At 28.6% G+C, this 121,896-nt stretch overlaps 1 protein-coding gene and 1 non-coding gene across 2 annotated transcripts; one reads left to right on the forward strand and one right to left on the reverse strand.

Moving 5' to 3' along the window:
- Positions 1 to 22,524: 22,524 nt before the first annotated feature.
- On the forward strand, positions 22,525 to 121,423 carry LOC129966616 (paired mesoderm homeobox protein 2B-like). Its single transcript, XM_056081115.1, has 4 exons — positions 22,525 to 22,555; positions 40,663 to 40,859; positions 111,510 to 111,762; positions 120,091 to 121,423. Exons 1-4 carry the CDS (start codon positions 22,543 to 22,545, stop codon positions 120,279 to 120,281), a joined length of 654 nt encoding a protein of 217 aa, XP_055937090.1. The 5' UTR covers positions 22,525 to 22,542; the 3' UTR covers positions 120,282 to 121,423.
- Positions 45,858 to 45,929, reverse strand: Trnag-ucc (transfer RNA glycine (anticodon UCC)). The gene has a single exon. It is a non-coding gene; the product is annotated as a tRNA-Gly (tRNA).
- Positions 121,424 to 121,896: the final 473 nt, after the last annotated feature.

Below are 121,896 nucleotides of genomic sequence, written 5' to 3' on the forward strand. Positions count from 1 at the left end.
CCAAACTCTGATCTACATCCAGTTTTGGGCGAAACTCGTCAATAGTATGTTTTCCTTTAATTTCCACCCATGTTAATATGGTAATTCAAACAATGGAAGTGGTCTCCTTGAAACTTTCTCGTATATTCTAATTATTCCAGAGAACGCCTTGCATGGTATTAGCGTACAGTAGTTACGAAATATTAACCTTTGGCTTGAATATAGCACTTTGAATGGATCTATCATGTGATCCACGGCGAGTTATTTGACGATTAAATCCTGTCATTCAGTTCAGAGTACTTGAAAATTGAATTTGTGTTTTAGACGCATATTTCCCAACCGAATAAATAAAAATTTGACACAAAACTAAACTTATAGTGACAAAATTACATACCAAATTTGATATATTTAAGTGATTACATTTTTGTGTTATCTCGTTCACATATTTCTGAAAGTACAAACCGACAGACGGTCAATACCTTGTTGTACTTGGTTCAAAATTTGAAAGGTGTCTAAACTATAAATGTTAATTTCGTGAGTTGTATTTTATCTATCACCTCTCTTCGTTTTGTAGTTATCGTGTTAAATTATATTCGAACAGCCGGACAGATGGACTTCCCTGAACAGGTTTTACTCAAAATTTAGTAGAAATCCACAAATTTGGTATAAAGACAGTATACCAAATTTCACCCGTCTAGATCAAAGCGTTTTTGAGTTATCTTTGTCGCACACAGACGGACAGACATTTCCCAAAAATGTATTTTTCGAACTCATGGAGTTTTCTCTCAAAATCTTAAATATTACCATACTTCCTCTGTACTACGTATATCAGAATGTAAAAACAATAAACTAGGTGGATTTAATTTTATGTATAGATTTTATCGCCGAAATTATAGGTGTAACTCTAATTTTGGATCAATTTTGCCAAAATATTGAATTGTTCTATTTATTAGGATTTTAGACTTCTCTACATCCACTTTTGTACCCAATATTATTGAAAGAGAGGAACAATGTTTATAAATATTCTTGTAATTGAGCATAATGAAATATATAGGAACCTGACCAATTCTAATCATTAATGATTTCCATTTTTTTCACTCACTAAATTCAAAAATTTTCGACGATTTCCATATACAACTTTATACATATTTCAAGAAAGTTAAAAAAAAATGATACGCCCATGATGTTTCAATCAGTTCCAAAAAAAATTTCACGACTTCCCTCATTCACAACAGAAATGCAAGCGGATTTCATTTGGAATGCTCTCAAGAAAATTCCCTCCCCTTTGATTAGCAGCAACATCGCACTTTAAATAGAAACCTTTTTTGCAACTAATAACGATTTCATCTTTCTTAAATCTCTCCAAACAAATAAGGCAAATAAGAAATCTCTACTAGTATACAAAAAAATATTTTTAAATTTAAAAAAAAAAGTTATAAACTCTTTAAAATTCAAAGAATTTTTGTCGTAAAATAGAAATATTATTGCTCATATGATAATGTTCGATGAAAAGTTAAGGAATTTTGGATTAATAAATAATTCTAATAGAAATAATTAATCTAATTGGAATAATTAAAAAATTCTAAGAGAATTATGTCGCTTTTTTTTAATAAGATTTATAGTTGAGGCAATGATGAAATCAATGATGCATTTAAATAGCATGAGTAAGGGAAAAGGTACCCAATTTAGCAGCGTTTCCAATTAAAAATAATTTTATAAAAAATATATTTTAAAATAATTATAGCACAATTCCAATTCAAAGACAAACTTATTAAGAATTTGTAATAACATTTCACAGACAATATCAGACAAATGCTATTTGCAAAACCTCATTTTTGAAATAAACGTATTACATTTGCTTGGAAAACAAAAAGTTCCATAATATGAAACTATGGTAATCTACTTCATTTAGCAGAGAAAAAAAGATAATTATCAACTCTTCGTATAAAAGGACATGTCTGACTCATGAATCGAATTATAGAATTACCGATATTTAAATTTGTATTATTAAATCTCTCAAAGTCATTAATTTTTTTTAAAAAAGTCATTTGAAGAAACAAAAAAATCTCAAACATACTCTTTTATATTGAACTAAATAATAAATATCGGAAAGAGAATCCTTCGGCTTATTAGAAGATTAAATAAATTCACATATCAAAGGGTTTCTGTTTGATTTTTTTAATCATTTGTTTTTCAAATAAATATATTACATTTTTCTTTTTGAACTTATATATAATATATATATATAAACACAAGATTTGTAAAATGATTAAAATTATGTCAGGAAAATTGTTATAATTATAAAATTATTACTTTGATTCAGAATCTCATTTTTACTTACATGAAAAAAAGCAATTTATTTCTCTGCCTCAAAAAAAAAAAAAAAAAAGATATAATTAGGCATGGTGCAGGTAAAAGTGACCAGATTTATCCAGAAAATTTACATATGATTAGTTGGTTTAGAGAGCCAACTTGTGCCTTATCAAAACGTTGCCACTTCTAAATAATTCACGATCGTAAAACTCGCAGTTAAAATGTTGATGTTGGATCTAAAGAGATAAAGAAGCAGACGATTCAGATCATATACTACACTATCTATATAACAAAAAAATTTCGTGTCATTAAATCCAATGGCGGAAATTTATCGATGTTCTGCCAAAATATTATCCAAAATAAACGATACATAATATAAAAACTCAAGAGTTTGAAGCTTCTATAAGAAAGAAGACATGATATATCGATGACAAAGATTTAATGTAAATGCCTTCATTACCCTCTAGCCATTATGGACTCTTGCAGTATACTTTGTATATTAATCTCCCTTTTCTTATTTAATTTTTACACATATATCTGTTTGCATAGGATGCAAATCCGTTGGGGCCAAACTTCCTTTTGCTGGTGTTGTGAATAAATTTGGAAAGGGGGGGGGTCCAGCTCAGGTGTGGTCCGCATCATCTGATAGCGGTTCAAAATTACGAGGTCCACCCCAAAAATAGTTCTAGAATTGCTTTAAAACGGGACGTTAATATAATTATACTAAACTAAACTTTACGCCCAGAAGGAGTTGTTTGATTATAAGCATTTTCAAGTCTGTCTCTTCTAGGTAATTTAATAATAATAATTTGATTTCTAAAGTCAGTGGGCTTGTCTATGACAAGTACCATTATAAACAACAACAACATAATAATAATAATAATTAAAATAGTATCATCAGAATTCTATGCCTATTTTTCCTATATTAACTAAAGAAGATAATTGGTGATAGTGAATATAAAAATAATCCTTAAGGCTCAAATAATATAAAATCTTATTTCTTTAACAAAGCTATTGTTATCATGAAAAGATTCTCTAAGTAAGCATTTTTATCCGTACATAACTACAACAACAACGACACCGGAGGATTAATTAAATTTCATTCCGCACCTTCACGGGTAACTAAACGCGGATCCTTCCAAGTTATTCAAATAGAGCAAGAGACAATAATCCTACTTCCAAGCTCCATTTCTCGAAGCCATTTCACCTCTGGAGTGCAGAGAATCTATGTTCCCAGTCGCAGAAACTATGAGTTATTTGTCGGGAAGAAAGCATTAAACGCCTTCTCGAACCCATCGGGGCTCCAATTAAGGTGCGAAAAATCGGTCCATAGGTGAAACATAAATGGTGTTTATAGGAGAATTGAATTAAGCGACGATGACGCCGGTGGGCCATTACAGCGTTTTAATGAATATAAATAGCTAATTGGATAGCGTTCGCATGGGCGGATGAAAGTGATTCCGTCCCTCGGTTATTGGCTCTCGTTTCGGGTCTTGCGTCCCAGGAAAGACCGTAGAACACGATTCATTATTTTTTTTCCCCATCGTTTCGAATCTTGTGTCCTATAAAAGAGTGTAGAACTCGGTGCGAACTTTGCAGAGCAGTAGATGCTCTGTGAGTGGAGTTTCTATAAGATGCGCATGGAAGATGTCGATTTTCATTTATGGGTGTGTGGTTAGGTGATAAAATGTTTATTAGGGCTATTATTTGCTTTCGTTTCGAGTCTTGCTTCTCTAAAATTATACAACAATATTTTTGTTTCTTTTATTGTTTTATATCATATGTCGTAGAAAATGTTTGAAAATATAACGTAAGCGTTTCTATAAAGTAAAGCTTTTTGAAATTCTTGTTATAGATTTCAAGAATTGTCCTAAAAATGGTTGTTAAGGAAAAGTGTCAAACAGAAGACTTTGGAAGAAATTCCATTTCTAAGAGCGAAGCATAGTCAATGTTTTTGCCAATTTTTATTAAATTAATTGATTATTGATTAAATAGTTCAAATAGTCAAAATAATATCTAGTTTTAATAATATTGAAAAAACATATTGGGATTTACCTTATAATTTTGAACTTGATTAAATCACAAGGGTGATATATGAGACAGAAACTCCTTTTGACCCTTTATCTACAGCTTTATTTGAAACGACTTTTGCATTTGAAGCGCATTTAATTTCTTGAACATATGAAGGCAGTAGCTTTTACGTAAGAATTCCTTTATTTCTTATTATTCAGAATATATACTGCTGCATGATATTGAGATAACTTAAGCTAATTAGAATTACAAAAAAAAAAATGAAACATAAATTTAAATATACAGAACGCTCTGATACGTCAAATGTACCCAAAGGGTTAAAACTTCCACAACATACCATTGGAAGGATGTGATTGTTACACTGTTAATGTTCAACAGAATACCATACAGGTATTTATTCGAATTGGACCCCAAACTTATAACTATGTGGTTACGCAACTTTCACCTGGTCACCACGGTCTTGATTTAAATGTTTTTGGTTACTAAAAGTTCAATTGATATTACATATTGAAATTAAAAAGCGTTATTCCATTTTAGCAAATGCTGTGTTGAATAGAATAACCAGATACATATTGGCAAGTACTGACAGTAAAAAGCTGACATTTAAAGAAAAACTTGCGTTGAATGGTTTTTTAATGTAGAAATTATCAATAAAATACGATGTACAGATTTTATCAAATGATAAAATGATAAAGAAACATAGGATGAGCTTTAAAATAGCAATATAATAGTATTTACGGCCATTTTCTATAGTAACTTTCTTAATCTAATTTAACACAGCATTTAAAGTATGTATATTTGACGAATATTTGGCGAATCAAAGTCAGTGCATGCAATACAGTAGCTCATTATTGCTCATGAAATCATTTTCGAGGAAATTTGTTACTCTTCGAAGCTAAAAATAACGTTTAAGAAATCTATAGGCCGGGATCTGGTTGGTAGAGCGTCGGATCCGCGTCCCTAGTTGCGAGTTCGAACCCCGCCAGCCGAAGATTCCCCGCGTGCTTGGTGGCTGACGTGCGTATAAATCTGTCGTGTTATACCACTGGGGGTACTGGATCAGGGGTGATCGTTCTCTGATTCAGGTCTAAATTACGATCTGTGGATGAGTGAAGGAAGTCCGTCCCGTAAAAGGATTGTGACGTGTGTGTAGCTAAGTCGTTCTCTTGGCCCTAGATGGCGCTACTATAGAAACCAGAGGCACTCCCTCTCAGGCTTAAAATCGGCTGTCTTCGAACAGCGGGCTTGTCCATGGCAAGTGTCATAAGAAACAACAACAAGAAATCTATTGCAGCGGGAAAAAAGCATTTTCTTTTCATGGTGGAAGGCTTAGTAAAACATTTACGGATTATAATATTTTGCCTCTTAGAAAAAAAAAAAAACTATAACTAACTTAAGTCACGAACAGTATCATGAATAAGAGACTTCCACGCTTTAAAAAAACGGATTTTGTTGCCATTTGCTGAATAGGAATCATTAAAGTGTATCTCATTCATTTCACCCACTGCTGAAGAAATGCAACCAATCCTCAGAGAAACTAAGAAATTTCTTCATTCTTATATTACACTACTTACAACTCGAACATATCATTAAATAATTAATTTTTTATCTTCATATTCGAAGTAGCCTTTAGTTGAGGTAGCCTTGTAGATTTCGAGCAATATAATGAATGCAGCCAATAACCATATAGAAAAGAGAACGCACAGTACATGACCAGATTTAAATTAATCATTGTTTCGTAAAAAAAAAAAAAAAGAAAAAAAAAAGAAATGATATTGAAAATAAATGACTGTTGCTCCAAAATTCCTCATAAAAATAAAAGGTTGAATTTACTTATCGACCTTTCCATTATTTTCGAAAAATGCAAACAAGCCATGCGTAGCTGACAATTTAAATTATCGATTTCTGATTATTAAGCCTTCCTATTATCTTGCCAAATTAAAAAGTATTTCTAGGTAAACAAATATGGAATAATCTCCTTTCCAATTTTTAAGTGTTGAACCATTTCCAAAGTCAAAAACTGATAATTCAGATTCTTTCATCTCAAGTTTACTTTTTCCCATTTATCAATAAATTCATATAATTTTTAAAAGAATCGTATTTGCGTTAATATTACGTTTATATAAATGAAACATTATCGTTAATATTTTGTTACATTTTAATAATTTGTAAAGTTATTTAAGTCATATTGTACTTGTTCATGGTTCTATGTTTGCTGCAATTTTATAAAGCTTACCTTAAAATGTTGGAAATATTATTATTCTTGGACTTCCTTTTTTTTTTTTTTCTATAATAAGGTTTTTAAATGTTGAATACAATAATTTAGTGTATACTAAGCATTATAAAATTCTAGTCTATTCTAAAAGATCTGGGGAAAAAAGAAAAGGAGCGGGTTTTAGAATAAAAGGTTTTTATTTTATTTATTTATTTATTTTTGTAATGATATATCTATGATAGAAGGTGAACATTTACAAAATAATGATCCACTCGACTTATTTGTTATCCGGCCTGCCTTTCCATTAAATTAGTCACATTAGGTCGGACAGACAGGAGTCAACCATATTTGAATAAAAGTTTATCAATTATTTTCCCCGGCATTTTGTATAACGTAATCATAATGCTGCTCATTTTCACGATGATACATTTTATTATTCTGTTGTTATTTTTAAATCTTTTACCTTTTCTTTGTCTGGAAAACTAATACACTGGTTATATTTTTAAGATTTATTTTATAAATAGTAAATAATATTATAATAGAAAGTTTCATACCATTATAAAAAGCTGATAAAGTTAAACCAAAAAAAAAGTTTAAATGGTCGTTTTATAGAATTATAAAATACGAAGATGCGCATTCTGAGGTATTGTTTTGTAAAACATTACAATAAAAATTCAAATATTGCAAAAATTAATAACTAGTCTGCTGTGCAACGGATTAGAACTGATTCAATTTTGTATATAGATAACACACACCTCGGAATAGTTTAAAGTATGCACGGGAAATTCATTAAATAGTTATTGGTTCCCAAAAGTGTTATTTCTTCCAAATGCGTTTCATATCACGACTTTGTTTCCTTTCATAATTCTTTCCTTCTTCCTCTTCTTTTTAGCTTTTCTTATTCTTTCTCTTGCAGGATATAAAAATGCTATATTTTCTATCATTTAATTTTCCTTAGAGAAAAATGTTTTGTTCGGGATTTTATCTTCGAAGAAACTTGTGACATATCTTTGAAGCATAAACAAATAAAAATTTCAGATAAAAACCAACAATGAATTTTGTGATTGCAACCGCCCCCCCCCAATATATTTTTTTAATTTTTAATTTATTTATTTTTACAAATTACACACAGCAGACATTTAAAAAAATTATGCCGTGCCAGACGGTAATATGCAAATTAGTGGAAGTCCTGTCATAATGCCATTACACTTGTGACCGAAAACAGACTACAAAAGACCTGCAGTTTCAATAAGTAAGAACTGCTTATTATAATTTTGAACAAGCCATTTCTTCGATATGAGTACTTGACATTATTTATAGGAAGAACTACAATGACATGTCATTAGATTAAAGGCAGGAGGTCTATAGTCAATTCTACGATACCAGATGATTATGTGTGCGTGCGTGTATGTGTGTGTACGTACTTGTGTTGTACGTGAGTGTACATATTTGTGCATGCATGTTTATGTGTGTGTATGTGTTGCTACAAGTGCCGCTGAATGGCTAGTATCCAGATTCAACTACACTGAGAAGGCTATATGAAGAAGGGGTATGTACAAGACATTCAGCAATGTATACTGTTCTTAAATCACGCCTCCGAAATGTATGGTTAAATTGGGCGTATATACATTCCATTGTAATGAAAGTTAATAATGGTTTGCACTTAATAAATCCAGTTTTTTTTTTTTTTTTTTTTACAAAGGGATTGGAAGAAGACTGTTGTTTGGGCCGAAAATTCTATAAAAAGAAGATAGATTTATTGAATCCCATCGAGTGTGTGGACAAGTATACTTTTGTACAAATCCCTGCATTAAACTAAATATTACGTGCTTTATTTTAAACATCAGTTTTTGGGCACTAGAGTATTGTTGATGGCGAGATTAAAATTGGTAATTTAACGACATTAGCTTGAGATAAATTGATGTGTTTAAACATTAAAAAAAATCATTTATTTATATAATTAGGCCTTTATAATATGGGATATTTAGAATGTGGTTACACGGCTATTTAAAATAGGAATTTCTAATGAAAGAATAGAAAAAGATCCCAGGATATCAAATCCTAAAGATAAAATCTCTGGTTATGTCTGTGAAGTTGCTATTCTCATTTTCTTTCAATACAATCAATTTACAAATCAAAATTTTGGTGACGAAATAAGGCAGAGAAATGAAGTAATAAATAAAATCATAGAACTCTTAGAGGAAGTTTGTTAGTTAGGGGCATTAAAATCGAATCCATCTAAAGTTACAGTAGTTTTAACCCAGAGATACACAAAAGAAAAGGAAAGAAAAAATTGCCATCAATGTTCAAAGTTCATGCAAGCTAATCTATTCGCTCTCTTGTTAACTATTGTAAGCCACTCTAGCAGGTGTTTTATATCCCATAATATACGCTAATGTAAATTATAGCCTCTAGTCGTACATCTCATAATCAAGTATTAATAATATGAATCATCAAATGCTGCTTAAACAACAACAAATCAGTTTTTTTTATGTCCGTGTGATATCATATAAAGTATAAATTCAAAAATATTTTGAAAAATAAATTAAATTTTTCAATAAAATTTTTATTTTTAGTCCTTTTATTTACTTATTATTCAATAATTGAGGGGCATTTGATTAAACATATTTCCCTCATTGTTCATTAACATCAAAGCAATTTCATATTTGTGCATGATGACATAAATTTCGTGTGATTAAAGACTGTAATTAAATGTGCCTTTCGACCTTGGAGTTTCATTAGTATTTCAAGGCTAAAATAATAACAGATTGGATAAGGTCTTGATCAAACAAATTTTGCAAAAGCGGAAAAGATTCTTGCACTTTTAGGATAAAAAAGCCAAAATATCTCTGCTTAACATAAAAATCATTAATTCATAAAAGCAAAAATGAGTATAAAAAAACAGAGATAAACAAAAAGTCGGAACATTAACTCTAATCTCGCCGTGATTTCCATCCTGATTTAAGTCTTAGAGACAAACGCCTTTTTTCTTTTCCTGCTTTTCCTTTTCCGGGAAAAGGACAACGCCGGAGCGTTTCTCCATGAAAATACGCATGGAAAGTAATAAATATTTCACTCCGTTGTGCTTCTAAACGACCAGCGGATATAAAAGGAGCAAAAAGAGAGTAGCATCCCCGTTGCCGGGGCAACGGAGGCGGGGCTTGAAATGCGCCTTTCCATCAAACGCCGGGGGCCAATTCATTGGGCGACACGGAAACATACGTGACGCCATTTGACGCTGATTGGCCGTTGCGCTTCTGGAAACGGTTCTGGTTTCCTTGGCGACAAATGGACCGGTTGAATTGGAGAGGACCTGAGGGAAAAGTAGCTTGACACTGGCGCGTTTTTCTGGGCCCGCTTTTTATTTTTATACGCAGTCGGAGAGTAAAATCACTTGGATGTTCAATTTCCACTGGAGATATATCTATATATGTGCGGAATATATACACATTTCAACCTTTCTTAGAAAGGATAACTCTTTTGGAGCATTTTTTTCTTTCTTTCTTTTCGTTTCTTTCAATGATGATAACGCCTGTTGCAGCTTTCTTGCTTATCATTTTCAGATTTTAAAAAGGAAAGTTTTGGGAGGAAATAAATAATTTAATTGCGATTGTTGCGCGTCTTGGTTTTTCTAGGGTATGACACCATCGTTACGAGAATGGCTAATAGGTGTTGTATGAATGTAATGTTTACAAACACGATTGCTGTAAATAGAAGAAAATACTACTAAACTCCTTTCTGTAGATGATTATATTCATTCATTGCAGCAATTTAGGCTAGTTGTTTGAAATTGGAATTTAATTTTAATATTACAATTCCCTCCCCCCCCCTTCTATTGGCTCTTTTTACATCGATTTGCAATTATGTGAACTAAGCCTTTGGCCAGAAATCAGAATGTAAACTAAAAGCCATGATACTGGTTAGTTTGTACCTCTGTCTAATATAAACTCTTTGAAATATATTAATGAATCGTAACTTCTATAAAGATATTTAATTCAATCAAGAGAAAAGAAAAATAAAATAAGAGACAGGAAGTTTTTAATATGATAAAATTTTAAAGTTGGCCTACTACCGGTAATTATATAAAATATATGTACTCATCATGTGACATGCATGACGGGAAAAAAAAATAATTCAAAACAGGATTGGTCGTTGGACCTAGAATTACCAAATTTTGCCTATAATTAATTTCTTAGCTAATAGGTGTTCAATAAAAAAGGATTTTCCAAAATTTTAATTAGATTTTTAACTAAAAATTAATCAAAATTTTAATAATTTTCTAAATTACTCCTATAATATTAAGGTATTGCTCAAAAAGCATTTATGTACACTGTAAAATTCAAAACTTTAATTTCTTAGTGACACCAAATATGTGTCTGTATAATTTTTTCTCTGATTTCATTTTACAACTAGAAATTTTTTAAAGTGTATTTTAGAGAATTACTTTGAATTGCTGTAATTGCTAGTTTTTTTAACCTCGCACATTGTGGCAATATTAAATATTTTTTGAGTGCATCGTTGATATCTGATTAAAAATGAGTTTGAAAAGTAAACTACAAATTGACTGATTAAACTTAAAATATTTCCATTCTTCGGACTAAAGGTTCAATATTTTTGATATTGTGGGCGTTTTCAAAGAAAATATCTAGATTATTAAAAAAAAAGCAAGAAAGAAACCTAACTATTCAAACATTAGCCTTATTTAAAATTTCTTCTCTTATTTAAAGTTTCTTAACTCTTGAAATTAAGTTTCTAAAATGCATAAAAATTAAATTAACAATTTTTAAAAAAGGATTTAAATTTTAACTATTTTTTAAGACTTAAGCTATTAGAATTTCCTCTCAAATTCAATAACACAAATGAATTTAACTCCCTCAAAGCGTCCATATATATATGTGTGTGTGTGTGTGTGTGTGTGTGTGTGTGTGTGTGTGTGTGTGTGTGTGTGTGTGTGTGTGTGTGTGTGTGTGTGTGTGTGTCTTGATTGTTATTATTTAAAAAATAAATAAAACAAAAAAAATGTTTACATTATTACATAAATAAAAATAAAATAAATATTATTATTAATTTCTGATGTACTTTATTGTAAGAGATAACATCACAATCAGTCTCACTGCGTGCCTCCCCTTACAAGTTAGCAAACAAAAATATGGTTAAAGAGACATTTTACCAACTGGCGAAATAATACCAGTCTGAGTAAAAGCATCATTTTTATCTACTTCTGATAACTCTTTTAAGATTTCGTTAATATTATTTTGTGTTTTCTTCCTATAAGTCAGCCTACCACAGAGCAATATATATTTTTTACTTCTCATCACACATTAAAGGACTGTTAAATAATACTTACATGTGTTGAATCGTATCGCATGATCGAATTTTTTATAAAGAGGAAGGCAATAAGCTATTTCCTCATGGTTAGGAAACAAGAGCAAGTTAAGAGTGTGAAAATGTTGGTTTTTTAGAGTCCTGGCATTCGTGTTCGAACTTTTCTACGCCAATCAAAAATGTTTCTCTTATTATGTGCAAAAGCAGGGCAGTTTTTTTTCTCGAGGGGGGGAGGGAGGATGATCGGCGACGTTTTACAACCAGCTATGCATTCTAAATTTGTTAAATTCCTCATCAGTGTCATTTCCGTTGGCAGGGCACAGAATGCCGTCATAAACTATTGAGAATACTCTCCCCTCAACTTTCTCGGGTCCGTTCTGAATATTTCTCGTCAAAGACCTCAATTAATTATTGGATAGAATGAAGTAACAGGTAGAACAAGGAAGACGCGGAGCACATTTAGAAATAATGTTAAATAGCCGTGCTGGCTTCCAATAAACTTGCACTGCATCCTAATTCTGTCTGTCTATGAAAATAACTCCAAAATGGTAAATGGTTTGAACTAGACGAATGAAAATTGCAGATTTCTATGAAATTTATAATAAAATCAATTCAGAGGAAGTCTGTCTGGCTGGCTGCTCGAGTACAAGTGAATTAGTTTTATCTATCTAGTTCTCTAATTTGGTACACACTTTTAGCATCTAAAAATATAGATAGTTATCAAATGTTATTCCGAATCTTCCAAAGGATTTACAGTTCTGTACTTTAGTATACTTGTAAATGCAATGGCTTAAGATCAAAGAGATTCGGTATGTGTTCGTCTAACTGCAACTGTAATTCAGTGTCAAATTTTGGTTTCAGTCGGTAGTAAGAAATGCGTCCAAAATACGTATTCGCTCGATACATTAAATAAAAATGCTTGATTCATGCTGAAGATCTATATTTCCTAAGAACTGTTTGTCAATGCCATGCATAACGATTGCTGCAATGATCTACAATTTTTTGCTCAAAGAAGGAGATTAAACAGGGAGGAGAGTATACAAGAAAGTTTCGGTGAGGCTAATCCCACTAGTTAACGATTAATATTTGTAAAAAAGAAAAGAAAAGATATATCAAACTTCCCACTCTTTCTCTCACATATATTTACAACGTTAAGATCATTTTAATTTGTCTATAAACTGTCTAAATTTACTGTATAACAGTTTTCTTTTTAATATGCATAGTTGTTATTTATTTTTATATTGATTAGCTTTTGTGTTCGACAGTGGAGGAAATGCATGTATCCTTAAGGAATTGAACAATTTATGTACATTTGCTTTTACTATTTCGAAGATTTTTGAAGATCTAGTTGAATTCAGCAGAAAAAAATAAATTTAAGTTAATTTAAATTATATTAAATTTTGGCCTATTAATAGTATGACTTACATTCGTTGTAATCTTTCCAACTTGGAGGGGGAAAGTAAGAATTTTATTTTATTTAGAATTGGTTTAGTTTAATATTTTTTTTTACCCAAATATGAAGCTGTAATTTAAATTTAAGACTTCTCAAACTTAATTAAGTTACTTCGTTTGTGTTTCTATACAGTCGTGTTTTGTATTAATTTAATATTTTATCATAAATTGAAAAAATAAAACACGGAATGTTCTATATTTCATGGACATCCTTTAAACAAAAGTGTTAATTCATATTTAGATTTACTTTTTGCTCCATAACACCTTAATATAAGGAAATAAAAAAATATCTTGAAGATGCTTTGTTTTTACCGAAACAAATATTATCGCCAAGACTAATTTTCGCTCAATGTTTGGAGATTAAAAAATGTTTCACAATAGAAAAGTGGCAAAAAAATCTATGCTTTGGACCAGGAATATCGAAATTAGGCTACTAAGATCAAACGCAATGTGCTGAGCTAATACAATCACGGCGTGAACACTAAATACAAAAGTCATCGAATAGAATAGGTCGTCATCCGTCCCCTATGTGACTCCTCTTTTTATGAAATTCAGGGAGGAGCAGACAAGCATGATGAAATCTTTCTTTATCGTTTCGCTTCCCCCTTCAGGCTTTTTATTTAATCAGATAATTTTAAAGTAAAAGAAAGAAAAAAAGATTGTGCGTATATCTAATTATATATAATCAGAAATCATTATCTTTACATAGATTATATCTTCTTTTTATCGCATTTTATAGTCATGTCTTCTTGAATAAGGTTTTGGAATCATTTATGAAAAACTGAATCGCATTTGAGAAATAACATTGATAAGCAGTGTATATTTTATAAAAGACTTACTATGTAGTTTTTGAAAAGTGGACGCTCGAAGGAAAATAAACACTGGCATTTATTGCTAACAGATTTAAACAGACATTTTGCTTCACATTAATATTAAAATAAAATTTAAGTTAAAACTTTTTACTATTTTCTTTTAAAATGAAGAGACAATAAAAGATTCTTTTTAATAATGGTTTAATATCATCAATAGAAATGTAATTTGCGTATAGGCAGTGGATATACAATAAGGTGATGAAATTGCAACAGATCACGGGTACTCGATCATTATGATCCCGCTCCGAGGCGTGATACCTGCATATGCTCTTAGACACTACCATTTCGTGTTTAATTTCTAAGGATTTCACTTTAAATATCTGTCAAGGTGCAGTATTATTTAGTTATACCACAACAGCTGAAGAATTATCATGCATGAGGCGATTTCACAATAAGGTGCGTTTTTCAAATTTTGCGATGAATGCACACAATCTGGTAAACGATTACATCATTCGAATAAACATTCAGAAACGCTTATCTTGAAATGCATAAAAATAGTTTAAAAATTGCTCTAACTGATTTACGTTCATACACATATCTATATCAATTTTCGTCGTTTATTTATCCTTTAAAATTATTTTTTGATTATATTGGTATTGTTATTATTATTATTTGCTTAAATATAGAATATTATAAACTTTTTAATTATCTAAATGTAATAACCATTAAATTAAAAAATATTAGAAGTGAGATATTAGTCAAATATTAGTAAAAAAATATTAGTCAAAGCGCGAATAAAAAGTACCATTTTTCTTTTACAATTATTACTAAAAATTAAGATTTTTTTTATTTGAAAAGGCTGAAGGTCTTATAAAGTTAGAAGGTATTTTTTTAAAATAATATTAACTAAGATGATGTTTGAACAATTAAAATGTTTTTATTGTCGTTATTAATCCGCCCGGAAAGAACGAATTAAAGCGTATTTGGTGAAAATGTTCTTGCCGATGAATGCGCTTCCGTATATTTTAGATAACAAAAGATATTTTATATTCAAAAGAAAACGAGTTCTTTTAAAATTACTTTTCAAAGTAATTTTATGATTATGAAATGTATGGAAGGCTTCTTGTACATATAAATATATAAAAGAGGCAAAACTTCTATATCAATTTTGTCCCTAATTTTAATAATTTTTCAAAGTATTTTAAGCATATTTCACTGCATTTTTCATTGCTTTAGTAACTCATTTATACATAAATGCTTTTAATTCAAATATCTTTTAATTTTTATCCATATCTATCAAATATCTTTTATTTATTTATTTTTATTATTTTTTTTTTTGTCAAGAAAATTAAGGTTTCTGCAAAGCATCTCTAAAATACATTACATTAAACAATGCCGGATTTCCAATTTCCAGTAAGACAACTGCCTTCCACAGGCCTAACTATTTAGCCTAACTGCTAAATATCTTTTTAAAATATTCAAATTTTATTAATTGTAAAATATTAGTAGAAAAAATCTAAATAAATATAAAGTATAATTGTTTAGATTCTTACCTGTTTCATTACATTCATTTAGTTATTATTATATTCATAAGTACCAAACGTCTATTTAAATATAATAATTGCTAATGAACGTCTACATCATAACTTATTAAAACATATATATTTCCCCAGGTAAATAAAATAAAATAATCAGCATCCTGACTAAGTAAGAAATGAGTTGAAATGTGAAAGTAAATCGATCAGTTTATTTAAAGAGGAGCCTCTTAATATGCACTACAAAAGGCCCTCAAAAGCCTTTATCTGCAATTTATTTTAGTTATAAACAGGATGAGAAAATTTATTCTTCTTGTATTTTTAAATATTCCATTGATAGCTGCATGAATTATTTGTTTTTTACAAGGGATAAAGAAATTTTGTTTACTAATCCATTTGCCTTTGTGGCTGAATTCGTGGCATTAATTTTACTACATATGCCAAAAAAAATTAATTATTTGTTTTAGATAATTATAAAATTGCAAAAATTAGAAAATTTATACTGTAATTGCTGGAACGTAATTTCTATTAAGCTTTATTAAATGATGAATCATCTTTGGAAAATCATAGTGCGGTTGAAATGAATACCTTTTTCTTTGGAGAAACCTGAAAGAATTAAACAATGTTTCTGGAAAGAGGAGATTTCTTGACGAAATCTTTACATCATGAAAGAATTATATAGGCAAACATTTTCACGATTTTTAAGGCATGACAAGAAATTACGAACTTTTAGAAATTTCATAATTGTTTAAGATACTGAGCCAAATTTTGAACGCATTCTTTTTGTTCATCCTATTATTACATTTTCTGCTTTTTGGAGAATTCCTCATTAAGCCTCATTAAATGAACATAAATATAAGACTAAGGTAGATGTGAGAATTCATTAAAAAAGAATTTAATTTTAAAATTCGAAATTGGTACATCGGCAGTCCATATAATGAAATTAAACAGTATGAATCAAAGTTAATTATTTGATTTCGAAGTATAATTTGACAATACGTGTGATTACTTAATTTATTTCGTGTATTTCAAAAGATAATATACTTACATTTTGAATGCATTTATGACAGACGTTAGGAATTTGTTCTTTTTTTTTAAAAACACAATATATACCAAATCAGCAAAGTAATTCATTTGAAACTTTCTCTAGCCTGTGTACTATGGATGAGGGCATTTGTGTCGCAAGTTTTCAAATACTGATGATTGTAGAACATGGATATTCTCCATCAATAGATCGAGTCGCCAATATACAGATGCATAAAATTAACCTGGCCATCATCGATAATTCAATGACACATATGCATTTTAATATGATAATTTTTGACATACTTTCAATAAATTGAGTGATTCATAGAGTTCAAAATGCGCTATTTAATAGATTATTGCTATACAGAACCAAATAATACTAATTAGATTTATAATTAATTAAAAACAAATCAATATTTTAATATTCGTCTTCGATGATTTTGGAACATAGTAAGGCAAAAAAATAAATTAAACGCCATTTAAAAATTTTAAAAATAGCTCTTTAGTGATATTAATTTTATTTTTATTCCATTTTTCCTTTAAATTAAATGAAGTTTTCGAGTTTTATAAAAGGTTAATGCAACATATTTCTACAGTTCATTCGCTATTAAAATTCTTAATGATCTGTTTGATTGAGGGATCGCCTTTCACAACGTAACCTTAAATTCAAAATAAGAGGCAGTGGTCTCCCAAACTTTCTCATATACTCTCCAATAAATCTATCTCACATGAAATCGTGGTTCTTAGGCAAGTTTGTCAATAGCTTGCTTAGTATTGGCGAACTATAATTATAAAATGTTGATCTTTGACGTGAATTTAGTATTTTTACTAAATCTATCGAGTGATCTTGGCAATATTTTTTGGTGCCCTAGCATTTAGCAATAGATATTCAGAAACCAAATTTGTGCTTTAGACATATTGTTACCAACAGATTGAACCCAAACTTTGGCATGGAACAAAATGAAATCACAAAATCACATACTGAATTTCATATCTTTAAGTCATTAGGTTTTTGAGTTATTGCATTTATAAGCTTGTGGAAATAGAGAAAACAAAAAGTCAGTCCCTTGACGGATTTTGTTCCAAATTTGATAGTTATCTACACTTTAGATGATGAATCTGTGTGCCAAATTTTATCCAGCCTAGCTCTCTTTGTTTTATAATTCTAACAGCTTGACAAATTTTCACTGAATGGATTTTGCTCAAAATTTGATAGAGATCTATAAATTTGGTGCAAAGACCGTACACCAAATTTCATCACTAAACATTTTATCTTTAGTTATCTTTGTCACAGACAAGCATGATGCCAAAATGTGTTTTTCGAACTCGGGAAGATCTAAAACGTGGAGATTCGTCAAAATATCGATTTTCAATTTTTTTTTTTTAATGATTATAACTCTTTTTCTGTACTTTGTATACAACAAAAAAAAAGCAAAAATCTGTTCAAGTATTTCAAAAATATTTAATTGTATGGAATTCAATACCTTTTCTTGGAATAGAAATATGCTGCATTTTGTATTATTTGATGTAATTCTCCGAATTTATTAATTTGATTTAGCAAAGATCTAAATGATATGATATAAACCCAAGAGATAGAGGGGAATAAATAAAATGTTAACACTACCGTGCTACGAAGTTTCGATGCTCGAATTTCCTTTGTTTTGTTTGTTTTTAATTAAATATTGAACATCTTGAATTAGCGATAATAACAAGTTATTTGAGGACAATACGGACACAATGCTGCTAATAAAGAGACTTGGCTCTTTCAACATTAATTAAAAGATTTGACATATATATGAGTATTTTAATATAATTGAAAACGAAGAGGATAATTTAGCAGCGCACTAAGTTGGATAAGTTCATATAATTTCCTGTAAAAGATATTATTTGTTCTCCAAGATTTGCATTAGTTAATGAATTAGGGAAATGTAATACATTCCTGCATCTGGTAGGACTTTTGATGATTATCCTTATAGGATGAATTTTTGAAATGTTTTATGATTTGTGCATGTATCACGAGAAATTTCACAAATCCAGCAATTGGGAAATACAAGTATACTGTAATTCTTTTAAAATTCAAGAACTTTCCATTTTTAATATTTATTCTGCTTTTTTCCATTATGTATCTTTATGTTCAAGGACAAATTAATAAAGAAAACAGAAAACATAATGGGCATAGGAGGACATAAACTTCGAACTACAATTAGAAAAACTGAGCTTCACTGCTTCGTCAAAAACCAGCATTCCAAAACGTATGTAACTCTACGTTAAACGTAGTTAACTATGTGCGTTATAGGCGTAACTTAATGCATTTTAAACATAAATATCTGAATTGATTGAAAGAATTTTTTGACTTATTGACATCAAATATCCTATGTCATCAAGTATAATCCAGGTAAGCATTTTCAGATAAGATAAGGAATTCAAAAATTTCTTCGCCAATAATGCTTGTTGAAAATATTGATTGATAGGGTTCTTGGATCAACATTCGGAAGCAGAGAGAAAGAAAAGCCAAAGGATGATTCCTGGACAAGCAGTGAAGCTAAATAAAGTTATTATGAGCTATTATTTTACAAAACTGAAAGAAATATTTTTTACTGGAAAACCAGAATGTGACGAAAAAATAGTAGTACCATAGCTAGTACTGTTTGGTTTTGTGAAAAATGGAAAATGCTTAGGATAAGCGCATATATTCGTTTTCTGGGCTAAATATCGATTCATCGTATAGGTCTTATGAAATAACACAAAACATTTTTATATGTTCAATTTCAACCTTTAAACAGTCAGGAGACTTTTATGAAAATTTGTTGGGAATTCAAAGGGTTAGTTTTAAATTTTTTGACAATTTGAATTTTTGTCAATATTTTAGCATAGGTTTTAAATTTTGAAGTTCCTTTTATTTAAATTTGTACAATTTGAAACAAAAAAAAAAATTGCTGGTAAAAATAATTAAGTTGTATCTTTTATCATTGACTTTTTTTTATTTAGGAGAAATAAAAAATAAAAATGAATTTTTTTTAAAAATAATAAAATCGTCGAATTATTTTCATTGGCCCTTTTACGTTTAAAAAAGTTTGTTTTACAATGTTTTGCATTTGGAAATGAAAATCGGAAATGAAAACAAAACTTCTTTTTAAAAACTTGGGGCTGCTAACACCAATAACAACTTTTTTTTTTCTACTTTACCACAATCATCATGATATCAGTTTGAAATAAAAGTGGCTGTATTAACCTCAGGTTTTTAAATTTAGAGAACAAAAATTATTTTTCTGTGATAAAACTAAGATTTCTCAGCAGAATAACTGGAAAAGGAATTTTCATCTGTTGATATTAAACATTGTTATAAAGTTGGTCATAATGATCACGACTGTAGTGGCCTAATTTTGTTTAGTTCGCAAATTTTAGCCTTTGCTTCCTTCTTTTTATCTATCAATTGAATATTGAAATGCCTTTTACCTGTTACAAATGCGACACAAACACAATAAATCTCCGTATATTATCAGTACAAAAAACAATAACTATAAAAAATGTTCATATCTAATGATAATAATAATAATAAAATAAAACTTATACCACACATCATTTGAAATAACCAATGTATCTCCTAGTCTTTACGATTTTATTTCTCCATTTACTGTTGAGAATTTTAATATTTAAATTTCATCATTTACTATCAGACTAACTTTTATGGTTTCGAAATATTATTTTTATCTGAAATATTTCGTTCTACAAGTTCTTTTAAACGATTTTTACTACTATTTTATGTGTTAAATTAATTTATTTTGTATAAAAAGATTTAAGCATAATTCAAATATATGATGATATCCTACTTGAGACTGAAAGCATTAATTTGTTTTATGACATATTTTTACTAATATTTTATTTAAATACCACTTAATTTAGTAGATAAATACTTTCATTGAAACGTAAATCATTCTCAAACAAATTTTTATAGGTTAAAATTTTGAATTTTTAAAAATATTGATTTTTTTAAGTTGATCAAATGAAATTTTTAAAGTTGATTGATTATGTTCCAATTTATATTAAATTAATTGAATATATAACCTCGTTAAAGCCATTCCATCGCAAATATATATAAAAAAAAATTATGAAGGACCGATAGTAAGTGAACAAAACACACCCCTATATCAATTATTTTGAAGAAAAAGTTTCATCAACCCATTTGCCCTAATTAAGTTGGAACTATGAAAAATTCACAGAAAATAATTTTAACAAGATTTTTTCTGTTGATATAATGTACAGGTTGTTTTACAAAACTAAAACAAATTTTAATTTAAACCATGTTGATTTAATTCATTAAATCGAAAAGGTAGTATCGAAGGAAAGATATTAAATTTTCGAAGGAATTTAAAATATCCTAATTGTAAAAATTAACGATATGCTTATTTCATGTTTCAATTATTAAATATCAGCTAATAGCATTGGTGATTTTTAAGCATATATAACTACGCTTCATATGATTATCTAAACATCGGTTTCTTCATTTTTAAACCTATTCTTGAAATGTAAATATATTCTACCTAACTGTTGAATAACTACAACTCCTAAGCATGTACAAAAGTAGCATTCTTTGTAAACCAATCTACACAATTGCATGAAATTAATTACTGACGTCTGAGAACTCGTCACATTTTTCACACCCTTGTTAATTTCATTAAGTGCCAAGCCTTTTTCCATACAGCTAATAATCAAAATGTAACAAAGTCATTTATTTACCCAAATGCGTTACAACAAACTTTTCCATGATTAATCAGGGCCTACCCTTGAAAAGTGCAGGTGTGCAGCACCCCTAAAGCAATATTATTTATCCAACTCTCTCCTAGCTCCATTCACGCTCAAGTGGGTCCAGTGTCACCGAGCTGACCTAATGACCCCTGTTTCGTCATGCTCCATTAGGAGATGGGAAGAGAGGGTGGACAGGAGGGGGTCTGCCTGTCGTCCTCCCCTCTCCCTTCGAAGACGTAGCTCGGGGAGAAAGCGAATTGTTTTCTCTGCGAAGCACAACGCCGGTGACGGTAAATTTTAATTCGATTAACAGTCGCGAGAGCTATTGGCGGGCGATCACGTGAGGCGGGGCATTCCCCTCCCCCCACGACGCGGGGGAGGGAGTAGGGGGAAAAGGGATGAAGAGGATCGGAGCACGAGGAGGCGAGCATCCACTCTTCTCTTCTCCTCAACCCCGCGTTCTCTGGCGGTTACGATTCGCCGCTGCTGCACACCAGAGAAGAGTAGGGAGCAAATCGTCATTTAGTTAAAAGCAGCCTTTGCAGGTTTGAGGGGGTACTTCGCAGGATTGCCCGTCCACCATCAGAATTACCACAGTGTGGTCTTTGGCTGTTAACGAATAAAAAATTATTTTTAAGATAAAAGTGGGACACCATCACCATCATGACTATCTAGTTAGAAGCGAACCTAAAACAAAGTTTCTCCCTTTAAAAAAAATCAGTGGCTATAAAATTTTAACTTTCTGAAGCCAGATCCTTCTAACTGGATCTTGAGACTCTCTTTAACTGAATTTGACTATCAGCTGGTCACCATTTCGTTACTTCATTCTTCTCCTCTGGCCATCAGTATGGACTACCCGTACCTGAACCAGCCAACTTTTGACCCCAGCTGTTCTTTGGGCACTATGGAGCTGCCCAGCTGTCAGTTACCTTGCTCCTATGCCGACTTAGGTTCTTGCAGTCAGATGACCTCAGCCTATAGGTACAGCACGGCAGCAGTTCCCAGATCTTTCGGAGGACCCACGGCCGTAGGTCCCCCACCCTGTGGTATGGTAGCAGCAAGACCAAGACATGACCAGGGTCCAGCCTCTGTTTTCAGTTCAGCCGGCATGGCGCTGCAGAGTAAGTATAATCTTTTTTTTACTTTTAAAACTATTTCCCAATGTCTTCAAAGTTATTGCCAAAGCTATCCTTAAAGTTCTGATCTTCTTTAACGCCAAATTTTAAAATTCATCAAGTTTTTTGTCCACAGAAGATGGCATTCCTCCGCCGTGGTCCAAACCTCCTGGAGCAAGTGCTGCTCCGGTTGCAGCAATCGGAGGAATGGAACCTTTTGCCTTTAAACGCCGGGGCTTCGGTAACTCGGTTACCGCGGAGCGGGGGCTGCGCGCGGGTGGGGCGGAGAGAGTGCTGAGGAGGAAAGGAAAAGGCCGCCCGGAAATTAAATAATTTGATAGCGCCAGGTCGATGTTGAATAATCCAGAGGATGACTATTTAGATCCCTGGCAGCTAACCTGATTTTCCTCGAGCCCGGATTCATATTTCTTCAGCCGGCCCTATATACGTCATTTTTCTTGCTTAGACTCAATTTGGGCGCAGCTTTAACCCGGTTAGTAGAAGAAAGGCCAGACCGCCCAAATTTGATCATAGGCCATTGCCACACATAAATCTTCGCAAGAAAAACCCTCCCTTTTTCTTACCTTTTGGTCAGAAGGTACAACGGAGCATTTCGGAACTAGTCTTCGTGTGATTCGGTCCTGCTCTCACTTGGATATCGCTCCTAATCTGGTCTTTGGAATATTTCGAAAACGATTTGGATAACTTTGAATACCTTAGCATCAAATTTACCGTTATTAATTTCAACCTTATTTCAATGTGTAAAGTATGATGCACGTTATCGGAGTACTAGACAGAATACTTTAAATTTGGATAACTAAAAATGAATACAACTTTTTTGGTAAGATAAATATTTTAATTTCTTAATTAATAAGCATTTCTGATAGTATTCATGAAATCATATTTATCTCTTCTTGTAAGCAAACAAAGCTTCTCCTTTTTTTGGTAATTTGATATATCTCACTTTTAAAACATTAAGATTCAACTTAAAAGTAACTATAGCCTTCTTACATGCTCTATATTCAATATTATGTATTATGCCTAGTTAATTTACTTTTTACTTAAATTTATATAGTTTTTATTATGTTTTCATTTTTTATCATTTCGCATGTAATATAGCATATATTAAAATATGTATTTATCTTATTTGAAAGTTAATCTATTTTTTAATGAAAAATGCAATAAGTGAAAAATGTAATGCCGTTAATTTTTTTAAATCGAAATTCATATCATTAAAGAAAATGATTTGATTTCTACAAATCAATTCAATTTTTTCCATCTCTCTTTATAAGTAAAGAAAATGTATTAAATCAATTGTAATAAGAAAATATTTAACTAAAGCTTTTATTAATTAAGTCTTTATATACAAAAACTAATTATTGCATATAAGTAATTTATGTGATAACATTAACTATGTATCAACTATTACATGATTGTTTCTCATATAAAAATTCTTTAAAATCAAAATTTGAAAACTCATATAATTCTTAAAGTAAAAATTACATTCTAATAGTATAATTGTTACAAAAAAATTAAAATAACTTCACAAGCAGAGCGATTAATTTCAAGAACTTATTTAAAATCTCAGTAATGCTAATATATAAAAATGTTATAACATGTTTTCAATTTGAAGAAATTAAGGAAGAGAAACAAAACAAATGTAATCAAAAGACACAATTCTATTTTACAGCTTAATTTCAATATAAAAATGGGGGTTCAGCAAAAATTCCTATTATATTTAATTTTAAATTAATTTGATTAATTTGTTCAAATCTAAATGCTTTAAGAAACTAGACTATTGATTGCCATACAGATAAATTTTGCTATTATAAACAATCCTGTTAAAATATAATAATTACTCAAGAAAATATGAATAAAGAAAAATAAACTAAAGTTTATGTTTTATAATGATTAAGAATATTAATTCTTCTTTAAATATTCTTTAAATTCATAAATTTCTGCAACAAAATGTTAAAAACATTCATAAATTGAAAAAAGAGGAATTTCATCTAATTTTAAAATTAATTAACCGGAAATTAAATTTGTATAAGGGATAAAAATAAACATGAACACGCATCAAGTTTATGGCAACTGAAAATTAATAGCGAGTTTATTTGAACAACGCAAAGTATTAAAAAGCAGCACGTATTTATTTTTGAAAATCTTCTGACTGTGTCTGCTAATCAATTGAATATATTAAAAGCCATTTCATTATCAGTCAATTCGGCAGTTTGAATCTCTGTTATATCCCAAAGAATTGAACAATACGTTCCGATTATTTTTAAATAGTATTTCATAAATAGTTATCATTTATTAGCTAAAATAACAATTTAGAAAATGCAATTCTCTTGAAAAATTATTTTACTTTATAAAAGCACGATTTATGATTTTAAAAAAAATGTATGTTTGTGTTTTATTTTGCTTTTGGTTGATTTCAGAGATAGGAAAAAGAATCCACGATTATTTTTAATATCCTATCTAAATACATTTTTCTAGTTTATCTAAATATAATAAAGAAAATATAGAATTATTATAATTATTATTTAAGAAATGTGTTAACAATTTAGAAAGTGATGCATGCAGATTGTAAGCTTTTTGTTTTGTATTCAATTTAAAAATATAAGCTTGGTTAAAAACTGAATATGAGAATGCATAATTTCACGGATTTAAACAGAATTGCCATTTAGATTAGAAATTTCGAAATTTCTATTAATATTCCTATAAACAACTAATTAGCATTCGGATATATTTTTTATACAATCTGTTTTAATATTAAGTAAGAAACAAATATTATTCAATTTTTAAAAAGATATTTTCCAAGTTTCACTTTTGCATCTTTTTAAATTGAGTTATATTTTTAAAATAAAGGGCAATGAATATGTTTTGATTATAATTTGTTTAGGATTTAAAACCTTCAGAAAGTTAATGATTTTCCTCTCTATTTTAGGCATCTAATTTTAAATGCTTCAAATTTTGCTTTGTTGTGAAAACACATTTTTCGAAATGTTGCGATAAATTTCTTCAAACTATAATAAAAATTGTTTTAAATGAAAACAATAAAGTAAAAGTTTTAATGAATTAACTTATCCAATACAATATGAATTAACTTCAAAATCGATTTTAATTTTTCCTTCACCACTAAATAAAATGCATGGTTTTTATTTATACCAATAAGTCTAGAAACGTCTAAATCATTTTTTAAGAATTTAATTCAATTTTAAATGATTTAGCTATAACAGCACATTATAGTATAAACCGGAAATATTTAAATTTCATTAGTAGTTTTATGTCCCTTTTCTATTTCTTATTTGTTTTCTAATAAAAAAAATTGATATCATCGAAAGAAAATTAAATTCATCTAAAATATTAGAAATAATTCAATGTGTGTTAATCTCAATCGTAATTTTTCTCCAATTGGAATAATATAAATACGATAAGATATCTCATATTTTGGTTAAATTAAAAAAAATAGAAAAACATCTTTATTTTAAAAGCAAAGAATGAGATAATTTTCTACCGCGTAGGAATTTTACACAGGTATCAATAATTCTATAATCAAAAATATTTACCTATTAAGTATCTCACATTTTTTCAGTGATACATCATGATTTCTAAAAAATAATTTCTTCTGCTTTTACATATTCATTTTAGTATATCGACTCAATTTTGAAATTATTTGTCTTAATTTTTATGTATAATTTATAATCATGACTTAATGTACTTTGTTTTAAACTATTACTTCTATTTTATATTTAAAATAATTATTGTTTCATTCTTAAATATGTACTAAGAATGAATCTTTCAAAATTGTTGTTTTGGATCAGCAAATAAATAATAAAAAAAGCATTTATTATCAACACTGTAGACAAATTTCTTGAAAGGCATTGAAATATTTAGACGTATTTCTTTGTGTCACATTGCTATCGTGTATTTTAGAAGGCTTTTTGATAGTTTGATTTTTTCATTATTATTTCTTAAAATAATGATAAATGAATAAAAGTTTATAAAAATATTTATAAATTGTTGTATTACTATATAGATATCGAGCTAGAAATCTGAAATGAAAGCTTTTATTATAGAAAAACAATGGCTATTGTTTAGCTACCAATATAAGAGAGATGTACTTTGTGATCCTTCGTAACAAATTAATTTTTATATTGAAGCATGCAACGATTTAGTATTATAATCAATCATATCATTTTTTCATGTAATTCACACAACGGAGAATCAAAATAAAATAAAATTTGAAAATTCATCGCATTTTCGACAAGCTAAATTTTGCATACGTTTTAAATTTTTTGAAAAAGCATGCCACAGATTAAAATTAATCAATAATCTGTTTGATTTGGGAAGTTGATACCTTTTGAATTAGTATTTATTATTCTTAATTATGAAATCACATTTGTACTTGTAATAAACTATTTCACGAAAGAAATTCTATAATTCTGCTGAATAGCATAAAATACTTCTATACTGAACAAGCTAGATTATTGAACTAGCTTTTTATGTGTCTAGTATAAAGACGAAAGAGCTACAAAAGGCATAATTTCTTAAAAACCTAAGAGAAACATAAACGATTTGTAATGTCAAAATACATAATCTTTAAAAAAATGAAGAAACGAAACTTTGCGAGTTTTTTTAAACATGTATAGATATCTGCATTCAAATAATGTTGTTTTTGATACCAAATAGGAGTAAAAATATAGAACAGGCAGAATGGAAAATAAAACATGTTCTTTTTCTATAAATATTTTAACCATAAATTCACCATAAGAATATGACATCGAACATATTTAACTTTTTTTTAACGACAACCTCATGATAATTTTTGTTTTTAAAAATAGAAATATACTAATTAACTCTAACAAAGATTTCATTTCTATGGAGATATTTGAATATTTTAGAGAAAAATAACTTTACATAGACCTCATTTAGTTATTCTCTATGTACAAATTCATTCGTTGTAGACCAAAAAAATTATGTCTGATTTTATTTAATTTTTGCTATTCTTTCGTTATTTAATACTATTTAATTATCGTCTGCTTTGAAAAAATGTGTTACTATTCGTTTTTAAATAATAATAATTATGCAGATAAAATTATAAATTAATTTAGTGTCTTGAAATAAAAAAAAAACATTATTTCTTCAATAAAAGATTTTTTCAACAAATGAAATCACAATTATTGCATTTGATCTAGTTCATCACATATTTTCTTTATAAAACAATATAAAATTAAAGTCGATAAACTTTTGATGCACTTACTAAATTATTTAAATAAGCCAAAATTTATTTATTTTTTTTAAAAATTATTCATAACTACAATCAGTTAAATTTGCAAAAATTACATTCTGAATGCACCAGTAATGAAATATTTGAAAGCAATTTTCTTAAGAATTAATTGAAATTCAATTAATAACTGAGCATAATCAGACCTTGTAATTTAAACTCGCTGAATAAAAGAATATAATAGATTTCTCCATCTACAAACACAAAAATTTAAATCTTCTTTAAACTTTAAAAATAAAAAAAAACAGCATAATGGGAATTTCAAATTTCATTCATTTATTAACAATTTTTGAATATAAAGAAAAAAAATCCGAACATTCTTTTTATATTTCATCCCGAATTTCAAGATATTGTAAAAACTGTTTACACAATAAAGACAGCTTGTGTATACCTTGTATTATTAGCAGAACACATTAGAATTTACAAATAATATTTGCCAACATCCATGCATTTTAGAATTTTGAAAACAATCGGTAAATGAAAACAGTAAAATAGATTATGTGATATTTTATTTGCAATCCAGTGTTTTCACGATTAGAACATTGACTTTAAAATAAAAGTTAATGTTTTTAAGGAATAGTGAAAATATTTATTTAAATGATATATAATATATAAAATAGAAACTAAAAACATTATTATACACTATTTTTCTCTAACATTTAGTTTTAAAATCAAGCAAATTTTAAACTAAGTTTACATATGTTTGTCAATACTTTCGAGTATGAAAAAATGGTAACTTGATTAAAATGCAACTCAATTTATATATTCTAGAGATTTTGAAATAAAAATACTGAATTCGAAATATTTATAATACATTCAATAAATAATAATAGATTTCTGAAATTAGAAATAAATTTCCAAATAAAATGTAAATACAACATTTACTAGCTATATGCAATCTTTGATATAGCTTGGCAAAGTTAATAATTCAAAATATTTCCTTTTCATAAAATAGAATACTTACAATTCAAAAATAAAAGCATTTTCACTTAACTCTTTCAGCAAATAAATCTAAACAAAAAGTTTAAAAAATCGTTTGCCGTAGAATTTTATCATTAATTGATTTATGGTGTCATTGGTATAAGTTTAAATTAACAAATAAACGAGATTATTCCTGCAGATAAAAATAAGACTTATCGAACTTTATTTATGAGATTTCAAGTTCAGAAATATTTTTTTTTCTCTTTGATCCTAATTAAAAGTATTTTGCAAATACTTTTAATTAGGATCAAAGGATACTTTTAATTAGGATACTTTTTGAGAATAAAATAATTTTCAAAATCCTTTTCAGATTTCAAACCACAAGTTTTAAATCTATTTTTCTATTTCCCATGCAGTAAACGAAAATTTTCTCATATATATTAATAAAAAAAAAAAAAAAGAAGAAAGAATCGCAACATAATTGCAAGTTATGTTGCGGTTAATTAAGTGAATTTTCTTATAACATTTAGTGATTGGCTTTGCTTAATTTGGCAGTATTTTATATTTCAGTTTTAGAAAATGATTTCTTTTTTCTGTTTTTGTGATTGTTGAAAATATAGAATGGAATATTTAAAACTAGTGCGAATAATGTAAAATTTTTTATTTAAAGTAAAGATATTTAATCGTCATTAAATTCGAGACCTTCATCAAAAGTGAATGTGATTCTGCTTTAATGCGTACTTTAAAATTTGCCAGCTTATAAATCGGATAAAAAATTATATGTTTTTACTATTTTATGTTTTAAAAAATTAAGTATGAAGTAAAGCTTAAATTTATTTTTTTCAGTGATTTATTTCCCTGATAATATTGTTTGATTTTCGTTCTATAAATATTGTTTCAGCGTATTTTGAAATATATTTTTTTACATAGCGCTTTTATCTTTGTCTTTACTTATAATATGGATGAATGTATCTGTGCATGTGTGTGGATATTGGCCTTCTACAGACTATAAACAAAGGTGTTAGTTTTTTTGAAATTTTAATTAAAAATTAGGCGAAATTTTGGGTTTTTTCGCGATAACTTCCAAAATGATAACAGTACAAAAAGAATTTTTACATCTACTTAAAATTCAAAAAATTATCTTTTCAATGATGTTAATTTTTTTGTTGTATAATTTTTTTATATTTAATCAATTAAAAAAATTAACTGTATTTTACCACAATATTAAAGAAGTGCGTAAAATTTCTGAGCAAATATTAAACATAGCACGAACAATAATGTAAAAAGAAGGATTCTTAAATAACACCGGAATAACTGATAAAAATCACTATTAAAATTGCAGATTTTTTTTGTTTGTTTCACTGTCCGAATTACTATCAATATTAATACAAAAAAGTAATGAAATGTACAAAATAAGGAAATTAAACTTCTGTTCTTAATACAGATCATTATTGACAAAGCAGGTTTAAAGAAAGCAAGCGATGTATTAAAATAATTCCAAAAAGGATCGGTGAAAGATTTAATTTGCATTTAAAATAGAATAAATGTGATGAAAAGTGCCAAATTATATATATTTATAGACAAACAAATTATATATATTGTTTTTGGTTAAAAATTATGGTACATTGTTTAAAAACTAGAAATAGCAAAGAGTATCCATTTTTTACCAATTCAAAGGAAAAGAGAAAAAATAAAGAAAATGCATTCTAAAATCGACAATCTTTTAAAATAATACGAATGACGTAAGAATTGTAAAATAATATGAAATATATATCTATAAAAATTTAAAGTTTAAAAATATTTTTCTGAAGACGCTATTAAGACGAAATATGTTTAAATGAAAATTTTGACGATCATCAATTCCAGCAAACTAGGCGGCTAGAGTTAAACAAATTATTTTTATTCTCTTCCTTTACTTTTTGCATTTATTTTCAGTTTTTCTTCTGTTAAAGTCTATATGTAAAAAATAAGAGGTTTAGAATATCAATGAAATATATACCTTTATGGAATATATAACTTAAAAAAAACAAATTTGTAGATATCTTAGAAATAAGACGTCAACTTTTATTTTCGTTTATAGCCTTATACCAATCATTTAAAAAAAAAAAAAATGCTTTTATAAATCAAAATAAATTCAGAATAAATAATATCATAAAAATAAAACAATTAAAACAAACTTTTATGATTCGTTGCAGAAAGGGAATTATAAATGCGGAATAAGAATTAATTCGCTTTTCAAATTTGTAATTTATTTTATTTTTTATTTTAGTTCTCATTTTTATACATTGCTGTTTTATATGAATAAAGCAGTCAAATATATTGCATATGCTGAAAATTGTTTTGCTTTTGTTTTATATATTTGAATATAATGAGTCTAATCATAAATGCGCTTACGTGTTTTGTGACCAAATGTGTTATAGAACGAACTGATTATTTTCACTTGTTTCTCTGAAATGAAGTTACAGATAAACAATTATTGCCATGAATCTTTTTGATGATGTGGATAATCTCTTAAGAAAAAGAAAATTTAATGACGTTAAAAGGCTTTTTATGAATATTTCTAATGAAAGACACCTTAATCAGAATTATTCGCTTTGGCAAATATTGAATCAGAATGGTATCAGAACCATGCAGAATTAGCAAGAATGTGTTTCATTCTAAATCTCATGTATTAGTTTCTAAAATAGTACTAATAACAGAAAGAACTACGGAAGTAATAAAAATAAAATAAAGTATTATATATTGGAAATGGAAAAACTGATTATTAAATGTTTGAATCTTACATATTTGCTCCAATTGTGTTTCAGCGGTTATTTTAAATTCTAATACTTTTTTTAAGTAAGCATTATTTATTTTTTTCTGGAGCAGAACTAAACATACTTTGAATATTAACAATAATACAAAATATGCTATTTAAATGATGTGGAGATCATCTCATTTAATTTAAAATACTGTATCAAAAAATTCCTTTTATATTCTTATGATGGATATAATGGCATATTTCAAAATCGAACAAAGAAAAGAAAATAGTGGGAGAGTTTATTCCTTAATTATCTAGCATAATTATGCAATACAGAGAATTTTGTATGCTTTTTTTTTGTAATTTTTTTGTACACTACACATTTACTAAAAATAAATAAGAAGACACTTTTCCTTTAACAGAATTAAGTCTGTAGAAATTCCAGATTCTCAGTTGAATTCCAAATTTGGCTAAATCTACCATTTTTGTGTCAAGATCACGCATCAAATTCTCTTTATCCTGCTCCTTATATTTTTGAGTTATTGCGTTCACATAAACAGGTCGACAGACTATCAACCTTCGTACGGAATAGGTTGAGAATTAGATTATTATATTTACAATTACAGTAATAAAATTTGTTAGTGAGTTTTCTCTATCTAACTCATTGATGTTTTGAACTATCGTTATTACGTGCACACGAAAGAGCAGAATTGCCGAGGATAGATTTCAGCTAATATTTGATAGATATTTTTCTGTCTTGTTCTATTGTGGTGTAATTGTATTAAGAAATAAAGGATCAATGGCAGATACAATTTCAAAACTGGTTATTCAACTCAGGACTGAAAATGTGGGGTTTCGAAAAAATCTCGAAATTGAATTTTCTGACAATTACAATGCAGACTATACTGTATCTTTGTTGATTGTCATTAAATAGTAATAAGACATTTTATTTTATATCTGAGTATTTATTACATAATGATAAATTATATCATCATTCCTACGACGTTCAACAAATATGTAATCTTTTAAAACTGAATTTACTATTTTCTGTCGAAACATGATATTTTTTTTTAATCGAACGGATTGTAATAAAAAATACGCTTCAATAAATATTAACATCTGGTACTATCAAAATTTTCATTTCTTGAATTTTTCCCCAATATATCTTTAATTTGAATATTCCTTAAAATCGAATTGAAATATCTGCAATTAAGTAAAGATATTTTAAGCTTTTTTTTTGCTAAAATCTCAGCTTTTAAACTATAGTTTCATTTCAGAAAACAACGAAATATTTCAGAATACTGTACAGTAAAATTCGAAACTCTTTGCATGTAAAAGTGCACAGTGTTTTCTAAAAATCATTTTAAAACAAATCCTGGGCTTAAATACATTTTCTTACATCTTTTATTTATTAAATTCTTAAAAAATATAACTAAATTCATTAAAGTTTCGTTTTAAAATAATAAAAAAATGTCTAAAACAAATAAATTTTTATAAATAGTTTTAAAAACCACCTTGTTTTGTTTAAATTCAAATCATATTGTAACTAACAGATTAGAATTGTATATTCGCAATTAAATTTATAATTAATAAAGGTAGATAATAAAATATTCAGAACGAAGTAAGGTGATCTAAATATGAAACATTAACGTCAAGTTTTTATGCCAACAGACGAAACGATTTGTCCTAAGCTTTGAATTGATTTTCAAAGAATACTGTATATTCTGTTTAATCTTATCACCTTTTAAATAAATATATATAGGGACTCATCAAATCGTGCCCAAATAGCTAATTTTAAACTTATATAGATGGATAGATATATTCTTCCAACTGTAAAAACACTCTAAATGGGATAAAAAATTATATTTTATGAATAGTGAATCTAAAGCAGTAAAAATGGTGAATTTTAAATTTTTATATTGTATTCCCGTTCTATTGTTCACATACTGTTAAATAATTTTAACGTACTGACATTTTAATCAAAGAAAATCCCGTTTTTCTACAGCTAAAATAGACCGAATTATAATACTTTGGATATCACTATTTTAGACTGTTTCAGTGGCCGCTTCGAAGATCTGCCAATAAACTGGCTGTGCTTGCAGGAGGCGGATGTTGTTTGGCATAAAATTAATGAAATTCAAATGTTCGGACTCGATCAGTTTTAGTCGTTGAAAAAGAGAACCATTTTTTTTATTAAAATGATTGAGATAATGAATGTCAAGACTATTTTTTGAAATATGACTCATGAGACCAGAGAATTATATTTGTTGACTTAATTGTAAATTTGTAGACTTCAGCAATATAAAATTTAATTATTTATATCAGTAAGAGCATTTTCAAACTATAAGTGTATGCTTATCTTTATAGATATAGAAAATACTTCTAAACCACGTTTAAAGTAGAATTCATGCGACATAAACAATTTATGTTATATTACGAAATAAATAAAAATATGTATGTCTATTTTATTGTTTTTTTTTTTGACCAGACAAGGGTAATTTAATAAATATGTGATGCATAATACTTCTCCTTCAAATCGATTCTTTTACTTTCATTTCTTTCACTATTATGGCGAAAATTTCCTTCAAAGGCAAATGACAAAAAAAAATAATCAAAAGTCTTTTTCACGGATTCATTACAGATCCCATCATACTATATTCCAGCAAAGTAAAAATGACTTCCCTGTCACGTGAAAAAAACGCCAAATAAAAATCTGTCCATCCATCGACACAAATTCGAATTAACCTTTTCTTTTCGCTACAAAAGATAAACTTCCGCTCACACCCCGTCCCGGAAGAAAAAGCAAGGGGGTTTTCCGAAACCACCTGTTGGCCTTGAGTTTTTGCCACCACCGCACCAGCTATCAGGGCTAATTAAGTAACCGAGAATAATTAGCAAAAATCAGATTAGCACTAATTGCAATTCACTGCCATCCTTAAAGCGCATGCTAATTCGCCTCATTCTTCAACCCAGAGTAAAAGATCTTCCAAAAGCTCAGGTTGGCTGCTGCGGAGCTTTTTGTTCGCTGGCCCTGTGCGCGTTGATAAAAGATATTTTTATCTCTTCTTCTTCTTCTTCTTCGGAATGAAGGAATAATGGGATCTAATTGTTTGAGATGGGCCCTTTTTTTTCTCTCCACTTATTGTTTTGGAGGTAATTAATTCGTTAATACGCCGAATTAAGGGCAGTGATTCAAGAGCGTGAGTTTTAACGTCATTCGAGCGACTGCTATTTGAGTGTTGTTGACCAATCTACTCCACTCAACTGCTTTCTCTTCTTCAATTTAGAAACTGATGATCATAATTCAACATTATTTATAACCATAAAAAAATTCAGCGATTTAACTCTGTTTATTGTTAATTGTTGATGAAACTTCTTGATTCACATGCTTAAACGTGTAATTTTTCGTTTAAAGATATTTTAAATTATGATTCAATTTTTTTTAATTAATATCACAGCAAATTTACAAAATTAAATTACATTTGTTGCCAATTCCTGTTGATTAAACTTTATAATTCAATTGCTTCGGTACACCTTTTCGGCTTAAAGTATTTTAATTCATGATTCAATATTATTTATTACTTTAAAAAGCAATTAGTCGATTTAAAATTATTTTTTTTCTTGCAGTTATAATTTATAATTATTCATTTTTTTTTCAATTCTACTGTTTGTTTTTTTAATTCTCCGAAATATCCGTTTGCAATGTTCTCTCATATAGATACTATAGAAAACTGTAATAAAAATAATCGATAGCAAAATGTTCTTGATTTGTTAATGGGTTAATACTGCTAGTTTTAATAATACTGGGTTTTTTTTTCAGGTTTACTTTTATTTATTAACACTTTATATTTTGATTGAATTGTATTTTCTTTTTTCCAATTTTTAGTATCCAATCGGTGTCTGTTTTACCATCGAGATATGTACAGGTTATTAAATATAAATTAATCCAATAAAAAATTTTCAATTTTTTCTAATGATTTAAATTTATGTGCTAGTATTTTTGGTCTGCAAAAGCAATTATGAGCTGCACAATTAAGAAAGCCTATTTGTTTTAATAAAAACGATCATCAATCGACTGAATATTAGCAACACCAACACAAATAAATTGTTTCTTAAATAATATTTAATGTAAATTTTTTCTGTTTTGTTTTGTTATATTACTCTTTTTATACTTTTGAATTGTTACTAACGTGCGTATGAAATTATGACAATATAATTAATTTCATCATTTCAACTATTCATTATTTTACTGTGTTTCAAAGGGGACGGACGAATGCTTTAAAATTACAAAATATTTTTGTTTTCTTAATTACTTTGGATCTTAACTTCAAGAGTTCTTTGAACTTGTGTACTCGAATATTAAAACTAATTTAGCATCGCAATTTTTAAAATATAATACTTCTACAAGAGTATTGATAACTATAAAGATTCCTAAAACAATCTACAAAATTAAATTCGAATTATTTTACGAAATGTTTTATATTTTTAGCATTATTTATCACTTAAGACAGTATTATCACTTAATATTAAATCTATCAAGTAATCTAACATACGTATTTTCAGTTTTATTTCGCAATAATACATGAAATTCATTTATTACAAAATTGAAGATAATCTTCAGTCAACTATATTGCACATGATGTTAATAAAAATTCCATACGGTCTTTTATTTTCATAAGCTCAATATAAGGTTTTCAAATTCAAGGATTTTTGATAATTTGATTTTTTGAATTTGAATCTGAAGGATTCTGAAATAATATAAGCTACTTTTAGTTTAAAATTATTTTATAATTTTAATGGAACTGATGTTTTTATTCAGTATTTTATGCGACGGCTCATACATATGAATATCCCATAAATGTTATTTGAATTATCTTTCACGATCTTTCTTCTAAGCCATTGGAAAATAAGCCAAAATAACAAAGACGTAATGGAAACTCAATACCAAAAATTTTGTTTTTTAAGTATCCAAATTTTATCAATAATCTCATCGACACAGCTCTTTATTTAAACTTTTGTTTCTCATGCTTTATTATTAGCGAAAAATATTTACATTGAATAGAACAAGTTATTTCATAATTATAATAAATGATTTAGCAGAAATATACTTTTTTTCCATTTGCATGATTTTTTTATTTTCAAAATTAGATTAGAAAAATTACGAAAACAATTATATTAAATATATATAATAACTCTCATGTGCCTCCATATCAGTCAAATAATAAAAATATTATTTTAATAGCATGGAATTAAATATTGTATTAAAAATACAAATAATCCGTTCTCCATTAACTTAATTTGATCCTCAAGATCATGAAATTCGAAAGTAAAATCTCACCACATTTCAGAAAATCGAGAACGTAGCGAAAACATTTAGAATCGGTATTATAATTCAAATTTCAGGAAAATCTTTTTCAAAGAATGCGACATTTTCTCTTAACAGCATAATTTTTTTCTCATAAAATCTCATTGGGCGTATCCATGGAAATTTCAAACAGAATAGCCTTATAATACTTTTAGAATTCTTTTTAGTGATACATATATATACATCTGATAATCCTATTTATAATAAAATAGATGGTGCTGTAATGTTAAAACCATTTTCCAAGAGCCATAATTTAGATGATTATCTCACATAAACGGAAACATTTTTAATTCTATGGAAGATCTCCTTTGTAAATTCACTAAACTCTTTTAAATTTTCGAATATTAATTCAAGCATAAATCGCTCTTAAAGAAAGCAAAAAAAGTTTATTCGAATCCAATATTCCTGAAAGTATTCAACAATTCCCTCCCATGTTAATCCTGTGTGCCATAAGCTTAATGTCACAGCAACAAAGACGTAAGCAAACTCCACCACTACGTTAGAAATTTTTTAAAAAACTAAAATTTCAGACTTTGTTCATTAGAGAGTGGCAACACTTTATTAGAGCGAATGCAGTTCTCCGGAAATTGAAACCGGTCATACATTTTAATTATAATCTCCCTTCTCGAGTCGCGTCGACTTTTTAAAACATAATAAAAGTTTGTTTTGCAAGATTAGTTTTCCGGGAGGACTGATAGCTGCAAGGATGCGGGGCCTGAGTTTGCACTTTGATTAATTAGGCATTGTTTCCACATCTCTTACGTAGCCATTTTTTTCTTTTTTACACTCTCTCTTCCGCGATGCGCTTTTCAAATTAGGGCCTGCCAACTTTCCTAATCTTATCAAGACCTTTAGAACAACCTGGGAAAGTGATGAAATGGAGTTGGATTTTAATTTTCCTAGGTGCCAGCTTCGTAACCAATTTTTTAAAACTAGTTAACTTGGGGAAGGGACATTATTTACATTCCTAGTTTGAGTTCCTTTTTCTAAGTTTTTCTGTTCCTAACAAAACACATGCTTCTTGTAATTGATTGTTGTTTTTGTAGCTTATAAGTTTCGATTTTAATATTAGAATTAAAGAAATGATATAAGTTTTAATGATAAGACGAAGGTATCTGATTAATTCCATGGATGTTGAAGAATTTAAATTAATCTTTATTCGTTTAAGTAAAGCCAGATATCGTGCTATTACATTAGTAAAATATGTTATTTAACAAAAAAAAACACCCTTCTATTTTGTAGTTTGATGATATCTTGAGCTTGATTCATATATATTTAATTTTTAAAATTTACGTTTAATTGTACAGTAGACATAACATGCATATCAAAAATATATTTCATATCGCAGCAATGCATATAAATGGAAATGTAGCTATTAAAATTATGAAAAGTATTATTGTGAAATATATTAGGGGTAATTTTTAAAACATAATAAAATTAGAGACAATGTGTCAGAAATAAAACTGGTATCATAGATTTTTTTTTAATTTAAAATTTGAAATTTGTGTAAAAACGAACTTTTTGCAAAAATATATTTCTAAATTATTGAGTAAAATTTAAAATTTTAATTAATTTTTAATTGAAGATCTAATTTAAACATATATGTCCGTATTAACAAGAGTTTTAAAATATTAAAATTAGTATTTTGCGCAACTAAAATAATGAAAAATTTGATTGTAGAATACATTTAAAATATTTTTTTTTAATTTTATCAATTTTTTTATAATTAGAGTTTCTGAAATACTTTTTTAACAATATTAAGTGATGTAGAAATGGTTTTTGTGCAATAGTATGTCCCTAAAATATAGAGGAAATAAGTTAAGATTTTGATTAATTTTAGATTAAAAATATAACAAAAATTTTGAAACGTCCCATCTTATTGAACACTTTTCCATTCTGCTTGTAGCATTATGAAGTTTACATATATTATGCCATACTTTAAGTAACACCATTTAAAAAATTTATTAGAATGATTTATCAGCTTATCAATATAGATGATATTTCTACATTATAATCTGATAAAGTATTCGAAAATACCATAGAAAAAATGAGAAAGTTAATATTCAATGAAAATCGAAATTATTAGTCAAAGTCGTTTCGTGTAGTTCCTTTTAACTTGAAAATTTTAATTTGAATAATAATATCCATATGAAATCTATATAAGGTAAACATTATTTTTTAAATAATCAGGAATGGCATTATCTTTGGAATATTTAGTATATGTTTTACTAATAAATTTCTTGGAAGGAAAATTCAGATTACAAAATTCATAGTTATTAACATGTAGGATATTTTAGATATAAAATCAGCATGACAGGTTTTTTCGATAAATAAAATCTCTAACATTAAAATTAAGTTTCGCAGATTTCAAAACAATCAGAGTGGCGTAGTATGGTCTATTTTTAAGCTATTACCTATATTAATACTAAAATGTTAGACAAAAATAAATATAAGCTATCGGAATTCTGCATTTTAATTAATTATATTTTCTTAATAATTTTTTTCAAATTATTCAAAATAATATTACTATTAATCCTTTCTCCATTTTCTTACTTTTTTAATAATATCGTTTCTCTTTTGTTAAGGAACTACAAATGCTTTTTCTTAAATCTGTTCACTTAAAACTCCAAAATTAAGTATCTTATCTTAAGTTTTGTATAAAATTTAATTATTTAAGAAATAATTTAACCCTCTGATTGCGTAATTTTTTAAAATCACTATTCAGATACGATGTTTACAAATAAGTTCAAATATTTTTCAAAAAAAAAGTGAACTAATACTATATGTTACACGATAATAACATAATATAATAAAAAATTTGTAATTGTAAAAATAAGCGCTCTAAACTGCGAGAAACGCGGGATGCAACAAAAAATGGACTGATTGCCAACCCACGGAAATCTCGGGATAAGCAGCTGGAGGGTTAAATATTTCTCTTGATTATAATTCTATAATTTTGATCATTTTATGCTATTTGCCATATTTGTGTCAATAAATTTTCGTTCATATGCGAAGCAAAGTTTCATTGAGAAATATCTATGAATGATCCCGAAGTAAACAGTGGAATACAGAAATATTTAAACATCTTTCAATGAAGTAGGGATGCTTTCAATCGATAAAGTAATGTGTTTTTTATCGATTCTCTCTCTTTTAGGGGGGAAAAAAATGTTTTTATACTCTGAAAATGAGAACAGCGGAAAAATTTGAAGATCTTCAAAAACAAACAATCAACACAAACTGAAAAGAAACAGACTTGTGCAATCTATTCTTATAAAATAACAGATGACTAGGGCTTTTTATGCTTTGAAATCATTTTAAAAAAAACTATAATTTTTTTAAGAATAAAGTATTAACGACTGTATAAAACTAATAAAACGATTGTATGTTTTAGGAAAATAGCAATTATATCCAAATGGTTATTTCAGAACTAAATAAGCATTTTTTTTTTAAAGATATCTTATTTTTAATGAACATTTCAAATATTCTTAATAATTTGCATGCATTTTTCTAAGCATTGTCACCGTGTCTTTAATTGTAGACGATCTGTATAATCTATGATTACGATGATTTTACTATGATTTTATAATTCAAAATTTCTATTTGTCGGGACTCATTTAATTTTGTTTCAAATATATCTATCACTTTTAAATGCAACAGTAAATGACATCTAAAACTATTTGAATGACAGAATTCCAAAGCTTTTCCTGTGCTATCAAATTCACTTGCTATTAATGTCGAATGTTGCAATGTATTTGTTTAAACTTGGTTGCTTCTGTATTGATTCTCCTCTCTTCTTGCAGGCGGTTTGCCGTATAAAGTGTACACGGGCCATGATGGCGTGCTGACCGAGAAGCGCAAACAACGTCGAATCCGAACCACTTTCACGAGCTCCCAGCTCAAGGAGCTGGAGAGAGCCTTCCAGGAAACGCACTATCCGGACATTTACACGAGGGAGGAGATAGCCATGAAGACCGATCTCACGGAAGCCAGGGTGCAGGTACTCTCACTTAATATGCAGCATTCTTGATCATGTAGAGTTTAGATAGAGTGATTTCAGTAAATGTATCTGTTCACAGCAAATGAAAGTTTACAGATTTTCCATGGCTAATGCGATGTGTAAACGATACATTATGTTATATGCCATTCGTTAAATTAATTAATCTATTAAGCTTGATTAGTTAACATTTTGAATAATGATTATTAGTGTCGTTATCAAAATTATGCAAAAATGCGGGCTGTAGGTTTTATACAAATGATAAATAATAGTAAAATTTATTTTAAAATTTTACTCACTACGTAAATATTAGGTTTCTGCCGATTCCAAAGCGACATAATCAGCTCATAATCATGTGAAACATGTCAAATGCGCTATTTAATCTTGAAGTTCACTATGCATCTTGAAGCAAATAAACGAGTAAAAGATCGTAACAAAGCAGAGATAATAAGCAGCTAGATGCAGAATGATACGCTCAGTTACCTTTCTCGCTGAATATAATGTCATGCGAATTGATGCAATTGCTTATCTAAAGTTTTATTATTATTATATGGCTATTAGGTATTATTATTAAGAAAGGAAAAAAAATTATTATTATTCCTTGATTGCTTTCTGGATTTCGTCGGTTATATTTTTTCATTATAACATTTTAAGCATCCGTTTAATTATTTTGTATTTAAAGCGTGCAAAGAACAGAATCAAACACTCTAAATAAAACATTTACTCATATTTTAAAATAAGAACAAAATAGCTAAATGATTTATTCAAGATTTCCGCGAGTGTCAATGGAATTTTTAAATTTGAAAGTTGAAATTTGTGGCGACAACAAACCAATAAATTCAATTCGCCGGCGTCGTGGCGTAAGAATAGCGCGTCTTCCCTATGACCTGGGCGTCTTGGGTTCGAGTCCCGGTTCGAGCATGGTTGTTCCTCTATGTTCTATCTGTGAGGTGTGTGAATGTGCTCCATGTAAAAAGGGGTTGTGCAAGCGAATGTGACGAAGGAAGTAGCTAAGTCGTACTCTTGGCTCTAGTTGGCGCTACTGAAAAAACAAGAGGCGTTCACTCGGCTTAAATCGCTGACAGATAACTGTCAGCGGGCTTGTAAAGTGCCATAAATCACAACAACAAATTAGATTTAACTCAACACCTATTATAGATTGCGTAATTCAAATACAACAAAATATTTTCATGCTTCAATCACTACAGATTATTCCTGATTTTTTTGAAAAGATTGATAGCCGATTAATCATGATAACATATATTTATTTTTAAGTTTGATAATTTCGATGCACGCTATTTTTCCTTAATATCAATCAATGTAAAAAGAGAACCTATTTTCAATTTATTAGACAATCCTAAAATGGAATAAATAAATTAAAATCAATGATACAAACGTGTTCAAAAAAAGACTCTCTCTCTGACCTAATCATGTCATTTACTGCTAAAATTACAGAAATCCTAATTATAACACATAAATATAAGTTGATATTTGCATTGGATACAAACTAAACATTGATTTTTGAGCTATTTTTAATTTATTTGTACCAAAATGGCAATTTAAATATTAATTAATTTATTTAGTGGCAAAAATAAATCGTACACGAATTGTGAGAGTTATTTTTGATTGAAGTTTTTCTTTGCAGTTTGCTTTCTCGTTGCCCAACTGCCCTTTTTTTTTTTTTTTTTTTTTTTTTAAATCTTTACCACTCTTTACAGATGCTTAGTAAACCATCATAAATCACTCTGATCAAATCTGAAGGGAGGGGGGGATTCTACTAACTCCTCCAAAAAAAGGAAAGGGCGGTTATTTTCTCATTTATACCCCACAAAAAGTCAAAACCAACACACACGTGGAAATAGACTTTCTACTCTCGAAGGCTAAAAAAGGCAAATCCAACAAGTCCCATTCACACACGCGCGCACGTATTCCATGTTCCAAACTTAATGCAGCTGCGCGCCGATGTGCGGCCTTTTGGAAAAACTGTCACTGTCGCGATGACTGATTCCTCGGCGGCCATCCCCCTGTCGCGTGCCACTGCTACTGTCGTCTGATTGCCCTTTTGTACCAAGTCGCGTGTCTTCCCATACTCTGCGGATGTGGACAAACGATCAAGATGGGATAATGAGTTCCTGTGTTGTAGAGGGATAGGGGAGGCGCCGGTCCTGCCCACACTTTGTTGTTCCAAAGTGGGCCTGGTGGGCGGTTTGATTGCTGTATTGTGTGGTGAGAAGAACGGAACAACTTGTCAACCTGGACATCGTCTGCCGTGATGGAAGTGCTATCTATCTTTTCCTGTTACTATCCCTCCCCACTTCTACACCGTTTACACAGATTTCGGGGGTAACTGGTTATATTCGTCAAGGCTGGGAGGGTTTTATACAGAAAGGGGTCTAAAAATAAACCAAAAGTTCGTGAGCATGAAAGGAGTGTATACTGAAAACATATTCTTGAAAGAATTCTCGCCACTGTTTCTTATCACTAGCTACCGTGTTAACAACAATTTAATTTGCTTCCCTTAGACAATGCACGAATGCTTATCTTGGAGATTTTGTTAATGGAATTTGGTAGATAATCGATTTCTTTTGCGGCCATACTTTGATTCTTCTCCATCTTTTATTATGAAAGAATTCCCTGCCATTTTTATCATATTAGCTGTAGGTTTAACTGTAAAAAGTTTATAATAAAAGCAAATTTGGAAAACAACAGTTTGAAAATACGAAAAACAGAAATTAAAATTTTAATTAACGATTCATGTTAAATAAAAATACAAAGAACCAGTCGGGTGTAGCGATGCAACTGGAAACCAATCACCATTTAATAAATTTCGGATTCGCAATTTTAAATTGTGCCCTAAAATATAAAACTCATTATGAAAAAGAGAGCTGATTTCACAAATTGCCCAGATGGCTATTCATGCTACAATAATTAATTTCGGAATAAGGCAAAATTTGAGGATATTTTTTACTGCAATGTTTAAAAAATGTATCTTAAATTGAGTAGGATTGAAATGAGCCTAATCTGCGTAACTACTTTCAATTAGAAGTTTTTAATAATTCCTTTTGTTTAAAAACGAACGATTGATTCAAAATAACACTGAACATTTTAAAATTTACGTCAAAAATGAAAGTCTAAAAACAGTTACTTTACATATGAAAGTTCACTACTTATTTAACATTTAAAATTTAAAAATTCAAATAATTATAAAATCAGAAATCCAAGAATGACTGAACCTTCTTATTAACATCAAAGGAATGGGAATAGATGAATTATAGAATTTTACAAAGTAAAAATTCAGTGTAAAATCAATTCCTGTCTTTAATATTTCTCAAAAATGAATAAAAACCACTGCTGCTCTAGATTGTCTCAAATATATTCAGTTTCTTCAGTCAATATCAGCATTGTGTTTAATATTGCGCTTCTTAAATATGATAATATTACATACAAAAATCTCAGTGACGTTTACTTAATAGCTTTAAACAATTAATATGTCTTTTCCATGGAGTTGTAAAGAAAAATATGCCTAACTTTTCTTTTCTTTCTCATCATGAAGAAGAAAGGAGATGGATGAATTTGCGAGCTTAGATTTCTGTTAGAAGAATTTTTTTAAGAAAAAAATATTACACAAAAAGATTTTCATACATAGCACAGTTTTGTTTGTAATAATCAATATTTTTTATTAGAAAAGGTGTTTTTTTAAAGAAAAAAAAATCTGAAAAAAGATTAAATTATAATAGATAGTATAAACTTAGTACGTTATACGCATTGTAACATGATAATGTTTTACGTTAGTATACTTTCTGGAGTATATTTTATGGGTTTACATGATGATTTTTAAAAGAAAAAAGAATAATCTGAAACCAGATTAAATTATAATATATAGTATAAACTTAGTACGAAATTATACGTATTTTAACATGATAATGTTTTACGTTAGTATACTTTCTGTAGTATATTTTATGGGTTTACATGATGATTTTTAAAAGAAAAAAACATAATCTGAAACCAGATTAAATTATAATATATAGTATAAACTTAGTACGAAATTATACGCATTTTAACATGATAATGTTTTACGTTAGTATACTTTCTGTAGTATATTTTATGGGTAAACATGATAATTGCGAAAGAGGATTTCTAAGCTTAATCAGATTTGATTATTGAGTTTTTTAGATTTGTAAGTTTAGGAAATTAATAAATTTTTTTTTAATTTTGTATTTTTTCAATAAAATACGATAATTTTGATTCATATTATAGCACAAAAATAATTTGTATACCATTTTTGAAATGCAAAAAAATTAAATTTTCAAAGATGACAATCTTTTTTCCACTCAATGTTTTTTCCTTAATTTTAATAAATTTTCCAAATTTTACCGTATTACGACTGAAATAATGTTTTTTTTCTTTTCTTTAATCATTCATTTATTTCTGAAATGCACTCTAATCTGATATCTACTGTCAAGGTATAACTTTCAATTCAAATAATCAGTAAATTCATATTTTTTCAAAACTACTTAATTTTCAAAACTTGTTTCTGCCCTTCTGTTTCAAATTTAATCTTACATCGTGAATTATTTCAATACAATTTTATGACTTTGAAAACTTGATTTGAAAATCTTGGCGAAATGGTATTATAAGAAGGCAGGCTATGAAATAACTAATGCATTTTCCCTCCTCTATAACTGTGTGATGTAAAAGTAATTATGCACAGAATGTAATGGTATATAATCAAACCAGGGGAATTCTCAGCAACAATCGATACATGAAAGAATCTGTAGGGAAGGAATTAAATCTAAAACATTATCATGTAACAGTGGTTAGAACTAGAGGTTCAAATTTCTTTCCTTTTAATATAAAAAAAAAGCCTAAAACATGTTTTTATAAAAATATAGAATTTTTAAAAAATATGTTTAATTACTAACACGCACATTTTAAGAACGGATATGTATGAATTTCTAACAAGCACGTTTTGAAGACCTTCTTTTTTCAAAATTAAAAAGCTGCGTCGGCCGGGAGTCGAACCCGGGTCAACTGCTTGGAAGGCAGCTATGCTAACCGTTATACCACCGACGCTCGGGTAGATGAGTCACAATTAAGTTTAAGAATAGAAACCGTTCTTGTTCCATTTTCTGAGTTTGGCATCTGAACAAACAATTGTACACTCCTTTTTTTTATGACGGTACAAATTGTAAATATTATTGTAACAGCTATTTAATCAACAATTTCCATTCCACTGAAGAGTAAACAAAAGCTGTGATAAAATGGCAACAATATGATAATAAATTCTACTCTCTTGCCGATTTTTCGATTACATGATCGTGAATACTAAACGGAAATCTCATTTTTATTCTTTATGACGAATTTTTTACGGTCGCTTGATTCTTTTTTCCCGGCATGATTCATGGAATTTTTTATTTATGCCGTCATCGAAGCGGATATTCTCAGTAACAATCGATACAAGAAAGAATGCATTTTGGATCAAAATGCTGTTCTTAAAGTAGCTATGTCCATATTGAGAAAATTATTGCACCATTCGATTCTATTGCCGTAAACTGACGTTTCATTTATCAATTTTCTTATTTAATCGAGCAAAATAGAATAAAAAGCATTCAAAACTTTGAACTACTGAATAAATATTTTTTAAAAATAATATTGAATAACTAGATGATTTCAGTCAAAATTCTTATTTACGTTTTGTTAAATATCATTTTTTTTTTATTTCCTTGCACATAATATACAAAACAGAGTATTGAATTTCTTAAAAAAAACGAATCATTACTAAACAAATATCTTGAAGGAAAATAAATACTTTTTCAAGATTTGAATTTAGGATCCATTTCCCACGCACACAAAAACATGAAGAATATGCACGCACAATGAAATATATTCTTGTTGTATAGTTTAGAAATGCAATATTTATTCCATTTAGAAGAAACTGCTATTCATTTTCGTATCGAGTATTCTGATTCTTTAATTATTCGAGAATGCTAGGCTTTGAAAAAAATATAATTAACATCAAGTCAAATGCCCAGAAAGGCTTAGAGGATTTTAAAATTTCTATGTAAAATTTCCACAGAGCTCGGATCATTCACTTTATTGTTTTTGCTATATCTTAACATATTTCTGGAGTGTTTTGCTTCAAATCTTTGCCAAATTCTGATAGCCTTAGTTTAAAATATATATTTCTTCATTGTAGAATGAGTATAATCAGTCACAATTTATCAAAGCGAAAATTAAATTCGACTGAAAACATTTTAAGACTCTACTATATTTTTTTCCATCGTTGTTTACGTTTTTGTAATTTAAAGTATTGTACCTTATCAGTTATATAAATTCCGTCATTCTTTGGTTAAACTGCTTATCAAAAAGAATGGACTTAAGTTCTAATTGATGTTAAATTATCAAAACAAACATAAATGTATGGACACTTAAAATACTAGAACGAATAGATACAATAAATGGAAATATTTTTCTTGAAGATTTTCCATCAAAATTTTTATCCCTCTTCTCCCGCATAGAATCGTTTACCTTGAATAAAGTCGCAAATGCCATGCATGACTTTGACAAACAATAAATTTTTTATGTAAATCTAGCATTTTTACTGAGTCTATCGTGAGAAAATGTATTTTTAATGCCTTGCTCTGATTGACTGAAAGCAAATTTAACTCGGAACCAGATCTATAGTCACAAAATCACATACTAAGTTTCATTGATTTTGTTGCGACATAAATCGTAAATATTTTATTTAAAAGTAGCTAACGATTATTTTAATAATTATAAATTTTATTTTGTAAGTAGTTGTGAAATTCAGATTGGCAACAGTGATATTTTTGGAACTTTTAATTTGTTGTTTAAAAACGATGCTAGAATTTTGAATGAAAATAAGTTGATGTAAATTTGATAATATTATCTATAATGTAATAAGATTTAGTTTTATAGTAAGTTTGTCTGCATTTTATTTTTGTTGACGCACGAACACAACAATTTAATTCATTACATTTATGAGTTATGACGTTTACATGGATGTGAAAGTACGGACTGACAGACGATAAGTAGATTTGATTCAAATTTTGCTAAGAATCTACATTTAAATGCTAACCCAGTGTGTCAAATTTTTTTTCTGCGTAGATGATGACGTTTCGTTGTTATAGAGTTCACCTGCCCCTTGAATAGCTATGCAAATAGACTTTCTCGGAATGGATTTCCTTCAAAATTTCATCGAAATCCTGAACTCACGATAACTCAAATTTAGTTTAAAGTCCATGCATGAAATTTCCTTTTTCCAGTTAAAAATGTTTTTGAGTTATCGTGCCACATTGACAGTCGTTGTATACAGTATTGACAGTCGTTCATATATAATTCACATGACACACATAATGCTAAAAACGTGTTTTTCGAAACATGAAAACTTGGTCCAAATTTCGAATTAGATCTTTTTGACGATGACAACACTTTCTCTATATTTCATCTTCGTATATAATTCTCTATATTTCATCTTCGTATAAATTCTGCGAAAAGGTAAAAATCACACTCACTGTTTTTTCATGAGAATTTTAAATTTCATTTTTGATTATTAACATTCAGCAAGGATTATAATATTATAAAAATTACATATAACAAATTGCTATTGCATTAATGAATTATCAATGGTAATGTATTGATTATATATGAACGTAAATAATAAAAGAAGGTTTTTCTTTTTTTAATTGGATACTTTCATATATTTGAGATTTTAACTTGCCTCTAATGATGGGCTACTGAATTATATCTTCTAGTTAGATTATCATCTTTTAGATACCATTTAAATATATCATGTTATATTTACCATGATGTTTTTATTAAATTAACTATAATGATAAAGCCGCTTAAAACTGAGGTAAATTTTCTATTGCGACATTAACTACTCTTAAATCCTCAAACTCTGTTATTAGATAAAGGTATAGTTATAAATTCCCTTCTAATCAACATTTAAAAAAAATCATAAAATGTATTGATATAGTTGAACATTTTATAAATTATTTCTATGAGATACACACTAAAGCTCGATTCATTTCATCTCACTAAAACACATCATATATTCAGTCTTTTTGTTACATAGGATAGTCTTATCCAGTTATTGTAATGATATATTATAATTTCGTATAGCTTCTTTTTGTTGAAGGATTTTACCTCAGTTGGATTGTTTACGGTTTTTCTTTTTGTTTGATGCGATATTTTATTTATTAATTTATGTTATATTCATTCTTGGAATGCATCTCATATTCTTTAAAAAGATTTATTCAAGGGCATTGATGGTTCGCATTAACTGTATAAAAATCGGATGAAACAGATGGTCAACTCTGTCCGGACATAAAAAGAAATTGAGAGTCTATAAAATACTTACTTGCATTTTTATAGGTTTCCCAATTCTAAATAGTATTGCGGAAACTTTTACAGATTTCACAATATAGTCACAAACATCTGATAATAACCTTTGTTTGTTTATTCAATGTTAGTCGTCAAATCAGTTAATTTTAGCAAACACTCGTACCCAAGTTTATCAAATAATATTAAGAAATAACCAAGAATTGATACGTACAGGGGCACTTATTTTTTTTTATAAATATATACAGGAGCACGGGAAGGCGATGTGTTTATCACTTGCGCTCATTATCTTAATGATAATTAATGTGATATTAATTAAAAGGACGAGGTTATTTGTCACTTTCTTTCATGATCAACAAGATCTAGTCTCTCTCTCTCTCTCTCTTTTTTTTTTTTTTTCTTTCCTGGTAATATTTGCTTCATTTTCAAACTTTATTTTAGCAAATGAATACATATTTTGTATCGTGAAATGACATTTTAGACAAGAATGTTCCCCTGAAATTTGGTTATCTATTGCGAGTTTAATAAGTTTAAGTAATTCTGGTCTATAATAGCTATTAGCTTTAATTTTCTTATACTTAACACTCATTAATAAATGAATTTACATTTCCCAATCAAAATCGTCGGATATGCTTCTGTAATAATTCTGGTAAAGCAAAAAGTCCGTTGCATTTTAATTGTCCGCCACATCGAGAGTTGACGTTCAAGTCCGAAGGTCCATTAATATCCGACACAATGGGAGCGATCCGTGGGTGCAGCGAGGGTATCTCTTTATCAGCTGGACAGATCAGTGGTTTGAGGCACAACAGACATGACCTCACATTTCACCCATGACAATGCCGTCCCAGCGCTGGGCCCTATCTAGTCGCAGCACGCTCGTTAATCATTGTCTAATGACCCGAGCATCTTCAATGCACTGTCGGACGAGTTATAAGGGGAGAGAAATTGAATTGCATCCCCCCACTTTTGGCTAATGCATTGCAATGGCTCACCACAGTGACTGAAGGGAACAGTCAACAATTGAAAGCTTAGTCTTGTGGGTGGCGGCTCTAGCGTTTCTTCTGTTTATTTGATCTTTCTAAACACATAAATAAAAGGTGGAGTTATAAATTGAAAAATAAAATATGATTGAATTATAGACATTTTTTATATAATCCTTCTCTCTGATTATAAACACCGATTAAAAGTTCGGTGCATGTTTTCCTATAATTATATTCTTATAGGGCGCAATTCAAAACACTTTTTCATTGCCAACACTTTCTTGTTACATAATTTTTTTGTCGCCCTCAGTATTTATATATTCAAATAAGTAAATGTTATGCTTATACTAACAGTTGAAGGAAATTAAATTTCTTTTGTGAAATAAATGACATTTGAATACATGTAGTTATCCAGCAGATCTCATAATTTTAAATATTGTTTCTGTATCTCATTTAAGTCACGGTAAACGAAACCTCAATGTCCTAAAAATAAATAAAATGCCTGATGAGAAAATAGTGAAATTTTTATGCTATAGTATTCTAAGATATTACTAAATAATAAAGTCAAATTATGCATAAATATTTTATCGTAAGACCCCATTAATCAATGATAGTAAGATTCAATTAGATGTTTCAAATATTTCATGCATTAAAAAAAAATATTACGTAAGACCTGCTATCAAATTTTGACAGTTTCAAAATTCTGCAATGCTCTCCCAAATTGAAATTTAAGAATCTTTTATAAAGAATGTCTAATGATAAGAAATTTAATATTCCAATACATTATTGGGTTCAGTAGTTTTCACTTTAAAAATTGTGACATTTTTAAAAGTTTTCTCTTTTAGAAATAAAATCAAAAATAAAATTTAATGGACCCCCTATCTCTAAATTTTTTATGGTACAAAATTTTATCCTTCCCCCAATGCAGATCTAAACTTTGCTCATTATTCTAAACTTAAAGAAACAATTCATAAAACAAAATTATACACCTTGACATTTTCTTATAATTTCAATAAAAATAATGAAGAAATTTTATATAATTAATCTTATTCATTGATGATTAAGATGAAGATAATTAAATATAAATATCTGAGTTAATTCATGTGTTTAAGAAGTAATTGAGAAGATTTAAACGAATTACGTAAAAGTCTTAATAATTCTTGGAAAAATAATATTGTGTTAAAAATTTCAACGCTTAATCATTTTAAGGCGTAATTACAAAATACAGTCCAGTTTTCATAAAATGGAAGATCTGAATTAGGAAATGATAAAGTGAGATATTTTACTACATGCGTTTATAAAATAATTATGCAATAATCGTGGATAAAATGCAGAAAACATTCTGAAATCAAAGCTTCTTCAATGATAAAAACGAGAGAAAAAAAATCCCCATTCTCTTACCTTAAATCTCTGATGCAAATTTGAATTTAGTGGCATAATTACAAAATGCAGTCTAGTTTCTTAAGAATAAAAGATGCGAATTAGGAAAGGATAAATTCAGATATTTTACAACATCCATTTACGTAATAATTATGCAATAATCGTGGATAAAATGCAGGAAATGTTCTGAAATCAAAGCTTCTTCAGTGATAAAGACGAGAGGAGGGAAAAAAAAATCCCCATTCTCTAACCCTAAATCTCTGATCCAAATTCGAATTTAATGTCCATTCATTGTAAGTTCAATTCAATACTAGGACTTCAAACTGACATTGGAGATATTTCTTCCAATGAAATTTATTCTACGCTACATAAATTCTCATCCAGCCAAAGAGGAAGAGAAAAAAGAAGAAAAAAAGAAGCAAAAAGCACTTTTTCGTCTTGAGAGAGTTGGAGAGAAAAATGAGACCAAAGAAAACAAACCCCATCCCATTCTTCTGCGGCTAAGTGTGCGTACTTTTCGTATGACAAGATCGGAAAAGTAAAAGCAGCAAACCCCTTTCACTTAGCGGGGAAGTGTCACTATCGAGATAACAAATACTAGCCTTAGAATTAAAGCACTTGAAGGTAAGCTTTCCAATCCCCCGTCTATAATCGAGTTAACCGAAAAAAGGCTAGAACTACATCCATCACCAATGCCGAATCGACACAAACGTTTCTCAAATGCGTTTTTTCTTTGGTTTTGATTTCTCCCTCTTCTTTGCTGCTGCTGTTCTTCTTTTTTTTCTGGCCTGTTTGTGAACGTTTTTGTAAAGAGCTTCTGAAATTGATTCTTTGAGAAAGAAGAAGCAGTAATGGAAGTGGAGAAGCGCCTTTCCAAGTTGATGAAATGTGTGCCTGAACCCCATCCAGTGGTCGTCGTCTGGATGCGAAGAAGAGTCTGTCCCACATTTCGACTGCCCAAGATTTTAACTTGATTGATGAGCGAATCTAAATGAAGAACAATTAAGAGGTTCCAGTAATGAACGATTTATATTATGATTCAAACATCGGTTATAGTTTCAGAGCTTGAAATGGTTACATAGAATAATATATGCGACAAAAGTCTATCACTTTTTTTTACATTTCATGGTCAATTAGATGTGACCTGAAATTTTATAATTATTCTATGAAAATAACAACAAAAAAAAAAGCAATATAACTTAACTATCCCATTTGAAACTACATCGAGGTCAAGTATCTCATGTGATTTTGCATCTTAGACAATTCAAGCGAAAGACAACTAAGCACCTTAAGCACCTAAGTTTCTGTCTTATTGAAAAATTTGTCAGAACTTATGCCAACCTACATAACTTCATGTAAAGATTAATGAATTCGGTGAGAAGCATACTTCCCATGGTCCTAGAAAGGGTAAAATAATACTTTTCAGATTTCCAATCTTATACCTCATCAATTTGGGGTAATGCTGTAATTAAACACAATGACTTATTCATGTGGATGCGCTGACTTCTAATTCAGACTCTATCCTTCGCTGTAGTTTTCTTTTCAATAAACAGTAATTTTTACGCAAATTACAATATTCGTGTCTCATAGTTATTTCCCCATTACAATTACTAGCTTTGCTGTTATTAGTTGATCCCTTTTGAAAACTGAATGATCTATGGAAAACTCATATCATGAAATTTTTTAAAAATCATTGCGCATTTACGAACACCAAACAGTATGTTTAACTTTCCACATGCTGGACGAGTCATAAAATTACAATAGGATGATGAGTTCAGTTATTTTCGAAATTGTTAGTTGCTTCTACATTCTCGAATCTCGTGTAATTTTTTGAAATTCTCATTCTAAAATATTTCTTTTCTTTCTTGAATCTTAGATTCCAATTATAAAAATAATGTATAAAATTTAAACGATAAAATATTTGCTGACTGATTAGTAAGTAATCAGCTGCAAGCTAAATACTCAAATGATCAGATTTAAATTATGAGTTATTAAAATAATCAAGTTCAAATAAGTTGTTTCCCAAAACTTGTAAGTTAATAGTAAATCATTCTAAGGAATTATTTGGATTTCCTTCCGGTTCTTTAAAGAAATCTATAGTTTTAGTGAAAAGACTGAGTGAGTGTAACTGGTTCCGTTTTTCAGTTTTCGTATTCTCAAAATACATATAATCCTCCTTTCCAAAAGATGAAGATTGATTAAAATCTAGAAGATGAATCTTTTAAGGATAAGAGATCTTTTACTTTCTTATTTTGCTTTTTAGAAAGTAAAAAAAAAAAAAAAAAAAAAAAAAAAAAATCGTGATTGGAAGTTTAAAAATTACTGATAAAGCATGAGAAACAAAACAAAAACAAAAAAAGACGCTATAATTTGATATAAAAACATAAATATTTTTAACATATGTAAAAGGAATTATTATTTAAAGGAATCTTGACTTACGTTTTGATCTTTAAAAAGAATTTATTTCATAACTGTTATCATAAACTGACATTTGAATAATATTTTAAGTACAAGCATAAAATAACAAATTCAGAATAAAACTGTGATTCTTTAGGAATGTTTAGCAAGCATGTTTAGGCAAGCAGCATATTTAATATTTTTTTATTTTGACATGAATATATAATTTATTTTGATAAAACGCAGAGTATAAAATAAAAAAGGTGTTGTACTAATAGTGACGAACAAATAATGCACTTGTTAAAATAAACTTGTTACTTATAACTTGTTTTTTTAAAAAAACTTGTTACTTATATAATTAGATATGCAACTAGTAGATATTGATACATAAGTTGATAAGCAACAATTCTTCTTCTTGTTTTCTTTTTAATCCCTTAACTGTCAAACCTATGTGGATTGAATTATCGTTTCAAATTTATAAGCTGTCCTTAAATCATTCTTTCAATAATTCGATATAAAAATTCTGCACAATCTGCAAACGACTCAAATATTTTGTGGATTCCAAATTGAATCTGTAGGACAGCATATTCCCGAAATTGAAGATGTTGAAGAATTAAATAATAGAGAAAACAAAATAGTTAAGAGGTTAGTAAATGTAATATAAGCTTTTTATTAATTAATTAAGCAAGTAATATTAGTATTATTGAAGTGAAATTGAACAAAGTTCTTAAATCTGAAGTTAACTCAAAACCACCTGTAAACATCCATATTAGCTAAAAACCATCCAGATAAGGACACCATCCTTAATGTAGAAAGTAAAGTTTTACTGTTTTGGAAAAACAATGAATCGAATCCCTATCAAACAAAGACATCAAAACATCGGCGAGGGTCCTGCCACACGAACCGGCAAAAACACTAAATGAAATCATCACCCGAGTTCTCCAATATAATGTATGCACAAACACTTTTTAATAGGAGTAGGAACACCCCTCAAAACACTCTTTCTAAATAAAGCCCAAAAACCCCGAACCCCCAACAAAACTGCGGAAATCATCCAAGGCAGCGTGTAACAGATGGTGGCATCATTGCCCTTTTATTTGGAAGGGGGGATTATTGTGAGGACAATAGCAACCGTGTTGGAGCAGTTGCGGATATACACACTGCTACTGTTCAACTGCGTATGTATGATCTACTTGGGGTCGGGGGGGGGGGTAGGTGCAGTCTAGGACTTGGGCAGGCAGCACAACATTTGTTGCAGAGTTCTATGAAGCTATCACTGAGAAGCGCATCTCTGTGATATATTATGACGTAGGGATGGCAAGCTGGGAGGGGCCGTGGCTTTATGGCAATGCAGAGCAGGGGAGGGAGTGGACTTTTATTGTCGTCTTGGGAAATTGGAAAAAGATACAAGATACCAACGGTCCTATAGTTTAGTACTCGGAAGTCAGGGACGTAAAAATGGTGCGCAAGTTTTAGAGCACATTAGCATGACAACACGGCCCCCATAGAAATAGATGTAAGTGGAAATGTATTTGAATTTTTTTTTCCCCTTGGAAAATTTAGGTAATTGTGGGGTAATTCGAGGCAATTATCAGTGTGGTGAAATTTAAATCAATTCGAATTTGTATGAAAGAGAAATACGTTCATGTTATTCGCCTTATTTACTATGAATTATAAAAAAACTTAAGTGATAAAGTTGTATGACTTATATAAGATGAATACAATCATTCAAAAGCAAAAGCTACAATAATCAACTAATGTTAATGTACGTATGGAACAAAATTAATTATTTCATTTTGTTTGGAAAAAGGCCATTTTGAATTTTTAGACTGTACCCATATTGATTGCTCTAGTAAAATAAATATATCATAAATCAAAATCAATGCATTTGTGTATCTCTCATATCCGACTTTCGCATTATCCAACGAGATGATAAATATGACATAAACACTAACGGCTTTTTTCATCAGCATTTATTTAGTTTTGCTTTAAAACGGAAGACATTAATAATATAACAAAACAAAACTAATCGCCAGCATTTATGGTCACGACTGTCATTTTTTATTTTCAAAATTTATCAAAGCATCTATAATTTTTCTCAAAGTTTGTAAGAGAATCTGAGATTTATTTAAAGATCTGAAAAGTATATCTCAAAAAGTGCGATTTGTTAATTATTAGATAGAATGCTTGAAATACAACTTGATTTCATTGGTAGATAGAAGTGATGTGGCAGTGTTTTAACGCGATATTTCTTAAGTTAAAAAAATCTGAGTTTAAATCCAACGCACAGAAATGAAACTGAGATATTTCAACAGAATTTAGTTTTATATGCTAATATTCTGAATAATAAAACTTTTGAGTTATCTTGGCATTTGACGAAGATGTACAATTATGGTGGCCTTTCAAATGCATTCATTTTATCCAAGATGATATACCCACCCATATGTACATTTTCTATCCCTTAAAACTGAGCTATAATTATTACGTGATATAACAGCATAATAACCGAATGATAAATATTTAACAGCAGATAGACACAAAAGTAAGTACACCATGTTGCTTATCACGTCTTGCCTTTAAATATTAAAATGTTCTCCGATCAGCCTAAGAAATTTCGTACCAAAAATTAAAATTGTTGCTATTTCTTATTTTTCTTCAATTCCATTCAAGCTCCTGTTTGAAACATCCAAAGCGTGAATCATAAATATTGCAGACGGCACACTTTTCTCAAGTCAACCTGTAAGCAAAGTAACTATTTTTAACACTGCACAGCAGCTGTAGATAAATAAAAGTTTCAGGCACGCCTTGATTACAGTTTATGTTTCAGACTGTAAAGATTAATATACATTTCAAGCAGCGGTCCATGTTCTAGTAATATGCCTCACTATCTAATTGCTAAGTGGGGATATGCCGTCTGATTTTTCTTGAAGAAAGGCTTGAGCCATAAAAGTCTTAATAATGCAAAAGTCGCTGAGAAACTTGAAAGCGCGTTAAAGCCACAGACTTCATTTTGTGGGGACTCATCATCATAATAAACGCCAGCATTAAAACAAAATGCGGACGGCGCAGGGGGTGCTTCGTTCTAAATTCAGAGGGGACCATAAAAATCCTTTCGAACACCTAATCTGCGCTGCAATTCCGCTACATACGTGATGTGCCGCTAATACTGCAGCTCTTCATGGCTTTGTGAGCATTCGCCTTTTTGGAGCAGCAGTGGCTTAAACGAGGGTTAAGTTTGTTTTCGATGTATCGCCAGTTGAAAATGATTCGCAAACTTAGCAATTCCTTTCTCCCCCCCCCCCGTTTAAAACTACTTATTTGTTTGTGTTCTTCTAAACTTTAAAAAAAAAATAATAATAAATTTGAGATTTTCCTTTTTATTGTATGTTATTCTTTTTCGAATATAATCGTGCTCCGTAGCTCTGTTGTTCTTTTATACAATTTAATTTTCTCTATTATTTAATTTGATTATATATTTTGTTTTTGGAAGGCATTTTCGTTTTAATTTAACCGAGGGTCCATGGGAAACATGAGATGTCTATTGATTTCACACAATTTTTGCATCGATTAATTACGTCTTCGAATGTCATAATTTTGCTTGGTAAGTTAAAAAACTTCGATACTTCAGTGCATGTGTGATGCATAGTAAATCCGTTAATCGAATAATGGAAATATAACAGCTTTTTAACAAACATGACGAAAACGTTTTAGAGAATTATAACCTATGGCAATTCGTCAAATGTTTTGTTTATGATGAAATAAGGATTCCTTGTGGCAAAATAATGCGTATGTTATAAGAAAAGAATGTCATTTATAATAATATAGGTTGTATTTATTAAAATATAATCTATGTTAGGAGAAAAAATAAGAATTCAACAATGCTTTTATCGAAACATCTGTTAAAATTAATTTCACTCAAACTTTTATAATGTATCCATGTGATATTTTAATATTTACAGCAAGAGAATGATAAATAAAATCTGCAAAGCAAAAAATTGCTTATTTCGTTTCTTTTTTTTTATATAATAAATATTACTAATAAATAGGAATTGCAATCAAGGAATAGTTTTACATCAACACGAATCAATAAACATAGTTTTATAAATTGTATTATAAAAATAAAATGATTAAAGTGAAAAAATTTAATTAGATTCTTTATTACTTAAAATTACTTTCTGAAAGATTTTTTAAAATGTTTATTAATAATAAATGCTTAAAAATTGTAATTAAATTGTTTATTATTAATTGTTTATTAAATATTTATCTTTTCTCAGAAAAAAATTAAAATACAAGGAATTATTTATTAGTTAAATTGAATGAAATGTTTTGGAAAACTATGTATTCGATATCAACTATCTGAAAAAAATGCCAAATCATGCTTTTTTTTTCTCAAAATTTTAAAAAGACATTTTTTTTAATAAATTTAATAAAAATAATTTTTAAAAAACACACTTTTATTAGTACACTAAAAAATAGAAACGTTTATTTAAATTGCAAATGCTCAAGTTTTTAATTTATAATTCATCGTCTTTTGATTTAAATCTTTTTCTCAAAATTATTTTCAAATATTGAAATCAAATTTCAGTTAAATTAATAGATTAACTGATAACTAAGTTATGAAAATATTAGAAAGTTGTCTTTTGGAACAGTATCGGCACAATATTTCAAAACTATACGCCAAGAAAGAAACGGAAATTCGATTAATAAAATAAATTTTTATAAGCATGTAACTAATCAAGCTAAATAAAATTCAATAAAAATATATACAGTAATAGCAGCTACAAGACATTTTCCAAATTTCTAATTCAAATGAATAGAAATTTATACATTTTAAAATTCATTTTTATCATCATAACAAAACTAAGTCTAAATTAAATTATAAAAGGATTGTAATTTTAAAACTTACAAATCTTATTTTACTGGAAGTTGCTCAGTTAGTGAAGTATATCTACACTATCTATCTGTTATCTATAATTATCATTTGCCGATATGTTACTTAGAAGAAAGCTGAATTCTATGAGCTATTAGCTCTACTAATACAAACAATATTTACAGCTTTTATTGATTGCTGTAAATAAAAAATATCAGCATTATTGAAGTTATTTTTATAAAACTACAGATTCATTTACCTCGAGATCTGAATGTCATTTTTCATCCTAGAATATAGCTATATTGAAAAAAGAAATTGTTTTTCTTGCCACAAAAAATGTAGCAATTACTAAGTAGAATATGGATCTTTAATAAAGGGTCATTAATTTCGAATGAGATTTCACTGATGCGATTGTGTTGATTGTTGGATGACAATATATTACTTTCAAATTTTTAAAACTTAATTATCAATTAAAAAATAGTATAATTAAATGTTGATTCATACTCGTAGGCCACTTGGTTGCCAACGAAAAAAAATTATATTTATAATGACGAATTATAAATTAAAGACTAAAAAGTAAAAAAAAGAAAATATTGAAATAGATAGTTCACTTTTTAGTACACATATAAAAGGTTTTTTTAAATTGTTTTTAATGAATTTGTTAATATTTTGTTTGTAAGCGTATAATAATACTCATAATCAACTCATTCGAAGCGAATTTGCTTGATTTTAATTAAAAATTTGTTATAATTAATAATATCATTGCGGTACCTTATTTATTTATTTACTTTTGACTCATAAGTATCGTCTCTTATCCCTTTAAAACGAAACAACTTTCTCTGCCTTTAAATTTATAAGAGCCTTTAAATTTAAGTTAAAATTTTTAAGCCTTTAATTTAAGCATACTTTTAAATTTAAGTTATAAGTTAAATTATAAGTATATTAAATTATTATAATTGCTCAAAATTTCATGAATTGTTGTTACAGAATTACAAATTACAATTGCCATACACAAGAACACTTTTTAGTTTCTGAAGGATTTCGAAATTCAAAATTTTGACAAATTAAATTTTTAATACATTATTTCACATTATTATTATATTTTTCTCTATTTAAAATACAACTTTCTGTGTTCTCTTATTCTGAGTTGCTCTTAAAATAGGTTTCAACGCTTATACAAACGGATATGTATTGATATCCTAAGCAATACATATGTAAATTTTATGATTACTGATATATCAAATACATCATAAATAAGAAAATAATAAACATGTTGATAAATATACGTTAATAAAATAATGATAAGTTGATAATAAAAAATAAATTAAATTAATTAAATAAATTTGGTTATGAAAAGCAAAACAACAACAAATTGCACCACACCACCCTATCAAAAATACGCTAAATTCGCTGCCAAAGTGCATTAAATCAAAAGTAATATTTGGCTGTCTTCGTTGCAAACTTTTTACCATACATTGTAATATGCATATTTTTAAAATGAAATCCTTCTGTTGGTGTTCTGCTTTTTTTAAACGTATTTTTAACTTTTTAAAAATGGTTTTTAGAAATAACACAATTTTAAATAATTGTGTCGAACAATCTTTTTAATATTCTTTGAAAACACACATGAAAAATTTCCAATATTGAACTAAGAACGTCTCTCTGTTGTGTTAATTAAAAAAGGTATTATAACTGAATTCAAATGGGACTTTCATAAAATTCTTTGGAAAATTATCAGCTCAAGGGCGCATCTACCACTCTTCCTCTAAGCACATTCCCAGCTCACTTCTAGGCATGCTTCATTCCATGTATCCGCATTCCATAAAGCTCTCTTCTCAACTAATTTAAAGATTTTTCGAAGCCTCGCTTTTACGGAAGAACATCTCAAACCTCATAATAATGCATAATAGATTTTAATAGGACTTGGAGAGATAGCCGGGGCCGTTTCTTCCGAGGTGAAAATGTGCTCTTTTTCTTTTGGGGAGGAGGGAGGAGAGGAAAGCAGCGTTGCAAATGAGAGCCAATCATCGCAGGGCCCTCTTGGGACATGCCTGGACATGTTGATTTCGAAGCGAGAACAAACATTTGCTTTCGGTCAAGTGCGAATCTCTTTCTTCATGTCTTGTGGATTAGAAAATTATGAATAATGAGGTAGAAAGGGGCTCGGATACCTATCTTATCGGGTCATTGTGAGGTTTGCCAAAATCATGAGGAGGTTGTTGGAGGAGTTCAAGCTATCTTTGTGCTTGTGCGGCAGATCAATTCAAAGTGATTGCAGTGATATGAGTGTAAAGTAGATTTTGTTAAAAGTATAAAGTGTGTTTAAATTTATTATAATCGTGTAAATTTAATCGCAAAGCATTTAATAGAAAGCTAATACTCCATTTGTGTTTTGTCCACGAAAAAGATTCCATCAAAACATTTATACCTTGAAAGAAAATCAATAAAAACCACGTAAAAATGCAAAACTTACTCAAATAAAAAAAATTCCATAGTTATAGCTTGAATTCAGATATTTTATATTTTAACGGAATATTAGGCTTATCAGTGGTCCCCCCCCTTTTACGTATACATAATTTAAAAAAAAAATATGAAAATCCTCAAAAAAATTCAAAATTGTAATTTTAGTAAATCTCTACGCGTTAGACCTACCTGAGTTCGAAAAACACATTGAAAAGAAAACATCTGCCTGTGACAGAGGTTATTCAAAAACGGTTTGAGCTAGACGGATGAAATATAGTACACAATCTTATCAAATTTTGAATAAAATCTGTTCAGAAAAACTCCGTCCGTCTGGCTGTATGAATATAAATTAACACGATAATTACAAAATGAGTAGATCTATATAGATAAAATTCGGTATTCAGATTTAACATATATAATGTAGACACTTTTCAAAATTTGCGCCAAATTCAACTACAAGTTGACTGTCTGTCTTTCAGAAACACGTAAACGCGATAATTAAAAAATGCATTAACTTAAATGTATCAAATTTGGTATGGTATTTTGTGACTACAAGAACACTTTTGTGACAAATTTTTGCTTTCACCGGTTGAGGAAAACGTATCTAAAACACAAATTTGATTTTTGGATACTATTAACGCATGCCAGGGATTCATCGCCAAATAACTCCCCAAGGATGGCATGATAGATTCAGTTAAAATGCTGAATTTTAACTTACGATTATATGTACGCCAATGCCACGTAAGGCGTTCTCTGGCATGGCAAGCTTATTAGAGTATTCGAGAAAGTTAGACCTTTACCACTGGTTTTAGAGTGCTACTGAACTATTTCAACAATGATTAAATATAACAGATTCGCTTCGTAGTTCTTGGCATTGAATTTATTGCTTCGTATAACGACCATTTGATGTTTCTTGCAAATATTTGAGTTTTTCTATCACATATGATTGATTTCGTCACAATTTTATCAGTATTTTAAAATTTCTTATTTATGATTTCAATAAATTTATATTTTTCCCTTTGCGCAAGTAAAAAAATACTTTAAACTGTTTAGTGATTTCAAAACTTTAACCTTTATAAATGTTTCTTTATGGGTTATTTTAGTCTGAAAATTTATGACTTATTTTGAATTTTATATAGAATTCGGCACACCGTAGATATTTTTCGTTCTTACATTATTAAAATCTACTTATCTATAATATAGTAGCCAACTAATGCAGTACGTCTATTATCACAACAGCTGATTATATATTAGATTTAATATTTCAATGTCTTTTGGATTAAGTCTGATGTTTAAGTTCATTTAACTGGAACTTCAAAAAAATATCTCTTAGGAAAATATTCTCTTTTTCAATAATGTATTAATGTCTAATTCGAATGAATCATAATTTTTTTAACGCCTTGAAATGTGACACATTTTTATTTTTTTCTATTTTTCTAAACTTTATTATAATGATCCACCGTAAATATTTCTTATTAATGGTCTTTTCGTAAATGTTATTTTGAATGATATAAGGGATATAACATAGATCTGGTTCTAATTTGCCAAACTGATGTTTTTCAAATTTTGTGCATTTCAATTATTTAACATTCACAAATATTATTATTATTAAATAAATGATTTCTTTGTACTATTATATCCTTTCTGCCAGATAAAATCTTTTCTAAATATAATTTCATAAATCTATCGTATTTACTATAAAATCACATTAGGATGCTAATAAAATAGTAAATGATGTGATAATAAATCCTACAATTTATTGACTTATTTCGATATTTTTATATCATAAAGAAGTTTATTTCTTAAAAAAATAATAAAAATTCGTTGTTTTTTTTAAAATTGAATCTATGCATAGATTTTAATGAGCATTATAGATAAGAACGAATACAACATTTTGAAATGAATCTACATTCTTTTCAAACATCTTTTTATCTACATTCGTCCCTGTATAGAGAAATGATACCTTTCCCTTTTCCTTTTTTTTTAATCAAATCGCTTAAAATTCATTTTTAAATTATAATTAATCGCTTCAAAATTTATTTTTTCAATATTTGATTTATGAAAATTAAAATTATACTTGCTTGCAATGTCACAGAAATGTTCATTTTTTAACATAATTTATGTCATTTTATTTTTCATTGACTTTATCTCTTCCTAAATTTTAATTGTAGTCTCCCTCTTTCTCTCTCCCTTTGTATATATATATATTAAAATTTGGTTTATTTTTTATGTATTTCAGAATTTACCTGAAAATTTCACATAAATTCATGACTTTTTCTGAAGGTTTTTTTAAAAGTAGTCTAGGAAAATTTTAAGGTCTTTAAAAGTTTAGTCCTTTAAAAGACTAAATTTATTAGTACTGAATTCTTATCCTGAATTTTCTGACTTTTCTTAATTTTGATTTATTTCCTAGCAGTTAATTTTAAGCTTAAAAGTGTCATAAAACTATTTATTTGTAAGCACGAAAATCTCAATGCTAATAATAGCGTATAAGCACAACTAAACTCATTTCATCGAGTAAGAATTTTTTTAAAAATGAGAAGTTTTTAATCCAAAATTACCTTTTTTTATGTTTTTCTCCAAAATATATTAATTTGAATAATTAATTAAGTTGTTTCTAATGAGCATATTTATCACACTAATAATTTTTTTTCCTTCACTGTTCTTTATAACGAGTTCACTTTCGTAAAGGGCTACCTCCTGTGAAAGAATAGATTCTCCATTAGGGAAAAAAATGATAGCATATTAGTAATAATTATATTACAATCAAATAAAAAAACCCATCTGATTTGAAAAAAACCTAAGCTTTATAGCCCTATTTGAATGAATTTGTATAAAAAATTGAAACAAATCAATGAAAACTTCCTTCTTCAGTAATTACGATTTACTGATAATGTGGCAGAAAATTATTTGTAATCAATCATGTTACTTACTTTTTTCCTTACAATAAAACTGCAATCTGTGCGGGGATACACTGCCACACTTTTATTCCACAATATATTATAAGAAGATTTAACAAACCTTTGCGATCGGTTTCATTTGAAGAGCCATTGAGTAAAAAGGGAAAAACGGGGAGGTGTATTAATCCCTTTACGATTCCATTTGCGTTTGTATAATCCACGTTTGAAATAAGGATTAGCACGTACAGGGACTGTTTTGTATAATATTTGCCACCCCTACAGGTGGGCCATCTGTGAAAAAAAAATGAGCTCCGATACGACAGATGGAAATAGATAGTCAAAGCTTATTATACAAAACAATATTGAGATATAATCGTTTCGTATGGCTCCATTCACTAATACTGCAATTTTATCCTAATATGGTGAATATAATGAGACTGGAGAATGTTTTTACTGCATTAAAATTGATTAATAAATGGTTAATTGATATTTTAAAATCTATTATTAATTATCTTTCTTATTTTAATGCAGAACCGCCATGCAATGATAAAGAAAAATGTTAGGAATTAAATTTTCGCAAAAGAAAATAATAATGTAATTCCAAAAATGCTTCAAGCTAAATTGTTTTCGAGTCAATAAATGGTGAGAGATTATAAATAAAATCAGGTAGAAAGATATTTACAGCATTCAAAAATATTTTTTACTCGCCTTACTGTCTTTATCTTATTAACGAAGTAGTATTCATATTTATCTGCTGTAATTCATATATGCAAATGAGATATGACTTTTCTTCAAGAAAGCAATTTTTTCTTTCTGTACCTCTTCATTTTCAGCAGCATGAAACAGCGATATTTTTAACAGCAATTGAAGAATCGTTTTTTAAATTAAAGGACTAGTAGCATAATTTTTTTTCGTTTTCTTTTAAAAGATTCATAAATGCATTCTTTCGCCAAATCAGAGCTTCTTAAACTATGGTTTATTTGATTTCATCTCCAAATACGATATGCACCGGAAAAAAAACATGAAATGGGTTTTTCTTTCAGATGTGTCGATATTTGCAGACAATAACAGTTCAAACTATCATTTTAAATTTAAAATATCATAAAGATTTTGAAATAAAGGTTTTAATAAAAAATTTTTTGCTTATTTTAAAAAATTAATGTTCTTTTTTTTTTTCTCTGAATTATTTATGAATATATGTATTTATAAAAATCAATAATTTGATTAATTATTTGAGAAATAGTGGAATATTTGACACTTAAGATATTATTAAGGCATAAAAAGTTCAAGAAAACCTAATCTAAATGTACCTTTATTCAGAAACCTTTTAAAATTAAAAGAAAAAAGAGCGTAACGATGACTGTCGGACTATGATGATGACTAGAGTTTTTTTTTTTTATCCAGGCAAAATTTGATGTACATAAGAAGGATGTTTCAAATTTTATTTTATAAGAAGAAAAAAATACAGTAAGACAGCAGTCATTATTTTACTATACAAATGACTAAAAAAATTAATCTTTTTTAAGAATGATTCCATATTTAAAAAAAAAAAAATCTACTTCCTTAAAATAATGACTTTTTTTTAATACTGATTATAATAAGTAATATTATAAAATACTAATAGATCTTAATAAACCTATAAGAAGTATTAAAAAAACTGATTATTATAAGCAATATTAATAAAGCAAGCGATTATTTCACTTAAATTAATAATAAATTGGCATTAATAAAGGAAAGGATTAGGAAAGGCATTAAAAAGGAAAGCTTGGGCATTAATAAAGGAAGTCTTCTTTAGAAAACAACAATTTATTTACACAATCCCAATATCGATTAAAATTTTAAAATCGATAAAGAATAATAGTTGAGTTGTTCGTTAATAGTTGAGTTGCCCGTAGCAATTGAATAATTCGCTGCAATATAGTTTTAGGGAAATTTAATTTTAGTACTCCTTTAAATAAGAATCACGAAAGACATTGAAACATTTTCATGCTACCTTTTCTGTAGGATTTTTCAAAATCTGTAGGCAAAAATAGTTTTAAAGAAATGGATCTAAGATCAAAGCATTCAATTCAAAATATCTGAATCACATTAATAAATCTTTCATTTATTACTGATTACTATTCCATTGTCTTATATATTTTCTGAGGCGATGCAAGAGTTTTCAGGCGAAATTGGAGTCGTGACATTTTTGTTGCTGCTGAAAAGAAATAACCATAAAAAAACTTATAAAATGATATTTGAGATTAACTGTGACAAAGAAAAAGTCGGTGAGCATCTCAAGCAGTTAGCTATTTCTTAGATAAAGGTATTGAATCTTCTATGAATGCGTCACCATTGTTGTGAAGAGTGAAGCCCTTTTCAGTTTCAATGATTAGTTTAATATATCAGATACTGAGTTTGTAGTATTATTCGAATTTTAAAGAAAACAGTTATTTCTTTTTCAAAAATGCTCTGTTTTGTAATCAGATGAAAGATCAATAATGTTACGAGATTTTGTTTTTACCCTTTGATGTACTTGTCTCTCATAAACCTATAAATCTATAAAAAATATTTGATTTTAATATGATTTTCTAATAAAAATCAAAGGCTTATTTAAATTTCTATAACTTTTAGCGTTTTTGAATTTGAACCGTTATTTTATGCTATTGTTGTCACTCCTATTATAACTCCTATTATATCGCAATATTGTTTTTCATTGGATAATGCATGTACCCCCTTAATTAAAAATTAAAATAAGAATCCTACTGTTGGCAAGCAAAACAAGAAGTACTTTTCAAACTGTAGCATAAATCGATGTAAATGGTTCAAATTTTATAAATATTTCTTTAGTCTTTTTTATAGCCACTGGTTTGACTGCCGTTATTAATTTATATTAGCCGCCTTTGGTGACCAACTGTTTTGTCAAAAATATGTTTAATTTCAAATAAGTCTCTTAAGTTTCTAATTTCAAATAAACCTCTTTCTCTTCTATGGTACCCTAGACAAATTACTTCTAAACATCAAATTTTGACAGATATCAAAGTTTGTTATTTCAGTAGTTTCGCACTTGTTCCATTTATGCGAACTTGAACATTCTTCATAGAATCAAACTTTATGGCACTATAAAGCTATTTAAGAGCATAATGTGAGGAGAATACTTTTACTAATTCTATATTGCCTCTTGCGGTACTCTCATTTCCTTTTATTAATCCTCACGTAAATAGTAAGTTATATTTCTCAGCTTTCAACGATAGAAGAAAAATATACGATCAAATATTTGTTGAAGTATTGGAAATTGTTTGAATTATATTCTAACATTGTTGAAAAATAGAGGAAAAATATTTATAAAAATTGTCAAAAATGAGGGGGGGAAATTCCACAGTAATAACGTTGCTATCTTTAAAAATATCTTTTTTTATTTAAAGGAGAAAACAACAACAACAAAAAACAACGTAAAACTTATTTCCGAACAATTCCGCAGAAAAAATATTTTGGGAAAAAAAGAACCTGTACAATTATTTTCGGATGTTATTGTGGGGAAATATCAATTCTAGATTACTTTTTACTCAATCAAAATTCTAATGAAAATTTCATAAAAGTCATGCTGATTGCAGTAGCTCAAATGATCTGTCTGTAGAGTGCCAACGCACACACATTCGCCTTTATTAGTTGTAGAGATCAACTTTATTTAAATAAGGTTCTACAGCTAATTTGAATTCTCAGTTTCATTCGAGCTTTTAAATGTTTTAGACAAATATTATATATCTTAACGAATATACCATATCTGAAGTATGCTTATATTTTAAAAATTATTTCTAAAACAATAATTACAATTTAGTTCTTTAGATATAATCGTAGACGTTTTCTAATTCAATTGGCTTTTAAAAAATCCAAGTTGCAATTTGAAATATATTTTTAATTTTTAGAAGAAGAAAAGTATTATAAACTTACTAAATTTCTTCAAAGTTTATAATTTTTTGAAATAAAAAGAATTTGAAACGCCACTTCATAGCATCTATCTTAATTTTTTTTTCAGAATGTATCAATAATAAGATCATACAATTTATTTAGAATATTTTTGTGACGCAATGTATATGAAAGATTGTTTTAGTCAGCATTTAGAAAGAATTAGAAAAACAAAATTTTCAGAAGAAAATCATTTTTCTAAATGCAAATTGAACAAATTAATTTTAGTATTATTCCATAGGAATAAAAGATAACTTATTTGTTCTTAATAAACAGTTCTCATTATTCTGATAATACAACTTTTCTCATCGACAAATCTTCCATTTTTTTATATTAAAAAACAATGTGAGAGATATTTTTAATAAACAAATAAATATAAACCAATTGACATAGAGTGGTCTTTTTTTTATCTTCTAAAATTAATGCATTTACAAAACTTTCATTCATGCAAAAGTAGTAGCATTAAGTCTAATATTATATCAAAAGCCCCTAACTCATAATATATGCTTAATTATAATTTTAAAAATTTGTTTAACTTTCTTAAATATATAGTGTTTTAAATGCTCTTCCAGTTGGATGATTAAAGGATATGTAAAGGCACACCCATTCAGATTTTCTTACTAATTTAATAAAACAAGATGTACATTTTTTAAATAAGTAGTTAAACATATTTTCAATACATCCTATAATATAATTATTAGCTTGATAAAACTCTTTCTTCTTCACATACTTTTTCATTGTTAATGAAAGACACAAGCTATTTATTTCATACATTTAAAGCGAGTAATAAAACTTTGAACTTATGTCCAAATTTTCGCCATAAATAAATGTTTGTTGTTTTTCTGTTGATGATAAACCTAACCAAAATTAAATTTTTCAATTTGCGCTTACAAATTTATTTGACTTAAAACATTTTAAAGTACTTAACGAGCATTAAAGTATTCTTTAACCGCGAAACGATTTTTCTAACTCTTTTCATCACATAAATCTTGTCCGAAATTGACTCCGAATTTTTCGGCCACTTCAAAAGAATATTTTTACACGGAGCAAAATACTTCTGACAAGCCTATTTTCAGTTGAAAAATCATTCCCTCATCTCCCAAAATTAGATTTATCACTCACAACAAACCCAATTAGAGCATATTCGAGAACGAATTTCGAGATGGCCGATTGACATCGACTATGAATAACTTCTTTTCAGCCAAACGATACCGCTTTGCTGCCACTCGTAGAAACAGAACTTTTCCTCCCGGAGAAAAAGTAAAAACATCAAAAAATGATTTCCTATTCATTGTACTAACGCCTTTCGAAATACTACAAAAACAGTCACGAGCTACCATGAAAGTGCATAAATTAAACAGCTCGGTCATTAAAATTCCATTTAAGGGAGTGGAAAACTCCCGAAAACATCTCAACTCTCCTCCATTGCCGTGACGTCAGACAGCCGTGACAGATTGCAGCCGAGTTTCTTAATGTGATTAGATGGAATGGAAGGGAAAATGCTTTCGTCCCACCCCTCACTGGCTCCCCCCCCTTTCGAATGGATGACAAGATAGCTGTAAAGAAAACTGCCTCCCACTAGAAAAAAAAAAGAAAAAAGAAAAAAAAGCAGAAAATGTCCTCCGGCCTAAGTGAGCACTGTATCATCTGACTGATCACTTATTTTGGGAGACAAGTTAGAAAGTTTCAGCAGCTGCTACAAAAAATTAATCGGGGAATATCTTTGATTATTCGGGTTGGAACAGTTTTTACTTGTTTCTAGAACTCGCTTTTTCAAGAGCTGAGCACTTTTTTGTTCTGTATGAATATTTAAAGCAAAACTTAATACATTCTTTTCAGAGAAGCTTTTTCTTTTACCCCAAATATGGGCACGACTTGGAATCGCAAATTCTTCGTATGTTCTAAATATTCTTTCACAAAAATGGAATAGAATAAGTTTCAATTATATGTGTAGGAAGAAATGTATCATGTTTTCTTTATAAATCTCTTCAAAAATATTTCAAAAGTTTTTCCTTTCTATTGCATTTCTGCCCATGCGAATTGTTATGAGTTTATGGTACAGTGAGTGAGCTCTAAAATATATTAAGGTATATTCTTTAAGAATGTCTATTGTCAAGATGTGTTTCTTTGATTTTAATACATTCAAATTCTTTTGTTTGTACGATTCCAAAACTCTCCATGTTTATATCTATATATATTTTAAAGTTTAAGTTTGCTACATTGATTTTTCATAAATAGTGTCCTTTTCTTCCCTATCAAATTTGAAAAAAGTGCTATCGTTTTTATTGCTAATTCTTGTTTACTGAAGAGAGAAATCATATAATACATCGAAATTCAAACAGACGAAAATGTAAAAACTTTGAGAAAAATAAAGGAACAGATGTCTTCCTCTGATTGCGTCATTTCTTCATAGAGAGAAAGCAAAAAGAAACAACCCAACTTAATCAAATGGAACAAATAGTCCGGCAAAAAATTTGGGCAGAATTTCCTATTTCAAAAATGATGTCTTTTTTAAAAAAAAGAGATTAGCATTTATAGATTGTAATTTGAAATCTATCAACTTTTTCAGAAATCTTTACACATGAAAGTAGATAAAAGCCATTTTTTCCCGATCAAATATATATATGAAAATGTAGTTTAAGCAATCAATAAATGTTTGAAATTTATATTTCTGAAAATATTTTATTTAAAAGAATCTAATAAAAAATTCGTTTTGAAGTGAAATTATATACAATTTTAATAATTCCAAAAGTTGTGATAATTAGTAGTAAAGGTTTTTGCAATACAAAATTATCATTGGTTTTTAATTTTCTGCTAAATATTTTCATAGTAATAATTGATAATTAAGTTTAGATTTTGTATTTTTTCTCCTTGTAGTTTAAGTCATTACAATAATTTAAAAGTTGTTCAAAGCATTGCTATGGAAATCAACTTTTGTAAATGAAACTCCAAAAGATGCTGCTTTGCAATTTAACGATGTCGCTAGAATAAAGAAGTTTACTTTTATACTTTATTTCTTTATTTAACCAATTCTTTTAAATGTATTGCGGATATATGTAATATTAAAAAATAAATATTTGAATCTACTATTATTACACGTGCTCTTATAGTTCAATATTTTATTTTTATACAAAAAGAAGCTTCTTGTTTAGAAGATATATTTTATTTATATGCATGGTAGCATCATAATATTTAATAACATTTTTGCAATTTAAAGAGTTGTTTATTAACCCTATTAACAAAGTCTTACTTTCTTCCAGTTTTGTTTGAATATCTTCATTTATAACAAACTAGATGATATACCCAGCGCTATCCGGGATTAAAATCCTTTAATGTGTAATTTTTTAAACATAAAGATTGCTTTTCTATAAAATATTAAAATCTTTTTATCGTCTGAAATTCTATCTTTTTGTAGTAATATATCTATTCGCAATACGAATATACGATTTTTATGTTTATATACGAAAATGCGAAGGAAATATTTTTACTTAATATTTAATTATTAATTGAAGTAAACAATTTTAAAAACCACCGATAGCTGATTTTCTCCATAAGCTTGAAATATTTGTTATATAATCTTGCAAATTTTTTTCACAAATGCTGAAATATAAAGAAAGTTTTAAAGAACATTTTGGATGACAATTAATTAAATAACAAATTGTTCCTTAATAAAAAAAAAACTTGAAAATAAATTGAATCAGTAATTTTTATTATACAATTTGTTAATTTGTTCTGCTTCTAAAATTTTCTCTTAGAATTTTGCTCATTTGTTCTGGCAACAGGTACTGTGTATTCTTGTTCGTCAATAATACAATTATTTCATTTGCTCACGAAAGATTTGCTTTCTGAGCCAGCGTTTGAATTTGGCAGTGCACTTTTGTTTTCATCATCGTTAAATCACGACTTTAAAGCAAACAAAAAATATTATCAAAAATGTATATCAACATGAAAGAGAAATTAAAAAAAATAGTAATTGCGTAATTTAAAGTTTTAACTTAAAAACTAACACAGATCGAAAAAATTGCGCAGAAATGAATCATTAAAAAGGCAAATTTTTGAATTTTAAGATAGTGTAAAATATATCATCTGGAATAATTTTATCCAAAGTTATAGAAAACAGGTAATATTTTGATTATTTTTCACAACCTGAAACAGCTGAAATCACTGAAAATCTGCTTAATTTGCTTGTAAAAGCATTGCGTTCCATATCTCTGCTGATTGATTGAACTATATTTGCTTTAAAGGAATATTACATCATTACTTCAAAACCATTAATCATGATGTCAAAAGATATAAATAAAATAAAATTTTAAAAAATAGTTGAAGAATAGTTCAAAGTCTTAACATTGCCCATCAAAAGAATACCTACAAATCTTCTCTTTTCAAGATCATCTGTGCCAAATTATCTAAAAAACATTAGTAGCAATTGAAAGAAAAATTGCACAAAAATAAAATAGTATCTTTCAAAAAATAAAATTTATGATTTCATGCTGGTCTAATTTTTTCCGGATGATTTTCTGTGAAAAAAGGGTAAAGTATTGAATGAATTCTCAAAGTCTGAAGAGGCTGCTGTCGGTTTACATCTTTTTCATTTGCTCGCAATGGTTTTGCTTTTCTTGCCTCCATTTCAGCGATTGATTTGTGCCTGATTTTTAGGCATTGCTAAATCACTACTTTGAAGCAACTGGAAGCCTGCTGAAAAAATATGTATTCAAATAAAACAGAAATAATTAAATAATAGAGATAGAAAAGTTCAAAGTTCACAATGATTTTAGTACTCTTATTTTTTTTTTAAAATTAATAACAACTGAAAAAATATTGTGCACAAACGGAATTGATATTATTGAAATAGTATAGTTTTGAATTTTAAAAAGATATTGACATATTTCTTGCACACTTATTTGCCCCAGCGTTATTGTAGGAAAACGGCAACATTTCGCATAGTTTCTACTTAACTGAATATTTAATTAAATTCTGCATTTTGAAAAGTTGATGGCATTCCTTCCTTTGTCTTGAAGAATAAGAGCCCATAATTTGTTTGAAATCGGTTCAGCCGTTCAAGAAGAAATGTAGAACGTACGTATATAACTTCAATGATTTTCATTTGTCTTTACTTATAAATAGGGATGAATGTGTGTGTGTGTTGGCACTCTACAGGCCAGACCGTTTGACCTAAAGCTGCCAAACTTGTCATATGTGTACTTTGGGAGACGGGACTGTGCACCTCGTATCGATTCTTTTAAATTTTTAATTATAATTTCTATTAATTAAAAATTAAGCAATATTTTGTCATTTTTCAGCGAAAATTTCCAAAAATATTACAGTACAAAACTGATTTTTTACATCATCTTAAAGTTACAAAAAATAAGTTTTCAATGATACCAATGTTTTGATGTATAAATAAGATTTCTATTTTCAATGAATTTTTTTAAAAAAATATTTTAATTCTATTTTCCAATAATTTATTTTGCACAAACACTTATGGGTGTGTGAGAAAAATTAGCCTTTATCTGGTTAGTCTTTTGATAGTCAAAACTTTTGACAAAAACTGAGATTAAAAAATCTAGTTAACTGTTACTACAAACTAACGTAAAGTTTAATGTACAGCACGTGTTTGTATGAAATGAAATATAACATTTTCTTAAAAAATTAATGCGAGAATTTTTTTTTGTTATGATTAAAATAGCTATATTATTAATTCAATAATTCAGTATCCTTTTAGGTAAACATAGTTTAATATATACAGGATATCCATTCTAATTAGAATCCAACACCTAATTTCTAAAAGTTTATTAATTGCCGTATATATCTGATAAAAAATTATCTAAATGAAATAAATAATTAAATTTTATGCAATTTGAATCAATAAATGCTCTGATGAATTACAAATTTTAAATTTTCATGCAGATACTCTATTCCGTTAGTCATGTTCAATAAAATATTCTTGAAACATTTATATTTTAAACTGAAAATGTTTCACTCTTCTGCAATTAAAACTGATTGAGTTATGAAAATTTGAAGACTCTATTCTATGAAAACGCGATATTTTAGACCTCTCCATCGACAGTCTTGAAGAAAATACGCCAATCTGCACTTGAACTTCCCCCCAGATTCATTAACTTGGGCAGGTTTGATCGTAGAGGATTGAAATGTTAGACTGCCAAGGTAATTTTATTGAATATGATTTATAGGATCGAAGAACTATATAAAATTTAGACTTCATAATTGTTTTCAGAAGTACATTTATTTATTAAAATAAAATATTATTTACCTCATTTATTTTATTTTTGAAGGTAAAACTGAATTTTCTGATGAATCAAAGAAATTTGTATTGAATAATTCTTTAAAATATTGATTAAATTATTGAAAAAATACTTTGTGGTACGCGTAAGCTTACAATTCTGAAGGATTCGATTTTCTGCAGTCACATTTTTAAAATATAAGTTTGATTTCAGCAAAAAAAGTTTCGTATTTATTGAAGTTTCATTTTTTCCATTTCAAATTAAAATTTAAATCTTACGGCAGCTTACAGCAAATCAGACATATATACAGCACAATGAACAAAATATTATAAGGCCTCTATAATAAGATGAATTAGATGCTTAAGTATTTTTCTAAAGAAGCTATTAAAGAAGCCATCGTAGCTTCTTTTCATGGCTCTATTTATGTATACGCTGCATAATCTATAATTTAGGACTACATTTTCTCGGGAGCCTTAAAAATATTGTATGAGAGATCAAGTGTCTTATATACTCAAAGCATAGTTTACGAAATAGCTTGGGACCTCATCAAATTTAAATCGAACTCTGCTTTTTACAATGGAAATATTTTTCCTGTTATTTCTATTCCGGCGCTGTTTTCACGGAATAAATCTCAGATATATATTATTATTTCATGTTTTATATTCAAATAAAAATATTTTTCAAAATAGAAAATCGTATGATATTTATGAAATAATCGTAAACTAATTTATTTCTAATTTTCTTTTTCTATATTTAATATTTTTCATTTTTTTAAAAAAATAATCAATTTATGAGAGGTCACACCTGTATACTAAAAGTAAATCCAAAGACCAGGCAATGTCTCAAGTCAAACTATTATGCCATGACGAGAAGTTAATTCAAAAATTAAATTCGTACAAAGCATATGATGTTTATCACACGTGCATACTATATCGACGTCATTGAATGCACGAATTGATTATCGTCTGCTGTCTCAATAGTTTGTGTTTCATATCTTATTTGTCATTTCTTCTCTCTCTCGTTTGATGATTCGTCTCTTTAATCTTCGAGGGGTTGAGCTTCTGACCATTACGGAAATGATAGGAACGGATATAAAAGAGTTTTGCATTATTCAAAGAGGTGCATCTTAGTCTTTTTTTTACGGTCAAAATTTCTTTTGAATCTACACCAGTATACGGTGAAAAAAATCGTTTCTTTAATCAATATCAAATAATATAATAATTGGGCGATACCTAATTCCTCAATCAACTTTTAATATCTGATCATCAAAAAAGGTGTTTGACCAAGTATTTGAAAAAGTACGCACAAAGTATTTGAAAATGAAAGAAGTTGGATTCAATTGAATTTCAAACCAGGTATTCTCTGATTCTGAAACCCAAAATATTATAAACTGTACTTAAAATATTTTATAATGATTCATTGTAATTAAATTTCTTTACGTTTTGATTGATCTAATTGATTGATTGATTTGATCCATCTAATTTAAGTAAGAAAAAATGCCAGATAATACAAACACTTGTAATTTAGAAAATTTGGTTATTCTTCATTGTTTTCAATATTTTTTCTATATACTGAAATATTCTATTAAAAAAAATAATCATTTAGGATAGCCAAACTGCTGTTGAATGACGATGAACAGATGACAGATAGTCTGACTTACTTTTATTTAATGCAATATTTTTAAAAACCACTAATTTTGAAAATTATTAACAGCTCTTTTGGCCTAGGAATGGACCTCTGTAGGGCATGCGCAAATTTCGTGGTGTTATCATAGTAGGAATTATTGCGATAGACTCATAGATACTGAAAAGGTCCCATATATAAAAGTTTAACTTTTCACATGAAACCCTTTGTGAAGAACAACATTAACAAATTCATTCAATCAATCGCATATATTATTTATGAATATTATAAAGAGAAAATATCGAGGGAATTAAATAATAAATTTAGATAAGCGAAAGATGCCCCTAATGAGGAATAAAAAGTTTCTGTACGGTATTTTTACAGTTTGAAGTAAACCATTTTCTTATGTCAACCAAGTTATATTTATTTGTCGGTAGATCCTCTTTTAGTGTTTATTACTTTACTTTTTTTTAGCTCATGATTGATTTTTTTTCTATAAATGTTTTATGGATTTAAATCGGGGAACTGGGATGGAATATGAAGATATTGTTACATTAGAAGCTCTATTCCTCACAAATCTTGAATGTGCATTTAAGACCATTATCTTTCTGGAAAATAAATATAGTTATTAAGAAGAATTTTTCTGTTCTGGTGCAGGTTTGTTATTTTAGAATAATACATCTTCGTATTTTCTTCCGTAATATATAAATTGCAGATACTAGTAATTCTCATGCATTTTCACACCATGATGCTACTGCCATCGGGTTTAACAATTTCATATAAATTCTTATTTACAATCTATTGATTTGATTTTCTGCAAATCACAATTCGTTTATGGATATTAATTTTTACACCATAATGTCACTGCCACCGTGTTTAATAATTCCATATACATTCTTATTGCAGTTTGCATCTATCCATTTGATTTTCTCCAGACCATTGGTTTATGGATATTAAATTTTGATTAATCATTAAAAAGGAACTGTTTCCAGAAAAATGAAGACTTAGTTACATACTTCTTTTCAAACTCGAGGTTATTCTTCTTCTTATTATTATTTTGTTACCTAGACTTATACAAGGATTCTTTTGTGCTTGTTACATGTTTACAGCTACATTTCACAATGTTTAAAGTGCCACATCGACATTGTAAACAAATGTCAGTAAGTAAACTGCGAGTTCAGATGTACCTATTCGAGAATTGCCACAAATATTACGAATGATATTTGTTTTATACAATTGCCTTATCTTCGGAGATTTTCCGAATGATCTCGAAAATTTGATCCTCGTTGTATTTTTCAATAATATAATCTAATGTAGATTTCGAATTATCAACGATTCCGCCAGTTGTGTTTCTTCCATAGATAATCCATAATATCTTAATTGAACCACCAGTACATGAGTAGCTTTAAAAGCTTCCATTTAAAACCAATCATTTTCAAGCTAGAATTAATAAATATTGCTATCATTTCTTCTGGTGATTATGTATTCTCCGGTTTCGAAAATTTATTACGAAATTTTCGAAGAATATTTCAGGATTATTTTGAATATTACTTCCGAATTTTTTTTTCTTATGACAATTAGCAATATTTTAAAAATATTTCAATTAAAATAATTGCCGTGTTTTGTAAAGACAACCTTTTTTTTTTTTTGTAATTCATTTTAGAGATTTAACATATTTTGGTATTTCATGAAAGTACGAAACAAGGATGGGAAATTATGCTAATTTCTTTGGCTTTCGTGCGGAAGCTCTTTACCCATTGTATATTTTCTGTTTATATAAATAAACAATCAAGTTTTTGAAAATTTTTGATTACATCCAAAAATAAATAATGATTTTCTTCCAAAAGTATTTTAATTTATTCCCAAGAATGCCTTTACAGTCAAAATTTTAATATATCATTTAAAAAAAAAGGTTTATTCGATTAAAAAATTATTAATCAACGTAGGGAGATAATCATGAATTATGCTCAGTTAATAAGCGTATTACTAAATGTCAAAATATAGCTTTTATTTTTAAATTTATCAACAGACTTTCTTTTGGTATTCCTTTGAATGTTTAAATTATTCTGTTAGTAAAATCTTTTGATTATGTTAATCAGTAGTGCAGTTGAAAATAATTTATGTTTACAATTGGAAAACACCGTTTTATGCTTTCAATTCGATTTTTAGTAGCCTTCTAAAAAATTGAATTTGCCTCTATATATTCAAACACTTGATTTAGAAAATCTTTTTTTTATATCTAACGGAAAAGCATGTTTTCATATGTAAAATATTGTTTCTTAAAATTAATTTGTTGTTTGTTTCTCAGCGATAAAATACCGCTGCTTTAAAATTGTATCAATTATTAATATCTTCAACTAAAAAAAAAATTCATTTTTATAAGGTGGACATTTTTTTTTTCTCTCGGGTTTGGTTTTTATGATTAAAATTTATTTACAAAGTAAGAAATTGCCATAAATGAAGATAATTACAAAAAATTAATGTCTTTTTTTTTTCGTAAAAGAATGTTTGAAATGTTGGAAGATTATAAGAAGATATTGATTTCTGTCTGATTTTAGGATTATAAGGTATAAGCATTTTATTACATTTTTAAATTTTCTAAAAAAATTATGGAACCGTTTCAAATTCCATACTACGCCATTTTCATGATTAAAATTGCGAACTACTGCGACTGAAATATTTAATTCTTCTTCCAATTTGCAGATTTGTTCTTGAAGCTTTTTAAAAGTATGATAGTAGAATTTTAAGAAAGAAAATATTCTGTTCCAGGGCATATGCAAAAAAGTCAGAATCTTCTTTTGTATCACAGTCGTTGAAAATTATTCGTCGACAAAGCGCTAAACAAAACCCCTTAGGATATTAAGAAAAAAAGACGGCTTTGTTATTAAGAGCAAAATAAACAGTTTTTTCCTTCTCTCAGCAGTTTCTTTATTTCATCCCACTCATCCATTGCAGTTTACATTTTCTAATTATCAATATTTATTCTCCTCCTTCCACTGTGCATCGCAAATGAAAGGAAAAGATTTCCCTTATTCCACCCCTTTTGTAAAAAAAAAAAAAAAAAAAAAAATCTAGAAAACGTATTTATTACGAGCAGTACTGAGAAAGAGTTCGTTTTCGAAGAACGAACTCAGCGACCAAAAACTTGGATCAACGCCATTTTTTTTCTTTCCAAGTCGCCATTTTATTTTCCTTCAACATTTTTTTAATGAATAAATGACTAAGTGCAGCTGGAGAAGATTTTTGCAAATAAGGAGCAGTTGCAATTTGAAAGGCTTATCATCAACAAATGCCTTTAAGGAGCCGAAATAACAAACTACCTGGTATGCTTTTTAAGAAATGAAGATTTTCGGGCTAACGGATATTATATTTTGCTAAATAATGACGATGAATTTTTATTTTTGATCATTCGCTTCTTGTTTATGTGCTTGGAAGGGCTAATAATAAATTGCGCATTTCTATCAGAAGAGGGAGCTGGAATTATTACTGCTGCTGTTCTTTATTTATCGTCTGTCATGACAACAAAAAATGATTACCGATCTATATCGTGTGCTCATGATAAATTTTTTTTAACTCAGCAGATGATAACTTTGAAAGAATAAAAGAAAAAGAATTAACGTATTTGTAATATTCGTTGAGATGTAATTTATATTGTGAGGGCAATTTCGTTAAATAACAAATGATTTATTGAAAAAGAACGAAAAGAAATGTTTTCATTCAAATAAAACAATTGAAAAAAAAATCTGCATTTTACAGTCTAAAAATTTATAGATATATTTATAAAAACGGAGCAAAAAATGTAATTCTAAAATCAAAAACATTTTTCTAAATGAATTTGAACTATTGTGATCTCAAAAAAGGGCGAACTTGGTGCAAGAAATCGATTTGAGAAAAAAAAAATGATAAATAAAGCCAAATTTTCATTTTTTTTCCCGAAAAGTCAATAAAAATTTAAATTTTATTAGCTACCAGAAACAATTTTTTTGCAATTCTTTTTTTTTTATTTATTTATTGGTATTCCTTTAAGTATATTTGAAAACAAAACAGAAAATAAAGCCTAATTATTATAAATTTTAAGTGATATTTCGAAAACATCTAACAGTATATTTTATTATAGAAAATTAATCTGAATTTTTTAAAATTGTAATCTAACATCTATTTGATTTTTAACAAATTATCTACAATTGAATATGTTGTATTAATATGAAATCATACCTTTAATATAATGATCAAAAATGTTTTTATGAAATTTATATATCTTTATATTTAAATTTGGCATACTGCATTAATTTCTTAGTTTTTAAAACAAAAGTAACAAAAAAATTGTAATTCTTTTGAGGAATAATATTAACAACAGCTTCCATATAAATTTAATTTGTCTGGTAATTTCAATATCTGAAGTAGTCCTTAATATCTTACATATCCTGATAATTTATTTTATACAGCGCTTGCATGCATTTTTATGTTAGAACATGATATAGAATAAAAATTTTAAAAATATATGTTAATACTATTTGTGTGCTTTTTTATTATGTAATTAAATGTGTCCCTAACCTCAGTAGTTATCTTTATTTCAATAGTTTCATACAATTCTTCAATCGGCCTATTCTTATATCAAATATTCTTAGCAATAACCATTTCTTATTTATGTCTATGGCGTCTTTTATTATTTACAATATTTAAAAAGGAATTTTTTCATCGTCTTTAGTTCAAAGAGCATAAAACAAAAGATTTCTTCTAAACTTTTTAAAGAATTATATTTGATTCAATTGTCATTTTTTTATCTTTAAATTAAACATAAATAAAGTTCATTAACTATTAAAAATTGAACGTTTTTGCTAATTTTAAATGATAAAGATTGTGACCTAAGACTTTTTCTTTTTGTTCAGTTCTTCTTGTTCAGAAATTTGTTAAAATATTGTCAAATCCGAATATCAAAAGCAATAAAACATTTATGTCCATAAAATAATGAATTATTCATGAAACGAAATTTCCTTGTTTTATGAAAACTTTATCTGAATCCGTTTGAATGAACTTCTAAGGATTTAATTTATGGCTAAGGGCAAGATTTATTATTCTAAAAATCAAACTACACAAAAATTGGTAAACAGCTAATCCTAAGTAAGACAACTATGGTGGATTTATCAAATATATTATGCGTTTTACGTGCTTTCACATAAATAGTCCCAAAAAAAATGTCTTTGTTATTCGATACGATAGCATTTTCAAATTGCATAACATTCATATGGCAGGCACAAAAGGTAAACAGTAAATGAAATTTAAAAAGAATTGTTTAGGTAATTTAAATGTGTTGCTTTTAAGTCAAAACAATAAAAAAAAATTATAACTTTAATTAACTATATGAAATCAGCCAAATATCCACTTCAGATTAAAAATAAAGCATAATAGTCATTTTTATTTTATATAAAGAATTACGTTTCGAAGTTTCATGAAAAAGATTTTTTTTAATTCTTTGTATTATATATGAGCTATCTTTTCGTATCCGTCTTATTCGTAACATCCATCCATTCCATCCAATTCTTTTTATTGATTACCCCTCGTTCAATAAATTAGGGATTTTAAAGAGTTAATGCCAAAATATCGTTTGTATCGTATAAAGTATTGCTTAAAAGTATTTATTTGCTTTTAAAAGAGATATTTTATTCCCATATTAATAGAATCAAATTTTTCTTAGGGTTTTTTTCCCCTATTTTCCCCATGTCTTCAAATACTCATCTGGGTTACTAATAAAAAAGAATATTTATGCGTGTTTGTTTGTCAGCTTATTGACAGTTATACTTAGAGTTATCAAACGTTACAAAGAGAGATATTTTGAAAGAAGACTTTCGAGCACAAGATGAACGACATTTTTGTAATTTTGTTTAGAAATTTAATTTATTATAAACTATACAAAATCTTAGCATTTTTCACCGATAGCTACCGAAAGCATTATCACCAAAAATTGAACGTCATCTTATAACTAAAAAAAGTGCCTATTTAATAGTACCAATTCAGATTCACGTAATTTTTTTTCTGAATTTTGAAAACAATGCATGGATATTTTATGCAACATTTGTAGCAATGCTTTTCATTGTTACAATGAAATTCAGTTTTTTTATTGTTTCTAAAAATATCTCATCGCGTGCTTTCCTTTCATAGTTGAAAATTAAGAAATGAGAATTCTATTTATGTTTTTCCTTTATTCTTTATTAATATTGTCACGAATATTAATAAAGCAATATTTACTTTCTTGGTTTATGTAATCAATTTGTGTGTGTGACGGATCTATTAAAAATCTTCAAAGATATTAATTAATATGCCCGAAATGTCGAAAGACGGCAATGGCCACATTTTTAATTTCTTATTAGCATGTTTCCATCTACCTAACTTGCTGTTAGATGTGCTCGTATAATAATAAAATATATCATATCATTTTAATGTTAAAATAAATTGTTTATTTTAAATGAGAAGCAAGAAATTCAAGTTACCCGGCTAGTCAATATGCAATGAAATGTTAAATGAGGTAAGTAATTACATTTGTAGACAAATATCTCATTTCACATGACTCCATCAGGGAGTTTATATACACAATAGACAAAATAGATAAATAGAGAGGCTTAAATTTTAATCACGATTTAATGTTTAAAATTATTTTGTGAGGAAACGATTAATATCAAGTAGTGAATAAGTAATTTAATTGAGATTAAATAGAACTAATATTCATAGCGAATCAGCTGGAAGCCGAAGAAGGCTAGTATTCATTATTTTATATCCTCTGATTGGGATGCTTTCTATAAATAAAGCATTTGTACATTACCTAAATTAAGTAACTTAATATAATCGGCAAAACTGCTTAAAAGCTTAATTGCTTAAAGCACGTGATTTCCATGCTTTGCGTGAAAGTGACTGACCATGTATTAACTTTTTGTATGACATTAAACGATTATTATTTTTTTAAATAGGAATAAGGAATAATAATAGTTAAAAAAGCATATAATTGTTTTAGCAAATCTTAATTAATAGTCAAAAAACGTTTTTATTTTCTGAATTAAAAAAACAACAATTTGTTGGAAGAAAAATGATAAGTATATTTTATTAAAGGTATTATAACTCCTTTCCGCTTTACTCGTGTTTTTGGATCTTGTTCATGACGGCGCATTTTCGTCATCCCAAAGCCAGCTGTTCTGTGCAAAGCTTACAGAAATGTAAAAGCGGGCCTGCATGGTTCCATCGATTCTCCGACCGTATAAGTGATGGGAGCCATATTTTTGCCCTAACCGTGCCTGATTGCACCATTTCTCTTCCTATCCTTAAGCCTTCTTCATTTAGTGCAAAATCATGTCAGAATCATCATTCCAGATTTAAGCAGCAAAAGCACTGAACAAAACAAACACGATAAAAAGAAAAACAAAGAAAAAAGAAGAGAAAGATAGAGGGGGGGGAGGAAGAAAATTGGGAAAGAGAGAGATCTGGTACAATTGCCCTCACGGCTTCAGCGCACCATCAGCAACAAAACCAGCAGAGGAAATATCGCAAACAATGAAGGGAAGAAGATCCCAGAGAATGCCTAAACGAGAGGCGCAAGAGCAAAGGATGCTGCCTTCGTCTTGGTTCCCATGGCAACGGGGAGGATCGATGACGTCGCCCTCCCCTGTCACATCTCATTTGCATACAGCATCCCAGCCCTTGTGTTGCGGCGCACCGAGTACTGCCAGTCCTTAATCCTACCGGAATTTGTCAAGACACACGGTTGGGGCCCTCGTTCCTTCCTTCCCATTGCTGCTGCACCCTGCCACACAGCCCCCTACCCCCTCGCCTCGTTCATGCCAGTCGTTTGAAATGTTTTTATTGGATTTTATGGGTGGTTCCATTCGCCTACTCTCGTCACTGTCACTAATTTTTTTGCCCCCTTCCTTTCTTTCCTTTTTTCCCCCTCCTCCTTTTCTTAAACGTACGAGTATATTCATTGTGCTCTCCCTTTTCTCATCCTTCCACCTCTTTCTGTCTTTTTTTTTTTTTCCTTCCTTTCTTTTCTCTCTGTTTTTACCAGTCCCGTCATTTTTCTTCAAGTTGCGACGCGGTGATGTCCCGAATTTTTTTTTCTCTCTCTTTTTGTCTTTGTTGCTTCAAGTTCGTAAAGACCTTTGCATAAAATAAGTTGCTCCGAGAAAGACAGGGACGGAAGGTTTTCGTAAAAGTAAAAACAAAAGACGAGGATAAAAAGAAAAAAAAAAGAGAGAGAGAGACGGTGGAACTTTAGATTTTTAGCATTATTTTTAATCCCAACGGAAAACGCAGCCGCTATCGCGCTGTGTCTGGAATAATACCGTGTTTTTCTTTTAGTTGTTGTTTTTTGCCGTTCCACGTCATTTACATCTACTGACATTTGAATCACCTACTTATTGCCTATCATTCTCTGGCATTTGGCATCCATAATAGCTGCGATTATTTAAAAGTCATTTTGTAATTGCAGCAATTTATTCAGGACCAAAAGCTTATGTTACATTCCATTGAATGAGATATTTTTTACTGAATAATATGGAAGATGCATCATATGTACTTTACAGAAAGGATTCATGTGACTTACTAACATACGATAACCTTTCAGAGCTCCCCATTTCCATCCACCAAATCATGATTATCTAAATAAATAAAACTGAAAAATCCATTTTTGGAATGCCTGTAGAATTACTGAAAGCATTTTCTTCCATTTCTTCAGCTTCAATTCTTTAAATTTTTCTGACAAATATTATGAAGTAAAAGGGAATATTTAATAAAGGTTTCATAAGAATCTAGTTAATTTCTATTTAGAAATTGCTTCTTTTGCGCATGCTCAGTTTTGCATATATCAAGAAATATGGCGACGCTTAAGATTTATTTAGTAAATGGGATTTAAAATAGCCAAGGCATGGAAAGAAACATATTTAAATTAGATATCCTTTGCTTGATTTTCTTTGAAAGATGCCACCTTGAGTTAAAAACTGTTCTCAGATTTCCTGTTATTTAAAAATTTATTCGGAATCTGACTGCTTTCTTTTAACGATCAGTAGCTGAAATTTTTTTCTTTTCATATTTTATATTGCAAACACATGAATTATGAAAGAGAACTTTGACATAAATTGACATTCATAATATTTAAATAAATTTTATACCATTCTTGAAAAATTATTAATAAATGATTAAAAAATTAGCTTCATATGATTTTTAAAATTCATATCCGGTCGATTTTTGAGAATTTTTTGAGAAATTAAACCAACATTAAAACTCTTTGGTGCTTCATATAACTTTCACAGTTTGATTAAAATATAGTTGCAGACGATAAAAGGATTTTATATAATATAATATTTTATAAATTTTTTTGTATGAAGAATAAGTTGATTAAATAGCATTTATTTATAGACCCGCTATTACATCGATATTACTTCGAATTCACTTTACTATTCTATTCAATGAAACACACTATTAAACAAAAAAAAAAAAAGATAGTTTGAGATAAAAAAAATTCAAAATGACATAAGTTTAACTAAATTCAACATCATATTTATGTTTTAGAATTTTATAATGTATATAACATCGAAGTCAATCAATGAATATATAAAATTGCAAGTTACTTATTGATGCTCATATTCTAGATTTGTATCGATTATTTCGAATATACTAATGTCATAAAATTTAAGTATCAAATTACCCTATATAATTATAAGCTGTTTTCAAGCAGTATTTACCTAATGAAATCCTTCTTGTATACAGCATCAAAAATTAATAAATATATATACTATTAACATCATCATTATCATAGATTTTGACTTCTTTCAGATGATTTATTTTTTGTTCATTTCTTGCAAGGACCATTATTTCAGAGCATGACTGTGCAGTATGAATATTAATTGTTGCATTTTTTATTAATTTTTTATGATGAATATTTCTGCTCTATTACATGAAAGGAGGGGCGGGGCTACTTAAAAGGAATGAAGAGTTTGCTAAATCGAAATTTCAGATAATAATATAATACTAATTTTACATTTATATGTCATGAAATCTAATCGAACATTTCATAAAAGGGCCTTGAAAGATAATCTGGAAATGATTAAAATTTGTTTGGACTTATAAGTTTTCGTCTTCTTTTAATATAAATTAAAATTGATTCCAAAAAAATGTTTCCTATCAACCTTGTTAGAAATATTTTTGATACTGTTTTGTAATTCTTTAATACCACCTCAAAGTGATAATATGTAGGTAGAGGATAAGCGATGTCTACAAAATTATGTAAATTACAAAGGAAAAAAAAATAAGCTGTTTGAGTTGGCACCGATTTTTAGCGACATCTAAGCAGATGTTGAAGAAAAAAGCAAGGAAGTGATTATTTTAGTTTTAATTGATTTAATTTGATGCTTCAGTTTATATCATCAAAGCGTTAAAACATCCTATGAAATCTTTTGAAAATGCTTTAAAAATCATAATGCCGCTTCGTTTATTTTCATTAATTATATTTCTTCTTAATTAAATTAACATTATAATTAATACTCTCAAAATATTCAAAATCGTAAAAAAGAAAGATTTTTTTCTCAATGTGAGTAATTATATTTAAATACACTTTTTAAAATTGAAAACACAACACAATTGTGTAAAAATAAAATATGGATGATAATACTCAATCCGGAAAATGGATAAATTTCGGAAAATTCAGAAACTATTTTCATATTGATTTTGATAAGTATCCCCTGATCAAAATTTTTTAAATCTGACATATTTTTGCAAGGATCCCTCGACTGCGCATGATATGGTGTAGAATTTTATAGTTAAAGAATAAATAATTTAATAATAATAAATAATTTGCATTTCATCAGTTAAACTATTAAAAAGGGAGAAATGTATATGGAGAATACATCACTAATAGTAACATACATACCTCAAAAATTCTTGGCTATTCGAAGCTGTTTATTCACTAAATGAACTATTAGGGAACTTTTCTACTTTTCTAACACGCACCTTTAAACACATTAAAATTATAGATAAACGGCATACAAAAACAAGAAAAGCGCTCGCAGATTGGTTTTGTATTTCACAGTTGATTATGAATTTGCTAATAAAATTGTGATGTAAAAATAAAATTTCAGAAATTTCAAGACAAGAAGAAAATATATATATATTGCAAAGAGTGATATGTACATCTGTTCCGAAAAATAACCCTTTCTTAATTGGTGCATATTGACAGCGAAACGCATCTTAGGAATTCGAGTCAGCGTTAATTTCCTAATCCAATAAGAAGAAATTAAAGTTTTCCAGTCCTCAAGCTCCATTAGGTTCACTTTCCAGCACATTGCCCAAACAAATTGCTCGCCTAATAATCCCAAAGCCGTCTTGCCGCAACTACTTGCAAGGAAGGCAAAATTCTTCCCATCTTCACTTCATTAAGAATTCCCAAAGCAAAAGTCTCCGTATCCATTAAGGCTTCTCTCCTAATTGACAGATAGGGAAAGAGACGTATCAAAAGCCCGCTATTATAAAGTCAAAACCCATCGTCATTCATTAAAAGACTACACCCTACTCGAGGAGGAATCACTTAACATGTAGGAAAAGGGGGCCTCCTTTCCATTTAAAAGGGGACCCACAAAGTTGTTGTCTGTGTGTGTGCACCTCCGGAAAATATAAAATTATAGCCAAAGCATAAAGCCTTCGCCTCGTGGAGTTTCAAATTCCAGCGGCCTGGGCGAATTCCAATATGATTAGCGCCAGGCATCACAAGAGCTACGCCAAATTCCCAAATCATATTATCGCCAACATTAGCACTTTGCCATTTGGGTGATGTTGGATTATTGTAACGCTTTCATTATTTATTGCTAGTATCGCGCCGTGGCCAAGAGATGTCTGGTGAAATTAGAAAAGAGAGGGTGGAGGGTTTGAAGGGGTGGGTTGTTTATGTATTGAAGGCCCCAAAGGATTGTGAGGCTTCTGCATGTGGGAGAGAGAGAGAAATTTGTAATTGTTGAAACGGGGTTTTGACAGGTAGAATGCATGAGGATGGCTTTGTTCGGCTGGTGCAATGAGTGGCTAACTAATACGATTGATTTTGGTGGAGCTACAGGCAAACTCTAAATTGGCTAGGGTTGAGTTGGCGACCTCTCGAAGGTGCAAATTGAATTTCTTGGGCTGGCTCGCGTGTCGATGACTTCATATTATTCAAAATTCATACGCAAAGTATTTTAATGTCTAAGCGGCTTTGGAAAGGACGTGGATTTCAGAGATCGTTGAAACTTGTGTTCAGTTTCCAAAATTATTTTTAGTTTTAATTACAAGCATGACAAATTTTGCGCTAGTGAAGAGACTAATTTTGCGAAAATATATATTGGAAGAAAGCCATTCTTCAATTCATTTGGGTATAATTTAACATTTAAATCTGTAACAAAAGGAAAGAATTATAATGCAAATATGTGATATAGACGAAAAGAATAAATTGCCACTGTTTAAAAAAAATTCTCCTACAGAAATGATAAAAGTAAATTAAAACTATCAAAAACTTTAAAAAGCTTAATTATAAGTTATAAGAGTATATTATGTAATAAAAATATGGATATTAGTACCTGAATTTAAAAAAATCTGGACTTCTTAGATAATACCCATTATATTAGTAGTTGCATATTCTTACACTTTGTTATCTCTATCAATTTAATATTTCTTTCAAGATTAATTATTTATTAAATTAAATTCCCAGAATTCAGCTGTAAACATTCTTATAGATATTAAACCCAATTAATGATTTTAATAACTGATTTTTTACTCCTGCTTATTTTTTCATTTCTGAATTATTATTTTTTATTTAACCTTTTTTTGTAGGATAATTTCTTACAAGTACCAAGAGAGAAGACGCATTTTGTAAAGTATTTCTGAATTAGTGGAAATTATTTGTCTACATAAGCCTATTCTCGTAGTTTTCAGTATCTGATTATCAAATTTTAAAAATAAATCAATGAAAATTAAATAGAGAGGCACAAAGCAAAACTAGAACATTTATAAAACTAAAATAGACCTTTATATATTTTAATGATCTTCGATAAAAAGAAGAATTCGTATCTTCAATATTTTTTCAATGCAATTATTTTTTTAAAAAGTAAACAGCCATATCTGAAGGAATATCTTTGATTTTATATACAGATACACATTTTATTTTATTTTTGATATAAAAAAATAGATTAAACTAGGTAATTTCCGAAAACAAAATTTAAACTTTTCTGAACAAAATTTAGATAAATAATTTGCTCTCAACAAAACGATAACAAATCTCTCTTATTTTTAATTATTATTATTATTAATAACATATTGCCTTATACCCTCCATAATCTTTCTTAATTTGGAAATTTCAGATTCTACGGATTTTTTTAATAATTATGAATTTTAAAAAATAGGGAAAGGACAGCATAAATGAGTTAATATTTAGGAACAAAACAGTTTAGCTTGTTGACTAATTAATCATTTGAACAAAATTTTGCCCGAATTTATTTTTGTTAAAACATTTTTTTTTATGAAAAACACATTTATTTATAAAAGTGTCAGCATCTTCCGATTCATATAAGTAGGGCGAAATAACAAGAAACTATTAATTGGATATTTATCTCATAAACATTCAAAAGTAGATGGTTAATGTTTATTAATTTTAATTAATTATATAGATTCATTTTTCACTTAAACAAGCCGGTGTGGTCTTCCAAAAACTTTCTGGTATACCCTCTAATAAACTTATCATGTAAGGGGGGGGGATTTAGCATTTTTACTGAGTCATTTTATCTTTGGCGAGTTATTTGGCGATTAATTCTTGACATGCATTAAAAGTATACAAAATCGAATTTGTATTTTAGATACGTTTTTCTCCACCAACTGAAACAAAAATTTGGCACAAAAATGCATTTGTAGTGCACAAAATGCCATATTAAATTTGATACATTTAAGACATTGTGTTTTTCAATGATCGCGTTTGCATGTTTCTGAAAATACAGACGGATAGACAGTCAACCCATTGTTAGATTTGGCTCATAATTTGACAGATATCTACACTATTGATGTTACAGCTGTGTATTGAATTTTATTCATCTAACTTTCTTCTGTTATATTTATCGGGTTAACTTAAATTCGAACAGTGGGACAGATGGACTTCCTCTGAACAAATTTTACTCACACTTTGATAGAAATCTGCAAATTTGGTGGAAAGACCATATGCCAAATTTCAATCTTCCATCTTAAAGAAGGAGTTTTTGAGTTATCTTTGTCATAGGCAGACAGACATTTTCCAAAAATGTGTTTTTCGCTCTCGGAGAAGTATAAAACTTAGAGGTTCCGCAAAATCTTGAATTCAAATTTTTGTGACGATTGCTATATTTACTATTATACTATGTATACGAGAAAGTAATAATTTAATTTTACGATGCACAATAGTTATTAATTTTTGCCTTATAATTTTATAATAATAATTTTGTAGTTGCATGTAACGTCCATTTATATTTTTTTATTAGTAACATTTTCACGAAATACGCATTTACAAGCTGAAAATTGTTTGAATCTCTAAGCTTCTGAGCCCGTGAATCATAGTTGCTTCGAATTATCATATTTTTAAGCTTAAATGGTAAAAGTTAATCGTTAAAATGTATTATAATACCAAAATTACATGGCGTTCATAAAAATCATAAATTTTCCATGGGCTCCTAGTTGGATTAATTTGATAACACTCATGCAAAATAGATGATATTATTTAATTAGATATTAGGAGAAAAAATTGTTAAGTAGTCACTCAACTTCGAAAAATATGTAAAGTGACATGTTCAACTTTTTGCGTTTAAATATCACTATTAAATTTTTCAAACGGAAAAGCATTTTCAGTCTGGGGAGGGGAAGACACTAGAATTTTAATCTTTCTTTTTTAAATACTCCTCATCATATTTGGTATGATTTCTAACACAAAATTCGATATTCATAGACTAATAAAATTTTATTTTGACAAGAACCTCACCAAACTTTTAGAAAAATAAGCTGCCTTCCTTAAAATATCAATGCTCAAAGCTACTCTTTCATCGCCAACTAAGAGCGGAGTATCGGAATTAAAAGAACACCGCCAGTCCCTTCGCCGAGACCATTTCTGATTAATGACACTGTTCTTCCCTCGGATCATAAGCTTCATAGACTCCAAAAACCGCGGCCATCGCTTCGAATCATACGCAGCAAACAACACCCGCTCCACTCCAAACCATCAAACAGCAATGAACGCCACATAAATACACGTCACGGAGCGAAAAAAATCCCATCCCCTTTCAATACATGCTTCGATAATCCCGGCAGCAGCAGTAGTAGTAGCTGGCAGTCTATGAACCACCCCCAACAACTACTGCCTGATTCACTCGCTGGTCTACAATAGAAGGAGTTCAGCAGTTTCGATTTCTTCTGCACTTTAATACGACCACAATAACAGTGGTTAAAATGGGCACCTGCGTCTGAAAGCCACGGACCCCTCTGTGTCAATACGGTCTGCAAAATCTTTTCCATAGGGTTGCGCAAATAGTAGTCTAAAAAGAAGGTGGGTCTGCTGCAAGTACTGCTAGGGGGTGATAGGTTTGGATATTGCACCTGCGACATCTACGGTTTGTTGAATTTTTTTAATGCTTTATCCTGTGCCGTTTTTGTTCAAATAATCAACAATGGATTATATGGATGAGATTAACGTATGGAGGGTGCCAGAAGTGTATTTTATTTCTCTATTATTATTCATGACAACTTGATTGGCGAGGGGAAAGGGTGTTTCCTGAAAGGTAATGAAAATATCGTTAGATTTTTGTTTATCATCAATTATAAAGGTGGAAAACATGAGCTAAATTGAGTGAATATTTTATTCGAAATAGAATAAATATTGGGAAGCTACATGAGGTGAATTTTAAGTATCCTATGTAAATATAGCGATGAAATTTATAATTGGATTTGTATTGTATAACCTGAAATTAGAAGAAAAACATAACGCGGTACATAATAGTTGAGAATACAGAAATGATCAAACTAATTTTTTAAAAGTAAATAGGAAAAAAATATCCAGAGATAGCCGATGATCTGCATACATCTAAAATATCGGATATCCAGACCTTCCGATGGGGTTAAGTGAAATTCACAATTCAAGTGAAGTTCACAATCATATGACAAAGGTCGTTGCCCTCGTCAAAATACCTGGCAGCAGGTTGTATTATATATAAAAGCAACAGTTTTGTAATTTATTTCAAAATTGAATTAGATTTGTACGATTGACACGCCTCAATTATTTCCATTTAGAATTTTGAAAAAGGGGAGAGGGGTGTCTGTGAAATTTTTTTTTTTATAAATCTCCTTAAAATAAAGGATATAACTTGAATTCTTTACAATCAAAATTTTTAAAAATAACTATTCACAATTTCATATAAGTATAAAATTATACCACAGCATCCTCATCAAGTGAGACTTCAGTAAAAATCTTAACTGAATTTCGAACATTCGATTTTCGTAGAATCTTGGCATTTTTATAACACTTTGAAAGTTGCAAGTAATGTTATGTAAAACATGAAAAAGCGGACATTAAAATTTTAGTTAAATGCTAAAAACCTAGAAATACGTATGTAAACGAAAAATAATTCAAAATGTTGAAAGAAGAAAAAATTTTGCTATCTTTTACTTTAAAACGCAGAAACTAATGACACTCTTTAAATTATTTTAGACAAACGATTTATTATTTTATTTTACATTATTCGTTGAAGGAGTTTTAAAAATTTTTTTTAAAAATGTGTCAGAAATTATAGAAAACTGAAACTGATTCACATACCAGAGTTATACATATATTAGATAAAATGGATTGCTTTTGGAAACTTCAATAAAAAATATTAAAGTAGTTAAAATATTCTATAAATATCAGTAAAAGTATTGTATCGATATAAATGAAAAAACAAAAGCTGTTTTTTCAATTTAAACTTTAAGCTACCTTTACCAATTGTTATAAATGATCATTATTTTTTATAAAATTTTATTTAAACTTTATTGGCAATTTTAATTTTAGATTTTCTGAATTAGAGTTATCTCAGAAATTTCATACTGAGCTCTTAAAATTCAAAAATCCATAGAATAAGATTTTTTAAAATTTTTAAATCCTATTTGATTTAAAACTAACAAAAAACTTTCATTGCTAAAACTAAATTTAATGCAGATACAATTATTTTTTTTCCGAATTCTTTTATTGTTTTCAAATTCTTAAAATCGACTCGATTCTGATTAAATATTTTTGTACAATATCGATTTTTATTTAAAAATCTTTTTTTACTAGTAATGGTTCTTATTAAAAATATCGAGTTGCAAAACAATGCATTTCATAAGAAGCAATTTAAAATTTCCATATTTATTATATATCAATTATTTTATATTCCAAATGTTTTATGTAATAAATAGCACTGAGCCCAAAGATTAAACAATATCCATAGCACGACTATGGATTAAAGGATACCATAGTCGTGCTATGGATATTGTTCATATAATCATTTAACTTAAAAATTCTAACTATATAATTAACTTATTTAAAATTTCAAAATGAAGTATTCAGAAATGAATATAAAATATAAAAAGTTATTAAGTTTCACTGATGAGAATTTTGTGTTTGGTTTTAAATGTTTGCTAATATGATAGATTCATTTCCTGTAAATTTTTCTTTGTTAACAAAGGAACCAGCAATTTTGAGAGAATTAAATTTACAGAAAATAACGATACCAGTACAATGTTTTTATGGCTCTAACTAAAGGTATATCAATATCTCATAATAATATAACATAATAATTTTCTGAGTTTACTGTAAATAAAAGTAGAGTTATGAAATATCCACATTTAACTAACTAAAATTTATTTTTTACCGCATCAGGAAAAATTGGAAAATAATTATTTGAATGGTGTTTATAGCTCAAATGGAAATGCTTTCAATTTATATGAAACCTAAAAGCGGAAGGAAGTTTATCATATTTATATGAATTTCAATGATATATATTGTTTTATCAAGAAAAAAAAAAGACATGAATCAGATAATATCTAATAATTTAATTTCCTAATTTTTTAGCATTAAAATCATTGCTCATTATGAAAAGGAGTGTTAAAATTTGTCTAGATGAATACAATACATAAATTTGCAGATTTTTGTGTACACTATATTAATAAAGTACAAGCCATTTTACCTTACTATTTTCAATTATGAATTTTCAAATATGAACCGAGTCTTTTTTTTTTAGCATACATTGACAGATAATTAATTTTAGAAACAATTTTCAACAGCAAGAAACTATATAAATAGTATAACTGGGCATATTAATTCAAATCGAACTGCTCGTCAACATAAACTAAGTATGTCATATCCTTCTTTCCTACAGCAAGGTACGCAATAGGTTTTACAATTTACTTGGCGAAATATTTTTCATTCATATAGAACGAGCATGAATTGACACCAAGATCTTATGCAGAAAGGACAGAAATGTCCTACAAAATTCCATTGTTTTTATAAAAAAAATCAATGTACAAATATCTGAAACAATTTAAATTTCAAATATAAATGTAATTCAATTTACATAGCAATCGTATTTGAGATCATTAAGAATTTCATCGAAATTTATAGGTCAATTTTATGACATAATTTTTGTTGTTAAGAAGCAAAAGTAGAAGACTAGGTTGTTAAGATAATTTGCAGAAGCATTTAGATTTCTGAGTATCTTATGCGCTAAGTAGGTTATTCATATTTCCTGTTTGTTACGTAAGAATGCTGCATTTTGGAGCTTATTACATGCTCCTAATTGAAAGCTTTCGTTTTCGTTTAAAATTATCACATTTTCGTCCGTTGTATCTCTTAAATTTAGAATGTTTAGGTTTAACTCATTTCACCGACTCACCAAGTTGTTTCCCTTTTGTCCATTTTTTTCAATGAAATCTATTTAAATGTGATGTGATATGTTGCAATAATAAGTTATAAGAAGAAAGGCTTATGAATTTTTTGGTACAAAAATTAGAAATGCAGTAAAAGTATTTTACTACCGCTATAAGCAGGGTGAAACTTTTTTACTCCAAGAGTATTGTAATAATGTGAATTAGTAATTTAAATTCCTTTTAAATGAGGTAACTGATAATTAACTTCTAGATCGATAATTAATTACTGTAGAATTTTCAATAAATTTATCAATATAAAAACAATGATATAAGAATTCAATAGATTTCCTGAATTCAATTAAGAAAAAATAATCATACACTTTTTGTAACAAGAAATAAGAAGAAATAAATATTTTATTATATATATATAAAACATTATATATAATGCAATATTACAAAAAATATTTTTTTCAAATTCGTAATATATAGCAAATAATATGATTTATTTTTATATAACTTTCCTCTTCATCAAAAACACAGCAAAACTTTAAAAAAAATATTTCCTCACCATTTCTTGAAACATGATTTAAAAACAATTTTTTTAATTATCAATTTATATATCATATTATTCGCTGAATATTTGTTTCACATGATATTTAATATGACATTTCAAAACGTTAACTTATTATTTATATTTTTATCAATAGTTAAATCTCAGTTGAGATGCGGCTATTTATAAATTTACAATTCTTTATTTTTGCATCAGTTGTTTTCTAAAATTTTAAACCTTTATTTTTCATTGCATATAAGTATTTGAGCGAAATTAATTACTTGAATAGGAAAATTTAAAATACTTTTAAATATAAAGTATTTAAATATATATCAGAATCAGTATATTATCGTATCGAATCAGTATATTTTATTGGCTATTCGAAAATGCGGTCAAAAAGATGCAATAACAATGAAATAAATTAGGAAAATAGAAAAGTTATGGTTATAAATGAACAAAAATTAGAAAATTAATAAATAATGTTAACAAAACTATTGCTGTTAAATTTTATTGATTTTTATAAACAAATTCAATAAAATTTATATTTATGCTCTTTTAAAAAATTCAATAAAGTGCGATATCAATGCACATTAGTAATACCGTTGATGTTTTTTCAATTCAAAATGCGGCGTATTATTCTGCCATTCCATATTTTTATGTAATTTCAGAAAAATTCATATATCAAAAACCTCAAACTTATCATAACTTAACCTTTGATCCTAACCATTTTAAAAAATCTATAAAAATACAAAAGATCACAAAAACAGGAGGAAAAAAAAGAGTAGAAAAAATCCAAATAAAAACTAGCAAAACGCGCAGTGATGCTCTTTTAATACAGGCCGGCAGATAATGAAGTTACTTAAGCGTGATGTCTATGTCAATCGAGAGCGACCGCGACTTAGCGCCGGAGCCGTTCTCCGCTCGAATGCGCCGGTTCGCGGCCGCCGAACAACCCGGAGAAACGCGGCCGGAGGGACGCGGTCATCCGACCGCGCAGCCTTTTGTTGTGCGCCCCGCTAAATATTCATTCATTTAACCCTAAAGCGATGGCACAAAAGGTGGTGTTTAATAAAAGACTTGTTGGAAGTGGACGGATTATACTAAGTGGATTTTGGAACAGATGCGCACCTGAACGGTTCAGACACCACTGGGTGGCTGCTTTTGGGGGTATATCGACCAGCAATCAGCTTCAAAAGGGGGTGGACTCGTTCTGCTCCGGGGAGTTTTGTTTAATCCAGTAGAAAGTGATTTAAGATGGTCTTTTGTTGCTTCCCCTAATAATGGTATTCATATAATGCAATGTTCTCTGTATTTATGAATCTGGTGCGCCACTTTATATATCACTTTCAATCACACAACTTCATTGAATTTAAATAATTCATATCAAAATATGTTTCATATTCTTTAAAGTAATGCTCCATTTTTGCCTTAATACTGTAATTTAATAAGATTTTAATTTATTTTTGAAACTTAATACATCCTTTTTTAAAAATTTAAATAATTAAAATTTACGACTTTTTATCTTCTGAGTGTTTCTTTTTCTTTAAAAATACATGGTATATTATCAAAAATATTAAAAGAAGGAAAGATATATTATGGTATAATGAGACGAATTAATTGAACATTTTCATTGATTTTTTTCCTGTTATTGGTAATTATACGGGGATAAAAAAAAAATCGTTTATCCTATATGTAATTGTTAATCAATAACAAGAAGTTATCTATTTTATAATCTCGTGCCAAACCTCCTGAAGATACATATTCATTATTTAATATGAACTACAGCTTTAAGGAAAGGGTTTGATAAAAATAAATAAGAGTTTCTTCTTCATTTAAAGCTGACAATCAACATATGGTATTTCAAAGAAATCATTGACGATGTTGTAATTTAAAACAATAGTATTTTATAAAATAATACAACAAAAACATCCAAAATATATTTGATCATACAGTGGGTGTTTTTTAAATTTAATGTAACATATTAATTTTTATAAATATATTAGCTTAATAAAATCAAAAAGAAAAGATTTAAGTACAGGCTACAATTATTTTTACGGTTACCTAAAGTAAAACCGAAAATACACTCCAGCTTGTATTTAAATAGTATTCTAATGTAAAATTTGGAATTGATTCAAGAAATGCATATATTTAAAAAAAAGAATGAAGAAAAATCCATGGCATATATCAAATTTTGTTATTAATGATCTTTAATTTAATAGCTTTTAAAGAAAAGAGTTTGGGAACTCCTTATTTCTTCATTATTTATGTTATTTACTGATCGCGATTTAATATATATATATATATATATATAAATTTTCAATTATCTTAAAGAAATTTTATTTTTTCATCCTTGAGTAGAATATATTTTCTGCTGTTGTGACTTATGGCGCTTTATAAGTCCCTTGGCAGTTATCTCTCAACGATTTAAGCCGAGTGAGCGTCTTTTGTTTTTTCAATAACGCCAATCAGGGCCAAGAGTACGACTTAGTTACTTCATGCGCCACATTTGCTTGCACAACCCCTTTTTACAGGGGAGCACATTCATGAAGAAATGAACACATTCATGAAGAAATGCATATTCATAAAGAAAACCATGCCCGAACCGGGACTCAAACCCGGGACGCCCAGATCAAGGGGAAGACGCTCTATCCCTATGCCAGGACTGCGGCACTTTTTCGGCAAAAGGGATTTTAAAAGTTTTCTTCAAGATTTTTAATGTGGATTATTTTAAAACTATAGATATAGATTTAAACCAAGCTGTATTAAGATTTGATGATTCTGTAAAATAAATTTAAAGCACTAGTGTCAATTTTGAAAGGATTAATGGGATCGAACATTATAGAATTTTTTTAAGAAAAATTTCTATAAAACTGAAAAACATAAAAATAAAATAATTGAATGTTAAATAGGATGCAAGCATAATAGAAAAATGCTTTGTCTTTTGTAATAATTGAGCACTGCTATGTAACTGATAATCAGTTTGAAAATTTTAATTTTACTAACTGTTTTGAAGCAGTTTTTTTATATTGAAAAGAGTTTTTTAGAAAAGAGTATTTTTTTTCTGTTCTTTTTAATTCATTAAATTTAAAGTTTTATTTCTGCTCCTTAATTTAATTTAATGGATACAGGATTCACTTTGCTTTATACCATAATATTTGTTTTAATGTGTATTCAGTAAAAATAAAGAATTTTCATGCTTTTTTAAAAATACATTGATGTTTTTAATTATTGATGTTTGAAATTAACATAAACATGTTAATGTGATGTTTGAAATTAACATAAATAGTTTCGATGTGACCGAAGAAGAGCATTTCGGATATACTGCATATCTGTTGCTATATTTTCAAGAATAATGGGTATATTAGACGGTCTATTTATTTTTGTTACGAATAACTGATGAAATAATATTATAAGTAGACAGCACTTTTATCCTATTATTCATAGTATATTCCATCCAAAGGTATATTTTGGGAAGAGTCTTTGTTGAACTTCGGGAGAATACCTCTTTTACGATAGAAAAAAAAAGGCACATTGGCATATCCACTCAAAATCATAACAAAACGATAAATAAAATAAGAATATTTATTACAAATCGTTTTCATAAAAAAAATAAGGAAATGGTAATAAGTTGAGAGGTCTAGCGTTGGTTTTTTAAAGTCTAAAAGTTCAATTAAAATATTCACTCTGTGTTTTTACTTATTTGTTTTTAATCCGTGCATGACAATATTGTTTGTTAGGGAATATAACAGTAGGAAAAAAGAAATAATCCGAAATGCGCATGCGCAAAAATCCATAATAACAATTTTTTCACTACTTCGAAATAATGACAATTTCAGGTGGGAGGGGGGGGGTCATCCGATTCAAACAAAAAATGACGCTGTGATTTTGATGTAAGAAACTTTGCAAAACTTCTTAAGTTATAAATTTGTGCATCCATTTGTCCAAATTATAAATGCGGAGCGGTGGCAGTAGGAGAGGAATTAATAATACTGCACAGCCTCTTGCCAAATAATTTCCATTTAACATCCACCAAAAGTTTTATTTTTATTATTATTTAAATAATTATCTTCACAATTTGAATTTTGAACGAACATATTATTTACTCATCATATTACGATGGATAATTTCTATATAACAAAAATTCCATGTTTTTTTTTCTCCTACATTCTGCGACTTCTCAATGTTGATCAAGCAAACAGAATGCCGATAAAAATTGAAATCTTCGAAAGGTATGGGAATTCTTGAAGGAAGAATAGAGCTATCTAATTTTCTCTACATTGCTGAAGACATTGCGATGGTTGAATATCCAATGAAACATGACATAGAAAAGTGTTGTGAAATGTGATGAAGATAGTCCAGTAAGTAATGGACATATTAATAAAGAAATTATGAAAATTCTTCGCAAGAAGAAAGGCAAAGCAACATTTGATACAATATGAAGAGGATAAAAGTTCCAAGAAAATATTACAGACGATGTGTTAAAATCATTCCAAAAGTGGGAACCCAACTCAAATCAGGATTCTACCCTTTTTATAATTTTGGGTAAATATTTAAATCAATACAGTGGATATGAAAATTTTATCTTTGTTTTTTTATCATTTTTAATTAATTAAAATATTTAATTTAATAAATTTTTTAATTAAATTTTTAAGTGGAACGGTGAGACTTATTTAAAGAAGTAATATAATTATCATGAATACAGCTGTATAGAAAAAAATAGGTAATATTTTAAAATGCGATCAGACAAAAGAAAAAAAAAAGAAAAAGAAAATTCTGAGGTTTTATGGAAAGTTTATTGTCTATTTTAAATCCCTTCCAGTAAATTGAAATTAAAAAGGAGTCCAAAATAATGATGAAAGCACTTCTTTAAACTTTAAACTTTTTTCTTCATGAAAACTTTTAAAACATATTTGCATTAGCTTTAAACATTTAAAACATATATTTTGCAGTTAAAAGAATTTTTAGATGTAATCACCGAACAAAGCGGATGAGAATGCATTTATGAATGAACAACAAATTCATTAAAGGGAAGAAAAAATGATATCAGCTATAAACATAATATATCAATCGTTTAAAATCTTTCATTATGAATATTAAACCACAACTAGGAAGTTTAGAATAATCTTGGACAAAAAAGAAACTTAAAGATGAATTTTATCTCATATTAATAAATTAAAATAGCATATATTACAGAAAAATAGCGACCACAAGAACTACTTTACAAGCTAAAATAAATGTGGAAGCTCATGAAATGCTAGAAGAAGTTAATGAAAAGCGATTTCGTTGCTCATATTTTCTTTTGGCTTGATAGGTGTATTGATTAAATGCGCTGTTTACTTTCCGTACAAATGAGACCGGCTATTTGCAAATAGCTGCTTTACTACGCTTTCAATATTTATGAGGAAGATTTTTATTTCATTGGGAGTTTTTTGTTTGCTTTATTAAAAAATGTCTATTTTATACTTTGAATAAATCTACTTGATTGTAGAAAGTTTCGATTAAAAGTTTTGAACGATTTTTGAGATAATTTGTCAACACCAATATCCATTTATATAAATAAAAATAAAACTCATAAATAGTGTACATAATGGAAAGCCCAAACTCTTCAGTTGATTTTCTTCAAAATTACTCACAAATGTTAAGATAATAAAAAAAGAATAAAAATTTCGAAATAATTAATAAAATGGCTTATTTTTTTATTAATTAAAAATTGTGTTTCCATTTTTGGAAACGATGTAGTCTTCATTATTGCCATTCCTATTGAAGGAAGACTCTTTGAATAGTTTAAATCATTTTATTTATTTGCCCTCTAAGTTACCACGCTCAGCTTCTAGTTAAATTTTGCATCATTTTTAACTTTGTAAAAAAAATTAATTTTAAGTTTATAATAATAAATCAATTTTAATAATGTTTAAAAATTATATAATGCAGTTTGCAGTTTTTTTGAAATTGAGAGAACAATCTGAATTAAAAATCGTTTGATACAGCTTGTAATTTTTTTGATGTTGTGAAATTATCTGAATTGAAAATCGTTTGATACAGCTTGTAATTTTTTGATATTCAGAAACCATCTGAATGAAAAAAAATCGTTTGATACAGCTTGTAATTTTTTGATATCCAGAAACCATCTGAATGAAAAAAAATCGTTTGATACAGCTTGTAATTTTTTGATATTCAGAAACTATTTGAATTAAAAATCGTTTGATACAGCTTGTAATTTTTTGATATTCAGAAACTTTCTGAACTAAAAATCGTGTGATACAGCTTGTAATTTTTTGATATTCAGAAACTATCTGAATTAAAAATCGTTTGATACATCGTGTAATATTTTGATATTGAGGAACTATCTGAATTAAAAATCGCTTGATACAGTTTGTAATTTTTCGATATTGAAAAATTATCTGAATTAAAAATCGTTTCTTCTGAACAGATATTCTCATTTATTTCATCATTATAAATAAAGTTGCGAATGCAAGAAAATTTTATACTACTCTATGTAAAAGTATTTTTTGCAGCAAAAATACTATACATATTAATAAAATTTGGATTATTTATATAAACATTGACATGCGATCGAATACTGTTCTAGCTCTTCGCATAAAATCGTTCGATTGTTTGAATCTTATAGAATTCCACAAATCTGAACAGAATCTTACATGTTTTGGTGCGCATGTTCCTCAGCACCTAGGAGGATTAACTGCTGTATTTAAAAATACCTGTGTCTTCTTGAAAAGGTGAAATGAAGATAGAATGATTATACGTTTTCGCGCCACAATTGCAAAAAAAAAACTATTTTTACACCATCTTAATTTTTTTTAAATTATTTTTCCAACGACAAAAATTTCATTTCTGTACAATTATTTCTGTAATTTTAATTTTTAAAAATTAATTAAAACACTATTTTTAGAAATGCTTTTTTTTCTATTGAAATTTAAAAACCATTTTAATGTTTACTCATGTCTTATACTCGTTTGCTTTTGCCATAGTAAAAGAACCATTATAAATGAATAAATAAACAAATACAACGAAAATATTTTTATGGGATATAATTAAATTCATGCACGTTGGCTTGCATTCGAGTGTACATTGAATCTTGCTCCTTGAAAATTATTTATTTGAACTTACAGGAATTTTGTAATTATTGGAATTCGGTTTTAAGTAGTAATCAAGGTATCTAAATGTATTATTACATCAAATTCTGAATCAAAGAAGTGTGAAGTATTTAAGACCGAAGAATCCCTTAAATCCACTTTTAAAATTGTATTTCATTAAAAAATTAAATTTATTAAAGTTGCCATATCAAAGACTTATTATATATGTTGTACATAATATATAATATAATTATATAACAACCAAATATATGTTGCGAAATTAGGAAAGGGGAATTCCAAATAAGTTTCATACATATAAGAGAAAGGCTGAAATTGAGGGTCTTTGTTTATCCGAAATCTTTAATATTAATTAATTCGATTCAAATAAGGGTTTATGGTTCTGAAATGTTTTAAGGAGTTGAATATAAAGATTTAAAAAATGCATGACGCAAAATGATATATATATTTATTTTTCGTTTTATTTCATTTTATTTATATATTTATAAAACATATAAACGCAGATGAAACCTCAGAGACTAGCATTAATTTTTTTTCACATTTTTTACCCGCAATTTTCGTTTACGTCAATTAATTATGTTAATATTAATTAAATGTTACGCAGAATATATTAAAAAGCTGCAAACATTTTTTTTTTTTCGATTTTCAATATTAACTTTTGGAAGTTAAATTTTTTATTGATATTTCAAAGTTTAATTTTTAATGAAATAAATTCTTCAGGAAAATAATGATATTTGGAGATTTTCAATAATCACAGACATAAAATAATATGCATACAAATAAATGTTTGCGAATCAAAATGAATTTTACGTAATACCTGTTAAAAATTTCATGTCTTTCAAAAATGATTAAAAATAACTACGTCTTTTGTAAAAGACAGACAAATAGATGAGACATAGATAATTATAAACAGGGTAAAAAGAAATCAGATACAAAATTTTCATTACAAGTTACATTCTTCACTATTTTTTTCTTCACAATTTTTATTATATTATTATTTCTTTTGGAAATATAATTTTGGAATGAATTTTACGGAATCAATGAATAAATTAAAGTTTGAATCATTTATTTTATTTTAGTATTATCTAATTAGATGCTTTTTCTGTTTCAGGTATTATCGTTTTTATATAACTAAGACTTTATAGAATACTTAATGTGTTTACTATTTCAGTGTAATTTTAATAACAAATTATAACATTTGTGAATAACAGCTCATGATTTTTAAAATGTGTTAATTCTGCACATGCATATATCTAGGATTTTCTAACAATATACCATCTCAGATTAACTCCCTTAACTGTTTACATCTAATAAAATACATCTTCTATTTTGGTTAATATTTTCTTATTTTGATTCAAATGTAAATCATTGAATACTTAACTTTTCTATGAATTCGAAGTAATTTTAATATTGAATTATAATCGTTATGAATGGTTTATTTTTTGCTTACAACTATCAAAATTCGATAAATCGATGCACGTATGGCACTCAGGAAAAACAGTTAAGAGGTTAATTATAGTCGACAAAACACAGAAGTTTGATTTTCTTTGACGAGCACTAATATTTAAAAAAATAAAACAAAGAATCTTGATTTTCAATCATTAAATAATTCATTACAAACTTTTTAATACTAATATATATATTTTTTAAATTTATGAATAGTTTTTTACATTTTTCTCCTCATGTTTCGTAAAAGAGTGATTGAATAGTTTAGAATCTTAGTTTAAATATTATTTTATTTAAACTCTTAAGCAATAAATTCCGTTCTTTGGCTGTATATAATTAGAAAAAAAACTTTAAATTGTTGAAGGATTTATTAATTATATCCCAAGGAAAGAAATCATTGCAGATGTTTTAGCCTATTAATATATGATGATTTAGAATTCCATGAATTTTGAATTTTATTTTAAGCATAAGCCATGAATTTGATTCCCATGAATTTTGTTTAAAGCATAAGCATCTAGAATCCGGATTTTTTTTCTTTGGAAAAGTATTTCATCTATGGTCATATCCTTTCAGATCCTTTTCGACATCAATGTTTCGAAATAGTTATGGTTTTAAATTTTACTTAATTTATTGTGCAAGGGTTTTTTAACCTCCTGTATTTTTTCTGCAAATGATACATGACATGATTTTAATATAAATGACTACTTATGGTTACTTACTAATTTATTGGTAACGGAAGCCAGTCATTATAAAATAACAATAATTTTCACCTCTATGTCATTCTTTAACACCAACCGCCAATTTATTGTAATATCTGTTTAAAAACAAAATCCTAGAACTATTTACGAATTCACGTATTTTTTGTGCCGGCGTCCTGGCATAGGGGTAACGCGTCTTCCCCGTGATCTGGGGATTCCTGGGTTCGTGTCCCGGTTTGGGCATGGTTGTTCTTCCGTTGTTCTATCTGCGAGATGTGTGAATGTGCCCTCCTGTAAAAAGGGGTTGTGCAAGTGAATGAGTGATGCGTGAGTAGCCAAGTCGTACTCTTGGTCCTAGTTGGCGCTACTAAAAAAACAAGAGACGCTCCCCCACCGGCTTAAAATCGCTGTCTTCGTAACAACGGGCTTGTCCATGGCAAGTGCTATAAGAAACAGCAACGTATTTTTTTGTACCTGAATGCATGCCTAGTAGTCACCGCTTTAATTATTCTCATCCTAAGGAAGGTGCAGTGGTGGATTTCTAACTAGGTGCACTAAGCAGCCGTTTATTACCACTAGCTAAAAAGTAGCCGCAAGCAAGTCGCATAATTTTTTTTTCCTAATTGGCAAATAAATAATTTTATAAAGAATACAAATTCTATCAATGATAAAATATTAATTTAACATTAACATATTATCAAGCATAATTGGTCCACCTGTATGTTTATGGTCTATTTATTTTCAATACATTCACTTAGTTGTTAGAATGTCTTAAAATCGAATATCTGCTTCAATAATAATCTTTACAAATGTGGATAATCGGGCAATCTGGAATCATAATAGATAAATAAATTAAAAAACAAAACATATAGTTATTTACAAAGTTAAAATATATTCTGAATTTATAATTATTAATCATTAACATGTTAAAAAGGAACTGAAATATTAAACTAAATTTATCATCTTAAAAGAGGAAGTCTGATAAGGAGTACTGCCTGTAATCTCAAAATTCTTAAAGCTGATTCTGCAAGTGTGTAATTGGACAGAAACACGGCGGAGAGCCTCTCCAATATTTCTCACTTTATAATAATAATAATAATTGTTATTATTATGATAAATAAATGCGAAAAAATATGGAAAACCTCTTGAATACATATCTTTGAAAACAAAACTAATATTTCAAATATATGAAAGTAATAAATCAACCAACAATGGAGAGCGGTAATGGGAGGAATAAAAACATAAAACATTCATATCCAATATTAAAGTTATTTTATATTTTGATTCTGAATTCTCTTTTTAATCATTCTTTTGAACTATGAAATTACTTCATTTTTCAGCAATTCATAAAAAAATTAACATTTTGAGAAACAAAATTTAACATTTTTTGAATAACTTGAATTTGAAAAAAAAAGTCTTTAACATGTTCACAATTTATGTATTGAACTATGGTTTTCATTATGTTAATATCTGATCAAAATTAAATATAAAATATTAACTGCAAAATATACGTTCATTTATCGCTGATACTTTATAATTTCACGATCTAGAATTCAATGGCTTGAAAAATTAATTATAGATTTCAAGTGCAAAAATATTTTTTACTGTGAAGTGTTACATTTTTTTAATTCTCCTTATCACTTGGTCCATTTTGTTTCTTACGCCTCTTGTTCCAATAATACCAACTAAGATCAGAACGCTCCGGTATAGTTTAATTTACAACAACTATTTTAAATTTTATTTCGTCCGTCTTAATTTTTGCATTTTCCGTAATTTTATCAATAAAATATAGATACAGAAGAATGCGATCTATATCTTAAATTCTTTCAAAGTCATTTGAAGAAAAGCATATATTCTCTTTGTTTAAGTCATTCAAAGTTTAGTCATTACTATCCATCTTTTCCTTTTTTTCAAACATAAGTTAAAGCTTTTTTTAATTGACTTAAGTCATTGATTAAGTCATTAATGATTTTGAACCAAAGCTACTGCAATGTGAATAAATGGATTAACCCTTCTTTGCATGATTTTTTTGTGAAATAAATCAAGGTAATATAATTCATGCTTTAGATTAAAGGAAAAAATGTTTAAAAAATCCTAGTATAAATATATAATATAAAATGATTAAAAAACAGTATAATGAAAATAACCATCATTGTACAAATTTGCATGTTAAGCTCAATACAAAATTTTCAATGTCCCTCTCTTCTAAATTTATCCACTTTTTATCGCTTTTATTAGCAAAAAAAAAAAAAAAAAAAAAAAAAAAATATCAGATTAGTTATAAAAAATATTTAAGAAATCGCATGTTTCTTCCAACCACAACAAGCAGCAGAATGACAAGTTCAAACCCGTTATAATGATTGTGACATTTGAGTTTTTTTATAGCTACGTTCCTTATTACTCAATAGTCGTGAAAAAAGCTGCCAGCAACAACCAACTTACAGTACATCTGTTTTGAGAACAATTTTTTTTTCACTAAATGTTATGATGGAAATTTCCGTCATCATGCAAAAAAGGGTTAAATTTATTTCTCAATATATACTTTAATTGGAATTTTATGCTTTTACATTAAACGCTTTAAAATGATAAAGTTTTTCATTTTATGTGAATAAACATTAAAAATTTTTTAACTGAGAGGGAGAATAAAATCTGTAATGCAAAATATCGGTGTACAATTTATTAAATGGTGGGTTTCCTCCCTACAAAATATTGTTTTTAATATTATCTTGCAGAATAAGGACGCAGCAAACCGAAATTTAATAATTTTCAGAATAACAAAAACATTTTTACTAATTTCATATCAATCATTTGACGACTTTTATAATCTTTCACATACCTGTATAAATTAGGAGTTACCAACCAGTAAGATAGTAGGAGTTGAAGTAGAATCTCCTATGCGAGTTTTTATATAAAAAAAAAAGGAAAAAAAAGGGGGACTTTAAAGGAAGACAAATAAAAATGCTTTTGCACTTGAACAAACAGAAGTCCCTAGAAGTTTTGATCCGAAGCTTGAAAGAAATAAGAAGAAAGCGAACCACAAATAATATTACATAGCCACAATGCCGCTTTAGTGGCTTTAGACTTTTTCCCAAGAGGGTTTGTCAAATCTAGATGCTGTTCTGAAAACTCAACAATGTTATCATTTGTACATATATAATAAAAAAAATTTCATAGATCACATGGAAAAAGATGCAAAGCTTCTTTTTCTTTTCTTTTTTTCTTCAAATAAGATAACTTCTAACTTCTACTTTATATGGGTAACTTCTAGTTTATATAGGTTTGCGAAAGATTATAGATGTTGTCAAATGATTAATATAAAATCAGCAAAAATAATTTTGTCATTCTAGAAATTATTAAATTTCATTTACTGCGTCATTATCTGCAAGACAGGTATTAAAAATAATATTTTGTAGGAAAATAAAAACCCGTAGTGTAATAAACTGTACATCAAAATTTTACATTGCAGGTTTTATTCTGCTGTTCAGCTAAAAAGTTATGAATGTTTATGGGCATAAAATGAAAAAATACATTGAATTTGTTCATAATAAGAATAAGAAATAGAGACTGATAATAAAATTAATGTGAAACTAAAATAATGGAGACTAAGAATCTAACAATTTTCAAATAAAATTTTTAAAAAAATAATCATGGTTTTAAATTTTTTTTTGAGTTGTCTACATTTAACTAATTTTGTCTATTTTATATTTTAAAAAAATTATTTGCTGAAGAATTTTAAGAAGAAAAATATGATTTAAATAAAGAATTTTTCCATTTTGAAATAAAAATTCTTTTTTATCCTTCTGTGTGGAACTTGAACAATTGTTATACCGTTTACAATCAGTGATAAATCACAATTAAGCGAATGGATTAAGGTTTTAATTCAGTACATATCTCCCTTCTTGTAAGAGCAATATTTCTTTGAATAGCACTGGCAAAGAGCATTTAAAGTAATATTCAAACTTTACCTCTTATAATCCATCTGAAAACTCCAGCTGTGCGCAGTAGCGATCCATAAACAACTCCTGAAAGAATTTCTCATTCTTTGATATATTCTTCATTTCCGATTCTACTACTTCCCACGAGTTCTCCTTATTACTATCACCAACGAAAATGGTCTCAACAGTATCCAGTTCTATGAATTCTCTATGTTCCATTCTCAAACTATTTGATCCCAAACAGTTGAGGTGATTTTCAATTTTTAAGATTGACGGAAAAACATGAAGATGAAAACTGACATGTTGAGGGTTACTATCCACCCACCATGACCTCAGAGGGGTGGTGGGGAGGGGAGGAACTAGACACTACAACCATGTGTGATGGATCTATTTGTACCTAAGCGTTCCACTTAAGCACTGGAAAAAAGAACAGGAAAAAATTAGCAACAAGAAAGGAACAAAGGACGAAAAGCAGATTCCTAATTGAAAGTCCGTCGTCCCCCCCCCTCCCCTTTCTGTATACCCTGGGGCTGATCCACCCTCTTCCCCCCACTGGGGCATGGGGGAACGCCCCCCTAAACTCCGAAACCCAATGTTGACTCGTCCCTTAATTGGGACTAATGATATTAAGTTAATTCGATAAGACCCGGGGACGGCCTCGAGGGGTAAGACGTAGCCAATCGGGGGAAACCAGCATAAAAGGAACGCAGGGAGGGTGGGTGAACTGAGTTCCAGACGATCAAGGGGGGGGGGGGAAATTTAGAAGTCGGTGTACAAACTTTTAGTCATCGTTTGGTCGCTATCACGTGTGCAGGCAGATGCTGCCGGCTGTGTGCCTTGATGACCAAAACAAAGGCAACATTTCTCACACACAGTGGTATAAACAGCGGAGCATTGCCGGAGGCTAACCATCAACAGGAAGTTTCGAGATTTAGTTCCTCCCATTTAAATGTTTCTGTTTCATCGTGGAATAATTAACATCTATACCCCTCTTTCGAAAAGGGCTCTCGAGTCAATTCCCCAAATCCAGTAGAAAATGTTTTAGTTCAAGTCGTTTAAATGTATGGTGGTAGAATTCCAAGGCCATACACGATTTAACGTCGAACAGAGGATTTGTTTCGTTGTTTCTGCAATTAAGATGTGTAGCTGTGCTCATCTGACTATAGAAAATGAAGTATTTAAACGAAATGGTCTCTGATATTTGTGCGAGAAAATGTGTAGAGAATATTTGATAGGGTTTGTTAAGTCGCTGGAGATATTTTAATGGGAATGTTTCTGGATGTAATGAATTCCCAGTTTGACAACTTCGAATTTCATGTCATTACATAAAAGCGGTTTAAATTCACTCATTCTATGGAGTTTATTTTAACCCAGACGAAGGCAACTCTTTACATTTAACTAGGAAACTTTAACAACAATTCATCTTATTGAATCATCCATTGTAAGTCAGCTCACTAACAGGCCAGCCTAGAAAATTTATCAAATGATATTTAAGTTAACGCTTGAAAATGAAGCAACATAAATTAAATTGCCAAATATATCATTCTATGCTTTACACATTCTTATAGATTTTTTCTTTAAAATTTTAAATATATTTGGGCTGAAATCGAATTTTGATTCTGTAAGGTCATTAAAAATATAATTAATAGTAATTGATTGTATTAATATTAGTAATTTTTCAGGATATTACGAAATTTATGTAAAGAGGAAATAGAACACAAATCCTCTTTATCATGCAATAATTATGTTCTTTTGACTCATAATATTCTGATTAAGTTCTTTTTACTGACAAGATGAAACAGCAACGCATTATTGTTCCCTTATTCTTCATGATTGTAATAATAAAAAAATTTTTTTTTGACTGCCATAATTCAAGATTGAAAAAAAAAAAAAATGCAACAAACTTTATTGTTATTTGAATGTAAACTGCGAATTATCTGAATGTTTATTGCTATCTTAGAATTAAATAAAAACAGATACCTCGAATATTTTCAATTTATCTTAATACTTTGAAACAATTTATATTTAACAGAAAGGAAAAAGTTTACATTAAGAATTACAAATTGTTATAGATTATTAAATTAAATTGAAAGGAATAATAGTGATTCTTCATGTGCTTACCATCTATGAAAGTTATAAAAAATAATTATTTTATAATGTCATTGCCACTGTTTCATTATCAAAGATATATCATTTGTAGATAAATTCTTTCTTAATGAAAAGTTTCTATGAATTATTTTAAATAGAATGTTCTGAATCCTCCATGAATGTCCGCATCATACCGAAGATGAGACAAAACAGATTTAAATTTTTAAAATTCATTTATCATAGAAGGAATATAAATCAAATCCTTAATCCATATATGGAAAAAACGTCAGTATTTACGAAAAACAAAGTTACATCTAAAGTTAAGCAATTTATTTCTGGAGATACGTTGAATGGAAGAAGCTTACCAAAGTATAGTTTTTAATTCAATTTCTTATCAATAATAATAAATATCGTGTATAAATATTTGAGAATTCCGAACAGAAAGCATCATTGCTTTTGGGTATCAGAATAAAGAATTCATATTTGATAAATTTTCTTCATATTGAATGCATTGTGAACTGTGATAAATATTAGTGCTAAAAGAAAAAGTTTTTTACCATTTAAAACATCAGTTTTAAGAACATTTAGACGAACATTTTTTTAATTACATTTATCCAAATAATAGTAAGCCCAACAGCTTTAAATATAAAACGAAATCTAAAATATTTGATAAATTTTTAAAATCCTGAGTATTTTTTTGTAAGGTGCATTTGTTTATTTAATTCTCTAATAAAATCTTACTGATTTCTCATAATCTTCTTCCGATATCGTGCAGGTTTGGTTTCAGAACCGACGTGCAAAGTTCCGCAAACAGGAGCGACTGAACCAGCAGAAGCAGGCCCAGCAGAGCAGCTCTCAACCCAGCAGCAGCTCAGCTTCAAGCACCACGTCCTCATCCACCAATAACTGCACGGACAGCACGGTGACCACCATGAAAGAAGGCAGCGGGTCTTCGGCCTGCATCGGAAGCAAGGACACCAAGCCACCCGTCCTCACCGCCATCAACACAGACACGAAAACAGTCAATGGTATGTGAGCCACCAAATCTCTTTATTTCTTTTTATATATAGACAAAAACAAAACCTACGAAATTTGTTTTTAATAATGAAACATCAATTAACAAAACCTATATAAAATTTTCTTAACAAAATGAATATGAAGTTATTTAACAAAAATTTTAAACCAAACAATTTATTATGCCCGTACCCAATTAATTATGCCTAATTTGATTGATGAAATAATCGAATCGTTGTTTGTAATGAAAATGTTACGACTGTTTTTGAGATCTTTTTAATGAGATCTTAAAAAAGAACGGAATCGCCTGTTAATGGAACAAAGAATGTTTTCTTGCTAATTTGATTAACTTAATCTGTTGAGAGATAAAAAGTCAACTCAGCGTGGACATCACTTAAATATAAATTCTAACTGTTTGTGGACCATTTGCGTCATCTACCCCTTTCAAACAATTTATCTTTTTAATATATATATTTTTTTATAATCGATAAATTATGTATCCAATTGCACATGACAGCAAACATCTTAAAAGAACATTAATTGCACTTAGTATTTATGCAAGTGGTGTTCTTTCAAAATGCAATGTTGAATAACTATCTGATCAAAAGTATCATAGAATTTTGTCAACTAAAATGACTTTTTTATTGCCTTTACATGAGGCAACATAAAACTAAGCTTTTAAAACAATATATGTGATCTCAAATAAATAATTAGTAGTTCTTTGCCATTCGTAAGATAATGTAGGACACAAGTTATAAAAATAAGTATATTTCATATTGATAATGACTTCTTCATTTTTATGGCAACTTGCAAAATTGCATTTCTGCATCGATCGTAGGGTTAAAATTCACCACAGTAATTCGCTGTATAAGCTCTAGATTTTAACTCTTTAAAGTTTATTGATCAAGGCCGAATATATATATATATATATATATATATATATATATATATATATATATATATATATATATATATATATATATATATATATATACTGATCTTATTTTTAATCATTATATAAACAATTTTTAGAAAATTATTAAAATTTTTAAAATTTTTAGACATGATTTAATTATTTTAATACAAAGTTTGCCAAAGCGACTGATTTGTGTGTTAGTCAACCAGTTTCTGAAAAGATTGAGGCACCCTGATTAGTTGGTGAATTTGCATGAAAAATATTATAAGAATAATATTCTGAAATTTAAACAGCTTTTGATTTTAATTTGAATGAGTTTGAAAGTTTTGATTCTTGAAAATCAAATGGAAGCTTTCAATTACGCCTTCAAGTTGGAAGTGCCACCCAAAAATAATTTCGAAATATGAAGTCCTTCAAAATTTTCCTTTAGGTAGTTGCCTATTTTTTTCTATTTGATAATCCGGCTCTGCTCTTAATTCACTCTATACTATTAGTTATCATAACTAAAGTGCATTATTATTGCAGCTTCATAATGAATTATCATTAATCATAGTAAATTATGATGCAAAAGAAAAAGAATTAAATCGCTAACCAAATATTGCATAATCAGTCCATTGTCTTAGGCCGTTACTGATGCTACGTTTTATTATTTATTTTTAATATCGTGATAATTTTGTGCATGCAGTTTTTCAAAAAAATTCAATATATTACCAGTTTAGAAACATAAAATAGGCCACATAAATTTGATTTTGTTGACCGTTCCCCATTCATACTGCAGAAAATGTAAATGATGTCACAACACTCCACAATTACAAGCAATGTACAGTGAGATATTAGATAGCATCCATTATTACAATTATCAAATATTTGTAACAATGCATGAATTGCTTAATTATTTCGATTTCAGTTTAAATAGAAATCGTCAGATGATAATTTATATGAAAACGAAAATGAACGTAATAACTCCAAGACAAAGTAACTTTGTTTAAATTAAAAGCTAATATTATCGTTTGCATTTTTCTTTAATTTGATTCGTAATGCTTCACATTAGACACAGTTATTATTAATTAACACTAGCAGGATTAAACAAAAAAAAATGAAATACTGAAGATAATAATCCAATTAGAACCGATTTCATGAAAGAAAAACGAAGCCATACGAACACTTCTTAAAGAAAGATGATTAATTTATTCTCTAAACAAAAAGGAAACATTCTATTGAAACTTCTCAGTATGTTTAAAATCATAACAACCAGGAATCTCACTAAACTCTACAATTTGCAAGTAAGCCAACAGGGGAAGCAGGGGAGGAGGAGAAAGAGACTAAACGAGAACTCATGTTTTGTAATCTTAAATTGGCGAAACTCGTAATATTCGCCGCATTTATTCTCTCTTCTTCCACAGTCACGTAGACGCGAGTGAGAGCTTATTGATTGCGGCATATCGAACACTTTCTTGGTAATCAGAACAACGTTCCGAGCCCTTGGCGGGAAGTTTGCAGAGCCCCAGTGGAACGCGTCTTTAGTATGCCATCTCTCTTGCCAGGGGCGCTTAATCAGGATCTGACCCGGAAGGGTGCCGCCCCTGCTAATAACGAACTCGAAGGATTGCTCAGCCTGGAGTTAGTTACAAGATCGGGTATCATTTTTTTGAGCTGAGCCATTTTTGCTGCGCCTGAAAATGTGAAAGTTTGCGTCTGTCGTTTATTTCGAACTGATTCATTTTTCTGGAGAAGCGAGAATAAACAATGTCTTTTATGAAAGTGCACTTTCATCTGGCTAAATAAATTTGTCCGGAACAGCAAGTGCGACATTTAATGTTCATTATTATTCTATAGTCTTTATTTTGATAAAGTAAATGGTAAAATTTATTTTTTTCAGATTAAAAAATCTTTTACTGCCTTTTAAATTTAAAAGTTCAAGGAAATAAAAACATAAAAAGCAGTTTCGCATGATAGATTCGATGTATAGTTAAATTTATTCCGTATCCTCTCTTGTTACAATATTTGATTTCAGATCTTAATTTCCAGAATTAATGTCAATGAACTTGCTAATATGTTACAACTTTTTCAAAAATACTATTGCAAGCAAACACACACACACACACACACACACTCGCGCGTTAATAAAGATTTTAACATAATTAAGATACATTTCACTATGTTGCATCCATAAAAATATATTCATAATATTACTGTAAATGTAACAGGAATAAGAATAATTAGCATCATTTTACAAATTAGAATTTATTTTATAACATTCTTTTTTGAAAACTTCTGGATTATTTTATTTCAGATCAAAGTTAAGCAATATTCAGTAATATTAATAAAAAAAAGATTCACAGTTGTTATGGATAATCATAAAAAATGGTATTAGGCTTTTTTACAACACAATGAATGGTCTTTATAATTGAAGTCACAGTTTTAAATGATCATAAAAGAAAACAAATTTTGGAAAAATGCTATCAAGTAACAGTTTATAGAAGAATATCGAATCTTATCCTCTCACCCGCTTCCAATAAAAAAATTAGAAACAAATTTAAAAGGGCATTTTTACAAGCAACGAAGCCGTATGCAATATTGTAACGAACATTGACTATGGGACATCTCGTGGACCATTTTTATCTAAATTGGAATGTTAGCATTTATAACTGCAATCCCCAAATAATGACTTTAGATGAATGCAATTGAAATGAGTAGGTAATATATGGAACTTGTAGGGTTCATATCCTGCAGTTCTGAACGCTGACATTACTATTTTGGTAAGAATAGGCTTCATCTAATCCCTCAAGATGTTCCATGGTCAATATAAGTTTACAATATTGCATAAAACCCCATTTCCCAAAAGTGTCGAGTGGTGTGCGGAAAATAAAGTCCCTTGTTCTCCTGTAAACAACTATTTCCAATTTTGTTAATGTTCTGTCCAATAGTTTTCCTCTTATGGCTGTTTCAAAATGGAATTGAATTATAAAAATACTCTATTATAATATATAATATAGGGTCTTTATAATTCATATTTATAATACAAGGTACTGTAATTCAATAATTTATATCCTTATAATTATAAAGACCTTGTATTTGAAAGGGCATTTAACTTGTAATACATTAAAGGCCGTTTCAAACTCTAATTTTGAAAATTATTGCCTATCTTAGAGAAGTAAAAAAATATGTTGCTGAACCACAAAAATGAGGCACTGTACTGCTTTTTAAATGGCTAATAATTTCTTTTGTCTTGAGTATTGACTTTATTAAAAAACTTATAAATAAAGCAATTAAATATTTTTAGGAAATAATTTATTTAGAGTGGAAACAACTTCTTAAAAATAAAATCTGTCTTAAATAATAAATTATTTAATTAATAGCAGGACACAGATTTTTGAATTGTAGTATTCTAAATTTTGATAAACTAAGTAGATCGACTGCCACAACACCAAAAACAACTTTTTTATGGTGTTTAGTGGCTTCTTCTTGAGTGTTGGCAAAAATAGATTTTTTTTTTTGGAAATTAATTATAGAAATAGTAATAGAGTTTGATATCTCATAGATTATCTTGTGTTAAAATCTGAAATTGTGGTATTATCAGCTGCGATTTTCACTATTTCAATAAAATTGCTGTTATCTATAGATAGTTTTTTTTTTGCTCCTGAAATTATAGTTTGGAGAGAAGGAATTCTATTAAGATCGGCTGCTACTGACTTCTCAAATGTACAAAAAAAAATCAACCATCTTATGAATGTTATATACAAAGTTCCTATTAAAATATTTCTTGGTCTTTTCTCATTTGTGGAAAGCTTACTATGTCATGGTAAATATAGATTAAAATATTTAGCACTGTTTATGTAATCAGACAAATATCAAAGTACACTTTATTTTCTAAATATTATTATACACTTCACAGCGCAAAAGATCTTCGCAAAAGTGACTCCATTTAATAGTGTTTTTCAGCATCGAACTATTTCAGTTTTTATGAGAGGAAACTTAAAAATAGTAGAGGGAAAATAGAACGAAAACACATTTTGTGCCAAATAACCATAATCGAATAGAATATCCCCTATAAAGCTTCAATAAAAGAAAGCTTCTTTTGTCCTTTTCCGACCAAAATACTTTAAAATCTTATTTAATTCTGAAAGATAAATCCCCTTATTTCTTTCTCTCTTTTTCCATCCCACTCTCTTTTTATCTATAGGACTGTAAAGAACCAGAAAAGACATATAGAGAAATAAAATGAAAAAACAACGGCAGAAATAGAGGAATCCATCGCTGGTGCGCCATTTACTTTTGGTTAAGTCGTGTAAGTCTTGTGCCCCAACAGCAACCCAAACAAGGCTGGAGCAGCAAAGCGAATTCCTCGCCACCATAAATTGCAGGAGTCAATACGATTTAGAGCCAGGCATTCGGCCTTTTCATCAACACTCCGACAGCCCCTTAGTATATGGGCACGCAGTTTGGACTCTGCGCCCTTGCCCATTCCTGGGGCGCACCAGCAAGAGGGGAGTCTGGGGGTGGGAGGAGCAGAGATAGAGAGAGGAAAGGGAGCTGCAGAAGTCATGCTTCCATTATCCCGCTTTCTACTGACGCTAACTGAAACAAATGGGGCACACCAAAAACCATTTACGGAATTGCCTCGACCCATCTGGTATCACGTGGACGTTGTCTTCAGCCCCTTCCATCCACGTGCCAGCCAGATCTTTCACCTGAGACCCCCAGCGTTGTGTCACACGCCCCTGCTTATTTCTTTTCTTCTTGTGTCTTTCTTCTTTTTTCCTTTTGGACTAGGTCCGGCGATGTCCAAGACTGCTTGCTGGAGGGAAAGGACTATGGTGGATACTCATTGTAATTAGGCTGATGGCGTTTTTTGTTGGTCGTTGTTTTTCCTTCTTTTTGTGCTCGGTCGTTGATGCTGTTATTGTCCTGGTGGTACGCTTTTGTTGTTGTCTTAATGTTTTAGTTATGGCTGTACTAGAGTTGTCCCCAACGTGCTGAGAGCTAAATTGGCTTTCAGATAAAGTAGCTTTCTACTTAAGGTTCTTCTAACTTTTGTTCTGCTTTTCTTTTTTCTTTCTCTTTTTTATCATTCATTTTCCCGATCCGGTAATGTTAATTTAGAAAATGATTACTAAGTTTATTCTAGAGTTTTCTTTCCTTCCTTCTTTCTTTTTTTGAAAAAATTTCAAAAGAAGTTTTACTGCTCAATTTTAGCTCATATTTTTTTCTTCGTATTCAATTATGTTATTGGACCTTTCGCAAGAAAATAATAAAAATAGCAGGATTTGTTTAATACTTATGATAGTGACAATCCAGACATTTGATAGCTAATTGAGAAGACGACCGTATGAGAAAAATAAATAATCTCTATTTTTGTTAACGAAATGTGAAATATCGCAGGAGCTATGGAAAGTGAAGAATGTTCTTTTTGCGAACATAATTCTACATTTATAAGTCAAAAGACCCAAACTTCATTAATGTGATCAAGTTCTTCGAATTGTTCAGTTCAAAATACCTTTCAATAACATACAAATTCAGTGTTCATTCAAAAAATAAAGTAAAACAAAAATATACAAATGTTTGGAAACTTGATATTAATAATATTTAACATTTACAACAAAAGTTTGTTCTTAAATTGAAAATTTGTTAAAAAAGTTGTGATGGATATTCCTTCAAATGAATTTTTCTATATTTCTTGTTAATATAAAATTTTCCTTTTAAATTCTTGGTACGAATTTTATTTCTAGAACTGAAGATATTTTTCATATCAGTTCTAACTCAATTACAAAAAATTAATGAGCCGATTAGTATTATACTCTTTGTCTAAAATAAAATGCAATGCTTTTGTTTCCTAGAATTTGTTAAAAATTTTATGTCAAAGAATTCCTTCTATTTATCTACATTTTCAAAATCTGCACTAAAGACTAGATATTGACTGTGTTTAACTTCAAATAAATTTCATTTTGCATATACTTGATATTCGTAATTCCTTCAAAAAAGCGATTTAAATTTAAAATTTGAGATAGCCTTTTAGTCATCTTATTTTCGTTGTTTTATTGTTGCTTCTGTTTATTGTGTACTTGGATCTTCGAAATGAATTCAGTTTATATGGCGTCACGATCACAAAATAAATGTCACTATCAGTATCATCAGACTTCAAGTTGCCCTGCATGGCGTTTTGACTCCCTCGCCCCCTCCCCTTTTTTTTTTACCTTCATGAAAAATGCGCCAGCAATTCCAAAATTAAATGCATTCCAAAAATAAAATGCATTTTATTTGTAAGTTATGAGCAAATTAATAAAGAGTTAATTGGCTCGAACATACATCCAGAATGCATTAGAGAATAGTAAGTATTAATATTCAACGTACTGAATACAATATTTAATATCTTAAAGAGCTTTGTTTACAAATTACAAACAAAGAATCATAAAATGAAATCAGAAAGTAAAATTTGATTGCGCATATGTAAAAGAATATGACAGAAATATATGAAGGGAATCTCCCTTTAGCTTTCACCAATGGGAAGAAAACACGTGTTTAAACATCGGTAAAACATTGAAATAGTTTGAATTTCGTTAAAACAATGGAAAATATTGTTGCAAATATTAGGTAAAAGCGTTATGTATGTATATATAATCAACGAAGAGAATGCAGCGATTTAGCTTAGTTTTTATTTAATAAAAATTTCAAAAAATCGGCCCCGAGATGCACATTCCCAAGTATATTTGTGTCAAATTTGAAAGTTGTTGGTATTAATAGCTACACATGCGCATACATTCGTTTTTATTATTCGCAGAGATTTAGGTATGTTATGTAATAAATATAAAATATAAATTGAACAAAATAAAATTAATTTCATTTCAAATTATTCTTTTGTATATCCATTTTTCAGAGCTGCCTAACCATTATCATTACGTAATATCAATTTTGAAACGCTTAATAGATACTGAGATATACTGTATTTGGATTCACAAACTGTTTCTTGCAGTTATGAGGAAATCTGCAATATATCTTGAAATTGTGTTATGCAAATTTTGTTCTATACAAAAATCGGATTCGATCGATGTCCTTTATTATCGTCGTTGATGCCGTTTATTTGCTCAGCTGATAAAAATAATAACGTTTTTCTGTATTATATTTATATCTAAAATGTTAATCATCAGCTAAAATAAATTCAATTTGTAGAAGAACAATTGAATGAGAAACTTAGTATCCCGATAAAGTGATTGTACTGTGCATACAGATGACATCTCAATAAAATCATCTTTTCTGTGCATGCTTTATAAAAAGTTTTTAAATATGTGAAATCCTTGAGCCTTCATATTACGCCACTGAACTTCTTCAAAAAGGAGGGGGGGGGAGAGTCTCTAAAAGTCCTTTATTTTGTTAAATAAAAATGATTAGCAATTTTTTTTCGATTAAAAATCTGAATTTCGTTTTGTAGGCAAGATATCTCCCTCTGTGAAATGGAGCACCTCGCACTGCCCTCAACAGAAGCCGGCCGTCGCGGCGATCAGCCCCTTGACGTCACTGGCCACGTCATGTCCGACTTCATCATTTCCGGGAGTTCTGGGTTCTGTTCCTTATCCTCTGTCGTCCATCGACACCAAGCCGGCTCTAGCCTCCATGTTCTGATTCTGAGAGGACAATACTTTTCTTGTGTCATCTAAACAACAAATACGTGCTGTCGTCCAACCTCAAAGACCAATTTCACAAAAAGAAAACCTCTTCACTTGTCTCCAATAAGTAACACTTAATGATTGTGAAGCTTCCGTAAATAATTGTTTCAGCAATGAAGTTTAAGTTTTAATTTAATATTACATTTTAAATTTTCTGATCGAAAAAAAAAAAGAGATAGAAATCGATTTCATGAAAAAATAGTAATTACTATGATAAATTTATTTGATATCAACACGTTCCGTAGGGACCCTAGACAAAATTCGGTACCCTTTTTTCCTTAATCGAGCTTCAAAATCATCTATTTTTTATTGATTTCAATTTAGTCTCTTAGTAGACAACTTTTTTCGACAGGCAATAATGATAAAATATTTAATTGAAGATGACTTCCAGAGTTCCAAGTTTCAGTTACTTGCAAGTAGAAAAATAAAATGAAATTTGTAAAAACAAATTAGTAAAAGTTATACATTTTTTAAAACTCATTCTAAATGTTTAAATACAAAATTTATCACGGTTGCCGACTTGTGAGTCAGTCGGCTAATAACAGAAAGAAAGGAAAAAAAAATACTGATAAGCAAACGATTTTGAACACAGTAAAATGAAAATTATAGGAATAATATTAAAAAATTTAAGCAATATTTTATTTCAAATTGAATACATTCAAGTACTTGACCATAAAAAAACAACAAATAGGAACACAAAAATACCGAAAAAAATTCTCAGGGTCTTGGGATTCTCTAATGTTTGCAGAGCTTCTAGGCAGTTGCTTACTTTAAAGATGCGTTAGCAGAAAAAAACATGCCAAGTTGATTTTGAAAATTACAAATCATCGCATGTTCTAATATCATGAGTAATGAATAAAAAAATATCTTTAAAAAAATCACAATGCGTATATATCTGAGAAGATTTAACACTTTTTCAAAGACATTTTAACTGAAGATATTTGAATAAATCAAATCACTTTTGTATGGTCATGGGATTCCGATTCTAAGCAAAAATATGCGCAGATTGTAATGGTTTTAAAATGAATAGCTTTTTAACGTTTAGTTTAAGAATTATTAAATATTTGTAATAAATATTTTAAAAATACGAAAAATAAAAATTTTATTGTGAGAGTTACATTGACGTTTAAAATTCATATTTAAAGTTTTCTACTGGATTAAGTTCTAAGTAATCCATTTTCAGATTGATGCTTTTTTATTTACTAACGTTTTAATCTTAGCCTATTTGGCGTGTTTAAAATTTGATAGTAATACAAATAATTTTAAGAAATCATAGTTAATTAATGCAATGAAAACACTGAAATGCTAATAAAGGCATGCACGCATCATAAATCAAATTCCAATGCTTTATATCATAATGTAATAATAATATTGTATTATTAGCATCACCAAAAAATGTATTGATGTCCTTTATAAAAATGATAAAAGGTAAGAAGATTTTAAGTTAGATGAAATATTTCTTTAAACTGTGGTGGTAACTTCATAAGCCAGATAACAACCTCCGGAAAGGAGTGTACACTTTTGTCTACTGGCTTTGTTACTCGGCTATGAACCCTAACGCTGCGAGTTCG

Source organism: Argiope bruennichi, chromosome 4 (assembly GCF_947563725.1).
Source record: "Argiope bruennichi chromosome 4, qqArgBrue1.1, whole genome shotgun sequence".
NCBI classification, from domain to species: Eukaryota; Metazoa; Arthropoda; class Arachnida; order Araneae; family Araneidae; genus Argiope; species Argiope bruennichi.

What these genes read in the sequence shown, in the direction of transcription:
- LOC129966616 (XM_056081115.1), top strand. An exon ending in TCACGGAAGCCAGGGTGCAG is followed by an intron (nt 40,860 to 111,509) that starts GTACTCTCACTT and finishes GATATCGTGCAG; the next exon opens with GTTTGGTTTCAGAACCGACG. An exon ending in AGACACGAAAACAGTCAATG is followed by an intron (nt 111,763 to 120,090) that starts GTATGTGAGCCA and finishes TTCGTTTTGTAG; the next exon opens with GCAAGATATCTCCCTCTGTG.